Source organism: Rhododendron vialii, chromosome 5a, assembly GCF_030253575.1.
Source record: "Rhododendron vialii isolate Sample 1 chromosome 5a, ASM3025357v1".
NCBI lineage: Eukaryota > Viridiplantae > Streptophyta > Magnoliopsida > Ericales > Ericaceae > Rhododendron > Rhododendron vialii.
The window spans coordinates 15,116,856-15,261,034 of record NC_080561.1 but is presented as its reverse complement, the minus strand read 5'-3'; the positions used below and the strand labels follow the sequence as shown (position 1 = coordinate 15,261,034).

At 37.9% G+C, this 144,179-nt stretch overlaps 7 protein-coding genes across 27 annotated transcripts; 2 read left to right on the top strand and 5 right to left on the bottom strand.

Moving 5' to 3' along the window:
* The first annotated feature begins 16,709 nt into the window (after nt 1–16,709).
* Nucleotides 16,710–26,506, top strand: LOC131326680 (G-box-binding factor 4). Of its 4 annotated transcripts, none has more exons than XR_009200074.1 (6): nt 16,710–16,927; nt 18,657–19,424; nt 19,851–19,922; nt 24,894–24,923; nt 25,908–26,050; nt 26,294–26,506. XR_009200074.1 is itself a non-coding variant. In XM_058359538.1 (5 exons), the coding sequence occupies exons 2-5, from the start codon at nt 18,660–18,662 to the stop codon at nt 25,986–25,988; spliced, it is 948 nt and encodes a 315-aa protein (XP_058215521.1). In that variant the 5' UTR covers nt 16,714–16,927; nt 18,657–18,659; the 3' UTR covers nt 25,989–26,287. The 4 variants fall into 4 exon arrangements, 2 of the variants coding, with proteins under 2 accessions (XP_058215521.1, XP_058215522.1); XR_009200075.1 differs by having other exon boundaries at nt 16,714–16,931; XM_058359538.1 differs by lacking the exon at nt 26,294–26,506 and having other exon boundaries at nt 16,714–16,927; nt 25,908–26,287.
* Nucleotides 26,507–46,135: 19,629 nt separating this feature from the next.
* LOC131328063 (uncharacterized) lies at nt 46,136–56,014 on the top strand. Of its 2 annotated transcripts, none has more exons than XM_058361203.1 (2): nt 46,136–46,582; nt 54,922–56,014. In XM_058361203.1, exons 1-2 carry the CDS (start codon nt 46,360–46,362, stop codon nt 55,737–55,739), a joined length of 1,041 nt encoding a protein of 346 aa, XP_058217186.1. In that variant the 5' UTR covers nt 46,136–46,359; the 3' UTR covers nt 55,740–56,014. The 2 variants fall into 2 exon arrangements, with proteins under 2 accessions (XP_058217186.1, XP_058217187.1); XM_058361204.1 differs by having other exon boundaries at nt 46,467–46,582; nt 54,820–56,014.
* Nucleotides 56,015–56,267: 253 nt separating this feature from the next.
* Nucleotides 56,268–65,003, bottom strand: LOC131328062 (stromal 70 kDa heat shock-related protein, chloroplastic-like). The gene is made up of 9 exons (XM_058361202.1): nt 64,578–65,003; nt 63,548–63,930; nt 60,822–61,074; nt 60,407–60,486; nt 60,188–60,330; nt 60,007–60,105; nt 59,639–59,828; nt 58,834–59,232; nt 56,268–56,946 (listed from the first exon to the last, which is right to left on the bottom strand). The coding sequence occupies exons 1-9, from the start codon at nt 64,750–64,752 to the stop codon at nt 56,536–56,538; spliced, it is 2,133 nt and encodes a 710-aa protein (XP_058217185.1). The 5' UTR covers nt 64,753–65,003; the 3' UTR covers nt 56,268–56,535.
* Nucleotides 65,004–70,942: 5,939 nt separating this feature from the next.
* On the bottom strand, nt 70,943–78,303 carry LOC131325826 (shaggy-related protein kinase kappa). Of its 11 annotated transcripts, none has more exons than XM_058358286.1 (13): nt 77,943–78,303; nt 76,557–76,788; nt 76,225–76,317; nt 76,051–76,110; nt 75,688–75,960; nt 74,095–74,169; nt 73,561–73,617; nt 73,332–73,472; nt 73,185–73,235; nt 72,835–72,930; nt 72,136–72,237; nt 71,942–72,044; nt 70,943–71,424 (listed from the first exon to the last, which is right to left on the bottom strand). In XM_058358286.1, exons 2-13 carry the CDS (start codon nt 76,701–76,703, stop codon nt 71,336–71,338), a joined length of 1,287 nt encoding a protein of 428 aa, XP_058214269.1. In that variant the 5' UTR covers nt 76,704–76,788; nt 77,943–78,303; the 3' UTR covers nt 70,943–71,335. The 11 variants fall into 11 exon arrangements, with proteins under 11 accessions (XP_058214269.1, XP_058214277.1, XP_058214272.1 ...); XM_058358294.1 differs by having other exon boundaries at nt 72,136–72,219; nt 76,578–76,788; nt 77,943–78,267; XM_058358289.1 differs by having other exon boundaries at nt 72,136–72,219; nt 77,943–78,225.
* A 9,481-nt stretch (nt 78,304–87,784) lies between these two features.
* On the bottom strand, nt 87,785–110,282 carry LOC131325821 (regulator of nonsense transcripts UPF3-like). Of its 4 annotated transcripts, none has more exons than XM_058358279.1 (13): nt 109,779–110,282; nt 107,638–107,744; nt 107,280–107,375; nt 107,093–107,191; nt 106,903–106,982; nt 106,616–106,729; nt 102,702–102,849; nt 97,247–97,320; nt 93,833–94,289; nt 93,477–93,575; nt 93,154–93,278; nt 93,014–93,067; nt 87,785–88,506 (listed from the first exon to the last, which is right to left on the bottom strand). In XM_058358279.1, exons 1-12 carry the CDS (start codon nt 109,916–109,918, stop codon nt 93,029–93,031), a joined length of 1,578 nt encoding a protein of 525 aa, XP_058214262.1. In that variant the 5' UTR covers nt 109,919–110,282; the 3' UTR covers nt 87,785–88,506; nt 93,014–93,028. The 4 variants fall into 4 exon arrangements, with proteins under 4 accessions (XP_058214262.1, XP_058214258.1, XP_058214259.1 ...); XM_058358275.1 differs by having other exon boundaries at nt 87,785–88,493; XM_058358276.1 differs by having other exon boundaries at nt 87,785–88,483.
* Nucleotides 110,283–118,611: 8,329 nt separating this feature from the next.
* On the bottom strand, nt 118,612–129,773 carry LOC131326827 (uncharacterized). Of its 2 annotated transcripts, none has more exons than XR_009200120.1 (3): nt 129,374–129,773; nt 129,033–129,107; nt 118,612–118,983 (listed from the first exon to the last, which is right to left on the bottom strand). XR_009200120.1 is itself a non-coding variant. In XM_058359712.1 (3 exons), the coding sequence occupies exons 1-3, from the start codon at nt 129,402–129,404 to the stop codon at nt 118,975–118,977; spliced, it is 306 nt and encodes a 101-aa protein (XP_058215695.1). In that variant the 5' UTR covers nt 129,405–129,773; the 3' UTR covers nt 118,612–118,974. The 2 variants fall into 2 exon arrangements, 1 of the variants encoding a protein (XP_058215695.1); XM_058359712.1 differs by having other exon boundaries at nt 129,183–129,773.
* Nucleotides 129,774–134,759: 4,986 nt separating this feature from the next.
* Nucleotides 134,760–141,611, bottom strand: LOC131326510 (uncharacterized). 3 transcript variants are annotated; one of them, XR_009200013.1, is made up of 4 exons: nt 141,333–141,494; nt 137,842–138,122; nt 135,196–135,229; nt 134,760–135,042 (listed from the first exon to the last, which is right to left on the bottom strand). XR_009200013.1 is itself a non-coding variant. In XM_058359309.1 (3 exons), exons 1-2 carry the CDS (start codon nt 141,400–141,402, stop codon nt 137,881–137,883), a joined length of 312 nt encoding a protein of 103 aa, XP_058215292.1. In that variant the 5' UTR covers nt 141,403–141,611; the 3' UTR covers nt 134,760–135,042; nt 137,842–137,880. The 3 variants fall into 3 exon arrangements, 2 of the variants coding, with proteins under 2 accessions (XP_058215292.1, XP_058215293.1); XM_058359309.1 differs by lacking the exon at nt 135,196–135,229 and having other exon boundaries at nt 141,333–141,611; XM_058359310.1 differs by lacking the exon at nt 135,196–135,229 and having other exon boundaries at nt 134,760–135,036.
* Nucleotides 141,612–144,179: the final 2,568 nt, after the last annotated feature.

Genomic DNA, 144,179 nt, shown 5'->3' with positions numbered 1-144,179 from the left:
CCCTGGTACATGCTTATTTTCTCCCTTAAATCTCTGACAAGCATCACACTTAGAAATGTACTTTTACACATCCTTTTTGAGACCTTTCCAATAAAATGCTCTCTTAATCCTCTTTGTGGTTTTCTCAATCCCAGAATGTTTCCCCAACCGCTGTATTTTGATATTTTGCAATAATTTTGTTCCTCAAGTCAACTGAAACACCAATCACCAAACACCCTTCATGGGTAAGTACTCCATTATCCCAAAGAAAACCTGCATGGCTATTTTCATCCTTGGTTAAATTTGCAATTAACTGCTGACTTTGTCGAACCATGGCTAACCAATTTTGTTGGAAAGGAGTTGCAACCATTTGTGCCAACGGGTATTTCAGGCTTTGATGGTCTGTCCTTATAAGGAAATGCCTTCCTAAGAGGTAGTACCTCGATCCACTTGAGAACTGCTAAAACTACTGCCATTAACTCCTTTTCAAAAGTAGATAAGGCCTGATTTTTATGGGATAATCCCTTGCTCCAAAAAGCTATTCGATGACCCTCCTGCATGAGCACAACACCCAAACCTTTCCCAGAAGCATCAGACTCAATGATAAACAACTTGGTGTAATCAGGTAAGGCCAGTACAGGTAAATTAGTCATAGCCAAACACGGCCAAAAGATCTGGATCCAGAAACAGTAGCAGTCACCAACGGCCTCAACCACCAAGGAGAAGACGAAACTTTCCTCAAGACTGGCCAAGAACCGCCACCGCATTGTCGTCCCCCTTTGAGCACAGCAAAGACGGCCTAAATCACTGGTGACCACGAGGTTTCTCGACCCTTAGCTGTTAGGCCTGAACCGAGAGCACCCAACAGTATATCTCAGGCGGAAACAACGGGGTCCGAACCATCTCCGTTCCGCCGATCATCACTCGTTGTTAAGCCACCATCGTGATCTTGATATGTAGCTTGTCATACACAATTCAATTTCTCACTTTATTTTAGGAGATATTATTGAGTGAGCTGAATCGAGATTCTAATAACTAACCTATCTAAAAAGAGAATCAAACGATATTTTTCTAGGGACTTTCTCTCTTTACATTTTCCAGAGCAAGGGTTCCGTTTTGGGGTGGGGCTGCCGCCTCTTCCGATTCCACCCCCCCCCCCCCCCCCTCCTCGTCCTTCCGGCACCGTAGATCTCAGTCATGGTTTCCCTCCCCTTTTCCAGCTTCGTTGTCTTCAGCCCAGGCGACTCCGGTGACGCAGCTCAGTTCTTGCGGCTCGTGTGCCGTGGTGTTTTCCGAAGCGAGCTCGGATCTGGTTCATGGGGTTTCGGAGGCAGCCAGTCTCTGCTAGTCTTTAGTTGGCAGGTAATAATTAGGGTTTGTGGAGGTTTAGGAGGCTTAGTCTGTTTTGGGCCGTTTTTTGTGCCTTTTCTTCTCCGGCGAGGTCTTCCTCCGTTCGGATTTTTGTCCCGGTCTGGTTTTTCCAGATCCGGTGGGTGCTGGTGGTGGGTAATAATTTTTCTGTGTGTGGTGGCTGCTGGATCTCACTTTTCGGTAGTGGTGTTGTGATGTAGTCGGCTGTTGTCGGTGAAAACCGTCTGGCTGCCTCCGGTATTGCAGCCGTTGAATGAGTTTTGGTGGTTGGTTTCTGTCCAGTCTGGTTTCCAGATCCCGATTTGTGTGCTTGCAAGGAGGTCTGGCTTGTTGTCGGTTGTCTAGTCTTCTACCGCGCCCGGAGTTTCGAAGTGCCAGCAAAAACTCGCTCTGGAGCTTCCCTTTGCAGTTGCGAGGGATTCGTCCCTTTCGCCGTGAAAGCCAACATTAGCCATTAAAAGACCGTTCTAATGGTTTGAGCTCTGGGTTGCTCATCTACCGTTGCTAGGACAGACCCTACGCCGCATCGTGTCGGTCTGCTTTTGCAATAATGCGTCTTTGAGCTTGTATGCCCTTTGTGGTTTGCTCGTTTCCTAGCTTTCAGTAAATTTAGCTCTTACCGACTGTTATGTTTATTTCATGTAAGTGCCGTTAGGCTTCTTGGTATGAAATGAAATTTGCTGCTGATAAAAAAAAAAACCTATCTAAAAAGACAATTGGTTTGTATGCATTTTATATATTACTCCCTCCGTCCCAAAATGCTTGTTCGGTCCGCAAAACGGAGTGTTAAAAATAATACAATTTTTGCAAGAAAAAATCAAAAGTTTTTTAACAACTTACTAGATATCAATGAGTATTTTTTATTTGTGAAAAAAGTTTGAATTTTTTCTTGAAAAAATTCCATTATTTTTAACACTCCATTTTATGGACCGGATAAATATTTTGGGACAGAGGGAATATATAATAATAATTAACAATTGTTAAATATATCGTCGAAAGGCTCTAGAATGAATGAACTTGGATCAATATTCAATAATTTCCCCCATTTTAAATCCTCTAGGAAGTGCACTCACACATCAGTAAATGCACGTGGGACTCATCTAATTGTATGGAATATAGAGAGAGAGAGAGAGAGAGAGAGAGAGAGAGAAAAAAAAAGGATGAAAATTAATGGAGGGGATCCTCCAGATGATTTATGGGAATTGGGTATTTATATATATGTTATATGAAAATAGGGGTTGGGTGCTGTAATCAAGGAGTTGCACTTCTTCTTGTCTGTTGAATTATTTTTCTTAAAATTTGACTAAATATTGTGTACTGGAGTAAATAACATTAGCCTTGGAAACCAAAGCTAGCTCCAATACCACTACAATAAAAGAATAATATTCCAAAACTTTCTGGTGGCGGTTCACCCGCTAACGTCTCCTTGGGATTCATCCCTTGATTTTCTTGATACAAGGATGATAGCCGGCATGGTAACTAAGGCAGTTAATCCAACAGTTGTGTAATTGGACTAAAGTGCAGTAAGAGCGTAGATCGATCCAATTCTTAAAGAAGAAAAAATTTACCCTTGGTGAAGTTGGGTGGGATTTTGTATTTTGTTCAACATTAATTTATGAATAACTGTTTGTCGATTTTCTCGCTTATAGTCGATGAATCGACAAAGGGTCGTTGCGTGTGTGTGTGTGCTGGAATGTGGGTGTTTGTGGTGGTGGAGTTTGGTTCCTTGCCGTATTTCAGAACTTCTCTGGAAGCAAACTTAATGAAGTGAATGGAGATGAAAGAAGAATAACAAAATGGACTTTATTATTCTTCAGAATAGAAGTCGATCGACGGTGGGAACACAATCGAACAGACAATTACGTTACAAGCTACTCCTAGAGCAAGAAATGTAAAGTACAGATAAAAGTAGAAGCTTTTGGGCGATTGATTGGGGGTTTTAACTGTCTTCAATTCTTGTATTTATAATGTGTGTAGCTTCGACTTGAAATTCAAATCAAATGGAATTCCCTCCTCTGTTTTGAATTGGGCGGTTACTTCTCCATGATCTCACACGTTCCCAATGTTGTAATTGCTTCAATTGCCTGTATTAACTGTCTTGTCCATGATCTGCCTGTAACTTATGCTCTGAAACGTGTTCCGGAGTTGAATATTAACCGTCGATCAGTCCACTTGATTTTCCTTAATAGGCTTCACATTGCATTTAAATTAACTAGTCTAAAACGTGCTGACACGTGTAACATTTTGACCCAGTCGATCATATTAAATTAAATTACTAAATTATGGTGTAAACAATAACCCATGGAAAATTGGCACTGCAGTATTAACCAACACTACTTATACGACAGTGTTAGCAAGGAAATTAAAAAGAGTTTCTCACAAGTACGTTTCATTGTGATTATTTTTTATCGACTGCAGATCGACATATAATGTAGGGAAAGACTACAATACACACCCCTTATTTGGGTGTGTATCATATGCACCCCCAAAAATGTTATGAATTATAGATAAAATCTTATGAATCGTATTGCTAAAAAGTTACGAATCGTACAAAGGTTACGAGATACACCAAAATGTTATGAATTATAATGAAAATGTTACGAATCGTACTACTGAAAAGTTATGAATTCTAAAACAAAAGTTACGAAATACTTTAAAATGTTATGAATGAACCACAAAATAGGTGCATATGGTACACCTTTTTAAGGGGTGTGTATTGTAGACTTTCCCTATAATGTAAGATACTGCCACAGTTGCATTCTATATTCCTCCATAGATCTAAAGTATGTAGATAAATGGGGATTGTTGAATAAAAAAGAATGGGGACTATTATTTATAAGTTAGCATAATCATTTTATGTATGGTAGAAAGTGGACATTTTAAGGGCTTTTGTTATTCTTTATTCATTCCCGATCGACTTAGTATTTTAGAGGTAGCAAGCAAGCAAGCAGGCACCATATCAGATTCCACGTTATAGAGTCCTCTTCCAGATTTCAAGCCCTCTTCTCTCGTTTCACACATGCCCGCCTTCACTATTTTCAACTAATACTACTTTTGTAGGATCCAACAACCCATGCAGTGTTGACTGGAAGTTCATCTTCTGATGCCTCTTGGGGAAAATAATCACGTGGATCGAACATACAATGTTATACCTGTGCCCGTCCACTGGGAGAACTAGATAAATTGAGTAACAATATCCCAACATCTTTTCTCTCTCTTTTTTGGGCGTGCGCGACCGTAGAGTTTTCTAACCATTAGGAAAAGTTCGGTTGGGAGGTGCTCTTGTGAGGTAGCTAGTATCCTAGAAAGGATAGCTAGGCTAATTACTACAGGCCAACCACAACGCGAGCTGAACAATGGTGCCTTTACACATAATATATATCTAGTTCATGAATACTACAACTGCAAGTGTGTTCGAACTTGCCGCTGCCTGGAGAGAGGGAGTTCCACCCGGCACTTCTGCCTGCTTGACTACCACCTCGGTGGTTCTATATCACCTGATCATCTTGCTAAACATCAATGGTTCCTATTTTTAGGTCCCTTGTATTGTTTTATGACAACTTCGTTCAACACTTTTGTGGTGACTATCAATGTACAATCTCACACATAGTAAAAGGACCAGAGGTGAGACAGTGAGATAGATCATAAAATTAGGTGTCTCAAGATTTAACGTACTATTAGGCACACAACTAATGTAATTTGTCTTGGACTTTACTATTTTGCTCAAGGGTAATGTATTATCACCACAATCAGACCTCTCTTTGATGGAAAAAAACAGAGTCCAATAGTCAAGGGCAAAACCCCTAAGACACAAGTGGGGTCGCATGACCTCACTTTCTTTGATAATGAATTCTAAATTTTGAACCCAATATTTGCCTTAAACTGCTATTGTTCTTGCTTTATCCCACATAAACAGAATTTTGGCTCCACCCTTGGCAACAGTAATATATACTACCATTCACACCAAATAGCTCAGACACCTGTGTCTCTCATTCATGCAACCAATTGTAGTTCATACCTCAACGTGAAAGAAATTTCTCACTAAATGAAGTAACTTCCTTAGGTGAGCGCTTAGCTCAGCGAACGCTAGGTGTTTAGTTTCGTTTCACTTATTTTCTCTATAATTTTTTGTTGGGGTTGGTATGTTTCCTTATCATTGTAATCGGATGGAAATCCTTGCCTCGAGGGCTTGATTAATGAAGTGCTTCGTGCTTCTAAAGAAAAAAAGAGAGTAACTTCACATAATATGACCGTTGTATTCAAAATCTACGGTTTTACATGTACACTACCCTAGTGGATTACTCATCCTGTGCAACTCTTAACTCTCACATTCCATCTCCAAATCTACCCTCCTCACTAGAAACCTCATACACACTTTTGTTTCTAGCATTTTCTTACTCCATCCCCCATCCTGTCCTTGGGGGATTCGGAAATTTTATAGTGCAACAACAACCTGCAAGGCATCTTGTAAGACGCATACGGGCCTTCGATCTCAACAATAAATAGTTGAGATATAATTTTCTATTTCGATCGGTAAGAAATAATTTTTACCGGTCAAAATTGAATTTTAATCTGAACCATTGATTGATGAGATCGACGGCTGTGCACTGCACTACAACCGCCGTAAAGCGGAGCGCACTATAGGATCCCCCGGGTCCCTTTCTTTCTTCCTCCTCACGAGGTCCCACCTACAAAACCTACACTACCTCAGCATAAATACAGAAATGCACCTCAACCTCCACTGCTTCCTCTGCCCCTAACCTGTATTGGGGATAGATAGCCTCTAAGCTTAGCCCTATCTCAAGAAAAAATAGGAAAGAGATACAATAATAAAAAATGAGTGGGTATTCCAAAATCAAGTTCCCTGGCTCCACCAAATCAAGATCCATGGATTTCTCAGAACCCCTATCTAATTTCCCTCAAACCCCCAAACCCATAACCAAATCTTCCCCTAACCACCCTTCCAAAACCGAAGAAATTACCAAACAGCCCAAGGCCTCCAATACCCATGACCCCCCTTCAGATTTAGAAGGTGAAGATCATGTCAATGGGGAGAGATTCGGTGAGGTGCTGACCAGGAACTCTTCTGTTTCTTCCACAACATCATCAAATAGATTCAGATTTGACAAGAAATTAGGCCCAACAGCATCAAGCCTAGAGTCTGCTGTGAAAAGGGTTTTTTCAATGAGGAGATCTTCTTCAGTTTCTGAGAGGTATTGTAGGATCCATGACCAGTTGGTGACCATAGCATCACCCTTTCATGGTGCTGGTGAAGAAGGTATGGATAGTTATACGGTCAAGGCAAGATCTATGAAGAATAAGAAGAAGAACAAGTATAGTGCCAAGATCCTAAAAGCCTGTAAGCGCATTTTTGGATTTTAGATAGGCATTAAGGATTTATGTATGCGTTTATGTTGTTTACTGCTCTCTCCGTCCCATATTCTCGGTCCTGTTTACTATTTGGGAGCTCTAAAAATATTGGCTATATTTTTTTACATCAAATATGGATTTTATTTTATAAATCTCAAATAATTTTGTTAAACAAACTTTTCAAAATCGTAAAAAAATATTATTAATTGTGAAATATAAACAATTGTTTGAATGACATAAAAAATGAAACGAGATCAAAAATATGAAATGGAGGGAGTACATGAATTTTGTTCTTTTGTATGGTCAATTTTCTATGTATTGTTGAACATTTACACAATGTTACTGGAGTTTATGCTAGTGGGAGAGTTGGGACTAGACAGTACTGTTGAGTGCTATCGCTGATTTTTTTTTATGCACTATACTTTGGCAAAGGGTATCACATTCTGAGTACTGTATTATCAACGTACAAGCGAATGCCCGTGCCTGAAGTCACGGCGCAACACATTTTGAAGACAACTAAAGCTACGGGTCGAGCAATGAGCAAAGGGATGACATGTTGAAAAAAATGGGTAGGAACAAAGTAAAATACGGTATATTTTTGTTGTTACAAAACTTTAATATGCTAATTACCTATACTGCAGCACTCCGCAACAAAAAAATTTATTTGTTAAGCCTCTACCCGTGTGTACATCACTACCAATGATAATCCTAATCACATATACCGAGTTAATTGCATTGATAGAATACACACTGAACTATATTAATCCAAACTACAAAACTCAAAACCAATACCATGTTGCATTCATAGAATCCAATTTTAACATGCATAAAAAATCTAAAAATTTATATAGAGTCAAATCTGATACACTACGTAGGGGAAAAAAAAGGTGTTCAACATAGATCTTATTGTCTTGAAATTTGTCTCTCCATCTGCCTCCCAAGAGTTTTTGTACCAACGCATATCTACTTCATCCAAAAAGCACAATTATGAACATGAATAACAGCCTAAAAAAATAATTGATGAGCAAGAATTTCTTCTTGTAAAAGTAAAATGATGACTACTAATAGTTACCTTAATTGTATATCTTGTTTATTCGTCTCTCAACACCATCATGGTAAGATCATGACCTTTGTAGATGCACTTGTGAATATACTTAACAGATTTTATTCTAGGACAAACTTCCACATTGATATGAGAATTATATTTTCTCGAAAGGTATGTATTGTATGACACCACATCCCTTTTATCAATTCGTTGATCCCTTACAGTACAGAGGGAGTAAAGTAATAATGGTATTGGTAGGCATACCCCATGCATAAAAATACGATTAACTTCTTGCTCATCATGAATCACCACAATTACATTTTTTTCTCGAAGACACGTAACCTTTGTACTGAAAAAATAAAACAAAGCAAATATGAATCAAATATATAAAATCAGATTTAGTAATGCAATTGAGTAAATAGTTCTTACATTTTCTGCAAGTTACCGTCGAGCTGCATAAGAAAATGAAGAATTCACCGAATGCGTAGGAAACAATTAATTTGATTATTACGACCAAGGTATAAAATGAAACGGTTCAACTCACATGGCCATAGACGCTTAGATTGTCCATAATTAGTTAAGTCCCAAGAAGTTATCTGAAATTTGAAAGAGAGTAATAGTCAAAAGTTATCATGGGAATAACAACAGAAAGCATTTTAAAGATATATATAGACTCCCATAATATTAAATGAGTGACAAAAAAAAAATGAACACAAAACTCCAGTTTGCGATGTGTTTGGTTAACATCATAATATTTTCATCGATGCATATATGGTAATGTTTAAAAGAGTGTAAATAACAACACATGTTCTAATGAAACGAAGTTTAAAAAAATGAGAAAAAAAGGTTTACAATTACTCCATTTGTTAATCTTGCAAAAAAATGTTGTTTTGACAACTATCAAGGGAAAAAAGAATAGAGTATTGCCGTTCAAAAAAAAAAAGAATAGGGCGTTAATTAGTTTTTCACTCTTTCTTTTCCTATGTCAAAAAAAGAAAAAAGAAAAAATGAAAGGTTTGAAGTAGCAAACGTTTGATCTTACTGTTAAAAAAAAAACGTTTGAAAACCACCCTAATTTTCGGCATTAATTCCCTGAATCACAGGGATCCATTCTTATCCGAAAATGTGGCTGTAAGCATTATTTTTCAATTTATGTGATAATCAATAGAAGTTTAAATGTCAATATTTGGTAAATATGGTAAAAAATTAAATTCCTGAATCACAGGGAATCAATCTCATGCATCCTTTTAAATGTGGTAAAAAATTAAATCCCTGAATCACAGGGAATCAATCTCAGGGATCTTTTTTTTTTTTTGACTAACCGGTTACCAAAATGTGATGATGATAACCCTTGAACAATCAATAGTCTAGATTTATAGAGGGGACATTCTGGTCCGTTGGTTGTCTTTTGGATTCAAACCCAGTCCTCCCTTATCGATTTTGTAAAGAATGATGAAGGAGTCAGCATGCATGTTCCAAACGACAAATAAAATTGGCCATGAACCTAATTAAAACGTTTATAAGTGTAACAACAAAATCATTGTGAGTGCTCTACATGAAAAAAGATGGCAATCCAAAAAAAAATTGCAGTACCTCGAATTTAAACTCAACGCAAGAATTCTCTAAATATATTTCTTGTGATCTTTCCTGTAGTAAAATAATAGAAAGTAAGAAGATGGTAGAATAAACAACAAAAGAAAGTAAGAAGATGGTAGAATAAACAACTAAGTTAGAATTAACGCAAAAGACCCATGCAAGGTTGTCAAAAAAAAAAATTTCTCGCACACTCATATTTTTTCTTCCAATTTTCGGCAAAAGAAACCCAATATGAAAATTGAACTTGCATGAGAAATGAAAAAAATCCTTTAATGTTTGAATCCCTTGTAATAAAACTAAAAAAAATTAGTCAAGAAACTCCTAATTTACGGCAAAAGAAACCCAATATGAGTAAAACTCGTCCATGAAAAAAATCAAACTTGCATGAGAACTGAAAAAATCAAACTTCTATCACTATCGGTAATGGTCGTTCAGGAAGTTGTTTTTGGCAAAAGAAACCCAATATGATTAAAAATCGTTCAAGAAAGAAATCGAACTTTAGTGAGTACTAAAAAAAATCGAACTTACCTCACTATAGGTAATGGTCGTTCAGAAGTTGAAGGACATGGAAAATCTATGCATGTGACAAACAAACCCAAAAAATGTGGACTTCTAAATAGAAGGTATCAATTGCACATAGTAGGTTGGTCTTCTAAGAAACGGGAACTTCTAAAACGTAGAGATAAGTTTAAAACTTATAATATTTAAATCTTATGTGATAAGGAAATCACAGGGAGGGAACCAATCACTCACACATTCCTAAATAGAAGGTATATTCCTTTTAGGTTGTGGACTTCTTATATATTTTACCTAATGCCTAAGTAGGAGGCAGAAATGACTCCTTATATACAGTTTTGTCTATATCCCAAGTGATATGTACGTAATTCTCCTTTTAAAAAGGCTAAATCAATTACCTATGGATTCCTTTTCAATTATCGATCTATGGATTTAAAATAGACTAAATCAATTTCATATATGTATGTATTCTCCTTTTCAGTTTATAATCGATCCCATAAATCATGGATTTCAAATGTTTGAAGATACATACAAATTGAATTTTAATTAGAAGGGCCAAATGTTTTCTTTTTAATCGGAAGAAGTATTTTAGGTTTCATTTCATTAATTCTTTTCAAATATGTCGCTGGCTATACTACCCGTATATACGAATTCAAAAACTAATTACGTTTAAAAAATATGTACCAATTTAATGGTCCAAAATATATGGATTCAAGGGATGAAATATTTACCCACCAAATCAAAGATTTAATAACTAAAAGAATTCGTTGAAAGATTTAACAAAAATCTACTGTAATTAAGCAATTGTCTTGGCCAATTAGTTTTTGCCACTAATTAAGCAATTACGGTGGTGTTCCAACTAAACAAAAGGAAGGTTTTGGAAAAAGGGAGATAATTTCAAGCCAAAAAATTATCTGTATACGCAAATAATTTTTCTACCAATATGGATCTTATTTGATAGATTTCATTGAGATCTTTTATACGGTGCAAGAAAAATCAAAAAATTATTTTTCATTTTCATTATATTTGAGTTTGAAAATTGAAGAAAAAGAAGTTTTAAAAAAGAAAGGTTATCTGAAACACCCCCTACGTTTACTCCTCAATTCTCTTCCAAAATAGAAAATAGAAGGGGAATGTGTGATTAGAAAATGGTCAAAAAAAGTTATCAATTTACGGACATGCCATTTTGTAGAATGGAGGGTAGAGATTTATGCAGGAGGAAGAGATAATTCTGGAGCGTTGGTTATCTTTTGGATTCAAACACAGCTCTGTTTTATTATATAAATTGACGAATTGAATGTGTCTCATTTGTCGTGTAATTGTGTACATTTTACGAATCCAATGTTTGACACGTCACATAATATTTAAAATGTGATCATCATAGTTTGCTCTTTTTTAAACTCAGGGTAGAGTATATATATTATAGTTGTACTCGTGTTTATTGATTTCAACCAGTATGATTTTGGAAAGTCATCTTTTACCTTGACAAGAAAAATGTACTACCACACTGGATCGATACATAATAGTGGTGGGCAGCGAAGTGTCCGGCATTCTGAGATCATAACCGGAGTCCAATCAACATAATTATTGGTAAAATTAACGTTCTCAACAAATTTTGGGAAATATGCTGTCTTTATTGTCGAAATGAAACCGTCCCCTTCCTTTGTTTAGTTTCAACGATTGGGTTTTGATTGGTGGTAAAAGTCTTGGAGTAGGTGTAGGTAAAAGTCCTGGAGTAGGTGTACTCTCTCTCTCTCTCTCTTCAACCTTGAAATTGCAATTAAAATTCTGATCATGGGAAAATCTTTTTATCGGCAGAGCCGTGAATAGTCGTTTACGGAGATAATCGCGACCGTCCAAAAGTATTCTGGACGGTTCGGATTTTAATTTTCCCCAAATGACTTTCATTAAAATCCGGTCTATCTTGAACATTTTTAAACAGTCACAATTCACTGCTGCTGTAAAAAACTTGTTCATAGCTGTGAATAAGTTTCTTTCTTCTGAATCAGTTCCAATCCGAGGCTATTTCACCTAGTGTGAATAGTCTATGTGGAATCCTAGAGGTGCCACCAAATGAATACTTATGTTGCACCGACGGCGTATGGGAAAAATGATCATATCCTTTGCTAAATTTTAAAATAATTTTTTGAGTGATCTCGTAAAAATCAGCTTAATTGGATATCTAGAAGTATTTGATACAATCTTCTAACTTTCTTTTTAGAAATATTGATTGAGCTGATTTTTTTTATGAGTTTACTCAAAAATTTATTTTAAAATTTATCAACGGATCAGATCATTTATGTGGGATCCGTGAGTGAGCCCCACACTCCGCCGATACATTGTATGTACCCATTTGGTCGGTAACGATACCAGTCCATGTACTCATTTGGTCGGTACCAATAATCGGATTGGTATTCTGTATTGTTGATCCGAGTGATGGAATCTTGCTAGACATACTATGGATGGTGGAGTGGACATGGTGTTTTTTTGGTTCAAAAATAGGGAGACGCCGCTATATACATCTTGCTAGTGATGGGTCCAATTTTAAAGGGGAAGAAGTCTAGTAATACTGCATTTTGACACTCCATTTTATACTCCATAGAAATAAATGTGGTAGTCCTTACATAAGTGTTTATATGGAGCCTACTACACTTGTGTCTATAGAGTATAAAATGCGGTGTCAAAACATAATATGAGTGGCATTGTTCAATTTTAAATAGGAGTAATATTTAGAGGAGATGCATTTCTCATATTTGTTGCACCAGTGATGGGGGAAACACAAAATGTTTATGAGAATTGGTGTCTGTCGCCCTTGATGTTCGGGTTGGGTTCTCCAAGCTTGACCCCAAGCTTGGTTGTCCACTTACTATAGAGTCATAAATAATAAAAAGATATATATGTTTAAAACAAAATCAAGGTTACGTTGTGCTTTTAGCTTAAATTCTATCAAAAAATCTAAATCAATATGTAACCCCTTTGTAGTGCTTTATGATTAACACCATCCGATGCAAATAAAATAATTTTTCGTTATATTTTTTAATCAAATAAATTAAGTAATTGTATTTTAACTTATCTAAGTACTTATTTTCAATAGAGGGATCGTTAAATCCATTTAATCTCTCAAGTGAGATAATACTTTGATTTTTTTTCTTGGGATTACGATTTTTTTTTTTTTTTTTTTGCTCCATAGTGAGGCCCAAGCCCGTGGGGCTTGTAGGGCTTACCCATCGTTCTGCTCTCTCTGGGGTGACCTATGGATATTAATTTATAGTGGAAATCATACCATTGTTCGAAAAATTTGAAAAGAAAACCACAGTTTCTCTATGGGACTCACTATTTTTGTTTGAAAGGAAGGATTATATTGGTTTCTTTCCAACGCTTTTGTGAATGAAGCATGTCTCCTGTAAAATAATGTGAGTGCAAAATGTTAGATAATCTTCTCATCGGAGAAAATAATGTGAGTGCAAAATGTTAGATAATCTTCTCATCGGAGATTGTAATGAACTTTTATTTCTTCATAACTCAAGATACAACTCAATGAACTGATTAAGAGCGTTGCTATTTGCAGCCCTCTAATTTCTCTCATAGTCCGTTAAAAATTTCCAATTATACTCGACAGTTAGTTACCGAAATTGAGATATATTTTCAACATTCAATTACCGAAATATAATATTTTTTTCAACAGCTATTTACCGAAAATGTATGTTCGGCAGTTGTTTACCGAAAGTTGAACATATTTTCGACATGTAGTTACCTAAATATAATCGTGTTTTCAACAGCAATTTACCGAAACGTTATTTATGATTTTCAACAACCATTTACCGAAATGTAATGGGCTATGGGAGAAAATAAAGGGCTGCGAATAGCGGCGCCCACTGATTAATTGGGGATCAATTCATAAAATAGGCAAATTAAAGGGAAAAAAATCGAAATGGTCTCTGTAGTTAAATGTTTGTGTCAACTTGGTCTCTGTAGTTGTAATTGGCTTGATTTATACTATGTACTTACCAATTTGGTCCAATTGCTAACTGCCGTTAGTCCTTTTAAATAAAGATAAAAATAAGCCAATAAAGACAAAACTAAACCAATAAGTCAATTTTTTCGTCTTTATTCAAAAAAATTGGATTTCGATGGTAATTTTTTACTTTTTAGGTTCCTCTCGTCATGACGAAGCAATAATTCTGAAAAAATTGACAAAAAAAAATTAACAAATGCGAAAAAAATTGAATAAGGGTAAAAAAAATAAGCCACTTGGCATATTTAGCCGAACAACCCCCCGAGTTTATGTAATATTCTAACTTTTGGCCATGGTTCTTTATTATGTTGTGACTTTTGGATCTATATCATGTTGTGACTTTTGGACATGGTTCTATATGCATTTTCAATACTATGCAGAAAAATAAGGCATTTTAGTATTTGTCCACAAGTTGAATAGGTAGACAAACTAGTGGTTATGTTGCCTCATGGCTGATCATGAAATGCTGAATTAGAGGGAAATTTTTTTGCAGAAAACATAACCAAATTTCATCTCAGGCGCCTCCTTATCAATGGAGAATGAAAGAATGAGTTGTGTTTTGGTTCAGAGGTATATTAGGTAGGCCTGTGCAAAAAATCCGTCCACCCGCAGACTAGACCTGACCCAAAGGATCCTGGGCGGGGTCGAACATGTGCTTCGGACGGGTACAGGCTCATTTTCTATTAAAAATCAGATTTTGGTTCGGGGCCCTGGTTGGTGCGTTTCTTACCTGACTCGACCAATTTATAAAGATTAATTCGGTTTTTGGTCGGACCCGACCCGACATAAAGAATCGGGTTTGCGGACAGTTCTTACCTCTTTTCGGTTCGATTTACGGGCCTAAAACATTTGTTACCCGCCATGTCGGGTCGGGATCGAGTTCGGGAGTCAAACCTGACCGCCCGACCCGTGCACACCTCTAATATTAGGGTAAGAGGGGAATGAGAGAATTACTGTTTTAACCCCCAAAAAAGGGGCCATTTGATTTTGCTGTTAAAAAAGCTAACGGCGGTTAGTAATTGGATCAAGTTGGAACAAAATGGAAATACAGAGTATAAATCGAGCCAATTACAACTACAGGGACTAAGTTGACACAAACACTTAACTATAGAAACCATTTCAAATTTTTCTCCCAAATTAAAGCGTCTAGATAAAGATTGACCAAACATAATAATCGATAGCACGTGGGTGAGAGTCGAGCTCCAAACCTAAAGATTGACCAAACATAATAATCGATAGCACATGGATGAGAGTCGAGCTCCAAACCAAAAACTTTTTGAGGTCATTTGTTTTCAGGTGACTCTCACCACGCCAATCTCGTAGAATGCCAATCTCGTAGAATTTAATCTGCTATTAACATACTTGGGTGTTATGGTTTGGGAAAATTTTAAAAATGTCCTTGAACTTTCAAAAAAATTACAAAAAAAACCTAAACTTTAATTAACGACAAAAAGACACGTGAACTTATTATTCCGTTAACAATTAGGCCTCCGCCATCTAATTTCGTCAATTTGAAATGGATGGAGCTAACGAAAAGGGTTAACCTTCCTCTTTTTAAATTTTTTTTTACTTTCAAAAATTATTTTTAACTCATTTTTTAAAGTAATAAATAAATATCCATAAAATTCTTTTTTCTGCACTATTTATCAAAAAATTTCAGGGAAATTTATAAAAATGGTCCTCCTAGTTTCACCCGAGTCTCGTTTTCGTCATTCAAGTATCAATTGCAACTCTTTTGACCTTCAAGTTTGGTTTTCGTACCAAATTGGTCCAATTGATAATGTTTATTAGCCAAACTGGACGGAAAAAATTAAATTGAGGGCAGACGTTATCAATTGGACCAACTTGGTATGAACTGCAACGTCCAAACTGCCATCAATCTAATTTGTTTCGTCCAGTTTGGCTGGCAAAAGTTGTCAATTAGACCAATTTGGTACGAAAACCTAACTTGAAGGTTAATAAAGTTGTAATTGATACTTGAAGGACGAAAATGAAACTCGGGTGAAACTATGAGGACTATTTCTATAAATTACCCAAAATTTCAGTATTTACAAAAATAACTTTAAACAACCCCCCGTTTTACTTTAAAATTTTTCCTTTTCCTCCCCACATTTTAGTTTAAAATTTTCCCTTTTCCTCCTCCCTCCTTCCCTCTTTGGTTGTGGGATTGATTGGTGGTGTAAGGTTGAATTTCTATAAATAAATAAAAAGGAGGGAGAGGGAAAGGTAAATTTTAAAAGTAAAAAAAGGAGATTAAAGCAATTTTCGTAAATAGTTAAAAAAAAACGGGGGTGAAACTAATTTTTTTGAAAAATAATAAGGAAAAAAATAATTAGATAAAAGTAATTTTTGAAATCAAAAAGTAAAAAATATAATGAAGGTTAAAAAAGAGAGGTTAAAAGTAATTTCCAAATTCTGAAATTGGGGCAAGGGCTTTGGCAGTTTGATGTGGGGTTAAAAAAGAGAGGTTAAAGTTAGTTTTGTAAATAGTAAAAAATGGGGTTAAAGTATTTTTTGATAAATAGTAAGAAAAAAAACTTTATTACATATTTTATAATTTTTTATTAAAAAAATAAAGAGTTGAAAATAGTTTTTGAAAGTAAAAAATAAAAAAAAAAGGCTTAACGCCTTCCGTTAGTTCCATCAATTACAAATTGACGGAATGAAACGACAGGAGCTAATTGGTTACAAAATAATAAGTTTAGGTGTCTTTATATCATTATTTAAAGTTTATGTTCTTTTTTTTAATAAGCAAAAATTTCAATAGAAGCACAAAACGTATTTCTTGTAAAGTTCTGAAAGTTCAGGAACTGTTTTGAAATTTTCCCATATACTGTAGTTTAGAGATCAAAGAACAAAAATTGTACCAACCCATCTTCTTCTTCTCCGAAACAAAATCGGATATACTTGCGAATCTTGGAAAAGTGCAAGAAGCAAAGTTGATTGACGCGAAGAGCCCTGTGTTTTGATCCGAACAAAATATCATTAGGACTACTTCGGGATTCTTGGCAAATTGGGGGTTTTCTTCTCTTGAGGTAGGTAGGTTTTTCTACTTGTTTCTTTGAAATGGAAGTATAATGTTTGAAAATTTCGTATTTTGAAGTGTTCAGTTAGAGGATTTTCTTTTAAATTCCTAATTTGAATTGCCTTGTGTAAACTTGGAATTTTACTTGTAGATCGAAATTGATGGATCTAGTGTTCAATTGATTTCGTAGGATTATTATGCCTAAGGATTTTGTCATATTGGGTTAAGTTTACTTTGTTGATAATGGATACTAGTTAGCTAAAGGCAATATTTTGGGTATGTAGATGAATTGTTGGTACTTATGAAGAGCACATTTTATTTTATTTTATATCTATAGTGGTGTAAATGGTAAGTAGTTGAAGAGTCGACTTGATTAAGAAAAATGTGATTTACATGTAAGCCAAGAATCTTGAGTGTTGATATTTGGATTTTCTTGATTTTTTAAGTAAAGGTTAAGAATCTGATATTTGACATTAGTTGTGTGTTGGGTTTACTTGGATTGATTTGGGATTTGATACTCATTATTTGGGCTAGTGAGCCACGTATTGAAGTCTAGCTTGGCCATTTTATATGTGTTTTGTAGCTGGAAACATATGGATAATGAGTTTGTCTGTCGTTGTAGTCCGTAAACCCACGCGGGTTAAGGTGCCCCATAGGCCTTTGAGTTAGTAGCACATAAATTTGGATTATTTTGGGGACTTTTGAAGTCGCCTAGAATTCGTACACAACCTTTGATGAGTTAGACTCGATGGAGTTGGACTTGGACCGTCAGGTTTATGTGCTCTTATTTTCAACTAGTTAAATTGAAGGATCTGACTTCTGATATGTTTTAAGGACTTGATTTATTTGGGTAATTAGTTTTGATCATTTATTACCTTGTTATGCAATTTTTTTTGGAGTCTATTACAATGGGTTCAATATGAATAAACATTTTTGAATATGAAGACGTGTTTACTTTCATATTTTTTTGTTTAGTAGATTATATGTGGGTGGTCGTGCTCACCACTACTTTATAGGTTCGAAAGGAGAAGAACAAGCTTTGATGGGCTTGGTGGACGACTTGATCTAAGTATTAGTTTGTTAGTCCTTGGGAGTCGCCAATTCGACTACCTTTATATTTTTGACTTGGATATGTAATGATAATGTTAGATTTTACTCTAGAAATAATGAAAAAAATTCTGTCTTTGGTGAATGTAAGAAAAACCTTGTATTTTTTGTAGTTGAAGTTTGTAAAGTTTATGTTATGTTATGGAGCCTTGGTGGCTAATTTGAGTTCTTTAGTATATTTAGAAGCGGTTCATTTTTGTCTATTCTTTTAGTTGAACTTACATTTCATGACATGACCAAATGAAAAAAAAAAAAAAAGAAGCAAGGTTTCAATAGTATCGCATGACTTTCGGTGAGTTTAGAAATGGATTTTAGATTTTTAAGGTTTGAATCTTATGCATTTTTAAATTTAGTATGATAGTATAGGATTTTTTTTTATGAAATGACAAGTTTTGACATTTTTTTGGCTTTAAAGTATCAACTTGTGTTTGTAGCTTGTTCTTTAACGGTTTATGTAATCAAAATAGAACTTTTGTAAGATTCTTGTTCTTTGGTGAACTATGAATGTCGTTTCCATTGGTGCTTATAATCTTCGCTTGCACATAGTTTATAGGTAATTGCATCTAAAAATGACATAATCGGTGTATGAAACTTGGGTCGTGACACTTAGACTAGAAATCCGTCCGCTGCAGGAGATGGCATCATCAAAAGCAGTGTCCTCTTCGGCTTCGAGAAACTCAGATCTAAGACAAAAAAGGTCTTGTTCGTTATTTTCAGCATCAACAAAATCCTCATCAATATCCGATCTCCACAGTCACAACAATCGTGTCCATCTGATCAAGAACAACAGCAGCAACAACAGTCTATGCTCGATGGCCATGGTGGATAACCTACTGCTGAGGAATAAGGAGTATGGAGAAGACCAGACCGCCGCCGCCGAGAGCACGCTTCTCGATGCCGAGATCACGTTGTTGGATGCAGCCGGAGCAGTGATGGCAATTAGCGATACTGAGACTAACGGTGGAGTAGTACCGATGGGGGGGCAGGAGAGAATAAGTGTGATGACGACGGAGAAGAAGAAGACGGTAGATGACGTGTGGAAGGAGATTGTGGCCGGCAGGAGGAAGTGTAAGGAGGAGGCGCCGGATGAGATGATGACGTTGGAGGATTTTCTTGCCAAGGCCGAGGCAGTGGAGGAGGAGGAGGAGGACGTAAAGGTGAGGTTGAGCGGAGGTAGTATACGCGGGTTCGATTCGATGGCGATGATGAGTCCATTTCCGCCACGCCAAATTAGTGGTGGAGTAGTAGTGGTAGGAGGGTTTGGGGATGGAGAGGAAGTGATTGGAGGGAGAGGGAAGAGGCGAGCTATTTTGGAACCTTTGGATAAAGCTGCACAGCAGAGACAGCGGAGGATGATTAAGAACAGAGAGTCTGCAGCCAGGTCTAGGGAGAGAAAGCAGGTGATTTGTTTTTCTCAAACAACCTTCTGTTTCCGAGGAATTATACTTTACTTGGTTCTATTGTTTTGAAAATATATGCGAATTCTACTCTGACACATATAAAGTGAGTGCAATTTTGTTCACCCTCCTTAAAAGAGGGTGAACATTACCCTCTCTCTTATGGTTGAAATGGTGTAGACTCCACCACAAAGTGATATCATGCTTACCATGCAATACACTTTTTGGTAAACATGATATCACTTTGTGGTGGGGTCCACATCATTTCAACCAATAAGAAAGGGTAATGTTCACCCTCTTAAGTGGAGGGTGAACAAAACTCAACTCCATGTAAAGCTGGTATGATTGGTGGTGATGTATAGCTGCCCTTTTTGCTTTGTGGTATTAATGTACTTTATTGAGTTATCATTACTTGAGTTTGGATTGTAGGCATACCAAGTGGAGCTAGAATCTTTGGCAGTGAAGTTAGAGGAGGAAAATGAAAAGCTGCTGAAAGAGAAGGTAAATTTTGAAATCTAAAAAATTAGTTGGAATTGTGTTTCCCTGTTTAGCTGCTACACTCTTTTTTGCTAGTGAATAATTGAAATTTTGAACAGCATCCCCGTGTGTTATAAGTTAATTTTCTTCGCAAGATGGAACTGGTTTTGTTTCACCTTGATGTCACACATTCCAAAATCATTGTAGAGTTTTCGAAGAGTTGTGTGACTCTGTGATGAGATTCTTCATTAATGATCAGAGTTTTCCTGGTCAGATAATTAGAGTATGTCTTGTAGCAACTAGCAATCATGTTTGACAGTGAAGCTAGCTTTCAAAGACATGCTCACCCTTGAGCCTTGAATTTAGTTGTGATATCATGTTCTCTTCTTAAAAGAAATGTCATTCAGATTTACCCAAAAAAAAGAAAAGAAATGTCAGTCAGCTGATCCTAACTTGTTTTCTGGGATAAAAAATGGTATCACTTGCATTTGAAACCAGTGCAAAATTTTTGTTGGTTATCACCTATGAAGCACTGATCCTCCTAGAGGTCGCCGTATCCATGTCTGATATGCTGGGACACGTCAAAGAACATATGAGACATGCCGCGTGGCGTGTCCATTAACTTTAGTTAATTTTTTTCAGTGGGGAACGCGAATGTAGAGGTTAAAATGTTTTCCTTTTTTTTTAGGGTTTACCTTAAATCTTAGTTGCACGAAGCAGGAATGGGTGCTGGAGCGGGCGAATATAGAAGCTCCCAAGGTTGGGAGAATAAAAGCATCGTGTTCATATATTACAAAAATATGTAGGCATAGAATATACACTTTAAAAGTACAATCATTTTAGGGAGTAAAACATGGTTCAAGTCCACCATAAGTGTAAAAAATGGGCTAGTGTTACAATATATGGTTTTCTTTTTAAGGTATCATGACTTGGGCTATATCTATGAGTTAAATCAAAGACCAATTTATGAGTTAAATCCCTATTTTTTCGATATAAGGATTGTACAAAAGCTCCCATCTTCATAAGGAGCAAGATCCCGTCAAGCTCCTTAGTTGGGAGCACAGGAGCGCACTCCTGACGTAGGAGCGGCACTGTCTTAACTAAGCTTTAAATATTTTGGGTTAAAATTGTTATTATGTATGTATGAGGCATAAGGTTTATCCATACTGGTTTAAAATAAATATATTTAGAGTTTTTTTTTTATCCCCCAAACTATGCACTTTTTCTCTACTTAGTCTCTAAACTATCAATTTGACGATTTCATCCCCTCAACTATCATATCGTTACTTACTTAGTCCGATAGATAACGGAAGTTAGAAATTTAGACGGAAAATGTCAGTCCCTGTTTGGGACCCTATAGAGTAGATACTTGATTATGAGAGCCTTAGAGATAAAAAATAATAATGACCCTTTAGGATAAAATGATCAAAAAAATAAGATCTTTGCACCGGTTCAAACAGATTGAAAATTGGAGCACTTCTTTTTTTTTACAAGGTTCATATATCAGAATCTTGGGAGGCATTTTATAGAGATTGACACATAATTTTTTTTTAAAAGACTGAGTTCTTTATATAGAATTTAGACTGTTTATATATTAAAAATATGGTTAAAAATTAAGCGCTCTAATTTTCAATCCGTGTAAACTGGTGTGAAGATCTTATTTATCTGATCATTTTATGCTAAAAGGTTATGATTAATTTTTATTTCTAAAGCTCTTATAATCAAGTATCTGCTCTAAAGGATCCTAAATAAAAAGTAAATTTTTAATTATGATAGCCCTAAAGATAAAAATTAATGACTCTTTAGAATAATATGATCAGAAAAATAAGATCTTTACACCGATCCAAACAGATTGAAAATTTGAGCACTTGATCCAAATAGTTTTTAATCGAGTTTTATGAAAAACTGTTTGGATCAAGCACTTCCCGGTCATATTTTAAACACGTTCCAGTCATATTTTGAGCTGATTTCTCACGGGTATCCTTAAAAACATGTTCTAAACAAGTTGAACAGTTTGGATAATAATATGACCCGGAAATGGGAAGTCCGCATTTTAACAAATGAGGGATCCCTTGGCGGTTTGGATATGTATATGTAAAGACCTTAAAATGAGGGCCATAAATGCGGACCTCAAAGTTTGGAGTCTCCCGAGTCATGTTTTGATGATCCAAACCGTTCAACTTGTTTAAAACATGTTCTTAAGGGTACCCGCGAGAAATCGGATCAAAATATAATCGGGAAGTGCTTTATCCAACTATTTTTTTCATAAAACAGTTCCTGTCAAGCTTTATGAAAAACTGTTTAGATCAAGCACTTTCCGGTCATATTTTGAGCTGGTTTCTCGCGAGTACCCTTAAAACATGTTTTAAACAAGTTGAACAGTTCGGATTATCAAAATATGACCCAGAAATGAGAGGTCCGCATTTAAGCCAAATGAGGGATCTCTTAGTAGAAGGGGACTCAGTTCTAAAAACAATACATTTGCCAATACATTTTTTGGAGCCCCACACGAATAATCAAAGCCGTTCAATTTGTTTAAAACATGTTTTTAAGAGTTCACGTAAAAAATCAACTCATTTGGATATCAGTAAGGGCTTGATTGGCTCGTTTAATTTTATTCTGTCAAATTTGACATGAATCAACTAAATGAGCCGATCAAGCCCTTACCGATACACAAATGAGTTTATTTTTTATGGGACCCCTTAATAATATGTTTTAAATTCATTGAACGGCTCGGGGTGGTTCCAGGTACCCTTAAAAAAATCCCTCCAAGTTTTTGATCGAATTTTGATGATCCGAGCTGCTCAATGTAATCAGAGCGTGATTTTAAGAGTACCTGCGAGAAATCAACAAAAAAAATGATCAGGAAGGGCTTCATCTGAACAGTTTTTTATTGAACTTTATTGAACGGTTCAATAAAAAACTGCTCAAATAAAGCCCTTCCCGGTTATTTTTTTTGCCAATTTCTCGCAGGCACCCTTAAAATCACATTCTGAACACATTGAGCGGCTCGGATCATCAAAATTTGATCGGGAACTATGAGATTAAGATTTGGAAAGTTTTTTTAGAGATTTTTTTAAGGGTCTCCGGAACCGCCTACATATATATAAATACATATATATATATGTATAGTCCGGATCAAGTCCACACCCTTACTGTCCGCACCTCCCATTTCCCGATTGAATTTCGATGATCCGAGCTGCTCAATGTGTTCAGAACGTGATTTTAAGGGTACCCGCGAGAAATTGGCAAAAATCACATTGAGCAGCTCAGATCATCGAAATTCAATCGGGAAACGTGAGAAATGGGGAGGTGCGGACCGGAGCTCCGGTCCACACCTCCTGACTTGATCCTGACTGTATATATGTATATATAAATACATACATATACATATAAGTATGTATGTATATATATATATATATATATATATATATATATATATATATATATGATGGATCCCTCATTTTATTAAAATGCGGGACTCCTCTTCCCGATTGAATTTCGATGATCCGAGCCGCTCAAAGTGATTAGAACGTGATTTTAAGGGTCCCCGTGAGAAATCAACAAAAAAAATGACCGGGAAGGGCTTCATCCGAGCAGTTTTCATTGAACGGTTCAAAAAAAACTGCTCGGATGACGCCCTTCCCGGTCATTTTTTTTGCTGATTTCTTGCGGGGACCTTTAAAATTACGTTCTGCACACATTGAACGGTTTGGATTTTCAAAATTTGATCGGGAAATGAAAGTCCCTCACTTGAAAATTCCTCTATATATATATTCGGGGCGGTTCCGGGGACACCCAAAAAAACATCTCATAGTTCCCGATCAAATTTTGATAATCTGAGCCGCTCAATGTGATCAGAACGTGATTTTAAGGGTACCCGTGAGAAATCAGCAAAAAAAATGACTGGGAAGGGCTTGATCCGAACAGTTTTTTATTGAACGGTTCAAATAAAAACTGCTCAAAATCAAACCTTTCCCGATCATTTTTTTTGTTAATTTCTCGCGGGCACCCTTAAAATTACATTCTGCACACATTGAACGGTTCGGATCGTCGCAATTCGATCGGGAAAGGGGAGTCCCGCACCGTAAGGCTTTAAGGGATCCCTCATTGGATCCGGACTGTGTATATATATATAAAAGTACCATAACACATACACACACATACATACTGTGATATATACACGAATATATATATTTACTATTTACTCATGTATGTACATTTTTATTTACTACTCCCTCCGTTCCTAATTGTTAGTCATTTCAACTTTTTAAAGGAACATGTAGTGATTACACTTTAAGTCAAATCTCTAAGTGTTATTTCCTTTATTGCCCCTTAGTGTAACTCATTTGTAGTACATTGATGAGAGTTTTGGAAATGTAACAATTTTAGATTAGAGATTTTTGAAGTGGGACAAACATTTTGAAACATCCCAAGTTGGAATAGTGGACCAACAATTAGGAATGAAGGGAGACATTTACGGGTATACTTGTATATGTACGTATACAACCAGCGAGGGGGGGTGGGGGGGCGGTGGTGTGGGGGACATGATGTTCCCGATTGAACGATCTAGTGCTTCAAGCCAGGACTGTCTTCTTTCTTTTTTGGGGATTGACACACTGATAGAGGTTCATTTTTAGACTCTATCACACTATCAGCCCAAGTATTTAAAGTACTAACATATTTACTCCCCGGAAAATAAAAAGTTACATATTAGACCTCGCCAAGCCCGTACGTGTCCCTTGCATGTTCGCCAGTGTCCCACTCCAAAAAATCAATTAAATTCAAGGGACAAGCCACGTGGCATGTCCCATACGTCTTCCGGCGTGTCGGACATGGGTACAGAGATCTCCAAGTAGTGTCAGTGCTTTGTAGGTTAGGAGTGGTGCTTTCCACTTTTGTTTTTTCTTGTCATGCTGTTGCAACTTCACAATATTTGTTTGTGACCTAGTGTTTGTTGAAACCTATGTACTAATAAAATGCTTTTGATTGCAGGGTGAGCGAACTAGGGAACGGTTTAAACGGGTATGGAATTAGTTCTGATCTCTATGCTCTTTTAGTCGATACTTATATCGGAACATGAACACAAAGTTGGCAGGGTGGCTTCCATCAATTTATCTTTTGTTTCTAGAGTCAGTGGAACTACCTGCTGCACCTTTTTCTATACAACTGCACTTATATTTTTATACTGACTTTACCTAATGGTCCAACTCAGTACTTGGGTTCATCACTAGGGAATACTCTGCAGTTTCCAATCATTGTGATAAAGTATAGAGAGTTTCTTGGGATAGAACTGGCATCCAGCCAAGATGGAAAATAGGGAAAGGGTGACTTACATACCCATGTCATGTTGCTTTAGTAGTCATGTACCCTACATATGACCACTTGGTGAACAGAAGACGTCTTAATGCTGTAAATTGACTACACTCGAAATAAAGGAGACTGCTGTTATTCTTTGAAACGAAACTAAATCTGTCCTAATAATTTAACCTGGTTTTCCAAGGTGAAGATTACTATGAGGCTCTTATGTACAATTTGTCATGTTCATTTGTATTCCTCCTGGCGTGATATTCTTTTTTGGTACATTATTCTAATAAAATAACTTTACAAACACCTAGGTTTTCGGATTGGGTTCCCTTGCAGTTTTTCATGTTGTCGCTAGAGTTACTATCGGTTACTTTAAGAAGTGCTAGGTTTTAGGATTGAGTCGCGGCAGGTTGTTGGGTTACATTCGCTGGCAGAATATTGCGCCTCCGGTTTGTGTGCGCGTCTGTGTTTTGGTGTATAGTTTTGTGGAGTAATAATCTTGTACTCTTTTCAGACAATCAAGGATATCAATTGTTTGTACATGTAATGTCAATAGCTTGGGGGGGGGGGGGGGGGGGGGGGTGGGGGTGGGAAGGTGAAATTGATTGGTGACGGAAATGCCTGCTGACTTACAATTTCGAGTTAAAGACCATGTTCTACAATTCTAATTTGCTACTGATTTGTGCTTCTCTTTATTTGCAGCTCATGGAGAAAGTAGTTCCAGTTGTGGATAACCGAAGGCCACCACGTCTCCTCCGGAGAGCTCACTCCATGGAGTGGTAGTTATTTTTTTGCTCAGTATATATGAGATGAAGCGGATACGTTCTGTGTCCATGAAATTGAAGGTTTGTATTCCTTACAGCAGAATGAAATCAAATATTTTTGGCACAGAACATGGAAGGCAGTATCTTCTGGCAAATATTTTTGGCCCAGAAAATAAAAGGCAGCATCTTTTCTGGCAAATATTTTTGGTTAAAACAGACATGCATGCTGAAGAGTTGGACGATTTCTAAGCATCGATAGAAGTATTCAATGGTGTTCTCTTTTTTTCACTTTCTCCGGGTTATTTACCACCGTTAACTTTGCAGGGATCGCCGATGCAAGCCTCCAGTCCCCAAATTGCTGATGTAAGGGAAAGAGGATAATGGATTGGCATATTGTGTTCATATTTGTTTACAGGTCATTTCACTATGAACAAAATCACAAGTGTGGTGAATAATGTCTTATTTTACTTTATTGGACCTTTTTTCTGAAGTTATTCTGCATTTATTGGGTAATATATTGCATTTTGGCTAGTGTAATCTACACATGTATATGCTCGATGGTCGGTTAAATTGTTTGATCATGCTCAAGAGGGGAGAATGCGGTTAATTTGTTGTAAGCTGCGACAAAGTTGGGGGACCAAGCCACTGTCTACATTCCAATTAAAATCAGGGCAAAATTTCTTATGAATGTACCCAACTCAATAATTGTTTGCATGTAAGTGATCTGAAGTTTAAATCGAAGGCTTCTTGAGATCTCTGGCTGTGAGGTGCCTTCCATGGTGATAAGCCTGTTAAAATGAAGGATTAGCTTCCCATTGTCCCAAGTTGCTGATTCTTTTTTTCTTTGTGCACTTATTACTTCATTTAGCAGCATTCCCAGCAACAAAATTCTGGACACGTGGAAACCGAATTTTTGTTGGATGACATGTTTTGGTTGCCTGGTTTCTCGAACATAACGAATTCAATTGTAGTGTACCGACGTCCCTAGCCAAACCTTACGTAAGGGAAAATTTATGTTGATTTTATGTTTACTAATATAACCTCATAACCCTTTTCGTTATGGGATCCTCTGCTACTTACAAAATGAGAGACAATTGGTGATGTTTTTGATGCAGGTAGCATAATGCTAAAGAAATTATATTTGAGAGAGGTGCAGGGGATTATTTGAACTGGTTTTTGAGGTAATTGGAAAGTTTTAGGTTCAAATGAGATGGATGATGGAGAAGATAATCGCGGAGGGTTGGTTGCAGAGAGAGCTAAATAGACCCTAATTGTCCTATCTCAAGTTGGGTGGTCTATATATGGATACTTCTGTATTTGCACTGTAATTATGCAATTTTTAGCATTGTACTGCTGAATTAAAACATACTCAGTCAGTATTGTGTTATGCCTCTGGTATCCTGCATTCACCATGCATTGGGTTAGAAGCACGGACTCCATGCTTTTTCTATTCACGTAATTTGGACAATGGAAAACCACGTTTCGAATGCACACAAAACATCTCATCTTTCCTTTCTCCTTCTTCCCATTTTCCTTTGTCCTCGGGAATCTTCCGCAAAAATTTGGAGTCCATCTCCTTGTCAGTCTCTTGCAGCATTGTTTTAATTTTCATCTACCTTTGTATCTGAGAGATAAACGATGCATAAACAAATTACAATGTTCATACATTTACAAAGCTCTTTGTTATATAGAGGAAGTTTGTTGACATTATATCGCTCGAAGGGTTGAACGTACTATGTCTGAGTTAAATTATGGGAATTTCGTTTGACTGGCATAAAATGAGATCAGGAGCAAGAGTTGCAACTAATTGTTGACGAGAGGAGCAAAAAAGTTCTTGACTCATATTTCTCACGGGCATGCTAATTGCTAGCTAGGTCATTCACTAGCATCACTATTCAAGGTCCCATATTCCACTCATATTTTCCACGTTGGTCATGCATGGTTCACTAGCTAGGTCATTCTTTCGTTAATTTGCTAGCTTCACTTCTTCGCGCTGATAAATCAACAGCGATAACCAATGCACGTTGCAATGCCACTAGTCATGAACCAAAATATGAAGACTTAGGCTACTGAACTCCCAATGCAAAAGCGCACACACAATCTGATATAAGGGAATATATCAAAGGGGACCGTATCTGCAGCATCCAATTCCACGCATAATCTCATTAGATAATCAACTGCTAACACATCCTTCAACTACTTTTCATAGCACAATAACTCCTCTGAGAGCATCAGTAGAGGAATAATCAAAACCAAAAAGTTGCTTATTTTAGCAACATTTGCTCAAAAAAGAGCTCACATTGGAATAACCAAACTTATCAACCTCTTAGCAACTCATCAAATTTTGGCTCTTGAATAATCAAAAGGAAATTGATTTTGGCCCTTCAGTTTTAACCATTGGCACTCCACTTTCTGTCTTAAAAAAAAAAAAGTGGAGTGCACGGACGGAACCAGGATTTTTTATGCGAGGGGGCCAGTCACAACATAAACAATAAAATTATGAAATTTTAATGTTCAAGAATATAAAATATCTGGATGACCAAATAATACCCGTTACGAAACACAATATCTAGGCGATCTTAACAAACCAAAAATAACTAAAAGGTGAAAAAATTAAAGTCTTTCAATTCGTTACACCTCAAGCATGTATCAAAATGAAATTTTTACGATACCTTAGATCCGAAATTCACCTGTATATATATGATTGAGTTGAAACTAATCGTTGCAATAATTTCCTTCTCAATAAATATAACCAAAATATTTGTGAGAAATTCATTCTCCATCCGAAACATGTGTTCTAACAATATATATTTATAGTTGAAAATATTTTTTCTGATCAACTATTTTTATTTAAACGAAAAAAACTTAGATAATTATGAAATTTCAGAACCACGCGGGGCCCGTGGCCCCCATATGCCCATACTTACCTCCGTCTCTGGTGGAGTGCAAAAATCACATCCACCTTTCGCCAATAACCAAATTTATTGGACCCCACATCTTCTCAATCAAAGCAAATGCTTTATTAGTAGGTGAAACTCACTCTCTACCTTGGCAAGCGGTTGTGCATTTAGCAATATTAATCACTTTATAGATTTTAACAAATACTGTCCACTTTCATTAATTTTACTAAAATGCCATTCAATATAGACCATTTAGATTGAGAAGAAAAAAACTAACCGTTAGATTTAAATTTTTTCTAACTCATTATGATTTTGGGCAAAAAATAACCAATGTGGAACTTAACAATGCTAACTTTAGCAACTTCAAAATGTCAAAATGTGATGTGGCAAGTTTTGATTATTCACTTTTACTTATTCCACTACAGATGCTCTGACAATTATTGGACTGATATGCATTGAATAATTGGTTGGTACAAGATAATATACCTATTCCAAGTATAAAAGCCGTGAACCAAGTATACCTTTATGAAAAATCATTTATTTTAAATATAGTTGTTACAGTTAAAAATATGGGTCGTTACAAACTCCCCAACTTCAAAAATTTCGTCCTCAAAATTTTACCGTTCAAAATAAATAGCTTTTTTTTTTCTCTAAAAAAACTAGTTTTTTTTAAATGAAACTAAATCCAGGCTTCCGTTGTGCACTTTGATTTTATTTTTATTTTTGGCAAATGTGATGCTTTGTCTGTCTATATATCAATATATGATCACCCTAAGCGTAGGGTCAATACGTCCATTGAAGCATAATAATCCGGAAGTCCGGGATCGTACCCAAGAGAATATCATCATGGCTTGATTGGATATGTAGGAGTAAGAATTGTGGCCTTTAGACGGCAAACTTTTAGGCGTAGTTTGAAACGAAGAAAGTGTGCGATAAAAGTATGATTTGAAAATAATTTAACAAAGCGGCTAGGTCTAGGGGATTTTAACACTCATAACTAGAATCAATCAGCTTTCCTTTTGAATTTCTCGGGTTGAGATCTCCCAACCCGGAAGGTTTATCATTAAGCCCATTTACTAGAAAATGAGTCGAAACACCAAGAGAGTTCTAGTATTCATCTAGCAAACGCAATGGATGACATAGCTCTAAGCATCAATGCATGGCAAGTAGGCTCGCTCTTGTCTACGCATGATCAAAGAGGTTAACACCATCGAGATTTGATAGACAAACACGAACTACCTTGATTTTTGAACTAAACATGAAGATTTATTGAGAGAAAAGCATGATCAACCCAAGTCACGGAGTGCTAATCACCCCATGACCAAGCCTAATTAACTACTCACTCATGCTAGGAATTGAATCAACAAAGCTAATTATTGAAACCATAATGGAATTCAAATTAAACTAGACATTACGATAGATCAAAAGCGTAGCTACAACTTTAATGAAGGGTAAAATAACAAACTATGATTATCTAAGGAAGAAAAGGGTAGAATTAACTAAGAACACTAAGAACAATGAAGAACAATAGCAAGAGTAAGCAACAAAAAATGAAAATCCTATTCTAGATCTGAAAAGTGCAATGTAGTGTCCTTGGATTTTGTGACATAATGAGGTCTATATATTGGCCCTCATTCACGCACGAAATATCCCAAAAACGACCTAAAAATTCGTTGCGAAGGCCTTCGGTATTGATACAATAGCAAGAGTAAGCAACAAGAAATGAAAATCCTATTCTAGATCTGAAAAGTGCAATGTAGTGTCCTTGGATATTGTGACATAATGAGGTTTATATACTGGCCCTCATTCGCGCACGAAATATCCCAAAAACGACCTAAAAATTCGTTGCGAAGGCCTTCGGTATCGATACAAGAAACTCTTGTATCGATACCGGATAGCTTTGAGACAAATCCACTAGGCTGCTGTAGTGAACCGGTATCAATACAACAAAACGCTGTATCGATACCCAATTGCAATTGGCATTTCCTAGTTTCTCTGTTTCAACCGAGTATCGATACGGAAGAACGTCGTATCGATATTGCCTTCGAATTCTTGGGCTCTTCAGCTTTTGGCCTCCGGCTTGGCTTCCAAAGGTCTTGGCCACTCGTCGGGTCTTCGACTCTCGTTCTTGGGCCTTGGTGACTCCATTCTTGATCATCTTGAGTCTTGGACGCCTCTGGCTTGCTTTAAGCTTTAAAACCCTCTTATTAAGCGGTTTTCATACAAAATGGAATTAACATACCCTACTTGCAATATCAAATAAAAAGCTAAATTAACTAAACATAAAGTGGTAAAGATAAGGACTTAAGCACCAATAATATGCATTATTGGGTGCTTATCATGTGAGAAGTTGTATTCAATTGTGAGGTGAAAGCCTACACAACAGAGAGAAACCCCATGGGGGGAAATGGGCATCTACAGACCAGACAAACCATTAAAGAGGGCAAATAAAGCACAATATGTGTAGTCCTATTACAAACTCGCCTAGCAAGATCATGTACGTAGAAAATAAAATTAATACTTCCTCCATCTCCAAATAAGTATCCGGCACGCAAAACTAGGCTTTACAAAACATGCATATTTTTTATTAAAAAATTTAATTTTTTTTCATAATCTAATAGAACTCATTGTTATCTATTGATTTGTGAAAAAAATTGATATTTTTAATGAAACAACTGCTTCTTTTTTAAGGCCTAGATTTGCGCGCCGGACACTTATTTAGAGACGGAGGGAGTATCAAGCACATGACCAACAAATCACCTGACTAAATCCGAACATAAACCGAACTAATCCAGATAGAAACCGAACTAAATTCGGAAAAAAATAAAATAAAGCAAAAAATACACTCCCTTTCGTCATTGAGTAGCCCTTCTCTTGCGTAGCCCCCTACTGATCAAGCTTCCAAGCCGATGACTACAAACCTAGAAGCAGAGCAGTGGCGAATGACAAGCGGTTTTGGTGGAGAAGGGGAAAGGAAAACCAGATTTGAAGGTAAGGATTGGTTCCTCCCCTCGTACCACCCAAATTTGGGTATAAAACCAAGGGGTGATGAGGGAAGGAGAAGATGAAGTGTGGCGGCTATTTTAGGGTTAGAGAGAGGTTCTCTCATTTTTAGAGAGAGAAAAGAGTTGGATAGTTGAATTTACTGGAAGGTTAACACTTTTTCCTTTGTAAAATAACCCACTTGTCCTAGGTAAGAATTATTCCCAAACGATGGGAAACTACCTATTTGCCTATGACCTCAAATAATCTCCCAAGTGATGTGGACATCCACACTTTCGATCGGGAACAACTCTAATACCAATTACCAACTCTGTCATGACTCAAATTCACATGGATTGAATTTGCGACATGACTAGTGATTTTAGAATCACCCCGGGCCTTTGGTATCGTGTAGTTATAAAATCTTACTAAAAATTCCCAGGTCTATAAATTAAGAAAATAATGTGATATTGTAATAATAGGCACTTATGTATGTGATCAATACTGGAGTGATTTTAACGCCGTTGAAGAAATTTGTTATCGGTATGCACATATTTTTTGATAGGTCCACTATAAGGTTCCTATAAGCCAACAAGTCCACCCTAACATTCTATAAGACCATAAGTCCACGCTTCTAGTTGTAACATTTTCAAAGACAAATATACCCTTCCTTTATAGTTAGGAAAAAAAGAGTTTCTCCCTCCAAAAGGAAAACAAGCAGAGACAGCTGAATAGAGAGAAACGGAAAGGACTCCACAGATTTGCTCCCTATTGCCACCCCCATCGCCATCCCAGTCGCCTTTTCCCTCGCCGTCCCCATCCCCTCCATTGTCGTCATCGTCGCTGCCTTCGTCATCATCCCTATCGCCTTCGTCGTCATACGAATCATCTTCTTCATCGTCCCTTGTAGTAAGTTTAGGGTATCTAATCTTTCTAAACAAGTTTGAATCTAATAGTTTAGTAGATTGATGATACTTATTAGTGTTTGATTAAAGATTTAAATACAATGGTTAAGATTTTGAGCCTGTTCATTCGAGTTTTGTTTTGTGGAATTGATTAGGGTTATTCGTCTTGCGTATCGTAGTTCGTTTGTAATGACTTCAAACTAATTAGGATTTTGTTTGTGCATTATAATCCATTTGTAGTGACTTTGAATTGATTAGGGTTTTTTTTTGTGCAAAATCAGGGCTTTTGAGTAAAGTTTTGTTGAACATATGTGGTCATCTGCTTTCATGAATTCTCTGGGTTAACTTTGTTCGACGGATGTGGGTATTTGAGTATATGCATACTCTATATAAAATGTTTTAGGCTGTTGACATCTATGGTTATTTGTTCTTTGTGACCCTCACAAAAACAGAACAAATAAGGTATTGAAGGTTGTTTACATATGTGGTTACCTATTCTTTGTAAATGATAAGGTATTGTAGGCTGTTGACATATGTGGTTATTTATACCCATTCTAACAGTTTGATGCCTAGGTTCCCATGCATTCACATTATGATTCTCATTCAAACTTTTCCTAAGCTGACTCGCCCCATCCTTTAAATGCACACTACTGCCACTACCACAACCTTGATAACCACGATTGTCGGTCCCACCCCACCTAATTCCACATCTCGGACGCATCTTACTATAAGAGTTTAAGAAAGAAAACTATCAACAAGAAGTTTAAGACAAAAAACTATCAACAACGACAACAATGTCATTACAATGTCAAAGCCTCCAGTTCAACACAAGCCAACATTGCTACGTCACTCTACATTATCGAGAATGCAATGTCACAAAGTTGGACGAATGTTAGTCACACAAGCACACATAGTTCATGTAAAAAGATGCAATTGTTTTAACCCATGAGACTAATTGTCTCCCCATAGTCTTGAGGTATTTTAACATATAGCTCTGATACCAAGTTATCACACTCTCGATTTTAAACATACATATCTTTTCGTAATTAAAATCCTCGCAATTACTCATATAATACCCCAAAAGAGTTGATCATTCTCATAACACCAAATTACAGACTCAGGTCCAATAGTTTCCAAAATAATACATCCATTGCACGCTGGCCCAAAGCTTAAATACATGATAAAAAAAAATGTTAAGAGTTTACAGTAATCCATCGTTAGAGAAATATAATCAAAGTTACGATTACAACTTCCAAAATATGATACAAGAGATGCGAAAGTAACTCCTCTACGTTAGCTTTCAAAATGTATGATCACATGTATGCACAGCACTCCATGTCATTGTCTCTTATTAGCACCGAAAAATATTGAAGGGTTGAGCTACACTAGTCCAGTAGAAAATTCTACACCAATTTTATATGCAAACTAGCGAATGCCCGTGCCTGAAGGCACGGCTCGAAATCGGTATTCAACTCATATCCAATTTTGAAGGCCTTGTAAAATTCTAACTATGCAAAAAACAGAAAACAATAGCCCAAGTATATCTACTGGTTAACTTAAATCAACATATAAACAAACTAACAAACTAATAGTTTTAGCGCTCGTACCTGAAGGCAGTTATTGCCAACCATTTAAATTCACAACCAGTTCAACCACACTAACTCCAGATCACAACTGGCAAAACCCAACTTTAATCACAAAATTTACTTTATGTGCTTAAAAACAATCAAGCTTGAAGAGTACAAAATCGGTAATTAAACGTAATGATAATATAGCAACATCTAGCTTTATTCATCAAGTTCTCTAAAATCAAGAAGAAAAGACAAAACATAATCAGTCATTCAATTGAATATGAAAATGCAATTCCACTTCTACTGAATCATTGATAACGAAGTTGTAGACTTTCTAAGTTTCAAGCTCCAACCAACTCGATATCTATTACTGGTTAGCCAATGAATCCCCTCTTGTAAAAGTTAAATAGTAAGTCAAATAAGTTACCTTAGTCATCGATCTCGTCTATTCGTCCGAACACTACTGTGGTATGATCATTTCTTTTGTAGATGTACTTGTGAATATACTTAACACATCTCATTCCAGCAAAAATTTCAACATTGATTTGGGGATTGAGTAGTCTAGCAAGATATGCATTGTAAGGGACCACATCCTTGTTATTAGCTGATTGACCCGTCACAAAGTACACCTAAAGAGTAAAATGCTATTTAACCTTTATACCAAAAAATAACAATGAAAGAATGCAAATAAAAATGTATACATAATTATGGATTAAGCATGAAATTGAGTAAGTTGTTCTTACAGTTTTCTCAAAATCCCCGCTGAGTTGCATAAGAAAATAAAGAATTCAATGAAAAACATATGAAACAAATACTAATTTGATAACCTGCAATTAAGGAATAAAAGGAAACGGATCAACTCACATGGTCATAGATGGTTAAATTGTGCATAATTAAATGTTTGATGGAGTTATCTGAAATCTAAAACGGATCAAGATTTAATTGAGTCTTTCAATGACTTTGTTGCATTGTTAACAAAGAATTAAGTGCGAATTCAAATGATGGGAGAAGAACAAAAATAGCCTATAAATAATATTGAGAATATGATACCACCTGGAGTGTAACTGTTTCTTCTTCAACATTTTCTTTTCTTTTTCTTGTGAAGTATGTAGTTTTCTTTCCCTTTGCATTTGCCTTTGTACAAATTATGAGAATAAGTAAATAACAACATTTGGAAGAGAATTGAAAAATGAAAGAAATTTTCCTCGAAAAAATTCTTTCTTATCACAAAAATCTTAACCTTCATCCCAAAAATTGAAAAATGAAAGAATTTTTCCTCGAAAAAACTTAACCTTTTTACAAAAAATTAAAAAAATGAAAGAATTCAAAGAAGAATCGATATAGTTGACCTTACAGTTTTTTTCAAGTCATGATCAAGCTACATAAGAAAATGAAGAATTAAATAAATTACATTTGAAACAAATGAAACCTATGACCATGGTATAAAATGAAATAGATTGACTCACATGCCCATAGATGATCAATTTTTTCATGTCTAAATGTCTTAAGAAATTATCTGAAACGGATCAACATCAAAATATATTACATCCATCAAGATTTAAATAAAATCCAACATCATCTCAATTCCAATTTATTTAACCACTAATCAACCATTTAAAATCCTAATAACATGAATTCAAAAAAAAAAAAAAAAGAACCATGCTTTGAAGTGCAGTATTTCAAACTTTTTTCAAAATTGACTAAGAACAAACGATGATTTTTATTTTTATTTTTTTGGGGGGTTGTGTGTGTGTGTGTGGGGGGGGGGGGGGGGTTGGTGTGGTGTTGGGATAGGGATAGAAAAGATGAAATGAGTTTTTTTTTTTGCTGTAAATCCTTTTTTATTATTGCAGAACATTTCCTCGACATTGAAATTATTTATCTTGGGGTATGTCACTGCCACTCTCTAAGGCACATGACATGCAATTAACTCCTTAACTATTACGCTCGGAAACCATTATTGGCTGCCATACTCAGGATTGAATCCAAAAGAGCCATACTCTAAATTTTTTTAGATTGAATATTGGTTGCACATGACAGCCGTCACTCCAATTTGACCGAGCGTAATCGATAAATTTTGTAGTTGGACTGAACAAAGAGAACTGGATAAAAAAAAAACGTGGAGAACTGGAAAAAAAGGGAATTTACCGTGGATAGAGAACGAAGAACTAAAGAGCCATACCTGTGGAGAGAGAACCGGAGAGAGGGCGAGAGTCAGGGATACGAGGAAGAGAACTGGAAAGAAAATGTTTAGAGAGAGAGAGAGAGAGATTATTTAGCATTCATTACCAAAAATTAACCAAAAATCCCTCCCACATTTACTTGTTCAAACTTACCAAAAATGCATTTAGCAAAACTGAAAATGAAAATGAAAACTCAATCAAGCTTTTATTACCAATAATCGGCAATCATTGATTACCAAAATTATTCATTAAAAAAAATCAAACTTCTCGTAAATTAAGGCCCCGTTCCAGAACACGAAATAAGTACTTATTTTTTAAAAGACAATTTCAAGCTCAAAAATAATGTGTTTACGCATATAATTTTCTTAGCAATATGGATCTTGTTTGATAAATCTTATCGAGATCTTTTATACAGTGCAAAAAAAAAATCAAAAAATTATTTTTCATTTACATTATTTTTGAGTTTGAAAATGTAAAATAAGTACTTATTTTTTAATAAGGTGTTCTGCAACGGAGCCTAAATCTTTGTCAATCAAGTCTTCTTTTTTTATTTATTTATAGAAAAATCAAGTATTTGCCAATCAAGTTCCATGAAAATTTTTACCATTACCAAAAATCAGGTTGTATGGAACCCTTAGAATCTGGTTTCCAAATTAGACCGGAAAGGGGTGTTTGGGAGATACTCAAAAAATGTGAAATAATTACGGATCTGCCATATTAGAATGGAGGGTGTAGATTTATGCAAGGTATAATTTTTGACAGTTGGTTGTCTTTTGGATTCAACTTATTATATAGATGAGATTACAAGCGTGATAAAGAAAGAAAAGCAAGCATCAACTTATCAAGCGTCTATGATGCCAACCCAAGTTCAAGTTCACGATATCTCTTGAGATAAAGGCACAAACATAACTTTGGAAATCAAATATTTATACGATTACACATTTACTTTGTAGTTTCACATTATCCACAATTTGATCATTTCCAATCAACTTTTCATTTCGACGTTACTGTGTCACGAGTGATTGCTCAAGCAATATCAAGGAATCGTGAGCGAATGCTCTAGCAATATCAATGAATTGCAAGCGAATGCTTTAGCCATCTTAGTGTATTGTGAGCTGTCACAACCATAGCCTGCCCCTAAAGGCTCTAGCCACAACAAAGCGCTAGTGATCCAATCACTAAGGCCATATCAAAGTTAAACATCTTATTAGCAAATGACTAAAAGGGACACAAGTACAAATAGCAGAAGCAAAGCCCCATTTTATTTACATACGCCAAAACTAGAAGTCTTTACAAGGATCTCTACATTGCAAACTACCCAGAGTTGTGCATATTTACATGTCAAAAGTGTTCACCAAGAGCAACTCTCTATCTACAAGTCTACATCTACATAGCACGTCCAAAAGAAGGGCTGCACGTCACCACTCTACGTCCCGTTGCTTGAAAGGTGGGAAAATTCATAAGCCAAAGCTTGTATGAATGATTAATACGCAATTCACATGCTTTCCATGGACAATGATAAAACCATTTAAAAACAAATCACATCTCATAGCAACGTAGCATAGTAATGCACATCCTTTATTCATTTCATGTCTACCAGGTGTCTCCGGTAGTGGATAAGTTAACACGTCTTTCGTTATCCGATATAATAGCCATATCTTGCTAGCCTTTTAGCACGTGTCCCCTAGCAAGCTGGGACGTGGGAGGATGCCATTAATAGACATAAAACATGTCCACCTTTCATTGATATTCCATGGAGTTCATAACAAATTATAAAACATCATTGAAGCGTAAAGCTTATAACAAACCATGTGTTTTGGGTATTAATCACTCACCTCGTATCCATGTGTCACCTGAACCTCCTAAGATAATTAGGCAACAAAACATGATTAGAGGATGTCAAACAAGCCTATTTTTAATGAACATAAGGTCCTACGGTAAGAATATGAAATTAGATAGCTAGCCTTAAGAAATTAGTCACAGAATCTGCAGTTCCATAACCTTTAACCTAAAATCTGACTTTGCACAGGAGTAACTAAGACACAATCTTTGTACATTTTTTAGGGTCTACGAGTCTAGTTTCAAAATCAGAAAACGGTTTGCTATTTTGTCGCCCGAGCTCAAAATTATAGTTGTTTTCCCAACACATGTTTGTGCAGTCAGCATAGTCCGAAACTGCGCGCTGCATGGTTACATATTTTTAAAGAATTCAATACTTTGAATCTGATTCCGAAATTTTTACCATAGACAAAGGATTCGTAGAAGAACTCTCAATAAAATCTCATAATTTTCGGAGTTTAGGAACTGCCTCAACAAAAATCCCCAAAATTAAGACAGACACAAGGTTTCCAATCCTGTAGATTTCTAAACCAGGTAATTCATGTTCTAAGCACTTAAACTACACAAATTCAAGACATTCAAGAGAGAATTCATTCAACTCCACATCAAAACCCAGCTTCTAACCCAATTAAACTTGAAATCAGTCAACTAGGGCATGGAATTTAGCATACAAACATATGATCAAGTAGGAGATGCAAGAATTTCCAAGTTAAGAACTCCAATTCAAGTTAAGCAAGCCAAATCCCTAATTTTCTTTTTACTTTTTTTTCCTTCTTCTTCTTCTTCCAGTCGTCTCTCTCTCTCTCTCTCTCTCTCTCTCTCTCTCTCTCTCAACGATGGAAGTGATGAGAACAAGGAGAGAATTACTCGTATAACTTTGTTCAAAAATGCTACTTGCACAACCGTTGTGTTGGTTGTGTACGTAATTCTGACCGTCCAGATGTATTTGGATAGTCTAGATTTTAAACAAACTCTTCCAAGAAAAAGTCTAACTTTTATGGGAAAGAGTTTGAATGAATTCTGGCCATTTATTACAACAATGAACGACTAGAGATTGGTTGTGTGTTGTGTTGTTTTTGTTTTACCAGGCCTCTAGGTAAATTATTGGGTGTGGCCTAGTCTATAGCTTATCTTATGTTCCAACTCTATAAAGCATGTAAGACAGGTATTTAACTCACCCAATTAGCCTAAGCATAACACATAATTAACTTTAAGCACTATTAAAGACTAGGGGTATTACATGAGCAAAAACTCCTGCCAGGCATTTTGGGACTGTAGACACCCCAATCCGGACCTCGAAGGGTCTTTGAACATCCCAATGATGAAATAAAGAAAACAATACTTTTGAGAGCTTGGATAAGAGACCCCAAGGCCCAAACCAAAAGCCCAAAAGCCCTGGACTAGACCTAGAATACGGCGCGGAACACTTCTACACCGCACAGCATAATAGAATTCATTATGCCGCACGAGGTCATGAGGATAACCGCACGACATTTCAGGTAAAGTTCTGACTAGCTCAGCTAGCTGTCGACCATGCGCACTTGAGCCACAGCTATAAGTTGGCTAAGCTGAAAAGGCACTTCTAGCCCGCCCAAAAAATACCTCCACCATTTGAATTCAAAATCCTTAGCTCTTGCCTATAAATACACCCCTCTACTCAAGGGAAATGGGCCTTGTACTGTCTTTCTCTCTCATCATGCTTTCACACCCACTCCTCACTTCCAAGTCTTGAGAAAGTTTGCTCTAAAAATATTCTCTGGGCTTTTCCTTTCTCAAAGCCTTCCATTTTTCTCCTCACCATTAAGAGTGAGTCTTTTTACTCACTTTAAGAGCCCAACTACCCAATATACCCATCTATTACACACATCCACACCTCCTTTTTTCAACTGATCTTACCAATGCTCATCCACCGTCATCCGTCCTCATCCAAGCTCAAGATCGAAGGTAAAAACTAAGTTTCCTTGGGTTAGGCTCAGTCTTGACCCTGAGGGAGCTTTTCTGCAGTCAGGCTTAACCCCCTTTGGTTAAGTTTTGACTTAAAAATCATTTTCAGAAAATAAAACAACCAGAGTCCTGAAGGCACCACGCCGCGCGGCATTTCAATGCGTCGAGCGGCGTAGTGTGTTCAAGCGCACGGCTTTTCATCAGCTACTGTTTTCTTGTTTAAACTATCTGCATCAAAGTTATCTTTCATAAGACCTGTTTCTGTTGTTGAGAAACCAGTTATCAGTGTTCTCAGAATGAGACCATATCTACAAGCCATGTTCCGTTTTATAAACAAGGTTTTCTTGATCATCTCAAGCGATTAAATGTACTAAAAGTTGTTTTACGTCCATGACTTGATGAAATGGTACTGTTCTAAAGTGATCCAATGACTGAGCATCTTCGGATGCCTCTCAAAAATGTTGAAAGTAATATTCTGAGAGCTGATGACAGTCTGATAACAGAACAGATACCCCGCACAGCATATTGTAAAGCCGTGCGCGGCATTACAGTATGCCGTGAAAGAGATCACAGTGGTCCAGACAGTTTGTCCAGAAGCTTCCCTTTTCTTTTATGCACTGCATCATCTTTATCACCTTTGTACAGATAGCACCACGTACACGTCAACGTGATATATTTCCTATGTCCCTTCCTCTCTTACTCGCTTATTAAAGAGCTTTATTTTTCAAAAGATTCATGAAAATTTTCCCTTTTGAAAATGTTTAGTAGAGACCGGTTTCACTGGGCTAGTGGAGTGCTTTTCGACAAAACCTTCCCCATTCATAACGTGGCTCCCAGACCCAAAGTCTCGATGTTTTTCGCTAGACCAAAAGCCTTTTTCAAACGAGTCATTGGTTTCTCGGATCATCCATCTCAAAAATCTGGGTGGCGACTCTCTCGGGCGTGCACCGGTCGGGGAGCCCACAGGGACCCGCTTCTCCTACCTTAGCACCACACCCGTTGGTGGGCCTAATCCGTGTCGTGAGCGAGTGCTCCTACCTGGCATTGTGGGACCCACTTCCCCTGCCTTAGCATCACACCCTTAATCTATGTCTTTTGCAATAAGTGTCCTCGTACCATATTTCAAATATCACATTTTAATCAATAATCAACATAACACGACCTTTCATGTCAATCACATGTCAATTATTTATGTTTAAGAACTCGATCTCATGTAAGTAGGAAGAACAATTCAATTTCAATTGATAAGCAACCATAACACTACAAAATTTTCATTTAATCATTTAAATACATCATCAAGTAATATGTCCTGCCACTAACCATCACATTACAGCTCAATCTTAAGTAATGAACGAGAAACAATTTTATATAAACAAAACCACAACATTAGAATTTATACGAGTTGGAACAATCATTAAAAGAGGAGATAGGATATGAGTTCAATCAAAATGTATCTAGTCCGAATTTCGTTCAATATGAATTCGAGGAAGGCAGGTGACCAAAGGACTGTTGAGATGTGTGTTTCAATGTCATGGAGTGGTTTAGAGGTGTTGAGAATGTGTTTGAAGTGATCGGAGTTCGAAACAACGGACTTAGGAATTTTTTGAAACTTTTCCAGTTAGTTCTGGAACTGTAAAAGACTCAGTTACGGAAGAGGATAAACAGACCCATTTAGTTCCAGAACTACAAAAAACTAAGTACCCGAACTGCCTGTAGATTTTGGGTGAATTTACAGACTTTGTTTAGGCTCGAACCAAACGATCCAACACAACAAAAAGGCACCAAATCAATTCACAAACACATAAAGAGCGTGAGAAATTCCTACCTCAAGATTGAGAGCAAACCCAAAGATTTCAAGCAAGCCCTAAACCTCCAAAACCAAAATCCACCAAGACACATTCCTCCAAGCTTCACCCACGCGATCTACGAGCCAAGGATGCAACATTGAGGTGAGAAGTGCATGGGTTTTCAAGGATTAGAGTGGAGGAACAAGATCAGTGGGGGGGGGGGGTGAGAAGTGCATGGGTTTTCAAGGATTAAAGTGGAGGAACAAGATCAGTGTGGGGGGGGGGGGGGGGGGGTCAGTCCTAACTTTTAGCTTTATATACTTTCTATTACACAACGCACACAACACACCCTCCAAAAATCACAACATTTCATCAATTCTCACAACTAATATACTCTTACACTTTAACCCCAAACATTTCCACATCACTATTCATATTTAAAAAGGCATAACTTCACATATAAAATTATTAAATAAAAAAATTTAAATCACAGGTCTCTACAAAGGCTATATATTTGGTTAGCCTTTTTTTTTTCCCCTTCTATTTTCAAGCTGATTTATCAAAAAAAAAAAAGAATTATATGAGACGATAATAATCTCTACAATCACTAAATGCCAAACCCAAAAGCCCCTGAAAAACCCTAGGAGCTAACAGCCCCATTAAAAGGAGAAACAATCTCAAACCATTCCACTATAACTATAAGCCCTACCTAACTACTAGCCCCATTAGGGGGAGAAACAATCCTAAATAATACTCACTATAACTACAACCTCAACCTCAACCCAACTACTAGCCCATTAGGGTGAGAAATAATCTCAACAAATACAAAGGAAAGAACATTCACATACAGATAGAGAGATTCGAACTCCTGATTTTCTAGTAAGATGCAAAAATTCTTACCAATTGAGCTAGCATCTAGTTAATTTCATCAGCCTTATTATTCGACACCAAAAAGTGTATTCGTAGATTAACCCATGGGCATCTAATAATAACAATATTCCTAATTATGAGTTGTCCAATTACCAAAAAATTTGGGTATTGTCCATACTCCAATTCAAATTAAAAGGGGAACTTATATATTAGTCCTTAAATCATAGACATAATTAAGTTCCCTTTTAGATGGTGTAACACATTAAGTTCTCATCATTATGTAGACACCCCAATCTGATTTCCTGATCGTTTTATTTCGTTTTTTTTGGTTTCTCGTTTCCCCGATGATGATTCCGGTCGAAAACAGTTTTGAGAGAATGAAATGACTTGAGCTTAGAGGGTGGGTAACCCATCTTTAACCCTAAAAACCCTTAAAACCAAACCCTGACCTCGGCTTTGACAATCGCGCGACCCACTGGGTCTCTCGCGCGATGATTTACTTGCCAGGTGTTGGTCAAACACTCGCGCGATGGTACCCGTCCTTCGCGCGATGGTCAACACCTGTCATTTTCACCTTTTTCCAGCTGGATTGCGTGATGATCAGGGGGCTACAAGCCTGAGTAACCCCGTTTCGTCGACTGAACAGCGTTCTGCAGGGCTGCCCTTGCACCACCTCTCCCCCACTCTCCCATCACCTTTGGCACCCCACTTCTCCACCAAGTAATTGCAAACAGCCTTGTTGGCTAGTTGCACTGCCTTGTTTAGCCACCAACCAACACTTCTTTCTATAAGTACCCCCCATGATCCATTTTTCAAAGGGTTACCAAAATTTTCAAAGGAAGAGAAAGAGACACAAGCCTAAGCACTTCTACCATTAAAATCACTCCCACATACCCACCTTCCGGTCTGCACCACCTTGTTCAAGCCACTTTCAAGACACTCAAGCAAAGGTATAATCCTTACTGTTTACTATTTTGATCCATGAGGAGGGGGAGGGGGAGGGGGAGGGGGGGGGGGGGGGGGGGGGGGGGGGGCAAGGTAGAGGCTGATAATCAATACCAGTCCTGGCCCTAAAGCGAGCAAAGTTATGAGTTGCCTTGGATCGGCTCTCCCACGCGCGAGTGACCCACTTCGTCACGCGACTGTTCTAGTCAGCACGACATGGTCCTCGTGGGGATGGGATCCTGGTCCTTCTCATTTATAGGATTTTTCTTCCCTTTTGTGAAATATATTTAAAGTTGTCTCACTGTTTGGCATGCTAAAACTAATCAGCTTAGCTTACCTCCTTTCTTTACTTACTTTGGAATGCCCTTGGGTTGTTTCTGAATATGTCTCAGAGCCCAAGCATGTAAAGCAGCTCCTGGAAGTCCAGTTGGGACCCTCGCGCGATCATCTCACTCCATCACGTGATGATCCCTCTATTTCCAGTTGTTGCCCTTGCATGGGCAGTTAGGCTCTTAGCCATGGTTTGAATGTCCCCCACTGTTTAGGGGTCACGTCTATTCCTGTTAATCCTGTTTGTAATAATTATTCGCTTCAGTACATATAAAACTGCTTGGTTTGGCCTGGGTGTGCACTGGTCCATTCCAGAGCCCAAAAGGGGGTGATATTCAACCTGTTGGTGGGATACTAACACTTGCGCGATGGAATGGGTTCGGCGCACGATGGTCGACTGCATGCTGGCAAATCCATGCATGCAAGTTGGCCATTGTCCGTGTCAAACCCATACACATGCGTTGTTTTGGTATATAATCTCAGTGTCTTGACTTCATCTCATTTGTTTCTCGTCATTTCATCCATCCATGCTATTATCTATCACACCCTGCAAAATTATACGGTTTTAAATCCCGATTAACTGTTCCCCCGCCCTAATTGGCTAAAAATTGATTAATAAAATAGAATCGCAAAACAAACATCTTTCGTAAATGCCTTAGTAGAGACCGATCTCCGGATTGGGCGAGAGGGGTGCCATAAAACCTTTCCCCTCTCGTAACCTGGCTCCCGAACCCAGATATGGTTATGACGGACTGGTTCCTTAACTTTTTCAAATCAAACAGCACGACAAGTGCTTCGAAATACGGTTCCTTGGGTGTCGGACCTTCAAAACCCAAGTGGCGACTCTGTATTTTGCGAGCGCTTGCTTCCCCGCTCGCGCTCCCTTGATCTGGGCCCTTGCATTTTGGAATTCGGAAATTCCAAAGGGCACGTTGCCCACACATTATTTTTAAATAATCTCTAAATTAACTTTCCATGGATTACCATCCATTTATTGCACCATATTTATTATCTTACCTACAAATTTCCTAATAAATTTACCGAATATGATAAATTTAATGTATTTATTGATCAATAGTAATGACAATTATAACAAATATGTTTAATTTCGAGATCCGCATATGATGAATCTGCAAAAATATTAATGACAATTTTGACTAACATGATCGAATTGTTATACATGAACATCTTGACAAACGTGGTAATTTTGTTGCCTATGAACAAATTATCTCTTAAGGTAATTTTTATCATGATAAATTTTTAAAAATATGACGAATTTATTACAATCGACTATGAACACAAAACTTCTTATGACTTGACACCTTATCCAAACCAGACCACGAAATTTACCACATTCGGAGGTAGGTAAGGTAATAAATATGGCATAATAAGTGGAGGAAGAAGTAATAGCAATTTAGTTAGTCAACTATTGCTTAAGGGTGAAATAGGGCTTTCATGCAATTTCAGGACCAAAAGATAGAACATGATGATGTCATGGATTAGAAGATAAGGGCTGTAATTAGGATTAATCTTTAATTTTCTCAAAATAAAATAAAAGGAAAATGAATGGAAGGGATGCGGAATGATTTTTGCACAGCCTTTTAAACTTTATATGCTTCTTTTTGTACATTTAGTCACATAAAACTACAGACATTGTGTTATTACTGCACATAGACAAGCCTAAACAAAGACAAAAAAAAAACACAGGAAAATGAAAAAATACAAAAATCATTTTCTCTCACTATTCCTGATCAGTCTCCTAAGGCTACCATGCCCCTGCCTGAGAGAGAGAGAGAGAGAGCGAGAGCTTGGATTAATATGGGGGGATAAAATGCGAGATAGAAGGGGATATGGAATGACTCACCTTCCTCTGTTCATGCACACCGTAGGTCTCTCTCTCTCTCTCTCTCTCTCTCTCTCTCTCTCTCTCTCTCCAAAATTCACATACATACCTCCACATTAATCTAGACTCAAATTAATTACGCCAATTGTGAGAATCACCTGAGGAAAATCGTTCCGCTAATCCTTCTTAATTCGTTTGAGTACTACGAAATTCAAACGAAGAATTAGGATTTGTGGAAAATAGGAATTCAGTCGAGTTTTGTACCGAATCGTGTATATATATTCAGATTCGATGACCCTTGAGAAACTAACGCAGATATTGATGGCGGCGGAAGAAGTCATCGGCGGTGGCGGCGGTGGTGGTGGGGAGTCGGTGCCCGCGTCACCGAGGAATAAGGTGAAGTTGTTGTGTAGCCACGGCGGGAAGATATTGCCTAGGTCCGCCGACGGTCATCTCAAGTACGTCGGCGGTGAGACTCGCATCGTTTCTTTCCCTCGTGACATTAATTTCTCCGGTACAATCTCTCTCGCCCAATCTCTTCGTGCATTTGTTTTAAATGTCCGGAACGGTTTTTAACCTCCGATACTGTTATACCCGATCTACCCTTGAGATAAAAAAAAATTGCATTTGTATCGACAGGTTCCCGTCACACATATTGGGTTTTTGTCAGCTATATGTCCAATATTGTACCACGTGGGTTTAGGCACTCGAATTTTTTTTGTCAAAAAAGATTTTCGTAACTCCACATTCATTACATGTCGTACGATACCATAGCGTTACTCTGCAACCATTACCATTATGTATCATGATTGTTAGGAAAAAAATTGTAATAACAATTATAGTAACTGAATTGAGATAAAACCAAAAACTATAAAAGGATCAGGAAAAGCAAATTGAGGCCCGTGTTTCACATGTTGTCAGACAAATTTGTTGCCTCACCAGAGATGCGGCAGCTTTTGTCGGCGTTTGCCTCTCAAGAATGCTCGATTGAACTCAATCTCAGAAGCACCGCTTGAACTATGCGTTGAAGCGTTGAACTAAACTTTGTTTGTTCTCGATCTCGAAGAGTTCGAAAGAACTCGGAGCCGAACTCAGAAAACAGAAAGTGGAAAAAGATGAGACTAATTAGAAGAATAGGATAAAGCTTTTGCTTGTGTGTCCGAACCTAGAGCTTGGAAGCTCTATTTATAGGCTACGAAGGGAAATCGAAATTAATGACCCAACCAAAAATGGGCCAATAAAGCCAGAGAAGAAACCAAGCCATGTTTATCCAACTCTATCTTGGTGATTCTACGGCATTTTTATGGTGAATAAGTTTTGAGAAAGAATTTGTTTCAATCAAGTTATTAGGTATTTTTGGTAGTGAATAAGTTGTTGAGAAATGTCAAATTATTTTTTTTATCTGTAAAAAAGATTTCATTAACTCATAACACGAAATACAAAAATGTCAAATTATTTCTAATAGTGAATAAGTTGTAAATGTGTTTGTGAATACAGTTACTGTAACCAAAAAAAAAAATTTGCTGACAAATTGTTAGTTACCATGAACGAGATAGTAAAATGCTAAAACTTGTTGATTTTTGTGAACTACATTCTAAAAACACCTAAGTTTTTTTCGCAAATTGCTACCAGAAACATGGCAAGGTGAAAGAATTTAATCTGGCTAAGGGAGTTGGGAGGCATCCCAACCAAGAAACTAAATACAAATCCTCTTTCTTTCTTTCTTTTTTGGAACATGATAGAAATGCATTGATAATAATAAAGTGAAAGTACAACTGTGCTGTCGTGGTTACAATAATGAACTAATGAAGACACGCCAATGAAGAGCAAAGACCAAACTAGGGCCTTAGGAATAGAACATAGCGTACTGAGCCGCAAAACACAAAAGTACAACTATTATGCTATCGCCAGAAAATAAAAGGCTAACAAGAGGCCTAGGAACGCGACGACAAGTGAAGGCCAACAAGGGCCTAATCAACGGAACATAGTGCGGAGAGTGTGATGTGCCTGCAACCAAAACGAGGACAAACGGAAACTAAAACTAATACTACAACAGAAAGAAACTCACCACCTCAAACCCTACAATACAGCTGAAAACTTTTAACAAAACCTAAACTAATGCAACTCAAAAGAACCCCAGCCAAGGTTAGCATCCACCAACGAGCCATCAAGGCAGAAGAGCCCACCACATCAACCGAAGGCTCGCACCCATTTTAACCGGCGGCCGACACAGATTGGGTAGTCATTCAATCAATCTCCACAAAACTTCAGCAAACCTGCAAGAAACAAATAAAGATCCCGAACCAAAATCTCAGCCATGCACTGGTAAAACTCGATCGGATCCAACGGGGAAGGGGAGAACGAGAGGGGAAGTCGGATCCAATCGGAAAACAAAAGGAGGAAGAGACCGATCGGACGGAAGAGGGGGGGGGGGGGGAATTGAGTTTTGGAAAACCAGCCAAACGGATGGGCGAAGGGGCTACTGGAATAAGGGGAACCGAACGGCCGTTTGAGAGATAGAAACATGCGTGGCTAAAACAGAGGGGATTGGAGCGCCGGAACAGCAGGCTGACAAAGAAGCAAGGCGGAGGCGGCGGAGAGGCTGGGCACTGAGGACGCGGTGGAGCGTACGACTGGGGTGATGCTTAATCAGAAGGAATGGGTGGTTTTACCGACGGTGGGGAGGTGGGTGTGGCGGGGGAGGAGGCGGCAGCCTCCCCCACCGTGGGAAACTTGGCTTACTCTGTACGGGGAGTTGCCAAAAAACCATATTTTAGACTAGCTAAACCAAATTTCATCCAGGCCCATACCAACCAAGGCCCAAATATGATATTTTGGGATAATGGGGCCGATGCCCAGATCAATTTCAAACTAACCTAGACCTCGGCCATAGGCCACGGGTCCACTAATTCTGAGTCCCGGCCCTAACCCAGCCTTGTCTAGGTGTTCGGTGACGGCAAGCGTGCACACGTCCTCCCTTAGATATTAACTTTGTTCGATTTGTTTTTGAAAAAAAAAAAATTTCAACTCAAAAAACACTCATTATCCTTACTTTCAATTATTAAACTCATTTTTCTCTTCATTCATTACCTTATCTCCAATCATTATTATCATTTCTCTCTCTATCTCTCTCCACTCATTATCCTTATTTACAATCATTACCCTAATTTTTCCTCCACTCATTATCCCAAACAACAAACTAAAAAATTCTCAAAAACCCATCTAAACACAACATGATCTTTTGCAATTTCCAAATGAGACAATTCTCATTCATCCTTAAAATAAATTTTGTTCATATTTAAGCTCGTCAAAATATTCGACATTTCTTCCATTTTTCCAACAATGATAACATCATTGAAACCTCAGGTCACTCTATAGACTCTACATTCACATTCGAGAAAGAGAAAACAAAAGCATAACCAACACTGAATTTTTTGCCTGTGATGACACCAAGTTTCCCCAATACTCGGTCTCAGCCAACAACATATACACACACGAAGTATAGATGAACATTTAGAACACACACGAGATTTACAAGAACCCGTCCCAACATACATACATACATGTAATAAAACAAAACTGAATCTGACAGCCAGAAATGTGGGTTGGTGCCTGGTGGGTCAAAAACTTATAACGAGGTAGAATCATGTTTTTTTGATTTGTTAATGGCAAGGTCCAAGGAAACATTATCTTAGAATGCTAATAAAAAAGTATTTGACATTTTCTTTTGAAGAGTTTCTGACGTTTGACTCTATAAAGATTAGGGTCAGTTACGATGACCTCCTGTAACGCCTTGAATTTTGGGAACGTTAAATAGACAATTTCATTGAAAAACTAAATAGAGTCTGGCTCAATATTACATCATAATCTTAACAAAAGTACTTTTATTCAACAAAACAAGGGGGAACTAGGGTTTCTAGCTTTTGCTCAGCTTGTTCCTCCATCCTGATTAGCTCCTCGGCTCCAACGGCATCCAAGGTGTAGAACTCACGCTGTTCGTCTATAAGGTCTGACACATTATACCGGCACCGCCACTAATATAATATGTCAGGGTCACCAAAGGTAACACCATGAACTACAAAAGCTCAATAGAATATCTCATACCCTCTAACCCTTAACTTACAAACAATCGATCACAACTTCAATGTTTTCCACATAATTCACACATATTTGACAAAACGGTTAACAATATCACATCCTCATTTATTATCCAAATTAACTTTTGTGTCCTTAATTTTCCGAATTTCTCCTACGCGACTTCTCGTAGACCGTGTCACCATTTCCCACATTTCATAAATCATATTAACATTTCCAAAATCGTTTTAACACACCCAACCTCGGTTCTGCCGTTCCAATCTCCCGAGTATCCTCACAATGGTTCCGCCGCACCGGGTTCCCATTAACACACTTTGCATTGGCTCCTCTCTGCGGATAACCAAGCCATACACCCAACCTCGGTTCCGCCGTTCCGGTCTCCCAAATATCCTCACAATGGTTCCGCCGCACCGGGTTCCCATTGGCACACAAAACACACACCACACAATGGGCTACCATGTCCGGCCACATTGCGGTTTCTAAAATATTTTCCCTTTTCAAAACACGCCTTTTCATTTAACCACACCCTAGGTGTCATGTTTCTACTTTCTCGATTTTCGTGTCTTGTTTTCATGTATAGACTCTGCGGTAGGACTTTTCACAAACATAAATTATTCATTGTAATCTTGAAACTAAACTAGCAAGATCATCCAACTCTATATTAGTAATCATGCTCATAACCATCCTAAATATCAAAATACGAATACTTCTAATCAAACGTTAACTTCCTATCTTTCAAAATCCGTTCTTTCTTACTTTGTGGAAAGTTCTAAACAACATATGATTATTAAAGTAAAAGTTATTTATTCAACATGTTCATACCACCATTAGCAAAACGAGTTTATTCACTATAATGCATTTCAAACATTAAAAGCAATAGATAACCTTATCTACTCAAAAATATTTCATGTTATACTTTGAACTAAAGAGTAAAGACATTCTACTTTCTAATATTCGATTCTACGCTATACGTTGAGTTAGGGGACAAGGGATTCTACGTATACTTAGAGATAACGTGTATGGGACTCTACCTTTCTTCTTGGCGGTAGTGACGACTACGGAAAGTAAGTTGACGATTGGGCGGGGTAACTTCCTACGGTTTGCTTCTGGTAGCTTCGAAAGAGAAAGGTTTCTCTCGGAACTAGTTTGTGACTAAAACTACTAAACTTTATGGATCGAAATGGAGGTTTAGGATGAGTTTCTTGAAGAACTTAGGAGAACTCCAAGAACACTCAAGAACAAGAAAGAACAAAGAACAAATGCAAGAATTCTAGAGAGAGAAGTTGGAGGATGAAGGAGTGGGTTGAAATGGCAAGTGAGGGGTCCTATATATAGCAAAATTCTTGGCTCCTCCTCTCTCCTCTTGGCCGGCCATATCTCTCTCTCTCTCTCTCTCTCTCTCTCTCTCTCTCTCTCTCTCTCTCTCTCTCTCTCTCTCTCTCCCATGGATTTGCTCCATGGTCATGTCAAATCATGCTTGAAAGCCTTCCATGACTTGTCTTGTCCAATCCTTTTAGGCTTAAGGCTATAAACTAACTAGGATCTTAGGCTTTCTAGGTGAATCTAGGTGATTATAGCCTAGGTCTTACAAGTCTAGGGTAGGGTTTGATTAGGCTAAAGAGTAGTCTTCCATGTTTAGTCATTCATAGGTCTAGGTTGTAGTCAATTTCTAAGATGATTAAAGGCTAGTTTGGAAGCAAATCTAGGATGACTAAGGCTAGGATTCTATGCTTGAAAAAGACTAGAATGAGTTGTAAAGTCAATTGGACAAAGGCTAAAATAGGGCTAAAGAGGTAGCTTGTGCAAGTGTACAAATCTCAAAGTGCACGCATGCACCTTTCTCTCTCTCTCTCTCCTCTCTCTCCTCTCTCGGCCTCTCTTTCTCCTTCTCTCTCTCTCTCTTTTCTTCCATGTGCCTAATATATATATATATGTGTGTGTGTGTGTGTGTGTGTGTGTGTGTGTGTGTGTGTAAGACTATGGAGATTTAGGTCTAAGTAGGCTTTACAAGGTTAAGAAGGAGTAATGATGGTAGTCAAGGCTCTCAAGTATTAGTCAATATCCAATGGACAATACTTCCCCTAGCAATCATACATATATCTATACATATATATACTAGGTATACTTAGGTCCAAGTAGCCCTAATAGGTCTTAAGGAAGGTAATGATTAGGGTTAGGCTTCCAAAGGAAATCCTATGGACCAATGGTTAACCATTTCCTAGAAAGTAAGTCTATGGTCAAGTAGTCATGATTAAAGTAGGTTATGAGTGCTACTTTTGGTAGTATCATGATAACTATCTTTGTCTAATGGTTTTTAAATGCTAGGAAAAGGTGACTAAGTTAATTGGTACTTAGATTTACCTAACTAAAGGATTGGAAACAAAACCTATTACTCACAGGGTAAGAATTTCCCTAACAACTATCGTTCAATAGGTAAAGAGAAAAGATACATTAGGAAGATGTAATGATGAGAAATAAAGTCGAGAATTGACTAGTCATGAAGTGCAATGATTACTTCCTAGGTCTAAAAGGTTCATAAGGTTCAAAGAGGGTTGAAAAGGTTCTTTTAGGGTTAGGAGAATGTAACTAGGCGAAGTAATAGTTAGGCTTCTCTAACTAATCGGTTGGAAGCTAATTCTACTTGCCAAGTAGGATTTCTAGCCAAGAAATATAATTTAAAGATTTTATTACACTCACAAGAAAAATATACAAGTGTTTCTACAAGCATACCTGTCTTTAGAAAATGACTAGATTGTCTAATGCGAAAGATTAAATTTTTAGAAGCCTTAAATCTAATTATAACGGATTATTAGATATTAAAAAGGAATTTTAACAGCAAATTTATAAGTAATAAAAAAAATTAAATATTTAACGAAATTTTTATTTACCAAAAATTAGGGTCGTTACACCTCCCCACAGGTTTTTGACAAATACATTGATCTCCCCTAGTTTACAAACTAATCTGCAAATTCCCTTTCCATTAAAATTAGACTAAAGGCGAAAATTTTGATACATAAAAGACTATAATACCCTCATGCTTTATATTAAGGCATATCGTTGTATTATATATCAACAGTATTTCATATTTTGCATGTAAATCAAATAATCAATAGAAATTTTTTAAAAATTAACATTTTATGGGAATTTTTTTATTGTTAGTGCATGTTTTCCTATTTTGTCCAAATATTTATTCCTCTCGTCTATATAAGTTGAAACATAACAAATTTTCTGGAAGACCAAAAAAGAGTAATCTAAAGAATTGAATAATATAAAAATTCCAGATTTACTTATCAAAAATATATATAAAAATTCCAGATTCTGTTGGTTTTTTTTTCAATATTGGGACAAACGAATAAAATTTATTCTTGGTTTGGATGTGAAGAATTGCCTTAGGATGGAGCGACCAAAATTTAATCTCTTGAGTGCCCTTTTTCAAAATTACTCCGAGTGTTGTTTGTTTGTTTAATTTTCTCACCGAGACTAACCAAAAATAGTAAAACTAAAGGACCAAAACTATAAAGAATTCAATGTTGAAAAAAATTCACTTTTGTTAGCGGTAGTGTATTTTTTTTTTCCAAGCTTCGTTCGATTGTTTTCCTTTTAGAATTATTCTAAAACTTGACAAACTTTTTTGCACACATACAATCCTCAACTCTCTTCCTTCCTCCTCCCTCTCAGTCCCCTTCCTCTCTGGCCTCTCTTTCTTCTCTCCTCCTCTCTCTGCTTCTCTCCTTCTGCCATGGAGGAGAGATGGTTGAAGAAGATCTCCCTCCCTCTCCTTTATTTTTGGGCTACGGAGACCAAATCTGGGTTTTGGCTTGTGATTCCAATTCCCCTGCTCTCCGACCTCGACGGTGAAGGTGTGTGCAGCTGACTGGACTCTTATCTTCTGGTCCAGATTTGCAGCGGGAGCATACTTTTCTCTCTATATTCCATAGCGGTTTCCTTGGCCTCTCCGCTCAACTGGGTTCAAACACCACTATTGTATTTTCTGTTTTGTTGTTTTTTGTGTTGTATTTGATTTTGTTCTATTGTTTCTTTCCGTATTAATATAATTGGGATTATCATAAAAATAAAAATAAAAAGTACATGATGACTGTCATAAAAAAAAAGTACAACGCGATGTGACATAAAATATACTATAATTTGTCCTACAACTACAAATATTCACAACACATGTTGACCCTACACACACTTGCAAACACTCAAAATACGTGTGGGATGCGTAGGGCTCACAAGTATTGTGAGTGTTTGTGTGAAAATGTTTGTGGTTTTAGACTTTTTGTTCTTACATATGTTAGTCTGTAGAGCACCAATACACCACCCTCAATAAAAAGCGTCTTCACCTTTGATACGTACCGGTCAATTATTCGGGGCATTCCGTCGTCATATGAACCAATGAAAATCAAACTAGACGTGAAAACTTGAAACTCGAACAGCAATGAATTAGCGACCGGGGAGAGGAACATTTTGCTCAACTTGTATCAGGCTTTTGTATCAAATTTTGACGTTCCCTTTGTTATTGGGTAATGCTTGAACCCACCCTTTCATTGAAATATGTATCCAAGGGGATACTATACATCAGTTCTACAGGGTATTACGTACGTATTAGGCTTCATGGTTATTAAGCTTTTTTAGTTCCATTTAATGAAACAGCTTATTAGCTCATAGATAATGAACATTTTCAAAGCATGCCCTTGTTTGCAAAAGTGCATCATCAACTGAAACACCTCGCGTTCCTTTCTTCTTTATTTACAGACCTAATGAAAAAGCTTGCAAGTGTATGCAACGGCGACATCATCCTCAAGTATCAAATAATCCCTGAAGATCTCGACGCCCTAGTCTCAGTGAAAACCGAGGAGGATCTCCGCCATATGCTCGACGAGCATGACCGATATGAAAGCATGGGGAACCCAATGCTTAGAGCCTTCCTCTTCCCAGCTAACCCAGTTGTAACAGAGAACTGGATGATGACCTCCACCGAACACCAAGCAATCGAGCAACGATACATCGATGCCGTCAACGGCATAATCCGATCAACAACCACGGTGACCACTGCCATTAAACACCATGTCACCACTGGAAAACCCCTTTCGCCTACCGGAGTTTCCTCAACCAGCTCCTCTCCAAAGTCTCCTGAGAGCTGCAACATAGAAACTGTTTTCCAGAAAAGTCGACAACTCCATATCCATCGGGTCCACAGCTCACCCAGCATATCTAGTCTCAGTGGCCAAAACCACCACAGCCCTACTACTGCTCCCATGCCCCACAACCAGCAGCACAACCAGAATTACCAGAAACTCCAACGCCATGGGTATCTATCTCCTAGATCACAAACACCGGAGAGGCTGGTTTCGGTTAGGTCCGTTGGGAGAGAAGACTCCTGGAAGTACCAAGTGATTCCCGGACCACCGGGAAACTATTACCCGGTGGCAATAGCCAGACACACAAGGGGAAGTGGGTGCTACTGCAGCAAATGCATGCACTTCGATGAATATGGTGCTTATAAGAATAGAAAGATTGCTAGAGCAGGTAGCCCCTTTAGAAGTCCCCCTCTTCCCAGAAGCCCGTCGTGATTCTCATGAAGGCTCCGTAGTCGGTTCTACGGGGAGACCTAACTTGGCTTTAACTGGAGGAATACTGATTCGGATGACTTAATTTTTCACTTACTGTAAATACTTGAGACCTTTGATTTGTGGGTTTATGAGACTGTTTGATGTAACAGTATTAGGTGAAGGTCATCACTTTGAAGAAGAATCAGAATTGCACTGTATATATAGCTAACAAACATTCTGTGAAGGAAACTGTAAAGTTTCTGTGATCATTGAGAAATAACACAGGGTTCCATAGACAATTGACTTCTTCAGTTTCTACATGGATATTTGATAAGAATGCTCAACTGCTATCAATCTTTATTCTTCCTTTTTCTTACGAGGAAATTGCCGGACTTTCTACACGCAGCAGGATTATGCACACAATTTTCTCATTTTTATTACGCAAAAAATGGCAAGAGACATCAAATGAAGTATGCATAATGCATTACGTCGTAGGTATGCAAGAACTTTACAAAGGCGACCAACATAACCGCATAACTCTCCAGCAAATGCGTGAAAATTCCTCAAGTATCTCCCATCCTTAACAAATAATTCAAACAGCAGTTCAAGGGGTTGAAAATCCTGAAATTCAGTGTATTATCAGTAGTAACTCTATTATCCTAGTTTTTTCCCTCAACCAACTGTAAATCCTGAACAATTAACTACCAGCATCTCATCCAATCTTCCCCCAACAAATACTTACACATATATAAATAAGAAAACAAAAACAGAGGGGGAAATGAGCTGACCGGTGATATTAATCTCTGGTACTCTCACATCACTTGCTATCAGTAAAATCTGCATCAATGACATCCCCATCAGGTCCTTTGCCGGATGATTCTGAAGGCCCAGTGCTGCCACCAGGTGCAGGGCCAGCACCACCATCTGCCGCCACACCATCACCAGGCTGATTATAGAGGGATTGGCCAAGCTGCATAACTTCCTGATTAAGGGCAGCCATGGTATCCTTCATGGCTTGTGTTGAGCCCCCTGAGATTGCATCCTTGAGGTCTTTAAGTTTGGCCTCGACTTTCTCTTTCACTGGACCCGGAACCTTTTCTCCCAATTCCTTCAACTGCTTCTCTGTCTGGTACACAACCGAATCTGCTTGGTTCTTTGTGTCAATGGCTTCTCGCTTCTCCTTGTCTTCCTTGGCAAATCTTTCCGCTTCTTTAACCATCCTCTCTACCTGTACAATTTCACACTTATCCTCAGTGCTATTCGACTACGGCCTACAGGCCTGTTTAACCAACCAGATAAAACATGAGATTTGATTACAAAACTGCAGAACCACATTCCCTCCCTCTTGGATTCCCCCCTGCTTTCGAAGAATCAAAACAAGATGAAACGAAAAAGGAGAAAAGCAACGCCACCATCAGCGACAGTCCAAGACTCAAAATCAATTAAAATTGCTTTGGATGCCATTTTCTAATTTGAACCAGTTGGAACTTCAGAACACTGCAGAGACGACAATGAAGACCATGAGCAAGAAGAAGAATGTTGTTCAATTCAAACCCTAATCAAACCTTCCTTTCCAATTTAAATTAGAACAATTCAACAAGTCCCAACAATTTTCCCTCGAGAAACCTGAAATCGACGGCGGTGGCGGGTGGGATGTCGTTTTGGAGGGGACAATGGGGAGTGGAGGGGGTCGATAGAAGGTGGAGTTCGCCGGAATTAGGAGTCGCCGAAGAAGTGGCTGGCTGGAGTTGATATCGGCCAGACATGGAGGTGCCGTCGTGGGGAGAGGTGGTGGTTGGTGGAGTAGGAAATCCAGGGCTGTGTGAGGGAGGGAGGGAGAGATTAGGTGTAAGTGAGATGGAGGAAAGGGAGTACAATTTCAACTCCGCCATTGATTTCAATGGTCGAGATCAAGTGTCAAATTTTGTGTGGGTATATATATATATATATAGGCTCCTTATGAGGGATCCCCTACTTAGCTTAAGTGCGGACTTCACATTTTCCGATCAAATTTCGATGATCCAAACCGTTGAATGTGTTGAGAACATGATTTTAAGGGTCCCGCAAGAAATCAACTAAAAATATGACCGGAAAGTGCTTGATCCAAACAGTTTTTCATTTTTTATATATACACAAACACACACCAAGGAAATCTGGTTACAGTTTAACCCCTCGCTATAAGTCCGATAGGATCAACCATCACACAAGATTATAAATCCCCTCATGAATTGTCCAACCAATCATAGTGTATGAGCAGCTTTATAAAGTTGTTATCTGCTCACCTAATCAGTTCACGAAATAAATGAACTTGGTATTATTGTGGACAAGAAGCTTGATAATGCCATTATTGTCTATCTGGTATAAAAAGAGAGTGCATCTACACACAACCATCAGCTACCCATGGAGAGTCAACGGAAGGCTTTGGGTCCAGAAAGAGCCTAAACTAATCTACAGTGAGCCAAAATATCACCACAAGAAAAATGTTCATATAGACATACACAAGACACAGCACATGACGAATTTTTTTCTTATTTTTCTAGTTTCTTTTCAACTCTAGTTAAATGTACAAGCTATCCACTTTTCAACTAATTCAAGTTCAGCTAGAGTTTTCCTTGGCCTTTTGGTAGTTGTTTGGCCTTCACTTTCTTCCATTTTTGTCCATGAGGTATAAAAAGAGAGTGCATCTACAGACAGCCATCAGCTACCCATTGAGAGTCTTCTTTTTCTACTTCCTTTTCAACTCTAGTTACTATGTACAATCTATCCACTTTTCAACTTATTCAAGTTCAGCTAGAGTTTTCCTTGGCCTTCTGGTAGTTGTTTGGCCTTTACTTTCTTCCATTGTATCTGTAGTTTAATTCGTATCGGAAGGCTCCCATCCGTAGCTACCCCGGCCAAATCACTTTCAACCTTTCTATACACATTCAATTCTTAACCCACAAATACACGGGAAAAAGAAATAACATTAAGAAACACAAGCATCTATGTACTGGGACTCAGAAGCAGAATTGTCAAAAAAAATTTCCCAGTGCAATGAGATGGAACTCAAGCTAGCAATGAAAGATACTGGTATATACAATTATATAATGCACATATTGTTATACCAAAACCATACCTCATCACCAGGCAATGTGCTAGCACCAGTAATCGTAATATCTTGCTTCTTTCCAGTGCCTTTATCAACAGCAGCGACAGAAAGGATGCCATTGGCATCAATGTCAAACTTGACTTCAATTTGAGGAACTCCACGGGGGGCAGGAGGGATTCCATCAAGGCGGAAGCTTCCAAGAGATTTGTTGTCCCTAACAAACTCTCTCTCTCCTTGGAGAACATTAATCTCCACACTTGACTGCCCATCAGCAGCTGTCGAAAACACCTCTGATTTTGATGTGGGCAAAGTTGTGTTTCTCGGAATAATTTTTGTCATAACACCGCCTAGGGTTTCCAGACCCAAAGATAATGGAATCACGTCCAGCAGGACTATGTCACTCACATCTCCTGCCAGAACACCAGCCTGGAAAAAAAACAAATAAATACAAAATTCAGTCAAAAAAGCTGAAATAAGAGTTACCCCAGAATGGTACCAATTCTGGCAGTTCAAATACTAAATCATAGCATGCTACCGTGTTGAAAATGCGAAAATTTACCAATCTTGCTCCAATGCAAGAAATGCTATTTTTCAATTTCCTTCCTGAAAAGTCAAATCGCAATGGCATTTGCAGGTCACATCAAGAGAGAGAAGGGTATGGCCAAAATCTGAATGATGGGCAAACAAAATGCCAGATATGGCCATTGATTTAGCCATGCATTAGAGCACCCAGAAAGTGGATGGTCACTGGACTTGCTCTAAAGACTAATACCGGCAAAGGATTAACACACGATAGCCATAGATAATAGCAGGATAAAAGAGGAGGATTGACCTGAACAGCGGCCCCAAGCGCAACAACTTCATCGGGATTTACAGTAACATTCGGTTCCTTTCCAGTCACTCTTCTCACAAGTTCCTGAACAGCTGGAATACGAGTTGACCCACCAACAAGGATCACTTCGTCTAGATCACTGAAAGACAGCTTTGCATCCCTCAAAGACGTTTCAACTGGTCTTTTAAGCCTAAGGCCAAGAAAAATTTAAAGACTCAATATATATTGATCCAAAGGAGAAAAATATATCAGCAAAAAAAAAGGAGACAAACATTTGCCTTCAATCATGCAAAACTGTCACAAATGTTATATGGAACAAGGCATGAGGCATCTAATTAGACACTTGATCTAAAATATAGTGCACTTACCTGTCAAGCAGATCCGAACATAATTCTTCAAACTTTGCCCTTGTGAGAGTGGTTTCAATGTGCTTGGGTCCATCTGCAGTGGCCGTAATGAAAGGCAAACTAGGGGAAGAAAAAAGTGTCAACAAAAATGAAGAGAGGGGATGGGGTGGGGAAGAGACTCGTTCAGAGACACCACATATACCTAATACTTGTTTGAGTCAAGGATGATAATTCCATCTTTGCTTTCTCTGCTGTCTCAGTTAGTCTTTGAAGAGCTTGTTTGTCCTTCAACAAATCTATGCCTTCATCTTTCTTAAAACTAGCAGCAAGCCAATCTACAATTCTCTGCAAGAAGAATGTTAATTGAGAAATAATCTTCAAAATAAGATCAGATATTTTGACATTCACAAAGGATGCAAACCTTATCGAAGTCATCACCCCCTAGATGTGTATCACCAGAAGTTGAAAGTACCTCAAACACTCCATCCCCAACCTCAAGAACTGTTATTCAAGAGAAACAAATTATACGAATACAGATTCGCCAAGAAGAAAACATATTAGCATTCACCATTATCTTGCACCAAGAAGATAAAATCCGGAATGATGATAAGACTAACTTATTACAGCAAGATGCAAAAGCTTGTCAGAGTGCCATAGTTTCAAGAAAATGAGCTTCAAGTAAAGAATTATGATAAGACTAAGAGTTATCATGGCAGAGGAAAAACCGACACAAGATAGCGTTGTAAAAATTGAAATCCATGCCTCTGTATATTCTTCTCTTTTAGAATGGCTAAATTATAGAATATACCAAGACAGAGGTGAGGGAGTCAAGATACCTGAAACATCAAAGGTACCACCTCCAAGGTCAAATACCAGGATAGTTTCATTGTTCTTCTTTTCAAAACCGTATGCCAATGAAGCAGCAGTAGGTTCATTGATAATTCGCAAGACTTCTAAGCCAGCAATACGACCAGCATCCTTTGTGGCAGTCCTTTGGGAATCATTGAAGTAAGCCGGCACCGTGACAACAGCTTTAGTAACTTTGTCATTCAAAAATTTTGATGCATCATCCACAAGTTTTCTCAAAACCTATTTCGGACGGAAATAGATATTATCAAGCTACAACGTAAGTTAAAAGAAGAAATGAATGAATTATGCTTTGATAACATTTGCTGGAAGTAACAAGGAAACTATTTTACTCAATTATGCTTTGATAAACTCAAATTCGTTCAGTAGATAAACAAACCACAAATACCATGCTTCCAGCCAGTTAAACTGATATTTTGCACTAGATGAAACAAACTACTTTACTGTTATACTGTTTTCAGCTATTCTTGTGTTCCTAAATTCAAGAAAGAAGAGAATTACAAAACAAGACCAATACCAAATCTATGAGCAGTCATTTATACAATATATGGAAAACAAATATACGAACAAAAACAAGAAGATTGACACCAAAAATGTGACATCGAAAGGCAAGCAACAAAATAGTTATTCAACATTATCCTTTCAAAGAAAGTAGGGAATTGATTTGTTCCACTTCTTGGCACAATCATCCAATGAGTTCTTCTTTCACTTGACGCCGAAATCAAGGACCGAAATCCTTCAAATCCGGACTCCGAATAACAACCCATGAGTGAGCCGCGCAATTTTCTATAGAAAGATGGATAGAGGAGTGCGTTAGTGTTACGACTGATGAGCGAGTGAACTTTAGGAAGGAGTGCCCAATGAGGTCGAATGGTTTTCGTCCATTCCGGAATACACAACCAAATAATCCATTTGACCCGCATTTGATTGATCCGTTGCAGCTTAAGCCAAACACTCGAACATTAGCATTGGCTGCTATGATTGGAGCTGTGATATTCGCTTAGGACTAGTCTAATAAACTTTCATTTTGACCGCGGGATCACTGACGAAGCAAAAGACAGATAATTCACCATAGCTCAAGTTAGCTTTCTGAAAGAAATGAACTAACTAAGTTGAAGTTCCAGGCTTAGTAGGCTTTCAAGGAGGCGTTGAAAGATCGGAGGAATAGTGGTAGAAAAGGAGTAGTCACTTCAAGACAAAGGCAGGCTAAAAGGAATGAATTATGGGCTTTAACCGACTCGGGGATGGGCTTGACTAAACTCAGTCTCAGGCAGATCCGCTAGAAAAGAGGACTTTAGATGTCTATAGGTTGAAGGCGTGGACATGTTTGAGTAGGGATTTTCTAGAGGCTAAGGCAGCTAAAAGGGCTTGGAACTACAGTGCTTCCTCTATCAATTAGATCCTTTTTTATCCATAGAATAAAAGAGGCATCTCTATTTCTTCATATTTCGGCTTCTATGAAGTTTATTTCTTTGCTACAACTCATAAAAATGGATATATTTCTAGGAGCGAACTCCGGGCGAATATGAAGCGCATGGATACAGCCATACAGATTATGCCTTTGGAATGAAAGAGAATTCCAAATCCGCTTTGTCTAACATCATTGCAAGCAACAGTTCTACCAAGTACCAACTATAGAAAAACATCATTGCAATTGCAACTTTGAAAGCATTATTTCCATCAACTATACAATAACATCAGTCCAATTGGAAGCAACATTTCAACCAGTCTAACCTTCAATTCCCCTTGCATGCACATTGCTTGTAACTAATTTCCACGATGCAGTCCCCTATCTATTTCTTCTGAAATCGTATTTGACATATATCACACATCTAACTCCCAAGACAATAAAATCCAAAGGGTCTGTTTGATTAGGAAGAAAAGAGTGGTGGAAACTGGAAAGCGAAAAAGAAAAGAAAATATACTTTCTCGCATGCATTTGATTAGTATGAAAATTCTACAAGATATCTCTTTTTCCAACTGCATCAAAGTTTTGTAATTTACCAAAATTACCCATATATATCTTAAACACAATTCCAAAAGCATATCGGCTAAACCAAAACAGAAGTATACCAACCTGATTTTACAAACTTAATTTGAATACAAATACCAAATAAGAACTCTAGTTGGTTGGAAGTGGAACACAACTTCAAAACACAAAAAAATCTAAAGAGCAAAAACTTAATTATGAGAACTCTAAAGACAAAAATTCAATATGCCCCTTTAGAATAATATGATCAGAAAAATAAGATCTTCACAACGGTTCACACGAATTGAAAATTGGAGCACTTAGTTTTTTAATCATATGTTATCCTTCAGTTTTGCATAAGGGCAAAAATAGAAATGTATACTATCAATCCAATCCTATCCCATGTGAAACAAACATGATATTAATAATCCCATCACCTAATTCCATCCCAAACAAACATACTCATTACCAATCCCAATCCTAATCTCATCTCCTTACAAATCTCATTCATCTATCACTGTTATCAAACGGGAACATATTGTATTGAGAACCCTTCAATGCACATAGGCCCATATGCATCGAACAACTGTGGACACACTTGTGTCCGGAGTTGTGTTCCTAGACTTTCTGAAGTTCAATAGCATTTGCTAATCCATAAGCGATCCAAACACATGGTCCACATCATTCTATATACAAAACCTGAAAGATACTGAGAAAATCCATCACCTGAGCCGAAATTTCCTCTGCAGCAAACTGCTTTCCCATGGCAGGGCACTCAAGCTTAACATTCCCATTCTCATCCCTCACCACTGTATACGACACCTGCTTTGCCTCCTCATCCACCTCCGCCATTTTCCGCCCAATAAACCTCTTCACCGAGAAAAAAGTATTCTCCGAATTCACCACCGCCTGCCGCTTCGCTATCTGCCCCACCAACAAATCCCCGATCTTCGTCCAAGCCACCACTGACGGCGTTGTCCTCTGCCCCTCAGAATTTGTCGCTATCACCGGCTTCCCACCCTCCATCACCGCCACGGCAGAGTTGGTCGTGCCAAGGTCGATTCCCACCACCTTCTCTGCCACCACCCTCACTGGTCCCACACCACCTCCTGTGACAATATCAAATTTCAGATTCTGTAGAAAAATTGTGAAACTTTCATACTGCTAAATTTTATATAATTGTCTTCTAATGAAATTACTGTATTATAGTGGGATCGCTTCAGAAGAGCATGACCAACCCTAACCCATTTTTACCCAAACTTGCGTCAAAACTCCTGTTGGGTAGGCGTTTTCCAATGCTGAACCCATATTTTTACCAAAATTCAATGTTTTGTTTTATGTTATTCCTCCAAAATTTGGGTCAAAATTGCATACTTGTGAATAGTAAGAAAGTGAAAAGAGGGATTGAGAAAAAGGGTTTGGATTTGGGTTCCCCTCATTTGGATAAGAAAAAGGGTATAAGCAAAAGGGTATGCCATTGGAGATGAGTTTTCAGCGTTTTTACTACTTTTGAGTTCGAGTAGGAAAAAGGAAAGGATTCGAGATGCTTAATTACATTGCATCTCAATATGTTGATTCCAAATGAGTAGTCACTCAACGGATTCGAGATGCTTAATTACATTGCATCTCAATGTGTTGATTCCAAATGAGTAGTCACTCAACATTATCGGCATTCAAACACATCCTACTAAACACGCAACAACTGGTAAATAAGAAAATGAAACGAGAGTTTTGAATCTCAATAATAGTTTTCAACCTCTCCTGCTTCCGCTGCTGCTCGTCCTTAGTTTCGGAAAGCGGAACGACGACGAATTAGCAGTGCTCAGTCGCTGGGTGAAGAACACGACACCTCCTCTTCGACTCGAAGATGAAGAGGAAGCGAAGGATGGTTTCCCACCGAAAGCGTGAATCTGAGCTGTAGACGCCGCCATTTGCCTTTGTATTATCGAACTCAAACCCTTACAACCCTAAAAATGAAAGCGATGTCAATATTAAAGTATGTGTACGTATAGAAGGGGGGGAATTGTGTGTGTATTATCCTGAGGCTAAAGTTAGGGTTTGCGGGAGGGGCGAAGGAGGAGGAGGGTTGGGGTTGAAGAAGATAAGAGTCAGAAGAGAAGAGAGGGGTTTTAGCCTTTGCAGAGAGAGAGAGAGAGAGAGAGAGGGGTTGAGGATTAGGTGATTCCCCGTCTGACCGGTGCTTGGGTTTCATTCATGGGGCGGGCCGGCAGGGTGTGGTGGCCGTTGGATTGGAATTTTGGGCTGCCCGTGGTGGGAATACCGAGGTGGTTATGTGTTTCGGCTGGAGACGTTGAAATTGGATGGGCTTGGGAAAAGCTGTTTGGATCAGATGGGCTCCGGATAGGCCTACAGGCCCAATATCAAGACTCTCTACCACCGACTTCGGTCCACAGATAATCCTAGCCATTTATTTTTTGGAAAAATGACGGCCTATGACATGTTTAAATAATTAATATCAGCCAATGATATTTTCAGTATTAACAAATGTTCTTAGCATGTCCTTGGCGAATATTAATTATCAAAACACGTTCCAGACCGTCATTTTCCCTTATTTTTATTTAAGAATTAGAATAAACACCGGCATTTATTTATGTTAGTTTATGGCCCATAACTGTTACTATCATTGTCTTGTCTTACCAATTTGATGAACATTTTCTTTGTTTTAAGCTAGCCAGTGGGGTTATTATTCCCATTACGTTACGTTTGGCTTATTATTTGTGTCACCAAGTACAAGGAGAATAGCTATTCAGCCCACCTTTCTCCGCATTGTTTTTCAATAATTACTACTATTGTATTATTAGTAAATTTATGGGTAATCGTATTTCTTGGGAGTAGTAGTCATTTTTCTAGGGTGTCTTGTTTCCTCCTATTCGAGTACTGCTATAGGTACAGAAAAATTGGGACCGAAATCCTACCGACGGCCGCCGGTGGGCCGTCTCCGGCCACCGGACGGCCGATCCGAGCCGTTCAAAAATTCTAAAAAAAAAAACCGAGAGGCCCAACGCGGGAATCAATGTCATCCGAGGTGTGTAGGGTGCTTGATCGGAGCACCCCTTTTCGTGTATATATGTATATACACGAAAAGGGGTGCTCCGATCAAGCACCCTACACACCTCGGATGACATTGATTCCCGCGTTGGGCCCCTCGGTTTTTTTTTTTAGAATTTTTGAACGGCTCGGATCGGCCGTCCGGTGGCCGGAGACGGCCCACCGGCGGCCGTCGGTAGGATTTCGGTCCCAATTTTTCTGTACCGGTATCTTTACTGTATTTTTCTCATATTAATAATCAGTTGGAATGTAATTCGGCTACTTTGAGGATGTGTCGGTGCTACTCCAAGATTTAAACTCAAGAACTTGCTCTAGCTGAAAGAAATACTGGAAACAAGCTCTAGCGCCGAGTGCATGATCGGTTGTTAAAGTGCAACAACATGGTATTTTCTCAATATTTTAAGGATATTATTTTAGATGAAACTGTGTCGTTCACAACTTCACATATAAAGGAGCTTGTTTTTATGCGGGTTTTTTTTTTTTTTTTTGTAAGGGAATTGAAGTGGGATATATTTTCAGGGTTAGCTTGATATTTCGCTGATCGTCAACTACATCTTGATTTTTTAAGTTCTTTTACTGCTTATTTCTCTATCTTGTAATGTGTCAATATTCTAGGTAAAATGTTTTTCTTATGTGAAAAGTAAAATAAAAAAAAACTAATTACCGCTACACACGTCAAGCTAGGAGGCAAAACCATTTAAATTGTCTGCTTGTATTCTAATTTGCTGAAATAGTTGATAAGGAATTGAATATAGGGCAAAATTGACATTTTCCCAAAGAAAAATGATATTGGCACTCCAAAAATTAATGAAGGCACTTCAAAAAACAAAGGAAAATGACTTTAAAATTACACTGATTTTAGAGTGCCTCCATCAATTTTTTAGTGCCAATATCAGTTTTCTTTTCGAAAAGCCAAAACTTTCGTCCTACAATAACCTTAAAAGCAACCTTATGCTTTATGCTCGTAATAGATAGAAGTTGAGGGGAGAAAAAAGAAGCATTTTGAAATTCCCTACAAAACCACTTGTATTTGGTTACAGAAGTCTTTCCTCCACTGTTTTGCTAAACAAATATATCAAAATTTATTTTCCCGGCTATTCTCCTACTTCTTCCTTTCCATTTCTTCGACCTTTCCTTAAGACAATCATGCAATCCTACAGAGAGAGAGAGAGGGGTCCGGCTATGATGCTCCCAAGTGGTTTTGGGAGCATCATACTCCCATTCTATCTGTTCTATTTGAACCGTTGGAACAGATCGGTTTAATCCCAACCATTGCAAGAAAACCCCTCTTTCTTTCCCTCTCTCTTGGTTACCTGCAATTACCGGTTGTTGCTGGACATGAAAATTTTTGGAAGCCCTAAATTATTTTGGCCCCTCCTCCCTCCCGCCCCTCTCTCGCCTCTCTCCTTCCCTCCACCTCCACGACCTCTCCACCTCAATGACTCCCTAACGCAGACGAAGAAATCAGAGCCAGATGCATCTCATCCCTCTCTCCTCTTGCACAATTGACAAAACCTCCACAGCTCTCCCACCTCCACAGCCCCAAAGCAAACGACAAAAAGTCCTCTTTCGTCCCTAACAGTTAGTCACAACGAAATGCCCTCTCCTCCAACTTTGCGAGGTACTTCTCTCTCTCACCCTCTCGAACACACATCCACCATTACAAAACACAAACACCCCTGCACCGCCACGCGTATCGAAGCCGCTGTGAACTAGGTTTGTGGGTTCTCTTTGTCTGCTTAAATTTCACGTAGGTTTGTTTGGTATGTGTTGCTGTGAACTGGATTTGTGTTACTTTAGTGCTATTTTGTTGTTGAAGAAACAAGTTTGTGGGTTTGATTTGCAGGCGGTGCTATGAAAATATGTCCGAAATTGAAGTGATGGAATCACTGCTTGTTAGTATTTCAAATTTTTGCTTTTAGTCATTGTTTCTAGCTTATTTCGTGAGCCGGGCAAATGGATGGGAAAATATATACTATATATTTCATTATGTTTTCTGGTTCAGAATATCTCAGATTGGTGTCAAAATGATTTAGCTGCTTGTGTTTTTGTGTTTGCACTTGGGTACAAAATTGATTATGTTAGTTGATCAAATATTGAAATGACTATTATCAACTCGACAGCTATTTGAAGTCAGTGGTGTTTCATCGAATCTTAAGAGATTTACTCGAACCGCCCCAAATGCATCGTGGGGTTATACAGTTATACCACTGAAAACAAGTTAAGTTATTTGCATTCTACACTTTCTTGGACAAATTGATGCACGTATGTATACAAACTTACGGGTTGTGTCTAAAATCCCACCTCTACCCGTAGATACAACGACCGATTAGGTGTGTCGGTATGAACTGTGAAGAGACAGAGGACAATCCTGACATCAATTCAGTTTAGATTATAACAAGTGCACAGGTGTGGAATTTAAAATGAATGATCAGAGGTTGCAAGCTCTGAACACCTTGAAGGATTTGGTATGCTAGAGCGGTGGACTACCCCATTTGAGGCAATGAGGCGGACCGTCACAACCTGACTGGTTTGGCCATCTCCATCGTCGTAGTCCTTACGTTTAGCAATGGTAAAATAGCATAGTGCAGCAGAAAACACTCACTCCAGTAGAGTGCTGTATCTCGTGCTAAGGTAGTATTGTGTTATTTCATATTCCCTATTTGGCACAGAAAATAGCATGTTATGTTCTATTATTATGCTTTTGAAATAGAATAAGAAAGGTGGAGTTGGACACCACAGATTGATATGAAGTGCTCTTTCGTTGTGCTAAAATAGAATAAAATGTTACACCAGTAGAGATGGTCTCACAGATTGGATATAAAAAAAGTAATTAAAAATGAGAAGTTGAAAAAAAATGAATAACATGAAATAATCCATTTAGAAATTTGTTAACATATTTATACTATATTTTCCCAGAACTAAACTATCTTTGGGATCATTGTTCTTCCAGTTGCCTTCGTGATAGACTCATTGTTTCAGTTGGTCAAAATTGTGTGAACGAGAATGCATAAATGTATATGTTTTGACTTGTTGTGCAGGTGGACTTACAGAAAAATGATTTCATTCTTGCTGCTAAGATCAACGGGCTCAACCTGCATGATCTCGTGCATAGAAAAACTTCCAAACGACTAATGGACAGAAGTACGCGAGGGCTTAAATGTCAATAAGTACCACAACTCTGGGAAACTACAATTTGTTATGGTAGTCTCTCAGTTAATGGCAATAATTCTGGATGGACAGACATCTTATATGCAGCTATGTTTTCCATAATAGCTCAAAGTTATTATCGAGGATGGTGTTGGCAAGAGAGAGGGAGAGGCATAGATCAAGGAAGGGAGATTGGCCAAAATAAACTGATGGAGAGAGACAAAGGGATACAAGAATTAACCGATCAATCAAAGATATTTGTTAAATGTAGTTAAAATTCAAATCTGAAGAGGGTAGGATTGGCTTGGTTTTGGACTTGATCCTTTTTGATGAGAACAAGTACAGGAATGATATCCGAAAGGCTCAACAGAAATATTTCAGCACTTGGAGGAAAATTTGATGACATTGTAGCTATTTTTGTTGTACGGTTCATGGAGAGTAAATTGCAAATGCCGCCTTTTTTATTATTATTATGGCTTATGTAAATCATTAAACTTGACATGCTATGGGGCCTTTTATTTGCCATTGTTGATGAATGTCATGCCTTGGTGGCTCTTTTCGTTTGATTAAATGTTGATGAATGTCGTGTGCCTTGATGGCTCTTGTTTGATCAATGGTGACCTTGTTGGGTATGTTTGTGAGCTTGTTGGGGTGTGTGCCATGAACGGGTAGTAAATATCATTTCAAAGACCATATATACCATAACTACAGGCTGTGCTAACTAACTATTACCACAAAAATGGAAAATGATTGTACGTACGATTTTAGTGGGCATGGCATGAATTAGTAGTATCTACCATTTTACTTACCACAAATTCAGGATGTGCTAACTAAAAACTAAAAAAAAAAAACTATTGTCCCGACAATTTGTGTGGGTATGGCATGAACTTGAATTACTCGTTGATGTTTCCCCAATTATCAGCTTCTAATTTCGATCATTTGGTTCTTATGCTCCTACGGTATGGCAAGCAAAACTATATTACCTACGGAGAGTACCTACCATTTTCATAACCGTACTTATCACAAATACAAAGAACTTTTGCTCCAGATACTTCCTAAATACTGTTTTCATCTGTAATAAAAATACCATAAAAGTGGTATGTATATAGCCATAAGCTATGGTAAGTATAACCATAAAAAACGTAAAAACTTGGGAAGCTTCATTAGATTATTGTGAAACACTTATTCGAGATTCTTCAACTTATGGTCTTTCGGTAAGTGGGTATGAGGTAATAATCACAACTAAATTTAGTTTGTTCTTGAAAAAAACTCACTTGGTAAGCTTGTTCAACTTGTTATGGAGTTTTTTCTTAAATCTTCATTTTTTTGGACAAGATGAGAGATGAATGGGAGCTAGAGGAGTTAGAGTGGATAAGTTTGTAGGGTTTAAGGTAGGTATGGAGAAACGTAGCACCATTAATGTCATAATTGGTGGTATGGTAAGACTAGTTTAAGCATATAGTCATTTTGCCCTTATTTTTTGGTAAGTATTATCAACCACGTGATAAGTATTATCAACGAATATTAATCTGTCGTAAAAATTCAGCTTTTGTGGTATCTCTAGCCTTATGTTTTTGTAAGTAAGCCTCATTCTTTAGTAAGTATGACATTAATGACGGGTAAGTATACATTCATATATCATCATTAATGTCATAGTACCTATCCCATTAAATTTTATTTGAATATACTTGTATTACTTTTATTCTTCTGTGATAATTAATCCTCCGTTTTTTTTTTATCAAAACCATCTCGTTTTTAACAAAACCACCATATTTTTAGTTTTTGGTTTTAATCTAAGGGCTATGATTTATCTATTTTCAATCCAAGGGCTGTAATTCATTGGGAGTATGATGCTCCCATACCATTTGGGAGCATCACAGAAAAATTGGAGAGAGAGAGAACTGAAAAATGGTTTATCGCAGTAGAAAAACAAACAAATCAGTATCATACGCTAGTTCGGCATTTAACCTTTATCATTACATCCCCTTACAACAAAGGTCCTTATAATCTATGCACACGATGCATTGCACTCAAACCAAAATAACAAAAAGATTTAAAAAAAAAAAAAAAATGAAAATCAGACTCAAAGCTGCCTCTCACCTCTCCCAAATTCTCCTGAGAATTCTATATCCTCGAAAGTTCCATATCTCAAGCGAGTTCCCAAGAAACTGCACCTGTCACTCAGACGGCAAATGATCTACAAATACATAGGGCAAAGAATTTTACATCTGTTTATATGGGATCAAACAGTTGCTGCAGAGGTGACTTAAAAAGACACAAACTTCTGAACATCGACTATGAGCTCAGAGCCATGAACAAATTCTGCTTTCGAGCATGGTCCGGTACTAGGCGGTGGACAACATCGGGTGGAATCGCAGAAAGCTCTGTCACAAAGGGGAAAAATGAGCACATTTAACCTTCATTTGGACAGGTGGATTTGAAATGAAGGGATATGAGGTTCAACGTTAACTAATTATAGGAATTTTAACAACTGTTGGTTAATTGAATTCTTAAGTGAAAGGATTCCATAGAGATATTCAAATCCAAGTAAGACAGTTGTGGTCGGATTTTAAACAGCTTTAGTCTCAAAGTTATTTCAAATCCATCAATATAAAAATCTGTGAAATGTACTAGACCTAGAAGGTTAAATGTTCTTTAATAAGTGAGCGAAATCCAAAACCCAAAAGCAAGCTTAAAGGCATGAGAAACAAGGGAGGAGAGAAAACTACTGACAATAGTTTCAAGATTGGAGGTTTTCAAATATATGCAGGATTTTTTTTATTTTTGGTAAATATGTATGCAGGATATTGTTTGCGTTACAATAGAGATTGGCTAGCAAAGTAGCCCATATCAAGACTATTGCGGAAAAGAAAAGAAATAAAGACCAAGGGGAGGAACAACCTTGGGGTTTGAAATTAAAGAGCGGAGGAAGTGGGCGGCCATTAGGAAGGCGAGTGCTGGGGTCTCTTAACTCATCAAAGAAAGGGTGAATACAAGCTTCCAACTGCATAACAATATCATTAATCAAGTTATTGAAAGCTATTTCACCACCATTAAGTGACTGAGTCATAGATGAAGATGAAGATAGAACTTACAGCCGTGCATCGCAAATTAGGGGAGTACTGGAAAAACCTACACACTAGGTCGACAGCTTCTGGAGGCAAACGTTTCTGGAAGACCTGGAACACGAAAAAGAACTAGACATTTTCTTTGAAGGAAAAAAAATAATCTAGAAACACAACTCTGAAAAAAAGTTATCCATGCACACACAAGAAAATTCATAGCCAGCGACAGAGCTAGAATTGAAGTATAAGGGGACTGAATAAAAGTGAGGAACAAAGTTAATATCAGGGAGCTTTAAGAGGAAATTAATCAAAAAATCCTCCAGATAAACAACAGATACTATATATAACATAAATGTGGGGGAGATGGTGGTTGGGGTTTTGGGAGGTGTCCATATGCAGATCAAGCACTCAGGGCAATAACAATAGAAATGGATTAAATGTGGACTGACAAATAAAATACACCTTCCAACAAAAAAGAAAAGGAAAGGAAACCCACATAACCAGATAAGCTCACACAATAAATCAGCAGCATTTAAGCATGCATTTATCGGCTGATCAAAAAAAAAAAACATGCATTCATTGAGAATTGTTCCGTCTCAACAAACTAGACGCTTTTTACAATTCTATGCTCTCAGAAATTATTATCAAGCTTACTAGAGCATTTCAACTTTCACTGATATGCTTCTATAGACAAGGATACATGCAAAGCAATAATGTTGCTAAGAGTACCTTGTGCCATGGATGAGGCTTTATCTGTGGGAACTTAAATTCAGTATAGTTTGGGTTCATGCATTTTATCTCCTCCCTGGTAGGTGTTCCCAAAACCTGCAATTTAAAGACAAAAACAATATCTTAAAGTTCCTTGGGGGCTATTTCAGATAAATCTTTGTTATTAGAATCTTAATAACTGAGGTGATGCGCACTCTTTTTGGGTAAATCGTATCTTAAGGACTATATTGTACTTTTTCTGTACTTATGATGCTAAATATACACTACAATTTATTTTTCCAAGCCAAAGCCTCAACTAATGATAACTTTTGGGGACAGAGAATTTGCATACATCTGAGCTGATAAGATACCTTGATAATCTCAACCAATTGATCAACTCCACTCTCTCCAGGAAACAAAGGCTGTAAAACAAGTTGGTCAAAGTTGCAGATGAATTACTACAAGGGATAGATGGAAAACTAAAATTTCGCGAAACATTTATCAGACAATTAAACTACCTGGCCAAGAAGTAATTCAGCCATTACACAACCAGTAGACCATATATCTATAGCAGTTGTGTACTCGGTTGCACCAAATATGAGTTCTGGAGCACGGTAGTATCTTGAACAGATGTAAGAAACATTAGGTTCTCCTTTCACCTAATTCAATGATATAACAATCAAGTTCAAGATAAGAAACAAGACACAACCAAGCATTATCAATATGATCCTAGAAAACAAAACTTACCAAAACTTTTGCACTTCCAAAATCGCAGAGTTTCAGCTGATGCGTGTGTGGATTCACCTGGATCCAATGTTTAGGGATTTAGTCTCTTTATTAATAATCGTGGAAATGTTTATACGATACCACCACCATGGAATAAACCTTCACTATATCATTTCAGTGCTGTTAATTTGGTCACTTTAACAACTTTCTATTTGGTCTACGCCAGCGACAACCCAGAGTTCAAAGGAAGGCCGCGGAAATTACCTATTAGTGGGAACATTAGAAAATCCCTTCAGGACTTACAATAATTTTGGGTAATAAGCAAGGTTTGATCGTTTTAGGCCCACCACCAATGCAACTGGTCAAATAAATAAAATGCATATTCTCTTGTGATAAACTGTCAGAATACGCATATCTTTGATGTGATACTAGTCACCCACCAAAGAGGAACAAAAATCAACTCCTCCAACAACAAAGGAAAAATATCTTACAAGCAAATTCTACCAAAGAGGAACAAAAATCAACTCCTCCAACAACAAAGAAAAAATATCTTACAAGCAAATTCTGGGGCTTGATATCACGGTGACAAAGACCAATACAATTGTGGATATAAGCAAGAGCTCTGCATATCTGCACCCAAAGTAGAAGGATCCACATGACTTAGAAAACAAAGAGCCAATAACTGAAGCGAAGTACATCTTCTACCTTTCACATAGCATATCAATTATAACTAACCAAAAGTGGACAAAAAAGTTAATCCTTCTGCAGATCATTTGACATTGGCATCAAGTTTGATAGAACAAAAATGAGAAAAAGCCAAGTCTGCACATGCAAGCATTATTGGATGCAGAATGGAAGCTTTAAAACCTATCTAAACTTCTCCCAAGAGCATAAATGAGTGGGATAGCTTTTACTGGAAAGCCACATACGATGAAACATAACACTCTCACTTTAGCATGCTAAGGTTATATTTTTACTCTGTAACATCAAAGAAAAAGAATGTGCATATGCAGATATTAACATTGACTGGTATTACACGAGTAGGAATAAACTCAAACTGCTAAGAAAGTAAATCATCAGCCATTCAGCCTGGAGCACAGAAAACAAATCCAAAAAGCTATAGCTGATTAAACTGAAAACCAGTCTGTATGCATGGACTTCATAGAAAACTTTTTACACATAATAACTTACATACAATACTGATCGAGCAAGTCTCACCAAACTGCATATCAAGTCAATTGCTATGGTGACCCGTCTGGGCATGCTAGTGATGTACAATACATAAGCACAAATACATCCTCACCTCAATAGTAAACTTTTTTGACTTGTACATAAAACAATATAACAGTCACAAACCAGATCCATTAGCATGTGTTGACTGCCAAATCCAAAATTTGGATTTTGGCCTTTGGTGTAGGAAAAACAAACTCAAATGACATCTCCCATTAGCTACCATTTTTGGGAGAGCTCCTGAACCCATAGTCTCTGTACATTTGGGTCACTGCAGTATGGCATTGTGTGGAATTGACCACAAGCTGGTTGCAATGATTGTGTTTGAGTGGGTCCGATACTAGAATGCAAGGGGTAAACGACAAAGATTGTAGCAATTCCAAGCCAGGGTCCCACATTGGCATGTGTTAAGTTTCGCATCGCAAATTTGCATGAGTTCTAGGTTGTAGGAAAAGAAGTACACAAATGACATCCCATCGTCTAGCTCTGGGGTGAGTTTCCACAGTTGTTACCTAAGAAAACCTGCATTTCCCAAACCCTTTACAAGAAAGGCAACTGACTCATCTAAAACGTTACCCGGTTAAATCCCATGAAGAATCAGCAAAACAATGGAGGTAAATTGGCATATAAAATAACTGGAACCTTCATTATAAAGTTACATTATGAGATAGTATCCATATTATACAATAAATGTAAAGACAATAGTTGGCAAACAAAGTAAGCTGATGTCTCCAAAACACCATTTAATTGCTAGCTTAGGGAAACATATTAAAAGCCCACATGCTTTCATGAGCGAAGAAAACACATTAAAGATATGCAAAAGCAGATAGAGGCAGGAGATCCCAGAAACAAGGAGTTATTAATGTGTAAACAAGTTTCAATTACAAGGAAAGTTTAATGAAGAAAATTATTACATGCCTGGTAGGTATAGAGTTTGACATATAACAAGGGCATTCGCTGGTTGACCCTGCTGTACTGTCTTGCAATACGGTTAACAGTTTCAGGAACAAATTCAAGTACAAGATTGAGGTAGAGCTCCTCCTTGTCGGTTGTTGAGAAGAAACAATGCTTAAGGGCAACAACATTAGGATGATCCAACATTTGCATAATCTGTAACTCCCTATTCTTGTAGCGCTTGTCTTGGAGAACCTTCTTGATAGCAACAATCTCCCCTGTTTCTCTGCACTTTGCCTACACAAGACAACTAAAATTATGTCACCAATATAAGAGAAAAACTGAAGATATAAATCATAACTAACACAATGTCAAAGATCAGCTTACTTGGACAACAACACCAAATGAACCAGTTCCAACCACATGCTCTGCTATGTAACTAACGGCCTATCAATAAACAAAACTCACCTCTATAGTGAAAATAATTCACCAACAAAAAAAAAAAAACACCAACTGACGGCACACACATTTGTGTACATCTCAAGTCAAATTTTTACCAACCTGCTTAGATTGACCATTACGACCACCAATAGTCGTTCTTATTATATGTCCTGCTTCAGCACCCACACCATCAATTATATCTGGTTCACTATCCTGGAATAGAAATAAACAGGGTCACTATCAACTATCAAGTACATCAGATTGTACATGTTCCCTATCTCAGTATAACCTTTCACAATAAAGATAAAAACTGTCCCCCTTGGTTAGGGAGATGTCTCGAGGTGTCAAAGTTATCCATCGGGTCATTACATCCAAAGATGCCAACTTAACGAAGTATTAGCAGCCAAGCATAAAAGAACAGAATATATACGATATAGAATGTAGAAGCTCACTCTGTCATCATCATGGTCTACCTTGTCCCTTAATTTCATTTCAAGCATCTCTCTGCCCAGCCAATCAATTGAACTAGATGACCCCTTGAAGCCATTAACAGTCCTTGAACTGCCAATTCCTCCATGCCCTAAGCTGGCAGACGCCATATTAAATGAGTATCACCAGATGCTAATAACGACTATCTTCCATAAAATTCACTGGGCATTCAATCCTATCCAAGCACTTGTCTTCCTAATACAGCAGCAAAATCCTCAAGTCAGCATAAAAACCTGGCAAAGTAATAAGAAACGAAACAGTTTTGTACCTTCCCCTCCAGTTTAGAAACATGCCATGATGATTGAATGTGAAAGTGCACGAACAATATCTGGGTTATATTTGGCTTAATGCACGCATGATAATCTTGGTAGCAGTTGGAAAAGAAAATATCGAGGAAACAAGAAGGAAACGTGTAACAGTGCATCATTACGAGTCACAGCCCGAACCAGTATCTTCCTCCTCCTCGAAAGCACCCAATCTTTGGCAATGCCACGCCACACTAAACATTACACTGACAAAATCGATCTATTTTGGAAACATTAGGAGCAAGCCACTCTTTGTTTACCTTATTCAAACAACGTAGCGCCCTCGAAACTCCAAACTACAAGATCCGTCGATAGAATTCCAAGACTCCTTATAGTTTCCACCCTTGGAATTCTGAGAGGTGAATATTGCAGACCAGCGGATCTGGTGGTCAACAATCGTTTGGACTTGGTAAAGGTTGCCGCGGCAATTGTAATAGGACAGAGGACTTATCACAATGTCTGCGGACCAATTTACTAAGTCTCCAAGGCTGACGTTCATCAAGCAGGCCACATGTATTGGCCAGGGTCTTCTTTGACAGCCGTTCACGGAGGTTGGTTGTTCTAGTTTTCATAGTTGCTTGTACTTTGACTTGTTTTCCACGGTTTCCGACCAAGATTCAAAAGGCGACCAAACAGATGGTAGTTAGTTATATAGCCCCAGAATCTCACTCAATCCCGTCCAATTAGCCTTAGCAATTTCAGTTCTCAACATATGGAACTTATATTGCCTCTGATACTAGTCTCCTAAATCAACATCCCAATGCAACTAAAAAACCCCAAAATTATATTTGCCTCAAAAAGAGGACCAAAAGCTTAACCCTAAAAGCGAATTCACCTCCTGATCCAATCTAGGGAAAAATTACTCCAATTTCATGCACAAATCATTACGAATTGAAACTAAAAAAAAACCGTTAACCTACACCGATCAACCGTTTGCTGAAAAGAATAAAGCGATCCTTAATTACTTCCTCTTTCAAAAAATACACCTAAAACACAAGATATACAAATACGTACATACTAGTGCCCAGTTGGTGTCCCCTTTACCTGGAATACTTTCGAAAGGAATTCGAGCAAAGGGTTCGTGCATTATGCTAGTCTTCAACCGTGAAAGCCTCAATTTCACAAATAGGGTTAGATGGATCAGGCTCAGGGTAGAACTGTTGATCTGATGAAGTGAAGAATTTCTCTCTCTCTCTCTCTCTCTCTCTCTCTCTCTCTCTCTCCTCCCGTTTTCTACTGCGTGGGGAGTATGTGCGCTTTTTCAACACTTACTACTGACAGTCTTCTGACACCATTCTTTCACCTCTCGATTCTCATAGGAGTAGTAGATATCAATGGGGTTGTGTTCAGGTGTCCTTGGGTTCACCATAGATTAGTGAACCAATCAAGTGGCTCGTGAGATTCCACCATTGCCCATTTAGAGTTCGCCGAAAACAATGGCCACTTCATAAATTACGTCGATTGGATACAATTTTATATGACATCGAAATGTATTAATGTAGTGGGCTGAATATGCTGGTTCGGCCACAGTCGCTAAGTTCGCCAGAAGGCCGAGTTAAACTCCTCAAGGCATTGACCGAGTTTGCTAGGTTTGGTCGTGTTTGATTCGGCACAAGTGGCGTCCGGACGAGTGGGTACATATGATCGACCAACACTAAGGATGAGGCTCTTCTCTGCGGCTCATCTCGGAGCTAGGCCACGAGGCTCGGCTATATCTCCTATGAGAGCTCATCCACGAGGCTCGGCTCAGCCCGGAGCTAGGCCACGAGGCTCGGCCATACCTCCATAAGAGTTCATCCATGAGGCTCGGCCATATCTCCCATTAGAGCTCATCCACAACGTTTGGCTCGGCTCGGAGCTGGGCCACAAGGCTTGGCCATATCTCCATAAAAGTTCATCCACGAGGCTCGGCCATATCTCCCATTTGAGCTCATCCACGAGGCTCGGCTCGTCCTGGAGCTAGGCCACAAGGCTTGACCATACCTCCACAAGAACTCATCGATGAAGCTCAGCTCGGCTTGGAGTTAGGCAACTAGGCTCGACCATGTTTCCCATGACAGCTCCCTCGAGGCTCGACTCGACCTGGAGTTAGGCAACTAGGCTTAGCCATGTCTTCCATGACAGCTCCCTCGAGGCTCGGCCCGGCCCGTAACTAGGCAACTAGGCTCAGCCATGTCTCCCATGACAGCTCACACTAACCGCCTTATCCGCTACATCACGGGTAACATTAGCCGACGCGTGTCAGACGCATAGACGAACTTGGAGAGCAAGCCAAGGACCCTCTATAAATACCAAGGGATAGCATCCCTAAAAGGTACATCGTCTCCTACTCTCAAAACCCTAGTCCTTTGCTTTCCTCTCTCTGCACTATTCTCATCCTCGCGCCAGAGGGCCATTCCGGGGCTCCTCCGGTGTGGTCTTTAGTCATGCTTCGTGGTGCAGGTTAGGCTCAAGGGAACGAGGTTAGATCCAGATGAACAATAGTTCAAGAGGAAGCGAGCCACGTTCATTGGAGCCCCACAATTAAGTTTGTAAAAAAAAAAAAAGTATGCAACACTAAATTGCAACCCATATAACACAATTATATGAAGCTTAATGCATTTCAAAATCATATATAATGGTATCCAATGGATGTGATTTTTGGCGTGTTTAATGTTCTTGATGAGCTCAAAAAATTGAACTGTTCTGATTACTGTTATGGGCCAAAAAGAGCCCACAAATGGCCCAAAATTGAATCAAACTGGAGGAAAGAAGAATTGGACTGGATCGGAGAACTTGACAAAGATATTAGTGAATGTAAGTGTTATAAGAGGAAATTATGTTTACTTTTTGCATACAAATTATCATGACTTTATAATCAGGGGTAAAACTAATATTATTAAAAATTGTACACATTGTCTCAGCGTGGACATTTTTTTATAGATGAGGGGGGTTAGTGTGGGCAATTTTTAAGGGATATAATTGTCATTGCCCTCATTCCATTAACACCAATCAACACCTTCTATCAAAAAGACCGTTAAGATGGAGAGGTTAGCGTGAACATTTTTTTTTATAGATGAGGGGGTTAGTGTGGGCAATTTTTAAGCAATAGAATCATCATTTTTTCTCATTCTGTTAACAGAGTCAAGAAATTTTTTTATTTCATATTGTTGAGAGGGTCTGTATGAGTGATTTTAAATGTTAGGGGCTTTCTGTGAAAAAAATAGTTGAGGAGGTCTCCATATACTGTAACCTAGTCAAAATTCAGATAACTGTATGAACTGGAGTGATCCCAATATCCACCGGTGTCAATGCATTGCCATAAACCAAAAAATGAAAAATAGGGCTAACAAAGGTAGAAAGAAAAAAAAAAAAAGAGGGCAAATACTTTGCATTAAAAACAACCAACCCTCATGACATAAAAATTGGAAAGAACAGTAAATAATTGGTGGATATGATATTAAGAGGAGTGTACAGATTACCAGATTTGGACTTGAGTTTGTTTGCAAGTGAGAGAGGGATGGGAATGGGGGGGTTTTCGCGTGTGAGAGAGAGAATAAAGAAGAGTAGGGTTTGAATTTTGCACTTATAATTATAAAAAATTGGTGGGAGGTCCACTATAGCATGTTTGTAACCCACTAAGTCCACTTCTAAATTTCATAACCTCTCTAGTCCACTAATTAGATTTTGGTGAGGCCTTAAGTCCAATTCAATTAAAAAATGAATTAGTTCAAGTTCAAAATACCCTTACCTTTAAAAACTATTAATCTGATATATCCAGTCCTATAAAATCTCCCATATTCACGTTGTAACCATATCCATATGGGAAACAGAATCCAAACGCGCGCGCGCGCGCGAGAGAGAGAGAGAGAGAGAGAGAGAGAGAGAGAGAGAGATTCGTGATCGACTGACTGTCGTTCATGATCGATTCGTTCGCGATCGACTTCCGTATGTATATTGTTTTGTATTTTTCTGTGCGATATTCGTGATTGACTGATTGTCGTTTGTGATTGATTAGTTCGTGATCGACTTTCGTATTTATATTGTTCTGTATTTTTTCGTTTTTAATCCGATATTGTTTAGTCGAATTCGATTTTTTTTCCGTTTATGTATTGAATTTGATCTTATTCAGTTTATGCTTTGAATTGGTTTTTTGACTTATTGAAGTTTGCGGTGATTAATTTGGTTGTTGATCTGTAGTTTTACAATACATAATCTCGTATATATTAGGTTATAACATATAACGTTGTAATGTTTTATGAAATGGTCCGCGCAGCGGCCTATGTTAGAAATGATGGCATGATAACATAATCTCGTATAATATTATATGATCTTCGTTAGGAGTTATACTTACTGGTTTGACAAATAACCATATCTATCACTTATGGTGGCATGACGTTAGGTGCTTGGTTTGTTTTGTTGTTTGCAGTTGTATTATGGATTCAACAATCATGCTGCTTTGCAAATATGAGTTGCATATTCTCCCGATGAGCAGAAGAAAACACATTCGTTTAAGGGATGAAGAGTCATCTACCATGGCAATAAAATGTGGGAGGTGCCACAAGGCTTTAAAGCACAACCGAAGGACATGCAAAGAGCCAAGTGATATATGAGGCAAATGACCGATTTGTTAGAGCTTTTTTATTTTGGAGGGTAAAAAGAAGAAAATAAAGTTGAATAGTGTTTTTTTGTTATTGATTATTGAATAGCACATTGTTTTTGTTGGAATATTTTCTAATTCTAAGTTTGATAACCATGTTTATAATACTATTTGAAATCGACATTTGATTAATGGTTCGGTTGGTTCCAATTATATCATTGATTTGGTTGTTGTATGTTTTTTTTTGTTGGGAGGTACACATGTCAGCTGCTCTCATATAATAGTATATGTTCTATTTTTTTGGAGTTTTGCTATATAGAAACTCACATATAATATTATATGTTTCACTATATTGAATTGGTGATAAGCACCCAAGATTTATACAATCTTGGGCCTTGAATCCTCCGAATTGTGACAATTTATATTTAAATGTTCGTTTTTACTTGATATTGCACGTAAGGTATCTTGTTGAGTTTTGTAGGTGAAACGTGCAAATAAAGCGTAGTGAACAAGTCGAATGCATCGAGAATGACCCTCGAGGGTATCCGAGTACTCGAGGCCACTATATGCTGCACTATCAAGTCCCTCAAGTCAAGTGGCGATGCCCCAGAGGAGGCCCGGAGATGTCAAGGCAAGGCAGGAAGATCAGCAGCCTTGAATCTGCAATTTTGCAGATTGTTATCGATAACAATGTGATAGTTATCGATAATATTTGCCCATTTTTGGGTCCTCAGGCTTCCAGGCCTGAGGGTATCGATAACATTAGCTTGGAGTTATCTATAACTCATTTCTACGGGGGACTATCAGAGTAAAGTTATCGATAACACTTTTAGTGTTATCGATAACATTTGCTCCCAGCAGATATTTTTCTTACTTTTCAGACTTTCCACTTATGGAAACTTTCTTTTAATAGATAGTATGTTGGGATTTTTTCTGACTTTTGAGGAGAGAGAAAGCCCTTTGTATATAAATAGGGTCCTCCTCTCTCCCCTTTTGGGAGCTAGCCCTTTATTAACTTAGTCTTTTTCTTCATTAAAGCTGGTAATCTCTTTTCAAGTGTAATTCCTCAAGAACACTTCAAGGTATTTATGTTTTATTAATTTCTCGAGTATTAAAGTTGTTTATATGCATTGGATCTTTCATAATATCAAGTTTATTTTCAAGTTTATCGGTTAAATCTTATGGCTAAATTTCTTGCTATGCTTAACCTTTTGATTATGTGTGAGGAGTCGATTCGGCTTGGCTTTAGAGTGAATAATACTTCGTGACTTAGGTTAATCTTGCCTTTCTCAGCTCGAGACTTGAAGTTTGGCTTGTAAAATGAGAAGGGCTCGCCTTTATGTAACAAAACGTGCCGATGTTAATCTCTGGTGATCATGTGCTTACTCACATGGTTCCGGAGCGATGTCTCGATTCGTATTTGCCAAAAGAATGAAAAAGCTCACTTGTTTTCCATACTACACTTCTGGTCTTTAATGGTTTTCATAGCTAAATCTTCCGGTTGATAGCTTATGCCGTGCGATTCAACCGAGTTTTCGTTGAGAATGGTTAGATGACTTAAGTTACAAGTGTTATGAACTTCTATGCCTTGCTGCTTGTTTAATTTAGTAAAAACTCATTTTCTAGTCTTTTTCATAAGAGTAAGTTCCACCTTTCAAAGCAAAACCAAAAGTTGGCCATCTAAACGCCGCAAACCCTTACATCTAAAATCCTAGCAAGCTATAAAGATTATCTCTGTGGGAACGATTCCGGACTTTCCGGTATTTATGTTGATAACGACCTAGCCCTACGCTCAGGGTAAATCAACCTATTTCAACGGTTAGGTTTTGGACAAAGCAATTGGTCCGCGCTGCGGCCTCAATAACTTGCTTCTAATAACTATATATGTGTATGTAATACGTTATGTTATGTGTATCTAAACATATTTGTTACCATTGCTTATGATTTAGGTAACCTAATGTTATATGTTTACTTCTTAAGTTAAAACATCTGCATGACTTAATGTATTTAATCCATTTTGTTTATTATTTGAAATCGACATTTGATTAGTGGTTCAGTTGAACATATAATGTTATCAAAAGCAATCCAGTGAAGCCGTTACGCGGACCAGTTCAATAAATTAAAACATATAACGTTATATGTGAGTTTCTGTGTAGTGAAACTCCAAAAAAAAAAAAGAACATATACCATTATTTAGGTATTATTCAGAACATGAATAATAAATTAATTTCATTGATTTATGAGGTTTACATAGTTATGAAAATAAGATAAATAAATTACACGAAAAGACTTTAAACAAATTAAAATTCTAAATCTAATGGCCTTGGCTGTCTTTTCAAGCTCAACGATCCTGATGTGGCTCTTCAACTTCATCATGTATCTTCGGTAGAAAGATTTGATGTGAAGGGCTCTTCTGAGGTTGGAGTTCATCTTGAACTCCATCACCACAGTGTCATTGTGGTGATATTCTAATTCATAATAAATTGGATTAGGGACTCCATGAAACCATACTCCATTGTCCATCACAGTCGACTTCACATGTAACTTAATACTCTTCATCCCTTGAACAACTGCACAAATAATAACACATAACAAAACAAACAAATCAAATAATATCATGCCACCATAACTAGAAAATATGGTTATCTGTGAAGAACTGAACTCTGTTATAAACATATATGGATATCAGAAGCAAGTCAGTGAGGCCGCTGTGCGGACCAATTCAATAATGTAGAACATATAACGTTTTATGTGAGTTTTTGTGCTGTAAAACTCTAAAAAAAATAGAACATATAACATTATATGGGATTTACTGACATGTATACCTCCCAACAAAAAAAGAACATATAACAACCAAATCAATGACATAATTGAAAACAACCGAACCACTAATCAAATGTCGATTTCAAATAGAAAAAAAATTGGTTTAAATACAAACAAATCAATAATCACATCTGTCAAAATATAGAAAAATAACCACATATGTGATTATATAGTGAAAGAATGACAAGTAACATACACATATAGTATTATATGTGAGAACATGTAACATTATTTAAAGTTATATGTTCTCTTTTTGTGAAATTCTATAGGATAGACGCTAGCTCACATATAACCATAAATGTTACTTAAACACACAAATTTTATTGAATATTATGATGGAAAATTAACATTATATGTTAACGAATCAAATTAATGGAGTACATATATGGATAAAACATATTATATAGCATTATATGTTCTTCCATTATATGTTAAAGAATCAGATATAAACATATAACATCATATGTTCTTCAACTGTATAATAAAAAAATTACAAAAGCTTGTATATAACGTTATATGTTCTCTTTTTTTAGAGTTACGTAAAACAGATGCACACATATAACGTTTTATGGTTTATTTTATTGAACTTGTCTGCGCAGCGGCATCAATGACTTGTTTCTAATAACCATAGACAGATTCAGACATATAACATTATATGTTCAGAAAAATTGGCATATAACAATATATACTCATAGAAATTAACACATAAACAATCCACATATAACAACACAATAGTGTATTGGCATTGAACCTTATATGTCTGAATTTGTCCAAAATAACCAATTGACGAAGGTCTACATATAACCACATAAAAAATTGAAACAAATAAAAAGTCCACATATAACCACACAACAGTGTATTGCCATATAACCTTATATTCACACATATTCCCACAAAACCCAGTGAATACAGACCACATATAACCATATATTCTAGCATAAACCAAACCCTAACCTCCAACATCCCAAATGACATATAACCATAATTGGTTATATGTTTCTGGTAATGTACAGAATACACCAAACCCTTATATTAACCAAACCCTAACTAAAGTAAATATATACATATAACTATATGCTCGCCCACCAAACTCTAACCACCAACAACACAAATGACATATAACAATAATTGGTTATAACCATAATTGGTTATATGTTTTCTGGTAATGTACAGAACACACCAAACCCATATATTAACCAAACCCTAACTAAAGTAAATATACATATAACCATATCTGGTTATATGTTTCTGGTGATGTACAAAACACAGAAAATAATATATAAACATATATTATTATTATTTTAACTTAACCAAATGTTCGCATATGGTTCTATATATATCGTTTTTCACATTTTATTGGATAAGAAACATACCGATGGGTTCGACTGACGGCGACGGCGGCGATAGAGCGATGAAGTGACTGAGATGTAACGATGGCGACGACGGACGAGATAACAATAGCGAGTGACGACCACTGGGTTGTGAATCAAAAGATCGACAATGGCGATGGAGTGATTGACGATGGTGTTTGTGTAGAAGACGAAGAGTTTTTTGTTTCGAAAATGTAGGAAGGGAATGGGATATGAAGCGTGAATGGGGGAAAATATCTTAGATGTAGAGATATCTCATTAAAAACAAAAATTATAAAACAGGGGTATATTGGTCTTGCTGGGTTCTTTTAAATCCTAATAATAGGTCAGTGGACTAAGGGGGTTATGAAGTTTAGAAGTAGACTAGATGAGTTTGGAAAGTGCTACAGTGGACCTGTGAAAAATTCTCCCTTATTATTATCATGTTTTGGGACTGGAATCTCCAAGTTGGGAAAAGTACGATGGCAATTGTGTAATATGTTCTGAAAATGTGGACACTTTTATTCAAAGGAAGAGAATGAGTCTCAACCATTGGATCAAGTAAATTCTAACCATTGCAACAACTTGTCTTTTGATGGGTCCTACACCCATCTGTTTTGTACTATATATATATATATTTAAAATATATATAATATATATATATATATATATATATATATATATATATATATCTAAATATATCAGTCCGGTTTCTATCCATACCTCTTATGGTCCATACCTCCTCTTCACCGAACGAATTTCGATGATCCGAGTCGCTCAATGTGTTTAGAACGTGATTTTAAGGGTACTCGTGAGAAACCGGCAAAAAAAAAATGACCGGGAAGGACTTGATCTGAGTTCAATAAAAAACTATTCAGATCAAGCCATTCCCGATTTTTTTTGCCAGTTTCTCACGAGTACCCTTAAAATCATGTTCTGAACACATTGATCGGCTCGAATCATCCAAGTTTGTTCGGTAAAGGGGAGGTGCGGACCGAAATCAGGTCAGGGATCCCTGACCTGATCCAGACTGATATATATATATATATATATATATATATATATATATATATATATATATATATATATATATATAGAGGGAATTGATTTTGTCACTCCCATTTTTGTTAATATTACTCTCATTCTCTCACAAAACAAATCATCTTATATAGACACAAATGGGAGTGACGTTAACAAAAATGAGAGTGACAATATATATATATATATATATATCATTATTTTCCTCTAGATTATCAATTATATATATATATATATATATATATATATATCATTATTTTCCTCTAGATTATCAATTAATAAAATAACATAGTTATATATATCATTATTTTCCTCTAGGTTATCAACTAATAAAATAACACAGTAAAATTTACACGAATAAAAAAACAGAATACAAGTGATAAATATAAAGTAAAGCCAAAGCCAATTGCCAAAACAATCAGAATAAACAGAAAGGGAAATGATTTTTGCACCTTATTTTTTTATACAGTAAAAAAATTGTATATTCTAGTCATAAAATGAAACACAACACAAGCATTTAAAAATAAATCTTGAATTTTTTTAAAAAAATACTGTAAAAATCCTAGTCTAATGCATTTACAAAAATAAAAATATAGAATGGAAAAACCATTTTCAAACAGAAAAAGAGAGGAGCGCTGCACCAGATCCTGAGGAGGACATGATCCCTCAAGAGCAGTATGCTAAGTTGGGCCCCCAGTTTTTGTAGTATGTTTTTGACAAGTCTTGGACCATCCAATTTGTTTCTTTTTTTTGTTTCGACCTTTTCTTCTTTATATGCAAGAAATTTGTTTTTTTTGGGGGTAAATCGGAAATTCAGGAAATTTGTATTGATGTATTTTTACTCCTCTTTTGTATTCGCACTCTTGGATGCCCTTATCAAATGTGAGTTCATTACATCATCTCTTCATCTGTCAAAAATAAAGCAATTACCAATACCCCTCCCCCGCCATCACCGTCACTCCCCAACTACCAATACCCCTCTCCTCACGGCAACAAAAACGACTCCATTTTCAGCCTCATAGTAGCACATAAATAGTTCAAAAAACAGAAGAAAAAAAACAGTCCGGATTTAGAGTAAGTTGAATCAGCAAAGGATATAGAACAAAATGCAAGTCCATTTCAGCCTCATCCACCACCACCACCACACACCAAAAGCAATATCATCAGTTTCAACTGACTCTAAAGTCCAATTCTCACCTCTTTCAAAGCCACTCTACTCTGTATTTGCCGTCTACTAAAGACATACTGTGGAGCCAAAAGCACTCACTCCCAGCATTGTACTTCGGGTATTTTTTACTCAAACCCAAAAGACCAATTACACAGAGCCCACTTATATAACCTGGGTAAAATGATCTATTCCAGGCGTTTATTTACAGTTTTAAAACACAAAACAAGAAACCCACCTACAATCCTAAAATATCTCGATGGCTAGCTGAGTCAATGGCGATAGGAGGATATCATAACTCCCCTTCCTTTGAGCAAAACCCCGTTAAAGGGACGCCCTTATGAAAACTGTGGTGTTATATATGCCTGTAGCATGAAAATATCTCCCCATTGCTATTCCTCTTGGCTCATTTTCTGGCCATCTTTGATTAAGTAGGATCCATATTTCTTCATCCCATTGAACAGTCGCATGAATTATCTTGCATCATTAGTGGTATACGAAGTTCCTTTGAGGTCCTCCAGAAGATACCCGTTTTGCTCAAACTTTGCTAACACCCGATTATCCATTTAGCAAAAAAGAGCCTCCGGCCACTAGGATGTGGTACTCCAACTTGGTAAGACCAAGAATTTCACTGGAAATCACTGAACAAGACAGCTATAGATTATCACCATACATAAAAGCATCTTTCAACAACTTTACACATAAAAGCATACCCCAAATGTATAGTTTCTTAAATCAACAAAATGCAATATGAAAGTAGTACCCAAATATTGACATTTATCTACTTGAACTACAAACAAGGGCTTCAGCTTAATAAATCATTTGCCGCATTTCTACTCAGGTCTCATATTACGGAGTTGCAGATGAATATAAAAGGCATTGTACTTGCACTGATGTTTACTTTTCTGTTAAGGGAGTCTCACCGGCAGATGGGGCTGCTAAATAATTATGTGGTTAATATGTGTTGCATCAGTTTTGGATTAGGATCACTTGTAAAGCACAATTACTTTGTCCATTTTAAAACATTTGTAATGGTTTTTTTATTGAATATGCTGGAAAGTATATTCAACAACGAAAAAGAGAAATAAAAAACCTTCTTATGCCATTTCTTCTTCTGTAAGCTTGAAAAGAAAAGGGAAAGAAGACATTTTTACTGATTTCATTAACAAGGTTAAATCTGTGCCCACTAAGGATCTCAAAGGAAGAATTCCACACCGGAGTAGGTGAATTTGTTCTTCTTGAACAACTTTTTAATTTGTCTAAGCAAGCATTCGAATATTCTAGTTTCACATTACAAGTTTCTAGCAGTCCTCCTGCTGAAATTACTAGTCTATAAATGCAAGAATTTGAGGCAGTGTGGGAAAAAAAGAACTCCCTCCTAGGAATAACAGAAAAAATATTTCTTTTACCATTCACCAGCTGCTAAAATTCCTGGTACTATTATTTAGTCGTTTGTCCCACATTGGTTAGTTCAGTCTTGTAGTGAAGTATATCATAATATAAATAATGAGTATTTGTGTTAGGGTTAATGAACACCCTAAAATCACTTTTATCTTTTCTCTCAAACATGGTATCAGAGCTACATCCTAAACCTAATCCACCAACATAACCACCACTGCCACTGCCCACCATCATCCCCGACCACCGCTGTCACCCACCATTGTCGTCGTTGACCTTCTAAACCCTAATCTCGGTACAAAACCCTAAACCCTGTACAAAAACCCTATGAAACCCTAAATCAGAGCTCGAAACCCCTTTAATCTAGTTTAGAAATCATGTTCGAAGTTCCAAAACCATGATTCGAAGTTTGAAACCCACCAATCGATGTTCGAAAATCCATTTCGTAGTCTGAAACTCCTGATTCGATGTTCAAAAGATCTTTCTGGAGTTTGAAAACCCCATTCGAAGTTCACAAACCCTCAATAGCAGCTCGCAACCCCATTTTGCAGTTGGAAATCATCTTTATCGTGTTCGAAATCATCTGAATCGCATCTGTTTGATTGTGAAATCATCCAGGTTGAGATCGAAGAAGCCCTAATCGATTTAGGAAAGGTTCTAAATCTCCTGGTTGTTAATCGCGATCTGTGTTTGCGACTCATTGTGTTGGCTATCTGTTTCCTAGGTGCAATTGCTGCAAATGATCTTTGTTTTCTATAACGATATCTGGTTCTAAGGTTATCTGTAACGCGCAGTAAGTCTGTTCCATGTTGTTTGAAGTTGCTCTCTGTTTAGATTTGCTATTCGCTATTACGCAATCTGCTGCTTTGCAATCTCCAGTTTGGCTTCTGGTTGCAAGCCCTGGTCAGGTGCTGTGATATCTTCCTTATTTTGGTCCATATATGGAATTGGTTGTTGGTTATTGCTCGATTACCATGTCGGAATCAGTTGGTTGTGTTCAGATGGGTACCGTAGCTTGCAGTGGTATGTTTTCTTGTAGCTCATTGTTGATGCGAGTTGATAGTGCGGGGCGATTGGTTGTTTCCTCCACTGTTCATAGTTGGTGTTTTGTTGGTTGTCCGGTTCCGATTACACATTGTGTTTTGGTTTATTAAAAATGGTCACGAGTTCTTCCATTGTTTCTAGTCGTGACTGCGGTCAGGACCATGGTTCTTAGTACATTTGTGGTTTTGGTGGCCGAGAATTTAGTCGTGTGGGTCGCCCATCAGGGGAGGTGGCTGTGTACGAATTGTGAAAGGACAAGTCATACAGTGGAGTATTGTTATGATCTTCATGGTTTCCCTAAGTAACAAAACCCCGGAGGTTGCTCCATATGGACTTCCTTGAGCACATCACCGTGTAAGAAAGCTTTCTTGACATCCAATTGAAACAAGAGAAATAAGAACTCAAACAGGAGTAATCTTGGCGACTGGAGAAAAGGTCTCGACTTAATCAGCCCCATACGTTTGTGTGTAGCCTTTGGCCACAAGGCGTGCCTTGTACCGCTTGACAATACCATCCAGATTATATTTGATTGTAAAGACCCACCGACAACAACGGTAGACTTTCCTGGCAGAAGAGGAACTCTCCATGAAAATGGCACTTCCACCAGGAAAGTAGATTGTTGGTAGGTTTTTACGGTCAAATATAATCCGGATGAAACTGTCCAGCGGTATAAGGCACGCCTTGTGGCCAAAGGCTACACGCAAACGTATGGAAGATTACCTCGAGCTTGGTTTCGAAGGTATAGTGATGCTGTGTTACAGTTTGGTATGCGCTGCTTTCATTCTAATCATTCTATCTTCTCTATTTAGTCGGATCGGGGGGGAATAGCGTTGATTGTGTATGTAGATGATATCACCATTACTGGGGTTGATCAAAAAGGTATTGATGAGTTGAAACTGTTCTTACAACGTCAGTTGCACGCCAAAGACTTGGGTAAGTTGCAGTATTTCTTGGGTATTGAGGTAGGAGCGAAGCTTGTGAAAACTCCTATGGATCCAAATGTCGAACTTTGTGTTGATGAGGGGGAGATATTTCCTCATCCGGATCGGTATCGCCACTTAGTTGGCAAGTTGAACTATTTCCTCATCCGGACTAGTATCGCCGCTTAGTTGGCAACTTGAATTATCTTACCAATACACGTCTTGAAATCTCATTTTATGTTAGTATGGTAAGTCAGTTTATGTCAGCTTCTTGTCTTCCACATTGGGAAGCCTGTCTTCATATTGTTAAGTATCTTAACTCATCCTGGACGTGGTCTATTTTACCGTTCTAATGGTCATCTACGTGTTGAGGCCTTCACTGACACCGATTGAGCAAGATCACCATCTGATAGTCTTCGACAACTGGGTACTGTACTTTTATTGGTGGCAATCTAATTACCCGGAAGAGCAAGAAACAAACAGTTGTTGCAAAGCAAGATCTAGCGCAGAAGCAGAATCGAGTCATGGCTCACACTACTGTCCAGTTACCCATCCCTATGTATTGTGATAATCAGGCGGCAATACATATTGCTTCTAATCCGGTATTTCATGAGAGAACCAAACATATCGAAGTAGATTGTCAGATTGTTGGAAAAAAGATAGATGGTGGTGTGTTGGCTACTCCCTTCATGTCTACAGGAGCTCAGTTAGTTGGCTAATATCTTCACCAAACCATTGTTTAAACCACATTTAGAGTTACGTAACAATTTGGGATTTTGTGATATTTATTCTCCGGCTTAAGGGGGAGTGTTACGTATTGTTTAGTGGTTTGTCCCACATTGGTTAGTTTAGTCTTGTGGTGAAGTATCTCATAATATAAAATATAAATAATGAGTATTTGTGTTAGGGTTAAAACACCCTAATCACTTTTTATCTTCTCTCTCAAACAATTGCAAACTCATGGGGGCAGCTAAAACAAGGATAAGAGTATCTAGCCACCAAAGTTTAACAAGGACATAAATTCAACAATAAGCCCAACAAAAAGGGGCTCAACATCACAAGAAAGTTGTGTTTCACACCTCAAATGATATCTTAAAACCATCAGTCCTAAGTCGCCTCCCCATTGGTCACCACAAAGTTTAGTCATAACATTGGTCCCCACAAAGACCAATGCTGGCTTTTGGAAGGTGGAATAGGCTGTGATGTATCTCTGCATAATTTGAATAGGGTGATGAAGACTTGGAGCGTGACTCATATCATACGTAATGTGGCAACTTTCAAGAGACAAATCCACGAACTTTAAAGTCTTTAATTTTTTTGTGGAAGGTAGATTTTTGTGATCCCCTTGGTGGGCTTTCAATACCTCTGATGTAAAAAGGGTGACGGCCCACTGCCGTCCTTTCATTATAATTCCACCATATTGTCATTAAGAACACTGGTCACCGTAAGGGTAATTGGCTAACATGATCAGATTCATAGACTGATATATGGAAGCCTATTCCACCACTCAATGTATCCAACTAAGAACTAAGTCACCAACCAACTGAGCTTTCTAGCATTCATTCATTCAGTAAAAAACTATGATATATAATTGATATGTGGTATTGGCTAACATGATCAGATTCATAGACTGATATATGGAAGCCTATTCCATCAGTCAATGTGTCCAACTAAGAACTAAGTCACCAACCAACTGAGCTTTCTAGCATTCATTCATTCAGTAAAAAACTATGATATATAATTGATATGTGGCACGGAAGAAGATACCCAGAAGGCAAAAATAACAGGAATAAGCTTACCTGTCAAAAAAGCCACTAAGAACCAGCACTTGACTTCTGAACCCAAACTTGTTTCTGCATTCACAAAGTAACATACCTAGAGGGTCAAGAAAATGACCCAACAGAGAACTGATATTTCACTAAACTTATACTGCAAGTACCTCATGGGAACCATAATTGGAGGAACCTCCTCTCTTCAAGGGCTTTCCCTCGCCTATGATAAAAGAGCCATCTGCATCTTTCAAATTATGTGTTATCCCCCGGCGCCCGCTGTGTTTATGGGAACCTGCATAAGTTGATATATGCAAATCAAAAGACCAGAAGGGTACAAGGAGGGGAAGCTTTTTTTTTAATCCGCAAGAGGGGAAGTATTTGACGACATGTGTATCTAAGTGTATATATCTACAGCGTATATGTATATCAAAAAAAATGTATTTATGTATGTATATAGGTATGTATTCAGATTCCTATCGGCAGAACTGACCATTATCTAGCAAGGGGTAGCCACTGCGTCCACTTCCAACAGCTTTGACATCCCCACTCCTTGCATTTGACATGTCACTTTTCAGCTCTCCAGAACTTCCTGAAAAACATTTACACAAAAAAATCGCAACTGATGTCTAAATAAATAAATAAATAAGAAAGAGTAGTAGCATCTGGCTATCCAATTCTGCAGGAATTATCCATCCATCAACTTATTTCCCAGTTTGTGAGGCATTGTACGTTCATAGAAAAGGGGACAATAGAGGGAGGCAATAATAAGGTGGGGGTAGGAAGGGCTTCCCACTCAATATCACGTTACTTATGTCCGGGACTACTTCAGCTTAGTAATGGACCCACCATCTACAGAATCTGGCCGTAACTGAGTAGATTGGGAAGTACAAGACGATAAAGACTCATCACTTGGATGTGATCCATCTGAACGGCGAAGAGGAGTCCAAACACCACGATCAGGCCTATCCTTGTTCCTTGTACGTCTCTCCTGCTTCTCACTGGACAAACCATGCAAATCATTCCCAGTGAACTTATCTACCAGTGCCCCATTTGCATCCTTCACGAACAACTGTACATTAGGTGGTCGAGGAGGTCTCTTGTCCTTTTCCAGATTCGAGGTGTGCATTTGCTGTTCAGAATGAGCTACAGGTGATGATTGGGTTTGCCGTGCATCCTTGTTTAGAAGTATGCTTCTGATCATCCTTCCACTACCTTCACGCGTCTGGTTCTGTTTAAAAGAACTTGAGCCGAGTGAATTTTTAACAGATGTTGCACTCTGCTGCAATGACATTGCACCAGACACCTGTAAAAGGAGTGCAAACCTCAGCCAAGCATAACATTTTTTGGATGAGAATCAGAGAAATCATACCTCCTAAAGAAACATGCCAACAGATGTGCACCCAAACATATGCAAGGGGTGGCAAAATCATAAATTCAGTATGGCATGTAACAGCATGACAAAGTTACCAATTATTCTGATTCTAAAACAAAGCTTGCATACAGAAGATTATCAAGTTCAGACCTTTGTCCAAATTAGAGATGGCAATGGTGTAGACTTAAGCAGTAACTAGCCCCAACCTGTTCCCTTACAAGTACAGGCAGAAATAAAGTTTTTATCACTTACATAGTGGCCCCCTATACCTCAAAAAAATCAAGGAACTCAAGAGATGTTATGACGTGGAACCTTGCCCCCAAATCAAAGCCGGAAGGCATAGAGAGGGCATGCCTAGAGATCCGATTCAATTTTTCTGTGCTCATTACCTTTATTCCTTGAGCTCTACTAACAGCAGAGACAATTCGCAGAGAACCACGCAGAGACAAATGCGTTTGGCCCCATTTCGGGTCCCCAAAAAATCTAGAAAAATATCCATAAATTTTTGAATATTATTTTATGGGGCCCTGTAAAAAATCAGCTCCAGTGGATATCGGTAAGTATTATTTTTTGATTCGTAGGGACGAAACTGCTCAGTTCGCCCTTACGAATCAAAAAGTAATACTTACCGATATCTACTGGAGTTGATTTTTTACAGGGCCCCATAAAATAATATTAAAAAATTTATGGATATTTTTCTAGATTTTTTTGGGACCCGAAATAGGGCCAAACGCGTTTGTCTCTGCGTGGTTCTCTGCGAATTGTCTCTGCTCATAGTTTTTTTGTTATTCCTTCATTCAAAATCCAGAGCATCAGGAATGCACAAAACCCTAGAGATAGACAAAACCAATCCTGAAAGTGCACATAATTGTCCCACTTTTAACCAGAAATAACATGACCTGTATTCCTCTTCTTCCCCCAGGTCACCTCATATAGATGGAGATGCTACTCACACAAAACACTGCAAAACGTAACGGTATTCTGTCGTAATTTATGAAACAGCCAGTGGGTAGGCTTGTTCCTCGCAAATGGCCACAGCTTCATCCCTGCAAACCACTGCTGCGTGCTGTTCCTGATTCCTACTTCGATAAGGAAGATAAAACTACTTTCCTAGCAAGCAAGACTTTTGGATTGGAACCTTCTTCAACTTATGATTCCATTTTGTGTCAGCTACAGCTTAGATCACCTAGATTCTGCCGCATTAAGAATATTTAGTGTAAAAGGTCCACATTCTTGGTAATCTTCACTTAATCCCGAACACATGTATCATCCCGATATATAATTGACTGCCAACTAACAAGTAGAAGGCATACAACCTAATTAGTTTTTCCTCTCTTTCTTTGACCCACAGAAGGAGCTCACCGAGAGGATTTTCTCGTAATTCTCACACCTTAAATTCATAATTCATTTCTCCTTGTATCACTCATACCAAAACCACCACAATGAAATTCTGGCAGTGGTAATGGCAGAATGAGACAGGAGTGGCAGTTGAGAGGATTTGGTAATACAAAGATGTCCAAGAAAAGAAAGCCAGCAAAGTGCTAATAGTAGTAGAATAGTATATACTTCTGGTCCAATTCAAAGGTAAGTTCCTGTTGAACACCAGAAACAGGCAACAAAATTTTTAAAAAGATTGAGGTATCTAGGCAAATTGTTAACCTCTGTCTCAAATAAGGACCAAAGCTACAAGGGCGATGACTAATTCTTTGTTGAACTAAAAGCAACTTATTTTAACCAAAAATGAACTGCAAAGATTTTAATATCCATTTTACATCGGCCAAGGGAAAGGAAAACACTTTCATTGAAGTTGACTTAATCGCAGATTTCCTTCCTCAGGTCAATAATATCAGGACAGAATGTATTAGCTCTGGGAGCTTTCTTCTTGACAGCTTAGTGAAAAAGATCAATAACCTATGGGCTTGGTTTCCTCACGAGCCAATCATATTGTATCCTCACTTGATCAGGATAGGCTAGAAAAGGGATCGGACAGAAAAGAACCTGATTTATTTCATTCCCTTAAAAAGAAAGTCAAAGGACCATTTGAAGAAGTCAGATCCATACACTGAATGGATCTTTTTGCCCCAGCACTTGGCGAATCTCTTTTTCTCCAATCCGCATCGTTGGCCTCAATCATTTTCCAATCTGGAATGAATTTATTTTCTTTTGAAGCTCAAAGCACGGGGCTTTCATGGCGTAGAACAGAGCAATTTTTTTTCTCCTTCAAACGAATGAGCAGATGGTCCGCTTGAAACCCTATGCCCACTAGTTCCCTTATCACTCCGAAGAACAAGTGTTGCTCTTCATTCTTCATAGGTCATCAGCTACTATAGTATTAACCCTTCCCAGACAAGTGGATTTCCAGTGAATGATAAATATTCTCCTCGCCTTTGGGAATAAAAGTATATGGAAGAACCGTTCGACATAAAGTTCAATTAAGCAATAAAGTGAAAACATTGCAAGCATGCATGCAAACAAGTGGCGACATGGAAATGGTCATTAACGTCCCACCACCAGGGGAACTCATTTGCTGAAAGTTATGCAAGCCAAGATGGTGATATGCTACAGGGGTGTGTTGCATGGTAGCTTTTGGTGATAATGCAGAAAGGGAATCTACTTCAATTAAACTAGGACACCTCATACAATAATATTGTGTGATCAAGAAAACCACCGCAATCTCCTTCGTAACCTTATTTTCGACCACTACTAATTTATTACTGAGAATATTTTACCATTGAAGTGCACCCATACACACCCAAAAACAGTCCATGCAGCTATTCAAATAAATTCCATGGATTAAACCACCCCACACATGTAAAGGGGTGAAGAGAATCTAGCAGGAATACAAACTAATGGAGGGAGGGGAGGCTCCAAGAAATGAAAAGGCTTACATGAGAAATTTCTCTCTCTTTTCCCTTCAAAAGCAGGATTTTCTTCTTCCCAATATCAATACTTCCAGAAATACCTGAAAAAGACTTGTCAAATTGCATACAAAACAAGAGAATGGTATGCAAATAAAAATTAATTACTCCCCCACCCCCATCGCATATGATAGTCCCTCCAGGGAATTCCAACTTTTTAAGGAACCATGTGCACATTCCATTCAAATATACTGTAAAAGACATTAACTTTCAAAATTGCCTCTTTATTCACCCTTTTGAATCCCTTTACAGTCAATAGTATACTGGAAAACTTGGACATTATCCTGATTTTTTGAAGTGGACTAACAACTTGGAACATCACTAGGGAGGAGGTAAGGGGGCCCCTAATACGAAGGGGGGTGGGAAGAGGTCCAAGCGTTAGCATTCAAGATCGCTAGCTGGAATATTAGGCTAGCTGGAATATTAGGGGATTGAATAATCCCCTAAAGCAGAAAGAGATTAAGTCTCTTTTTCATTCTCAGAAATTACATTTTTGTAGTGTTTTAGAAGCTAAAGTCAGGAAGGAAAATCTTAATGATGTCTGTAGGCATTGCTTTCCTAATTCCTGGAAGTGTTTGGATAATTCGGGTAGTCATAGTACTGCTAGAATTGTGCTTGGCTGGGATCCTAGTATTTTGGGGGTTCTTTTGATGTTCTCTTCCGATCAACTTTTGTGTGCGCAAGTGACTTGTCTGGATACTCAGAGGGTTTGCTATATCTCTGCTGTGTATGGGGCTAATGCTTTGTTGGATAGGAGAGAGTTGTGGGCTTCCATGACAGCCTTGTCTTCTGCTATAGGGCATTCTCCTTGGCTTCAAATGGGAGATTTTAATGTAGTCTGTCGAAGCTCTGAAAGGCTGGGAAATTTTGATATTGCAGCATCTACTGAGTTTCAACAGTGTTTGTTTGACATTAATATGGAGGAATTGATTACTCGGGGTACGTGGTTCACGTGGACTAATCGGAGAGGTGGAGCAGGTGCCAATATGAGCAGGCTGGATAGGGTGGTAGTTAATGCTAGTTGGCTGGATGTTTTCCCTGAATCTGAGGCTTTGGTTCATTCCCCAGGTATCTCTGCCCACTGTTCTTTATTGGTTTCTGTTCTTCATGTAGTTCCCTGTAGAAAGCCTTTTCGGTTTTTCAATTACTGGATGAAGCATCACTTGTTCAAGGATTTAGTGTTGAATTCTTGGACTCAACCTTCTACTGGTTCTGCTATGCCTAAGCTTTCTCTTAAACTTCGAAGACTGAAGCCTGTTTTGAGGGGGCTAAATGATCAGTGTCTAATATCTCTGGGAGGGTTTTTGAGGCTAGACTGCATTTAGAGCATCTTCAATCTCGTTGTGTTCAGATTTTGGGAGATGAAAGTTTGCGGCTGCAGGAAAAGGAAGCTCTTAGACAATTTATGGAGCTCAGTAATGCTGAAGAATCCTTTAAAAAACAGAAATCTAGGGTGGCTTGGCTTGCCTTAGGAGACAAGAATACTAAGTTTTCCCATCACAAAGTTGCTAGTAATTGCATGCGAAACAACATTCTGAGTTTGACAAATGCAGAAGGGGTCAGGTTGGACAAACCTGAGGAGTTGCAACAAGAAATTATTCAGTTCTACAAAGGTTTGCTTGGGACCAAATTTCAGGATAGGACAGATGCTACGGGTTGTTTGCACCAGATTATTAAGAAGAAAGTCCCTGCTTCTATACAAATGGGCCTTATTCAACCTGTTTCTGCGGCTGAAGTTAAAAATGCTCTAATGTCCATTAAAGGAGATAAAGCACCTGGGCCTGACGGCTTTTGTTCTAGTTTTTTCCAGCAAAATTGGGAGATTGTAGGACAGGATTTGGTAGATGCAGTTTTGCTGTTTTTTGAGAAAGGGTACATTCTTAAGGAATGGAATTCTACATCCTTAACTTTGGTTCCTAAGAGCATCCACAATGTAATAATCAAAATCAAAAGATTGCTAAAGTTAACAATGCGTGCTTAAAAAAGTGCTCACATTGTAATAATCAAAGTTAGCAACCTCCTAACCAATAATCAAATTTGGGCATTTGAATAATCAAAAGTAACAATGTGGGACTTCACATTGCTAACTTTAGCAACCCTCTAAATGAATAATCAAAAACTGAAGTGGCAAGTTTTGATTATTCACTTTTGATTATTACATTGCGGAAGCTCTAAGACCTCCAACCCTTCTACTATTAAAGAATATAGAACCATTGCCTGTTGCAATGTGGTTTATAAAGTAGTTACCAAAGTCTTGGCAAAGAGGATGCAACAGGTTTTGCCTGTTGTAGTAAGCCAATCCCAGTCAGCTTTTATTAAGGGGAGAAGCATTGTGGACAATGTTCTGCTTATGCATGAACTTATTAGGAATTATCATAGAAATGATGGGCCTCCTAGGTGTGCAATCAAGGTTGATCTTATGAAACCATACGATTCGGTTGATTGGGATTTTTTGCTTGACACTATGATTGCTATGGAGTTTCCTGCTACATTTGTTGGATGGATAAAGGAATGCATATCCACTCCTAAGTTCTCTATCATGCTTAATGGTGGGTTAGTTGGCTACTTTCCGGGAGCTAGAGGCCTTAGGCAGGGGGATCCAATCTCCCCCTACCTTTTTTTCTTAGTTATGGAGGCTTTTTCATCCCTTTTACAGTGGAATACTGAGGATGGGAACTTCAAGTTCCATCCTAAACGCCAAGAGTTGGGAATTTCACATGTTGTGTTTGCGGATGACCTGTTTATTCTGAGTGGCGCTCATTTGGGGTCTTTACAGACTGTGTTGAAAACTTTGCAGGAGTTTCATGGGTTTTCTGGGTTACAACCTAACTTGCTGAAAAGTGCAATGTATTTTGCTGGTGTCCCCGATTCTGATAAGCAAGTCTTCTCTGATTTGTTGGGTATTCCTATAGGTCAACTTCCGGTCAAATACCTGGGGGTTCCTTTGATTAGTATGCGGCTCACTTCAACTGATTGTGCTGTTTTGAAAGACAGGATTAGGATTCAGAGCTGGACACAAAAATCTCTATCTTATGAAGGCAGGGCTAGTTCAGTCTGTCCTATTCAACATCCAAACATATTGGAGTGCCATTTTTATCCTACCTCAAAACATCACTAAGGAGAATGAGAGTGTTCTATGTGCATTTCTTTGGTCTGGAGCAGATTTGAAGCATACTGGGATAAAAGTAAGCTGGTCTTCTCTTTGTGTCCCCAAGAAGGAAGGGGGCTTGGGGTTTCGATCCATAAAAGAGTGGAATAGAGCTATCAACATGAAACATCTTTGGGCCCTTAGTCAGAAAACTGACACTTTATGGGTTAAATGGGTACATGTCTATATCCTTAAAGGTCAAAGCCTATGGGGGATTCCAATTCCAAATGAAGCTTCTTGGGTAATAAGGAAACTTCTGAAGCTAAGACTTATCCGTAAGGATTGGATGAAATATGTTATTGGTAATGGCCAGGACACCTCCTTATGGACTGATAACTGGCATCCAGTTGGGGCTCCATTCCAAAGGTTTGGTGATTCTGTGGTGGTTCATAGAGGACGGGCTCTCACGGCTAAAGTATCTTCTATTATTGAGAATGGTCTCTGGAAATGGCCTAGGCAGTGCAACAGGATCATTATGAACATTATTAGGCAAACTCCAGCTGAATTTCTCCCTAATCCATCTGTTCCTGATAAGGTCATATGGACTTTAACCTCTGATGGTAAATTTTCAGCCAAATCAGCTTGGGAAGCCTGTCGGCATAGGAATTCTTTCCAACCTTGGCATACACTTGTGTGGTTCAGCCAAGGTGTGCCTAGATGGAGTTTCACTGCTTGGCTGGCTATCTTGGGAAGGCTATCAACAAAGGACAGGTTAGTGAGTTGGGGTATGGCGGTGCCCCCTCTTTGTTCTCTGCTTGACTGATATAGAATCTCATATCCATCTTTTCTTTGAATGCCAGCTTTCTAAGATGATTTGGAGGCAAATTTTGGCTAGAAATGGGATTACTAGGCCGGTTCTGCCTTTGGCCCAGGAAAAACTTGCGTGATTCTCTGTATAAGCTGTCTTTGACAGCCTTCATTTATGTCCTTTGGGGGGAACGAAACTTGAAGATCTTCCAAGGCAAATCCAGAGGTGTTGATGGGATTGTGGGTAAAGTCTTTAACTCTGTGAGAGCCAAGGTTAGCTCTTGGTCAGTTGTCAAATTCTCCATGCAGAACAGGAGGCTTTGTGATGATTGGCTTCTAGATTCTAGGATTTTTTCTATAAACAATTGTTCATAGTTTCCTTGTGAGTTTGTTTTTTGGACGTCTCTTGGTCCTTATGATGTATAGGTGGCCAGGGTGATGCCCCTGCTAATTTCTTGTAGCTTCGTGCGTGTTTTTTGGTTATATAAATTTTTACTTGCCAAAAAAAAAAACCTTGGAACATCACAAAATGGAAGATGGACTAGCAATTTGAGAGGGAAGGAGCAACAAATGAAAAAAGAACAAAATTCACCCAAAAACAACAAAAGTCCTGCTAATATTTGCACTCACGGGTTTTCAGTGAATAGAAAATAAGCACAACTAGGAACAAATTATGTACGGTTTACATAAAACATGCAAGCATGTGGACATTGACAATACTTCCACCAGTCCAATGAGGAGAAAGAAAATTAATATGCAATATGGCAAACTACATTTTGCACCCTTACACATCACCTCAAACTTCTTCTAATCGTGACAGTCAAAACCCTACACTTCAAATCAATATTGACTGTCACCCTTCCTTCGCATCCTGTTTAGTCTTAGATAACCAACATAACAAAGTTAACATATGATCTTAGGCAGATAAAGCATCCCTCCTCCAAAAACTGAATTACCAAAACAGCTACTTCACCGCTACAGAAACACCCTATCCATCTATTTTCACTCTAGAAGCGACCCACCACCAGACATTCCGTCACCACATATATTTATTTTCTTCTGCAAGAAGACCAAGTCACGTTGCCATAATGCCATCTCTATCTACATGAAAACCTACCACCACCACCAATATTATAGCCATATGTGCCTACCAACAAAGATCATCTGTATGCAGTATGCAACAACTAACAAATGTAAGCTTTTGGTCTAACAGTTGATGACACCCAAATATAGAGCCATAGTAATGCACTCCATCTCATTCTAAACTCCTAAAAGCAATGTTTCGATGATGGATTTGGAATGGGAGGCAAAAGTAACTTTTTTTTTCTTTACTAATGTTTGGTTGGTTTCAACTATAAGACTTCAACATTTTGGTTGATATTCCATCAAAAAAAGCCATTAATGGAAACCTTGTTGGCATCTAAGAAAACTCACTGGGCATTTGCATATAAAAGCTCGAATGTTCACTAGAAGTCTAGAATAATAACATGTAAGCACCAATCAAGTGAGAATCAAAATAATAATTCTAACCACTTTCTTCTTCTGAGACTTCAGTTCCAGATGCAGCAGCTGAAGCAACAGATATCTCTGAAATTTGATGGCCATCTTGTTTAGGAACCAGCATGTCGGTTGATTTGTCCTTTCTACTTGCACTTTTTGCAGTATCCCTCAAAACATACTGTCAATCAGACCAAGGGATCAATTACCAATACCTTCAACTCACCATCGCTCTAACAACGGCATCCATCCAGACAATTAGTCAAACAACACAGCTTTAACATTGAATGACAAACGAAACAGAAAGGATTGAAGGACCAAGAATAGCCTGAACTTGGTTGCCAGAAAACTCTAATACCCTAATGATTAATGTATGGAAATGCACATTCTGTAACATGAAATAATTCCCTTCCAGAAAGAAGAATATCCCAATCCCAAAGTTATTCCTGTATATTTCAATAAAATAGAGCGTGTAGCTTTGAAAGAAAAAAAGTCAAAAAAATGATCTACTCCTACAAATGTGCCTAACATGAATATTTATTTTGACAAATTAGTATATCATTCTATTGGATGTTTATGGTTTGCTAATAAGAATAGATAGAACCCTACCCTGATCGTAGCACAATTTTAGGCATATGGCATACCATTCTTACGTACTGTACTAGAACGTTCATTGTTTCACCTAACCTCGGGCCAATACCGAAAGGAGGATAATAATCTACAGAAAGCCCAGATACAGTAACAAATTCCAATAGGAAAAAGAGCCTCTTAGGCTATCAGTCAGCACAACATTTCCTCATGATTTGAAAACTTGATGTAGGAATTTTGGAACTATGGAAAATAAAGAAACAAATCCATATCTCTTAACAACTTTGTCTGAATCTTCAGGATTTGTAGTTTTCTTGGGCCAGTGCGTAAAGAATAATTTGCTAAACTACGCATATTTACCACTTTCAATTGTTCTCAAAACTGCTTTTCATCCTTTAGTTTTTGGAAAAGGAAACAAGTATTATAAGGTTAATATGCTCTGTGAAAATGGACAATTTTCAACAAGTTGATTCCTGGTGTTTTATTTTATGTTTCCATATAGATGGATGAATCACAAATGATTTTTCATAGCCACCGGCGAAGAAAAGAGAAACAAAGGAAAATTACTCATTTAACAGGAAGAAAACAATTATGAACCAACATCAAATGCATCAGCAGTAGACCAACAACGATAAAAGGGAAAAAGAAAACTAGGTGACAACAATGATGCAAAAATTCAAAGCCTGACGGACAGATGATTCCCTTGCTAAATAAACTACTCAAGTAATTCAAATATTAAAGTCCCACTCAATCAAAATCAATGACAAAGATAGCTACAAGAAAAACAGGTAAAAAACATCAGTCAAATGGCACCAGATCATTCTGTTTCAGGACGTATCGCTGATTCCAGGGGCTCCCAACACGCAGCTAAAAGCCACAAACCATACGCTTTTCTAAACTCATGCATGAAGTAACTAAAAACAAGCTTCGCATAACAAGATGTACTTGGATATGATTTCATGTGAAGGACCCGAAGAATTTTGGGAATGCTAAATAAGCAAATAGCTTTTGAATTTTGAAAGGCCATGCACATCTGCCTATGTCTGCATTTCCTCCATCACAGTGCTACAAATATGAAAAATGTCTCTTTTAATAAGTATTAAAATTCGACCCATCACTAATAAGTCATTCCCCCTGAACCCCATCTCCCCTATATGGCAGACACAGTGCGTCTCTTACTTTTGGAAACAACACCATTTCCACAAACCATAGCGTGTCAAGCAAGATTCCATCATTCAGATCACCAATATAGAATACTCCTCCCTCCATCCCTTTTGGTTCTCCATCTTTCTGGTTTAGGATGTCCCAAAATGCATGTCCACGTTGAAAGTCAAAGCATAAAACTTCTTTTAATTTTCCAAAACTATCCCTTTGAAATGGTTATTAGTATTTTCTCAAACGAGTGATTCTATTTGAACCCACAAAAATCTTTGTAGCCCCATATTTCTCACACACCCGTTACTAGATATTTTCTATTCCCAAAATGGCCTCAACTTCAACAAATCCTAAGCCTTATTTGTCTCTAGATTTACCTGCCCATCGCCACCAAGGAAATCACTCCATCCCTCCTCTGGCCTCCACCACCATAGCCGCCACCCCAAAACTCATGATAAAATCTGGGAAACAAATATTTTGATAATTAAAAGTTTTTCCAATGACATAAATTGGTTTGCTTTTACGTTGGGTGAGCAACGAAAAACGTAATTACATAACTAAATTGGGGAAAAGCTTTGTTAGAAGAATAGTTCATATGGAACTCTTACATGAACCTGACCTTATTTCTCAAAACATATATTTGTCTTGGAGGGAAAACCTCAAGTAAAGAAAGGTTGTGGCATGAATGGTGTCTATGATTGCCGGAAAATTATCTCCAGAGCCTGTTTCAGGTGACTGCCGGCGGCACACAACTGCAAGGGGATGAGGGTTGAGTGGTGGTTGGTGGGTGAATACAAAAAGACAGATTTAGAATTTGGAAAGATGACGATAATATTCTCAGTTTGACTAACTATTTTAAATCGAATCACTCTTCTCAAAATTGGGAGAAAGGGGCAGTGTTGGCAATCAATACCTTCCCATTTGAGTTAGATGAATTAAATACACGTCCTGGTAGAAAGTTGGAACCACCAAAAGGACCGACACTGTGGGGCGGAGGCAGTATCCAGTTGAAATCACTTTCACTCCTCGCTACAATAGCTTCAGATAGTAACCATGGGGCAATTACAGTTTAATATATTACCTTGTCAACCTGGTTTCTTAATTCCCAAGTCATTAAGGCATCAACTCGTAATGAAATGAAATCAAGTGCACCTTTAGGTCTGGAATAAACATTAAATCCTTACATTATAAGAGGGTGCAAGCGTTGGAGACGGCTGTATCACTTTGATGAATGTGGTATCAAGGTTTAGTTCATTTCGAACATCCCTCAACTCCTAGGAACTGATTGAGACCAGAGAACTATTAAAACATCCATTGCCCAAAGTTTCCATGCTCTCAATTGGCACAACATCATATATTCCTCTAGCATGACATTTTCACCCGCACCAGCAAACATTGACACCTATCCTCTGACGTATTCAGCAGGCCAGCAGACATTGACACCTATCGTCTAATCAAACATTAGTTCCATCTTCTATATTCCACTCATTTGTCGTCAACCTATGATGCACGGACACGGACATGGGAATTCTAAAAAAATGAGGACACAGACATGTCAGGGGACACACCACGTGCATATTTATTTATTTATCTAAATAAATAAATAATTATAGTTTGACACCCAGAAATTTTAAAAAAAATTACAATTTGGCCCTAAGTTTTTTAAAAATTTACAATTTGACCCCTTTTTTAAAAAAAAATTACAGTTTGGCCCCTGCCATGTCCCCCGTGTCCCCATAAAAAATTAAAATTAAATTACGGGACACGCCACGTGGTGTGTCTCATATGTGTCCCCGCCGTGTCCCCGTGTCCGACACTGCGATACGTCGACCTCTAGAGGTAGGTGTCGGTGCTTCATAGTCGTCAACGCTTGCATTTCAGCTGTTAAGTTTTAAAAATGTCGCGTGCACCCAATACTATTTCATCTCTTTGCAATTGGTTACTTTGGGCATCCTTTGACAATATGGCCACACACGCGCTATGAGCAAAAAGAAGAATTGTATGATATCATTATTATCATCGATATACCAACATTTAAGAGCAGAAATACGAGTGGAAAGTATGGAAGTTCATAATGTCAACTAGCAAATGACATCAGAAAACAAGTGAAAAATAACACCAAAAAAACACAACAGGCAACAATATCTGACCAACAATATAGAAGCAAATTTTATGGGGTCAAAGGTATAGAAAAGCATCAGTACCATGGTAGTAGAAATCCTTCTCTTTTCGGACCCTCGTCTTGATGAAGCTGAACTGCGAATTCCAGATGATGCTCCAGTCGCATTTCTGGTTGGTTTCCCATTCGACGAAGGCCTCTGACATGAACCACAGGATTATAGTGAACACATGCCTTATCGAGTAGGCAAAGAATTGTGTAGCACTACGAAGCAGGAATAAAGAAGCAAGGCATGGATAAAAGAAACAGAAATGCAACTGTAAACAGACGTTACACGTATATAAATGCAAGATACTCATAATAAATAGCTACCCGAATTCCACCCTTGGCAGCTCTTTTCTGACGAATAAAATCCATTAATGGTGTGATTATAGGAGCATCCTTCGCAGCACCTATGGAAGAATAGGTAGGAAAAGAAGTAGTTATAATTTCATTTTACACCATTTCAAACCTAACATGGGTTATTTGCCAGGTACGTAAATTGTTGAGAAATATAACTAACCAGCTCGTTCAGCCTCCCTTCTTTCCAACTGTATCTCTGCACTGGGAAGATTCTCAACAGGCTTCGCAATAAATTCCAGGAACTCCAGATACTCAGAATCTAGAATTTTCCAAGAGAATTTCTTTCACTACGAATATGAAATCCTGGAATAAATGTTGCATTTAATTAGCACGACCATTTTTGGTACCTTTCAATATGGTCCCTTCACGTCCATCTTTCTTAGACCACTGCTTTGGAACGCGTTGTGAAGGAGCATACTCAACAATAGTTCGAAATTGAATACCTGGGGGTGGACGAAACCAGATCAAAACATTGTATTTCAGGGAAAACTCACACAGTGACAAATTAAGGGTTTCCGCATCAAAGACTCACTCTCAATTGCATGGTATTATGCTACTACTATTACCCACTTATAGGAGAATGCAGGCTTCCCTAACCTAACCTTGTAGTAAACCTTGAACTCAATCAAACAAATATTGTAGCAGTTCCAAGTAACAAGATTTCAAGTGTCTAATTAACTCCCATGGTATATGCTCAAGGATTACCCTTCTCATTGACAAAAACATGTCCGTCAAAGAACTCAGCAAACTCAATAACATCCTCTGGCCTCTTGAAATCGATGTAGGCTCTAGAATAGTATTGACACTTGTGGCTGCAATAAATTTCAATAAATAAGAACAACATGAGAGAATACAAACTACAAAGCATAATCTGCATTGTGACAAATCATCTTAAATGTAGAACGACCCACTCCTATACAAAAGAACGTTTTTACATATAAAGAGCCCTCTTAGTAAAGTCTGCAAATTGGGTGTCGTTAATCATTCCTAACAAGAACTTAGAACATGGTAATATCTGCACGACTTTAACAGACAGGGGAGCTGTATTCAAACATGTTAAATACCCCAAGTCCCCTGGATAGAGAACATGAGCATCATCAAATCTGAGCCCAGGCCGCTTCAAACTGGAAAGGCACTGTAACGACCCACGCCAGCTGACTTGCTTAACCCTTAGCCTAAATACGTGGCTCAAAAGGTTAACCTCGGGTTAATAGTAGCTGGTGGGTATCGCCATAAATAAAACATATTTCTCCCATATCTTACCGATGTTGGATTTTATTTGGGGGTTCTCAAAATCTCCCTCACTTATGATGCAACATCCTCATTGCATTGGCCCAACAACCTTCTCTTGGTGGCCATCGTGTGACACTTAGCTCTCTTCAGCACTTCAATGTGCTCATACCAGATTCTAGAGGTGGCCCCCACCATATAGACCATGGTTGTGCTTTGATACCAACTGTAACGACCCGCACCAGCTAACCTGCTTAACCCTTAGCCTAAACACATGGTTCAAAAGGTTAACCTCAGGTTAATAGTAGTTGGTGGGTATCACCATATATACAACATATTTCTTCCACATCTTACCGATGTGGGATTCTATTGGGGGTTCTCACAGGCACAACATAAAATGTTGGGTCACAGAAAACAGAATCACAAAACTGTCAAAACATCAACTGATTAACCAGTGAACCATGAAAGAATACTCTTGCACTTTTCCGTCTGGATAAGGGATAAGATAGTCCGTTGGAAAATTGTTCAAACTATAAACTTCTTCGATACAAGGCAATAAAAATAACAAAATTCAAAGCCAGTTAAAAGGACACAAAACGACAAGTAAAACAAGCAAAAGGTTCATTAATTACCCAACAAAGCTAGGCATTGTCTTAAATTATCAAAAAGTATGGTAGCTAATTTAAGTGATAGACAATGCCAACTATACATTGGCTTTACCTTGCCAAAAAGAAGGGGCTGCTGACTACAAAACAAAACATATACTTCTCTAATATTATCCACCGACCTCATTCACCCCAATTAGTAGAAACCCGAAATACTGCAACAGAATACCCACCAACAGCTTTCCCAATATTTCCCCGCCTGTTAAAGATGGAACTTATCACAGTGTCACTCAAATTGATCACTAAAACCCCACAACCATTGGATGCTTCCATACCCTAAGTTAAAGTAGCCCCACCCTTGCCCTAACCCATCAGGGATCCTACAAGATTAAGATTGTCATCCGGGTTTCCCCTGCATGCCCGGGTAGCTCTGTACTCAAGGGTTTCCTCGTCACAATCCAATAAATGAAGTAACAAATTCCCCTGCATAAATAGTTCCAACACGCATTCATGTCTAACTAAGAAGTATTGCAAACACAACCCTTGGTTGACCTGATGGTAAAAGGCCTGGATTACATGTTTTTCAAAACCTCTAGGTCCTACCAACTCCTTTGCGGCCAATCTCTACAAAGCTTTGTTTTAGCTTTAATTGGGGTCCGATAGGATTGGTACCCAATACTAGCCAAGGTGCGCATAAGTTGGCATGGAGACATGAGTTATCAAAAACATAAAGCAAACACTAACAGGTCCTACCAACTCCTCTTCGCGACCAATCTCTACAAAGCTTTGCTCTAGCTTTAATTGGGGTCCGCTAGGATTGGTACCCAATACTAGCCAAGGGGAGCGTAAGCTGGCACAAGACATGAGTTATCCATGTGACTCTCCAATAACTGACATAGAAGTCTCAATCCAGCAAAACCCTTTTAGCAAATTAAAGAAACTCCACAATCTGACTAACAAAGCACACACATCGAGCAATCTACGTAGTATACTAACTATGAAAACCCTAACCTGGACTTTCCGGGGAGGAAGTAGACCCAATCATAGCGTCCGGCAAAGTGGCCATCGATTTGTTCCGTGAGCGTCGACTGGGAAATCGTCGGCGGCAAGTGGCGTACCACAACCTTCGTTCGATCAAACGGGCCCTTCATTTTACCCCCAAAAGCAAAAACCCTAGAAGTTCAACTAGACGCTATAAAGATGCGACGATTCAAAAACCTAAAAGTGCCTCAATGTATCCTTGAAATCACATCTTCTCTGCGCGTACTTTTGAACGTCAATCGTGGCCGGTTCCGTGCCCTAACTTCGAATTGGTTTCGAAAGCTCCATGCGAGAGAATTTCCATGAGAGAGAAAAGTAGCACAAGAGAGAGATAGAGGAGTCGAAGGGGGTTTTGTGTGGGTATTATGACGGGTTCGGACCTTGGGTGGTGGCTTTTGCTGTGAGTTGGGACTTCAGAATTCCTCTCTCTCTCTCTCTCCCCCCTCTCGGCTGGAGCTGAATTCGTGATTAACGCTCTGTTTGTTCGGTTGTTTTCCAATTTTTTGGTGTTTGGTCGTATAAAAAATGTGAAAAATATTTTACATGTAAAGATTTTTTCATTAATGGGAAGAAAATGACTTATTTTTAAATCTTTCGTCAGGTATTTTTTCAAAATGAACCCATTGTCTTCTATTACAATTCTCACTCCTCAGTTTTCTCGATCGTTAGTCTGTTAGTCCTCTCCTACGTTCAATTCCAATATTCTCAGATCTCTTCATCGTTTAAGCCTCCTCCTCACTCTATACTATTTTGTCGATTTCTGAAAAAAAAATTCAAGTATCAACCAAACACCGAAAAATAAAAGTTTGAAATTTTGTTTTCTGAAAAAAAAATTTACATCGAAACAAACGGAGCCTTAAGCTCTGTTTGGAACTCTAAGGAAAAGAAAAGAAAGGAAAATTAAAAAAAAAAATCTCTTTCATTGTTTGGTTTGAAAAGAAAGTGATAAGAAAATAAAATTTTCAAATTTAGTGAAAGTCTTAAAGCTGCATTTTGGACCGATAAATTGGAGTAAACCCAACAGGGCCTATTTGAAAGTCTAATTAGTTTTGAATTGTGACCACAATATAAACTCTGTATGAATCTAATAGAATTTTAGGAAGATATGTGCTAAATAGATTTTGCAACAGAGTAGTGTTTGGAAGAATAATGCTCAAAATAGATCATGAATTGAGTTTTTTACCATGTTGCGTTTGCTTATTTGTTATGATATTATTATAGTTTGATAAATAGTATTTGGGTAAATTTCTCTTATATCCCTTCAACTTTCATGCGAATACCACTTCAATCCTTCTGTTTTCAATTTTGACAATATCAACCTTATAGTTTGGATTGAGTTTCAATGTGACCCCTCTGCTAACTTCCGTCCAATTTTTGGACAGAAAAAAGCCATGTGCCATCCATGTGACAACTCTACAAGGATATTTTGGTCCATTCACTTTAACCCTCTTTCCCACACAAAAAAACTATGACAGTGTCCAAACCTTTCAACTCTTTTAGTTCTCTCTCTCACTCGTCTTTTGCATCCCAATTCCTAAAAACCCTCACAGGCCCACCCCCACCCCCACCCCCACGACTGTAACCCCACCTTAGTTGGTTCAAACGCAAAAAAAAAAAAAAAAAAACTCGATCCACTATCATGAACTTCACCTCAACAAACTCATTTTTTACATTTCTCTCTTCAAAATGGAAATTCATCTTTTAATTTCTATTTAAACTGAAATCGTCCACTCTGTGAAATTAAATTCCCTAATTTTTTTTCGTCTTCCCTTTGTTGAATCCAAATAAGAGCATGTACAATTCTATAACTTTTTCTTCACTTTTCTACTTTGTAAAGACAGACAACCACTGCTTGGTGCAGTTGGTCAGTCATTGCCTCCCCTTTGTGGAAGGTCTTGGATTCGAGCCCCACAGAGGGCAGGCCCTTTTGGGGACCAGGTCTATGGATAGCTTATGGTCTCCCCGTGCTAACTCTAACACCCCCCACTAACCCCCGCTGATGTATATCGCCGTGGCAAAAAAAAAAAAAAAAAGACATGGAAGCTATGAAGAATTTTGGCGCAGCAAGGCTGTGGGTGGATTGATTGAAAAAATAGGGTGAGTTTGTAAATTTCGCTGAAAAACCAATTTGGGTTTCGTATGTTTTGTAGAGAGAGAATATGGATGGATTCAATTTGCCTTCCTCATGTTTAGGGAGAGAATATGGATGGATTCAATCTGACACTAATTATTTTACCTTGTTCTTCTCTTTCTTCTTCTTCGTCAACTTGTTTCCAACTCCGTTGATGGCAAACCAATTGGTGTCGGAATATGTCGGAAAGCCGGTAAAAAGCTTCCACTTGATTAGATGGCTTTCTTAAAAATTGTGACTTCTATTCCTACGAGAAATCCAAAGACCAAAGCCAATATAACTAATACTATATTAACCGACTCACAACTTATCCCGTCGCCCGGAAAGCTATCCGAATTGTGAAGCCATCACTTACAACCAATTCAAGGTCGCATTCCTAACCAAAATCTCACTCAGTACATCTGCCGGAACTCTGGAACTCTGTACTTCTCCTCCGTGGCCGCCTCCACATCCTCTGCGAAGTATAGCTCGCCGTCCACAATCCACCACTGCCTCCTCGCCCTCCCTGCGTAATCAGCTATCCACATGCCTAAAATGTGAACTCACATTACTCTACTTTAAGGAAAATCAATTTGGAAGTTTTGCTAAGGTTGGGTTTTTTTGGTGGGGAGAAGAGGGTGAAAGGGAATGGACAAAAATATCCTCGCAAAGTGGTCACATGGATGGCGCACGGCTTTTTCCGTCCAAAAATTTGACAGAAGTCTTCAAAGGGACCACATTGAAACTCAATCAAAACTGTAAGGTGATCATTGTCCAAATTGAAAATAGAAAGACTGAAGTGAAAATTGCGTGAAAATCGAAAGGATATAAGAGAAATTTACCCATAAAATTTTTAAGTTTGAAAAAAATTATTAAATACTCATAACAAAAATATATTCACAAAAGTCTTAAAAAAATTTAGACATGTAAAAAAATCTTAATTATTGGTCACTTAAAAATATTAAACAACCATTATTTAGTACAAATTGAGAGATTTTAGGACCCTAACAACAACTAAAATGAGTCACAAATTAATGACAATAAAAAAAAATTCACAACATCAACTACATAGGAATAACCACCACCATTTTTCACACAATCATGCAAAAGTTATTGTAAAGATAATGCAATAGAGGGCAATTTAGGAATTATTGTAAAAAGCCAGGGAAAGATAGGTCTTTTCACTCTTCCCAAGAAATGATAATGTAAAATAATTATGAAAAATCTCCTCCAAAGGCTGATTTTCCAATTATACCTCTATAGGATAGTTTTGAGAAAGGATAATGCATTCTTAAAAATTGGCTTCCAAATAGAAAAAACGCAAAATGCATAATGAGAATCCACAATCAAACTCCCAAACAGCCCCTATGTGGTATTGGCCAAAAACTCTTTTCCATTGCACATTATTGTGAGATCCAGTAATATCAAGTAAGAATGTGCGGTTAAAAGGTGCCTAGACCACTGAATAGTTTTTTTTTAATTTTTTTTATAAATGGGCCATTTAATTAAATATCCATAAGTATCGATAATTAACCACTAATTAGGAAAGAGACTAAGGTTGTGTTCCGTTAGAGGTTCTTAAAAAATAAGCACTTATTTTTAATTTTCAAGCTTAAAAATAATGAACTTACTGAAATAATTTTTTGTGCAATTGAATCTTGTTTAATAGATCTCGGTGAGATCTTTTAAACGATGCAAAAAAATTGAAAATTTATTTTCATAAATACATTATTTTTAAGTTTAAAAAATGCAAAAAAAATACTTATTTTTTAAGAACCCTTAATCAATATACGTATATATTTTTGTAAATACATTATTTTTGGATTTGTTTGTTATAGGGTTATTTGGTTGTATCGTTGTTTGAGGGGTTCCACCCTTTGTTTGCCTCCCTTGTTTTCTCTCTCTTTCTCTCTGATGATTCAGAATTTGAAAATGTCATCCATCACCTCCTTGTTCTGTAACAACTCGAATTTTTGACCTAATTTTTTTTAATACAAATTTATATTGTTAAATTTCTAATTCAATAATTAATTAGATTGAATAATTAAAATATATTATTACGTGTACAATTGATATTATTTGCGCTATTGTTTATGATATATATTTAAACTTTAGATATACAGGAAATTAGGGATTCATATTCATCTCTTATCTTTCCTATCTAAATCCTAACTAGAATTCTATTCAAATTAACTGTCCACTTCTCTCTCTCTCTCATCCTATACATATATGTGTCCACATACATTCTCACCTTATATATAAACGCGTCCACATACATTCTTATCTTATACATATACGCGTCCACATACATTAGATTAAAGAAAATCCCACCAAATGTGGCACTTGTTCTCTATCTCTCTTATCATTATCAGTATCTTTCTCATTTACTCTCCTTCCTCATTCTACCACTACCACACTTATCCTCTCACATTCTCACTACCTTATTCTCTCCCATTATACATACTCACATAAATTCGAAAATTGAACACCAGTATATTATTCCACTCCCAATTCTATTATTGAGTCTAGAATAGAGAGAGAGAGAGAGAGAGAGAGAGAGAGACGAATTTCTACATAAAATCCCTCCGTACATCATATTCAGATTCTCAATCAACCACTACATCACCAAGTATCCACAAACCACCTTTCAATTAGCCCCGAGTCCCCTGCTGCCGCCACCATCTTTTTCATTTTACCAAAATCGTCCGCAAACTAGTACCCGCTCTTTCGGCCGGATTTAAGGTAGAATAATTGCTTCCCTATTTTCTCTTAAGTATTAAATAATTTCTATATGATGAATTTGAAAAGTTATAATGGTATTTGTCATACCCGCGAATCAAACCAGAAGTACTCTGTTTCCTGAAAAATTGAAAACCGAAGGCTACTGTAGCATGCACGTTTTTCTTTTAAAGTGAGATATTATAAAATTGCAATTTGCCCTCTAAATATACTTTAGTTCTCAATTTGAACCTAAACTATGTGGTTGATTTATTTTTAATAGAATAAGCGCATGCTATAATTAATTAATTTACTTGTTCAACGAATCTTAAGGGCATCGGTCCTATCATAAAATATTATGTGTTTAATTACTCGCACAATATTATTTGATATGTATTTTTTTATCTCATCGAAATGTATTATGTTATGAATCGAGTTGTTATTGATTGTATCATGTTGTTCGTGTTGGAATGGGCTTGGGTTCATGGGTGGTTTCGAGTAGTGAACAAGTAGACGTGGTTAAGTAAAGGATAAAGTGGTAAAGTTGGTTGAGGATGTTGGGTGCCGGTAAAGGACCCTGGTACGGTAAAGTACCTTTAGTTGAGTTGGGGAACAGTAAAAGACCCCGAGTAGAGTAAAGTACTCAGAGTGTGTGGAGGACGATAAAGGACTCCGGGTACAGTATTTGGGATACGTAAAGGATCCTAAATACGGTACAGTACCCAGTGTGTGTGTGGAGGACGATAAAGGACTCCGGGTACAGTATTTGGGATACGGTAAAGGATCCTAAATACGGTAAAGTACCCAGTGTGTGTGGAGGATGGTAAAGGACTCCGGGTACAGTATTTGAGATACGGTAAATGATCCTAAATACGGTACAGTACCCAGTGTGTGTGTGGAGGACGATAAAGGAATCCGGGTACAGTATTTTAGAAAACGGTAAAGGATCCTTGAATATGGTACAGTACCCAGTGTGCAGATTAGGGGTATGATAAAGTACCCAGTGTGTAGAGTTGAGAGACGGTAAAGGATCCTGACAATAAGATAGTGCGACCTCTAATACTGAGTTGTCATGGTGAGCTGTTCCTTTATTATGGTTGTAAGCGAATCCAGACTGGATACATAATTTAGCAGTATTCGCTTAGAACCCTGGTGCAGGACAAATAAAGGGAGTGTTATTCCATGGGACGGTCAAAGTTGGTGAATGCGGGAGGAAAGGATCTCGTGGAGAGAATCCTTAGATTTCATGTAAGATAATGGATAGTAAAGGAATAGGCGATGTGTTATTATTCTGTACCTCATGTGGATTGATATATTGTTGATCTGCAAAATGTTGATCTGCTAAATGTAGAGTAAGGGGTTGGTAGGATTGGGATTATTCTACTGGGTGAATTATCACTCACGGATACATTTGTATCCTGGTAAATCGTTTGCTTCGGCGATCAATTTGCCAGAGGGTGCAGGGTTCAATGGTGGAGCTGTTTGACACATGAAGAATACCAAGAGCGGAGACCGAGTATGCTTGAAATCTGAATCAAGACTAGAGTTGCTCTGAAGATATTTAAATAAAATGTTGGATTCTTTTTTTTTTGTATTTTTTTATGTACATTTTGTATAACGACAAATAGGGGCCTAATAGTTTATAAAATTCAGTGTATTGTAAGGTTAATGCTTCCGAAATTCTTTGAAAAATCGGGGCGTTACATGTTCCACCATGCAATGGGCACTACTTGAGGGTTCAAAATATCATTAAACACAGAAAGGCAAATACAGTAGTTCAAGCAAATGGCAATTTGTGGAGACAAAAGTGTAAGCACATCCCACAGCTATACATGCCCCACCAAGAGACACGATCGGGTGCTCCATCGCCTAAATCATGTGCTTAAAAAAATATCACAACTTAATTTTTGCTTTTCTTTTCCATTGGAGTATATGTTTTGCATTTCGGTAACCTTGTTAAATACCAGAGAGGATCCTAACTAAAATGTCATTTTGTAGGTTCTAATTTCAAAGCAAAAGGGTGCATATACTTAAGATGCCATCTTACAAACAAACAACTTGTAAGAGTTTTTATTATTATTATTATTATTATTATTATTATTATTATTATTATAGCATAAAACCAGCACAATAGATACAGAACAATTACCTCTTAGTTGCATAAAAGTTCAACCTCAATTAGAACATACGAATGCACGATTTGCCACTCTAGAATGCCTTGGCTTTCTACTTCCACCATATCTCTATCTAATACATATTTGATCCTTAAACTTACGTTGAATTTAATATTTGTTGGTCAATTATGTGAACTCGGGCTTAATGTTATATTTTCTGCTACAAGATGTCATGTGCAGGATCCTCGGACAGGAAAAATTCTTGGGATAGGCCGTAAGGTTGGACGTCTGTATGAGCTCATCAATCTTCATATTCCCTCTCAGTCCATTGCACCTCCCACTCATTTAGTGAGTCAATCGAAATGTTCTGTTACGTCTAATTCTTCTAATTCTTTTAGTATTTGGCATTCTCAATTGGGTCATGCATTTTTTGTCGAATAAGTACCCTAGTTTCAAGTGGACATTTAGGACATGTAAAAGATGAACATGTGGATTGTCTTTCTTGTCAACTTGCGTGCTAAACAACCAGCATTGTAGTTTCCTTTGAGTGACTCTTTGTCCTTTACTCCCTTTGATTTAGTTCACTCTGATATCTAAGGACCTTCATCGAATACTACCATGGGCGGTTCCAAATATTTTGTTATTTTCATAGATGATTATTCTCATTTACATGGTTATATCTGATGAAGAATAGATCTGAAGTACAACAGATTTATTATGATTTTTTCAAAATGGTTCAAACTCAATTTTCACGCCCAATCAAAGTTTTTCGTGCTGATAATGCAATAGAATATAAAGAGAAAATTTTTAAAATATCTTCGGCAAAATGGAATCTTGCCACCTAGGTCATGTTCTGGCACATCTCAACAAAATGGTCGTGCTTAGCGACTTTAAGGGGAGGCTGATTGGTGTTGGAATATGTCGGAAAGCCGGTAAAAAGCTTCCACTTGATTAGATGGCTTTCTTAAAAATTGTGACTTCTATTCCTACGAGAAATCCAAAGACCAAAGCCAATATGAGTAATACTATATTAATTGACTCACAGCTTATCCCGTCGCCCAGAAAGCTTTCCGACTTGCGAAGCCATCACTTACAACCAATTCAAGGTCGCATTCCTAACCGAAAACTCACTCAGTACATCCGCCGGAACTCTGAAACTTTGTACTTCTCCTCCGTGGCCGCCTCCACATCGTCGGCGAAGTATAGCTCGCCGTACACTTTGTTGTGATAATGCCCACAATGATGTGTTCCATGATCGCACCAAACATATTGAGATCGACTGTCAATTTATTCGACAACATATTGTTCGGGATAGCGTTCTCCTTCTTTCAGTTTCCTCATCCAATCAGACTGCTGACATTTTCACAAAGGCTCATCCTCCTGGACATTTTCATGACTTGGTGTTCAAACTCAAGTTGGTGTCTGCACTACTACCTTGAGTTTGAGGGGGGATGTTACAATATCAAAACATATTTGATGATCAAAGGCAATATGGTGGTAATGATAATAAAACATGGTGGTGATGATATATGGGGGCTAACAACAATAAAAACATGGAAATATAGTGAGTACCTTTCGGTAGATGGTTTGGGAATAAGGTCAAATTGTGAGTTTGGTTTTGGTTTAACAGGGAGACGTTGAGTTCTGTGGTGGAGTTGATTTGTGAGGGAGTAGTAGGGAACGGTAGGGAACCGACAATTGAAGTGGTTCTGGAAAGCCGAATGATTTGATGGTGAAAAGGATGATGGTGGAAAAGCTAGGTTAAGAACCGTAACTTTGATACCATATGAAAGTATTAAGCAAATCAGATATATTGTATTGAATTCAATAATGAACTATACAATGAGATCCCTACTTATACAAGGTGAGGAAGCCTAACTATGGAAAGAAAATCAACCTAATTACAATCAAATCATAATCAATTACAATAATAAGAGATCAAGAGAATCATATAATATCATAATCATATCATATCAGGATATGATCACGATATTATATGTTTTGATATTGTAACAGTTGCAAACCCAATTATGGGCAAATGTAAATAATACTGAAAACAAAGAAAATGATAGCTTCAATATTGAAAGACAAAGAAAAAAAACAAACTTCGGTGCTCTTGCAAATCAACACAATCAAATATGAGGTCTCGTAGCCTTTCGTGATCCACATCCTTTCATTGGCATGACCAGTCTCCTTGTATGATTCTCATTTTGTCATGTACCTCTTAACAATTCTACCGCCAATCATGATCAAGCAAAGATAACAAATGACAAAATTCCATTTGAGAGTCCAAAAGAAGGAAAAAGGAGAACAAACAAATATGAGGAGAACCATTCTAGAACTCTACTAATAAATTTACATGCTTAGAAAAAATTACTAATAATCAAGTAACGATAATGTCACTAACCTTGTTAATTTTTCTTTTCAATAGTTGGACCGAGTATTCAAATTATTGAACCAAATCTGACTATGTCAATGGCTCTTTCACGTAATAATTGGATGGAAAATAGAAATGAACCATATCTAGACTCTTTCATCATTATCGTAGACGTGTCTTCTAAAATCATGTTGAATGCATTTTATTTTTAGTGTGCAATACTACCAAAGAGAAATAGTAGAAACAACTACATTTTTCATGTGGTGTCTATATTTGAAGTAGAGAATCATTTAAGAAGAGAGAGCTCACCAGTCACCCCCAATAGAGAAATAAGGGGTGTAGTTGATGAGTTTTGATAGATGAGGAAGTGATGTTGATAAGTTTTAAACGTGAAGGGATCGTGTTGACAAAGCGTAATAGTTGAAGGAGTATCCTTGGAAATAGCCCTTAAAAGAATGACCAAAACATGACCATACAGCAGAGTACTAGAGAAAAATGCACCTACAACAATTAGGTTAGTCAATGGACCGGATTGGATTCGAATCTAATACAATCTGAATCCAAACCTGCTTGAATCCAATTCGAACTTCATAAATCCAATAGTAGTAATCCGAATCCGTAAAATCAAGCATGTAATTTCATCCTAGCCCTAGCAACTAATTTAGCTACATATAATTGAAATGAAAGACAATAATTGAAAACAACTTTATTGAAATGCATAAATAAACTTACAAGCAATTGTCCTCCTTCTTGATTTCTTTGATCACAAAGTATCGAAGAGTTTGAAAGAAAAAACCAAATAAAAGAAAAAACATGGATTAGGATCTATTTTTTTCAGTCTCTAGATAATTCTCTTGCCTTTCACTGCCAAAGTTTTTCTCATTTTAAAGATGCACAATGATGCCTTTATGGAAGAGTCAATGTAGTTGATAGAAATAAATGAGAGGAGTAATGGAGCACAGGGCTGACTCATAAGTTTTGGAGGCCGGAAGCAAACTTTTTAAATGAGACCTCCCTATATTTTTCATACAAAAGTTGGTCTCCAAAGAGTTTCATAAAAAAAAAAAACCATTACAAAAGATTTACCACTGCAAAATATAAGCTTATAGTTATCTCAAAAAAATGCAATCATTACAATATCTCAAAATTCCTCATATGAAAATTAGTTTTCTCGGACTTTTTGCTACAAACGTACTAATTAAGTCTTTATAGTCAATCTGTTTCACCAACTCCTTCTCGATGGACAATATAGCTAATTCATTTAATCTTTTTTGAGCCATGGTTGACCAAAGATAATTTTTAATCAACTTTAATCTTTCTTCTTTTCCTTTTTTTATTGGCCACTGGATAGCCCCTTTTTTATATCCATCGTTTTTATCTAAGCAGGCTTAGATTGTGACCCTTAAATACCCATTGGGCCTATTTTTGTGTGAAGTCTAAAATTATTTAGGTCATATATACATATCAATTGGGCCTTCGGCCTATTTTGTGTAAAGTCTGTAGGGGGTTATTCCCGTACAGGCTTGAACACGTGGTACGTAGGACCATGGTATAAGTACAATAGAGACAGTCGCCGTGAAAGACGGTGGTCGGCAATATGGACCAATGACATAAGAAGCCATTGGTCCAAAAAGACTGTACGGAATCAAGATCCAGTAAAACATGAGAAGTTATTTGACCAGGAGATTGTTAAAGGAGCAGTAACACACGGAGTTACTGGTCCAAGTATTCTGTTCGGCGATATGGACCAGTGATATGTGAAGTCATTGGTCCAAGTGATTGACAGGGACCAGTGATAGGTGAAGTCCCTGGTCCAGGTAGTCTGTTCGGCAATGATGCCTAACAGGTGCGCTGGTAGGTGACCCCATGTGAAGGTGCTAGGTGATAATGCCTAACAGGTGCGCTGGTAGGCGGCCCCATGTGAAGGTGCTAGGTGATAATGCCTAACAGGTGCGCTGGTAGGCAGAGGGTGTTCGGCAATGATGCCTAACAGGTGTGCTGGTAGGCAGAGGGTGCTAGGACATGATACCGAACAGGTGCGCAACACTTGAGGTTGCTAGGCAGTGACACTGAATAGTGTCGGCTGCACCACATAAAGGTGCTCGTTGGTATGGCCGAACACATGATATTGTTCAATGAGTTAGCCTAACACGTGGTACAGGTGCACCGTAGTAATTGTACACCGCCGATGTACATTGGACCAACTCTATCTGGATCGTTGTTCCAGAAGGTTCTAGAAAGGAAATCCTACGTGATAGGCAAGTGTCCCATGAATAAAGGGATTATAATTGAGTTACCATATGGGAGGGAATTCCATATGGGCCAGGGTTCCTAATGATGTTGGAATCTTAGGCAGAAAAGGAGACTTGGAGGACAAGTAAGTCTACATCTATAAATAAGAAGTAACACCCACGAAGCGAGGTACGCAATACGTTGCATTATTCCATATTTTCTACTGATAATTAGGGTTTCTCTGCAAGTACGTGATACTAACTTAAGCATCGGAGGGCCTTTGCCACGAGAGGCAAAGGTGCACTCACCCCTTATCTGTTTTGTAGATTAGGGTTCCGACGACGAACTAGGGTTCCGGCAAGAAGGCATGCACGTTGATCTCAGGAGATGTTGAAAGAATAATAAGCGGATTTTTTCCCCTTACAAAGTCTAAAATTATTTAAGTCATATATACATACGTATATATAGGTGTAACGCCCCGAATTTAGGGAACGTTAAATAAATAATTTCATTGAAAATAAATGGAGTCTGGCTCAATATTACATCATAACCCTTAACAAAAGTACTTTTATTCAAATAAATGGAGTCTGGCTCAATATATACATATCAATTGCCGTTTGTTTATCCCCCTTAAATCGGAAACGAGTCCCTTCAGAAGTATGAGCCGTCACCGTCTTCTGGTGGCAGTCTATGATCGCTCGGTGAGCTGATAGCCAGTCCATCCCAAGGATTACGTCAAAATCCGCTATGTTGATCACTCTTAGGTCGCAGGTCAGACGTAGGTTGGCTATTTCTATCTCGCACCCTCTACACACTAGATTAACAGCTATACCCCCCCCCCCAACGGCGATGTGACTTTCGTACTCATACTTAGGAGTTTCTATTTCTAGTGTTAGGGTAGTTACGCAAGCAAAAGATATAAACGAATGTGATGCTCCAGAGTCAAACAAAGCTTGCACGCAAGTATTGTACAATAATAGCGTACCTTGGATCACAGAGGGATCCTGCTCCTGCTCCTCAGTCTATAGTGCAAAGATGCGTCCTCCAGTACTCTGTTGCGTTCCCATGGGATGTTTCCCCTTGTTCTGCCCATTCAGCTGCTGCGATGGGCTTACGGGGTTCTACTTTCCAAATCCGGTCTGTCCCGGCTGTTGAGCTTTCTGGCTTCCAAAACCTCCAGTTCTCTCCCTCTGGGGTTGGGGGCATTCACGTTTGTAGTGGCCCATAACCTGACAGTTGAAGCACTAAACTGTTGCTATGTTTCTACCGCCCTTCTGCGGTTCGCCACGTCCTGGTGCAGCAGTCTTCCAAGGTTGGTTGTTTTGCGACGGGGTGAAGGGTTTGGTAGGGTAGGGTCCACGATTGTTGTTGGAAGGTTGAGTTCGGATAGGTCCGCCAGTGTTGCCTGTCGCCTTCCTCCATCGGGGTTTGAAGTCATTCTCTTCACTCTGCAATCGAAGAGCACACTTCACAACACCGGTATAGGTAGGGAAAGCCTGAGCTACCACAGCCCTTCTAGCAGTGGTCAGCCCCCACTTAAACCTTCTCGCCTTCTTGTCCTCCGTTGCAATGGCAGTTTGGGCATAGCAGGATAGTTCCTCAAACTTGGCTGCGTATTGAGTGACGGTCATCGTTCCTTGTTTCAGATTTAGGAACTCTTGTTCTTTGGCCAAACGAAGAGGCGTGGGAAAGTACTTGTCGAGAAATAGAGTTTCAAACTTGGCAAATGTCATGGTGGCTATGGCATGGGTTGCCTCCATCAGATCCCACCAGTAGTGGGCTTTTCCCTTTAGCTGGTACGTGGGTAAAGCTACACGATCTCTATTTCGGGTAATTTCCAAGGTGTCTAGGATCACCTTGACTTCTTTCAGCCATGTTTCAGCCATGGTGGGGTTGGTCTTTCCGTTAAAGGTCTTCGTTTGCAAAATTCATTTATCGCTCGGGTTCTGGTCATAGGTTCATCATCACGGTTTTGGTTTCGGCGGTTGGTGTTTAAGGCTGTTACGAGCGCCTGCATGATTTGAGCTAGGTCAGAGTGAGGGTTTGAGGATTCTCCGTTCTCGTATCCTAATCCGCTGCGCCGGTTCACCATCTACGAGTAAAAACTGGAAGGGGGAGTCTTAGTTTATTTAACAACTTCCTTTTGTAAAAGATCTATCTTTCTAGAAGTTAAACGCAATAGATTATATAGTATGCAACAGTACTCTTAAGCAAAAACAAGGCAAACTTTTCATAGATAAGCAGGACATTACAATCACAAACATAGAGTTCTACTATAAGGCAAGTAAACTTAAAACAAGATTCCCTAATACAAGTTGGGACGATCCTACACACTCCTACTACACGATCTTACGGCTTACAAAGCCTTATTCTACTCCGTGGCCACAACACTCTAGGGTGGACTGATTCCGAAGACTTCTCTCAGCCATATCTTGTAGCTCTTCTCGGCAGCGGTCTCTTCTTTAAGAAGACGCTCACGTTCTTGTGCGGACATCTCATCCATCATTAGGATGAGTGGTTCCTCTAGTGGTTCTAAGTAGTACTGGGAAAGGTTCATCATTGCAGCCTCCAATTCTGGGTCAGACATGAGATAGTCAAATGGTTGCTCGTAGTTCTGCACAGGTAGCGCATGGTCCTGGGTAGGTGGAAGGGGCTCAGGATTTGCAACTGGTGGGGGGCATCTCCCAAGTGATTGGGACTTCATAGAGCTCCATGCCATCCTCGAATGGAAAGGCTGGTCCGGTGTACTCTGGTGCTAGCAATGACCGATAGTTGGCCAAGACTCGTGGGGCGAATGGTGGACATCCTTCTTGTGGTAGGTTCGACATCTATAACAATAAGAGAGTTATATATTAGACTTAATGGTGTCAGGAGTGTACTGAACATAAATAAATACAAGTACACATAAACAGTGATCATTTGCAAAAGGAAAATACAAGTCTTTCATTACTAAATAGAACGAGTACATCATAGATGGCTTACTAGCCTAAGTTTCCTACTGCATTCTGATTACAACAAAAGATCCAACCACAAGCTAGGCCTTCTTAACTAGTCTAGAGAATGTTTGGAAATTTGATCGTATACACGCCTATGTCAGTCTCGTAGGGTGGCGGTGGTACTTCATTGTAGTCTCCGGGCATGTCTATGAAGCTTGGCATGACCCATCCTGGCTCTATTTCTCCAAACTCCATTTTCTCATCGCTCTCATGATACAATGGTTCCTCTTCGGGAAATTCCTCTTCTTCGGGCTCTTCCTCGGGATCCTCCTTGGGTTCCTCCTCAACTTTCTTAGCTAGGAACTCCATTTCTACGGGAGGAGCTAATTGGACTAAGACAGGTGCTGCCTCGACATCATTTGCCTCTTCATTTACGAGAAGTAGGATGGTGCCATGTTCTTGGTAGTGGTCATGAGTGTAGGGGAAAGCATAGGGGAAGTAAGGATCTCCCACTAGTTAGTTTGTCATTGACCTTAGGGTGCCCGCAAGATGGTGAGCTTCGGCTAGTAGGTTGACTTGATAGGGACTCATGTGATTCATCTACAAGGAAAAGTTTTAAACCTCAATTAGTAACGTTTTTAGGCAAGGTTTACTAATACTAAAAATGCTTTCAAGTTTCTAAGTTCCATATTCGATCCTTGATTTAAGTCTTCATCCAATTGTTTGGGAATTCCCAGCTCGGTGGTACTGCCAATTTCCTACACCTTGCTTCAATCCGAAGATTGTTTTGTCAGAATTCCACCCAATTTGGGACAGTAAACTTAAACTCAAGTCACGTTTTATGCAACAGTCGAACTATTTTATGGTCTACCCATTCTACCCATGGCCGAGGGTTGAACCTAAAGCTCTGATACCAAATTGTAACGCCCCGAATTTAGGGAACGTTAAATAGACAATTTCATTGAAAATAAATAGAGTCTGGCTCAATATTACATCATAACCCTTAACAAAAGTACTTTTATTCAAATAAGGGAGGAAACTAGGGTTCCTATCTATTGCTCCGCCTCTTCCTCCATCCTGGCCAGCTCCTCGGCTCCTCGGCTTCCAAGGTGTAAGTTCACCCTGTTCGTCTGTAAGATCTGACCAATTATACAGGCATCGCCACCAATATAATATGTCAGGGTAACCAAAGGTAACACCGTGAGCTACAAAAGCTCAATAGAACAACCCATACCCACTAACCCTTAACTTACGAATAATCGATCGTAAATTTAATGATTTCCACATAGTTCATACATATTTGACAAAATGGTTAACAATAACACATCCTCATTCATTATCCGAACTAACGTTGGTGTCCATTATTTTTCGAGTTTCTCCTACGCGACTCCTCGCAGACCGCGACACCATTTTCCACATTTCATAACCATATCAACATTTTCAAAATCGTTTTTAACACACCCAACCTCAGTTCTGTCGTTCCGGTCTCCCGAGTATCCTCACAATGGTTCCGCCGCACCAGGTTCCCATTGACACACTTTGCATTGGCTCCTCTCTGCGGATAACCAAGCCACACCTAACCTCAGTTCCGCCGTTCCGGTCTCCCGAGTATCCTCACAATGATTCTGTCGCACCAGGTTTCCATTGGCACACCAAACACACACACCACACAATGGGCTATCATGTCCGGCCACATTGCGGTTTTCAAAATATTTCACCTTTTCAAAACACGTTTTTTCATTAACCACACCCTAGGTGTCATGTTTCTACTTTCTCGATTTCTGTGTCTTGTTTTCATACAACGACTCCGCGATAAGACTTTTCACATACGTAATCATAATCATTTATTGAAATCTTGAAACTAAACTAACAAGATCATCCAACTCTATATTACAAATCATGCTCAAATCATCACTTAAAGCATAACGCCACATGTATGGACGCCTTTGGAGTGAAAATCACTTATGCTTTACAACAAGACTAGTAATACAAATAATTCATAACACATGCTCATAACCATCTAAAGATCAAAATACGAATATTTCTATCTACGATAAAGTCTTATCTTTCGAAAATCGTTCTTTCTTCATTTGTGGAAATTCAAAACAACACATGTTTATTAGAGTAAAAGTCGATTATTCCAACATGCTCATACTTCCATTAGCGAAAATAAGTTATTAACTATCATGCCTTTCAACATTTTAAGCAATAGATAACCTTATATACGGAGAATCTACTTATACTTCCAACGTAGGTTCTACGTTATACTTGGAGTTGGTGGACAAAGGGACTCTACATATACTTAGAGATAACGTGTATGGGACTCTACCTTTCTTCTTGGCGGTAGTTGATGACTACGGAAAGTAAGTCGGTGTTTGGGCGGAGTAACTTCTTACGGTGAGCTTCCGGGAGCTTCGAAAGAGAAGGGTTTCTCTCGAAACTAGTTTGTGACTAAAACTACTCTACTTTATGGATTGAAAAGGTGGTTTAGAGATGAGTTTCTTGAAGAACACAAGAAGAGCTTCAAGAACCAAGAAAACTAAGCAAGAACAAGTAATAACACAAACTTTTTTAGAGAGAGAAGTTGGAGGATGAAGGTGTGAGTTGAATGGTGAGAATGAGGTGCTATTTATAGCAAAAATTTGGACTCCCTCTCCTCCCCCATGGCCGGCCCCCCCTCTCTCTCTTCTTTCCCATGGATTTTGCTCCATTGTTTGGTCAAATCAAGCCTTTGATCAAGATCCTAGCCTTCCCTCACTTGTCAATCCAACTTTTAGGCTATGAACTAGGTGATCATGAAGGGTTTTTGTCTAGTTTTGTCCTAGGTTGATGTTGCTTGCAAGAAAGAACATAATCAAAGGCTAGGTTTGTACTTTGGAAGGCTATAAATGGGTTGGCATGGTCATAAATAGCCTTAAGGCTATAAGGTAGCTTGTTGGAGTGGACAATACACAAGCACACACACACTCTCCCTCCTTTTCTCTCTCTCTCGGCCTCTCCTCTCTCTCTCCCTCTCGGTTCCCTCTCTCTCTCTCTCTAGTCCAATGTGTATATATACATGTATATATAACTACATATATGGTCATATATGTACTTAAAGATTCTAGGAAAGTAACTTTGGTATAAATAGGCTTAAGGCTATAGCCCTAGGCATGTCTTGTCTTATCAAGTTGTATATATATGTATATACACTTGGCAAGTCTAATCTCTATTAACCAAGGGATAATAATTTCCCTAACATTTGTTACTCAATGGGTAAAGAAAAAGTAAGCTTGACATGAAAGGTTGAAATGACAAGATTGACTTTTTGGCAGCAAGGTACAAGATTTCCATGTGACTAGTCTTGTCACACACACACACACACACACACACATATATATATATATATATATATATATATATATATATATATATATATATATTAGTAGACTAGTTGTTATTATCCAATGGGTAATATCTCCCTTAACATTTATGGACCAAAGGGTAAAGAAAAAGTAAGATTGACATGACATGACCCAAGATTCTTTTCTTGACTTGTCACATCAAAGCTTTATTGGCCATTAAAACTCTATTACCCGATGGTTACAAGTTTCCTTAGCGGTTATTAACCAAAGGATGAAAGAGAAAGAAACTAGGTATTTTGGTTTCTCCAACTAACCGGTTAGAAACTAATTATACTAACCATGTTGGGTGTTTAATCAAGAATTGAATTTTTAAAGGACTAAAATCTAATTATGACGGCTAATAGAGATTAAAAAGGAATATAATATTAAGTAATTAAAAGAAATTCCGATAAATAAATGAAATTTTTATTAAAAATTCCGAGTCATTACAATAGGGGTCCTAAAATTTTGGGCCCTCATTTTAAGCAGTTTTTGGGGGCCTAAAGCACATGCTTCTTGTGCATCCATTCTCAGTCGGCCATGGGAGAAGAAATAGGGAAGAGAAATAAAAGCGATAGGGGTTTCAGGAGATAGTAATGGTATAGCAGCAGCTGTATGTAGGAAGTAAAAAAAAAAAAAAGGAAAATTATCCAATGATCCTTATGGAGGTGCAATCGAGAACAATTATTCGGTGTATAAAAAGCATAAAAAGCTTCACTTCCCAGGTCTTTGCCACTTGAGCGCACTACAAGAATACTTGTTCTAAATTGCTCCAAGTTTATTACTTATTCTCTCTCTAGATTTCAATTTATTAAGCAACTTTATTTGATACCTTCAAAAATAAAAATAACTAATACTATGATTATTAGAATATAAAACAGATCTAACAAAGTACTAATTTAAGAGATGTAATATACACTAAAACTTGTATATCACCAACGCACGATAACAACTTGTTGGCAAGTAGGCTTGTCAACACGGGAATAGATCAAGAGCACCATATGGTGTTGCACATTTTCCCCTCGGATGATGTTATCTCACTCTTGGAGACGAATATGAGAGGAATGACTTTTAAGAGAGTGTAGTTGTGTTTTAATTTCCTTTACACCTAAAAAAAAAGGCAATTACATGTAAAATTACCACCAACAATAACATTGGTCTTGGAGAAACTTATCTAAATGTATACACATAAGATGCAACAGTAGACAACAAAGTAAGCATTACGACAATATGTTCATAATCCAGTATAATCAAAGTCGGAAATAACACAAATCATTACCTAACTGAAAATATTACTCCTAGGAAAAAGGCCGAATTGGAGATAGGAGACAATGAAAGTAGAGGGAGGATATACCTGAGGAGCAATTGAGGCTATAGTTGATGTTTGTGCACTGTGATTGGCCCTTTCCATAGTCTCCAAATGAAATTCCTGCAAAATAATTCTCAATTGAGATCTTTTGATTTTACGGTATTCTTGTTTCTACGAATTTTATGCACAATATACATGAAATTCTGGTTGATGGGACTTAGATCTTGGAAGTGGTGGTAAGTTTGGAGCTTCAAAAATCTGTAAGGAGGAAGGAATGGAAATCCTAAAATTCCTAATATGTGACCAAATGCTTAGAAATAAAAGAAAAAGAAATGAGGAGAAATAAGAACATAGCGATTTAGATAGATTCTCCCCAAAGTCATCACCTTGAGTCCCTGTTACCAGACTTGCTAACATTCGTCGGAGAGTTGTGTTTACCAATTTTTCCCTCGATCGAAATCGACAAAGATTTCGGGAAACAATGCCAACAACAAAAATAAGGGCGAATACGGCTATGTCTCCATAAGACGGATTCGTGGTTCCACGCCGTATTTCAAGACTTCATCGGAAGAAAAATGGCAGTCGAGTCAAATGTGAAATTGATGATAAGAAAGAAGAAGGATGGAAGAGATTCTTCCATCAATCTTCAACGATTGATCTATCGCCGTGAGCGACACATCAAAGATCCTAAGTTAAGCTTAGAATATGAAATCCTACTCCTACTCCTCTGCCTAATTATAACCTGAATGGGTTAGTAGTACTAAAAATTAAGACAAATAAAGATAGACTTTGATTTGTTAGAGAGGAATTAAAATGAAGTCTTAAAAGACTATTTATAGAAAACAACAAACATAGGAAATAACTTTCTAACTTCTCCACTAGTCTTCATTCAATCCTTTGCATCCACTTGTTAACATAACTTCCCACTTCCCTTCAAATGTGTAGCAGCATGACAAGTGTCCTTTTAACTTTCAAATGTGTAGGAGCAAGCTAAATGTCCTGCATGCAAATAACAATAATAAAAGAAATACTAAGGGTGGCGTTAATGCCACAAGTGATTTTGTTGCAACCACGAAACTTCACATCATTTCACATATTTACCCTCGTACCCGATTTTTCTTAGTTGACTGTGTAAAACCTATTATCCCTTTTCCTTGGAAACCCACACTTGCCCTCTTTCTCTCTCCTCCTTCAATTGCAAAATCAAAACACCACCTTCCTTCAATCTCCTCTCATTTCTTCTCTCACTAGAACTATACACCTACCATACATTCGTAGTGGGAACTGGATACTTAAAACTCACCCAACCCCTCTTCCTATACCGTTCGGAGAATGGCCAAAACCCTCCTCCAGATTACCCCACTGCAATCTATGGTTCTTCAGATTAACGGTAGACCCAAATTGCCCAGTCTCACACCGTTTGACAAAGAAATCGTGACTCAGTGAGTTCCACCGATGAGTACCAATTTTGCATTACAATTTGGATCACTGCCATTGTTACGAAATCAAAACAAAGATATTGAATTTCACAGATGATTACATTTTTTTTTTTTGATGATTTTTAACTGTTGTCATTGTTCTAAACACCTTTTTTTTGGTAACTAAGGAACAACCAACCGAGCCACTATTGGACCCGACTACGCAATCCAAACCTCGAGAGAGACTAGCACACCAATCCACCGCCATGGCCCCCCACTTAAATCATTGTTCTGAACTTCGAGTTGCATTTAAGAAAAATGCAAAAGATGAGAGAAGTAGGTTTGGGCGTGGTGTGATTTCGTGTGTCTATGTGAATCTAGGATTAGTTTAAGAGAGAAGAAGATGAAGAAGAGAGGGGGAAGTGTGTTAAGATAAAAGGGTAAAAAGGGTAAAACAAGAGACACAATCCTGGCTTTAACAAATGTTGTCGTGGCTTTAGCACGACCCAATACTAATACTAGTTCTAATATTAATACGAATACTTAATAATAAAAGAGGTTGCATTCCCATAATCATCACATTTCGGTCGATCATCGACAAGCGGTGAATATATGGTGTAAACAAGTTGTCAACAATCGCCAGAGAGAACATCTTTTCAGTCTCGTAGCCGTGGACAGTGGTGGAGGAGGAGGAGGTGTAAGAGCGAGATAGGATGGAAGGAGGGATTGCTTGGTGATTGTCGCCATTTTCGATTCAACTGCTAAAGGGGAAGGCTGGGTATGAGGCGTGAGAGAGAGAGAGAAGCAGGGTTCTTTCGCATGGCTGAAACGTGGCCATGAGTGGTCCACAAGGAGTGAAGTGCAACCACGTAGCCCACAATGTAAAAGTTTGGGCCATTTCAACTAAATAAGCTAATGTGACTTATTTTTTTGTTCTTATTTAATTTTTTTTGTATTGATTAATTTTTCGTCGATTTTTTTAGGATTATTGCTTTGTCATGACGAGAGGAATCAAAAAAATAAAAAATTACGATAAGCCAATTTTTCGTAATCAAAATTTAATTTTTTTTGAATAAAGACGAAAATAAACTAATAATCCAATTTTTCGTCTTTATTAAAAAAAATTAGATTTCGATCATAATTTTTTACTATTTAGATTTCTCTCGTCATGATGAATCAATAATCCTCAAAAAATCGACGAAAAACTAATAAATGCGAAAAAAATTTGAATAAGGATAAAAAATAAGCCACCTTGGCTTATTTAACCGAAATGGCCAGAAGTAAAATGACTATTGTATGATGAATCAATAATCCTCAAAAAATCGACGAAAAACTAATAAATGCGAAAAAAATTTGAATAAAGATAAAAAATAAGCTACCTTGGCTTATTTAACCGAAATGGCCAGAAGTAAAATGACTATTGTGGCCAACTGACCAAGAACACCACGCCAACAATTGAAGGGTAAAATCGTCCAAATTGGACATAATTGGCTAGCGATTCAATTTGCCAAACTGATTCTTTTTATAAGAGCATCTCCAACAGACTAAGCTATTTTTTAGCCATTTTGATTAGGAATTAAGGTTTAGCTAGTCAGCAAACAAGTGCAACACTCAATAGTCTAGCCATTTGGCCCAACATTCTCAACACCATAGAAAACCCCCAAATTAGAAGCCCCAAACTGGAAAAACCCACCAATTCTCACAAATCAAAAACCCAGCAATTCTTTTCGTTTGACCAAAAAAAAAACCCCAGCAATTCTCAGCACCACTGGAAATCATCTTTGTCGTCATAGTTCAAACCCATGATTTTGGCAAAAATCACAAAACCGTTCACTCAAACCCCGTATTTACAATAGTCAATTAGTTTCCCTCATAGCTACACAAATCTGGAAATATCTAATTCCGAAAATCAAAAAATCACAAACCCAACTGCTACAAGTATGGACGGCAGCGATGCAGGGGCACCGAGGTGGAAGACGCCTGTGGAGCCGTGGACGGTGGCGAGTATGGAGTCGAAGTTGAGGAGATCGATCTAGAAGAGACGGGATGGAAATTGAGACGAAGCGAGCTCAAAAACCTCACCACACCCAGTGTGAGGCTGGAGCTTAGGCTTAAATGGCGATAGGCCTGTCAATAGGCTAGATCCGATCCGGATCCGAATCCGATAAGACCCAAATCCGATAAGACTTGAATTCGATAGTGGCAATCCGGATCCGAATCCGAAAAATTCAGATCCGAAAACTTTTTTACTTCAAAAATTTTAGCAACCGAAAAATATTTTTTTCAAAAAAAATAGTACAATTTTTTTTTAAAAAAAAATTTCGGAAAAAAAATTTAAAAAATTAAAAAAAAAATTTTTTAAAAAAAATACAACTTCTTGAATATTTTTTTTTCGAAATAAAAATTTTACTGTTTTTTTTTAAAAAAATTAAAAAAAAAAAAGTTTGGATTCGGATTGATAACGGATTCAATCTAATCCGAATATGATCCAATCCGTATTTAGACTATCGGATCTAGATTTTCAGATTATCAGATCGACATTATCGGATCGAATTGGATCCGATCCATTGACAGGCCTAAATAGTGAGGTGGATGCCGGTGACTGCCGGGCGTGGTTTTGATGGAAATCCTCGCCAGTTCGCCGGAATTCTCCAACTGGCCACCCATCCCACCGAAAGGCCAAATGGAAAAAAATAAACAAAAACAAAAAACACCCACGTTCAAAAACTCACAAAACCCACGCCAGTTACCAACGGAAAAAAAAAAAACAAAAAAACAAAAAAAAAACAAAAACCCCACATTCATGTCCCACAGGCCACAGTTACCTCCACGTTCAAACCAACACCAGGCCACTTTTTTTTCCCCTTCCACTATTTTACCAACTCTTTTCATGCACCATATCACACCATTTTCGTACTCATCAAACAAAAAGTTGCTATCCAAACAAAAAACTAAGGGAACAACAGAAGTTTACAAATTCTGACAAGTTGTAAATGTAAGTCCACCATTCTTTGTGGTGTATTTTTACTTTTTTCCACAATAGGGAAATGATTTTCGCACTCCCTTTTATGAGAGTAGTCTCATGGGCGCGTCCAGTGATCCCCTTAAGCTGCTTCTTACTGCTTTTCGTGGATATTGGTTCCCGCGGCCGGCCACATGTGAATTAGTCTCATTCTGTTTGGGTGAGGGAAACATCCAATGTTGTTAAAAAGAGAGGTTAAAGACACTCTAATTGCTCCACAAATGTAAACAAAACACATCATGTTCGCTACCATTTGATATTTCCAACAAAAAATCTCGATAGATCCATTCACAGTCATCTCAAAATGTTGCCGGTTCAAAGCACCAAATCAATTCAAGACATGTTCTACAACGCATCATCGAGAGAGAAACGAGTGAGAGAAGTTATTTTAAGTAACTGTTGTGTCACGCAAACGTCACTTGTATATGAGATACTAGTAATTTGTTCAACATGGTTTTTTCTGCATTCATACGCCTTTTTCTCCTCAATCTAAAATCATTTTCACCTATGTAATTATGGTCTGCATTGGTTCAAAACCAGAACCGTGAGCATAAATTAGCAAACCAAACCATACCATATGATTCTCTAACTTCCTTGACTGAGACCAAGTTCAAGGGACTTCCCGAATAATTGTACCGAGGTACCGACCAGAAGAAACAGGACCAAGTCGGAGGGGCTTCCCGAAAAATTGTACCAGGTACTGACCAGAAGAAACAGGAAGACGTGACTTTATTGGTGGATCAATACCACTGGAGTTCTTCAACGAAGTTTGCAATTTTGGAGATGTGCCAGAGACTTCGACTAACTTTCAGGATGGGATACAATTAAAGCAAAAAGACGTTAAAGAGAGAGAGAGAGATGGGAAACGTAGGAGGCGCCTCGGGGCTGTATGGGGTTGAGGTTGTGACTTCAATGATGGATCTGGTGTTGGAAGAGATGAAAGAAAGACAAGAGCGAGCAGTGGAATATAGCCTTAAAGGTAATTTAAATTCCAAATCTTCTAGGTTAAACCTGGTATCTTTCATATTTCAGTCATGACACCATCAAACGTCGTTAGTGACTCAACGATCAACTCACGGACAGGGGCAAGGGTAACGTGAACAAAAACCTCAAGAGGAGTGATAATAATGCCGAAAGGATAGTAATGTCTTAGCATTACACCTTATGCATGTTGTAAAAATTTGCCCTAATTCACTTTTGTATACTAGGAAACAGGTTCACCCCAAATTGGTCCAGCTAAATTTCCAGAAAACATCTCATTCAATGCAGAAAAAACAACATAATTGACTCAAGTGGCATGTGCCAATTACAAAACCTTCAAGAAATAGGCACTAGTCAAACATGATAATAAATGCAATATATCCACAAATTGAAACTCTCAGACTTTCTCATTCTTACAAATTAACATCCTTCTCTTATGTATCTCAGATGAAAAAAAAAATTCCACATTCGAGAAAAATTCTGTCACTTCTAATATTACAAATGGTACAATATAGAAATCAGAAACATCTGACCTCATCCTATAAGATCTCTACAAATCACCCGCTGCAATCCTGGCCATTGGAAATAACCTCCAAACAGGTTGTCCCCATCTACCCATGTAGAAAGCCTGTAGCTGCAAAATGACAAACAAACAAAAAAAACTCATTTAAACTAAGGTTTGAATCGTGAGAAATCAGATCAATAAACATACAGAAACCAAATTGTAATCCAATGATCAAGATTTTGATAAAAAAAACCTGACGAAGGACACCCTTAATTCACTTACACTACCCTGGTGTAGTACAGTTTTATCTCAATGCCTGTCGGTCATCAACAAAATAGCCAACAAGCTCCATATTTGGGATCACACAATGTTACCAGAAAATGTTATTATCTAAGCAATTACATATAAGAACAGAATTTCTGAAACATGGTAAGCATTCATTCGTTCAGAAAGAGGGAATGTTGTGATCCCGTAGGAGGGAACAGAATACTAATGAACAAAGTTCAGGGAGAGCAGAGTTTGACAAGGGAAAATGGAAAAGATGGGCCATTATTTTGGATAATAAAGTGGATTTTATTGAATGCTAATAGCTACATTAAGGTTGCTGAAAATACACATGAAGCTATATTAGTACAATCTATATCAACTCCTAAGATAACACATTCTAGAGCATATGGAGTGGCATATTCAATTATGTTCTGGATTCTAGAACAATTCACGTTCCAAGTAACGTAAAGATCGCCATAATATCTGATTTTCTGAGGGGCCATGAATAATCTTAGTTCAACTATTGCCTTCACGTGTGTCCTCGTGATTAGTTTCACTTCCAAGTAAAATCACTTACCCAGTAGACAACAAATGAAAATCTGACCTTCATTGAAATGGCAACTTTAAATAGTTGGACAGTAAAAGGCTCCTGCGTCCAGCAAGTTTTAGGAGGGGTAACAAGATACAGAACCACATACAACTTCTCTCTCTTTTAATGTGGAGAGTCTGATCCCTGTAAATTGAACCTGCACCACAATACTAGGGCTAACGAAAATTGTTGATGTGCCAAGTCACAACCTCTATTACTTTAAATAGTTGGACAGTAAAAGGCTCCTGCGTCCAGCAAGTTTTCGGAGGGGTAACAAGATACAGAACCACATACAACTTCTCTCTCTCTTTTAATGTGGAGAGTCTGATCCCTGTAAATTGAACCTGCACCACAATACTAGGGCTAACGAAAATTGTTGATGTGCCAAGTCACAACCTCTATTTAACCAACAAAGAGGCTTTTTCCGTGTTTTTAACACCCATACATCAACTATGAATTTAACCATGCACACCTGGGGAGTGGTGCTGCAGCATCTACCACACATGCAACTACTGATGCCTCAATCGATTAAGCATCCTACTTCTTTCACATCATAGACTAGTCCTACTAGTTTAGGGCCATACTCATTTACAGCTACTTGTTCTATAAAACGAATGGCTGCCTCTCTTCCTACCTCAACCCATTTCTTTGCAGTCCTCTCCTTGTCATTGTAGTGGCCTCACTTGAACTATATAATCGCAATTGTGGTCATTAGTCTTCATTCCAGAATATGGAAAACCCAAAAATTCTCTCAATTTATCACCTTAACCCTCTATGGTTGATAATACCAAGAGTAAGAGTATACCCTTTCCTGATCAGTAACGCCCTAGCACTTTCATCATTGTTGCTACAATAGCTTCACCTCAAGTTAAAAGTAATAGTATTAAACTTCTACCATGTCAAAACTTGCTGGATCAACCTTTGCACCTTAAGGCAAACCATGTATTATCTGAACAAGGCTTGCCAATTCTGCTTGCATCCCCATCTGGCCATACTCACACCAAAGACTAAGTCATGCATAATATCAAACTAGATTTTTAACAGCAGATCAAACAGAAGTCCACCTCTTATTCTAATAGCATGCATCACATCCTCCTCCGGTTAAAAATTTAAATTCCATCACTTATCTGCAAACATCAATCCTTGCTGACTTCCATGAACCTTTGATGCTGTCAATTGTCAACCATGCCTCCAAATAACAGTCATTATCCTTGTGAACATTGCCCATTAGCCAATTCAGAGCAGATAGATTGTTTATCATCTCATGACTTTATTCATCTCTAATAGAATGTCAACACCTGACTCTTCCCCCAAAAGAAGCCACCTCTTTCACTCCGAAAAAACACAATATCGATACCATCAACCCCCCTTGGACCACAACCTCCTACGATAGCAACATCATCAACTATGGGGCATCGTGATGGGAGAAAACATGTTGTCCCCCCATTGTTTATAGATATATAAATTTCTTTTATATTTCCCCCTTTCCTGAAACAACTAAAAAAAGGTCCCCTGTAAACAGGATGCGTGAAGCTTTTGTCCCAGAAAGTATAAAACGACAAAAGAATTGTATGCAACTATTCTCACTGTATAACACTTAGAATTCCCTATATAATGGCGAATTTGATTAATAATAATTCACATCACTAAAAATCTACATCATCTCAGAAGTCTCAAACAACAAATTTCTGAAGTAAATTGCATAACAGTGCTTTTATAAACTTCTTATAGCAAAAGAAAAGGGGGTAACATTATCCATGATGCTGCAGAAAAACCCTTCACCTATAAACCAAAAGGAAAACAGCCTGTCCAAATGAATTAAAACAAACTTCAATCTATTTGTGTTAATACCATATCAAAAGAAATATTCAGTTGTAGCAAAGCTCGATACACATGGACTTTGACTCATCACTATAAATGGGTTCAGCGTGCAGATATAATATTTCAGTTTGGTACAATTGACATGGATTACATACCAAAAGGCTTCTAAATATGGAAACGATGGTGTAAAATACACAAATCCGTGTAAATTACTGAACTGGAAACAAAAAACATAGAATTAAAAGCCGCACCTCAACTAAATACAGATGAGCAATAATTTGGACACAGGCTCAGTCCCGAAGGCCAAGTTCAAGTTCTAGCTCATCATCTTGTTCAAACAACTTTAATAGACGAGCATATTGCTCTTCACGCTTTTTCTTCTGCCAGAATTTGAAAAGGGAAAATGATAAAAGCACAACTCCCACAAGAACCAGGCATATGATGAGAATCTTGGACCCGGTTCCGCTCCTGGAAGTGGTTTGCTTATCGGCGGTTGTTCCATCTTTTGAACTTGATGAATCACTTGACAGGCCTGAAAAGCCAAAGCATGAATTCAACAGGGTATAAAACGTACTAGTAGTTGCAGGCATAACTCTCTCCATCTTGGTGAAATAAATAAGACTGTTTCCCTCTGAGTGAATTTCTTTGTACGACTCTTCATAGGGATCATTTTTGAACAAAGTTTGTTTTCATGAAGAAAGTTAAATGACACTCTGTAGCATGGGCAGAGGGAATAAGATACAAGTAGGGTCACATGACCAATTTCTCTTTGATTCCTCACATGGTAATGTGATAGTTTGTAGCCAAAATTTATTTGACCCCACAAAAAATTTCAAAATTGCCCCAACATGCTTCAAATACATAGAAACCCTAAGCATTCAAACTATCAAACTAGAGTTGATAGCAGTGATTTAAATACGCGAGGCGACAAAGCCCTCATTGAAGCGAGGCAAGAGCCTCATTGAAGCAAGGCGAGCGTTTAAAAAAAAAAAGAAATATAAACTACATAAATGACCAATATTCAATCCTATCATCAAAACAAGAATAATCATATCACCATATTGCATAATAACCAACAATCCAACATACGAAATACGAGTAAAATATGTAAAATACGCTCATAAAACTAATACACAGTATATGTACAGCTTCTGTAACATACATATATTGTTATAGTTATACATATAATACGAGAGAGAAGGAGAGATCGAAACAGGGTGTGAGTGAGAGGAGAAGAGAAACAGCGAGACACGATCAGCTGCACTTGCCGAAGCTCTCGCCAACGACCGGCGACCATAAGACCCACAAACCCACAATTGGAGCTTACCCAGTCAACGTCAGACCACGAAAACCCACAAAACCCAATACCCAGTGCTCAAAATCACTTATTAGTGTTCAAATCGATGCCCAAAGGTTCTAAAGAGAGTTTTCAGCCTCAAACAGTTCAAAATATGACAGATCGGAGTTCGAAATACCTCTGAACTTTGTACACAGACTTTGTCAAGTACAAACGAAGTCGCCGGTGGCCTGAAAATGCCCGAAGGTGGTCGGCGAGGACAGGGGTTGGGTCGCCAGAGGTTGCCAGACATCTGGGGGTGGTTGACGGAGGTCGCCGATGGCTGGGCTTGGTCGATGGTGGTCGCTAACGCCTAGTTGAGCTTTTTACGTCACCTCATGCCTCACGAGTAGGCGAGGTTTTACCGACTAGTCGCTCGCCTCCTCTAAGCTCGACTAGCCTCGCACCCCTGAGGCGTTGTAGTGTCGCCTCACGCCTCGCCTCGCCTAGGCGAGCTTTTTCAATCACTGGTTGATAGTATTACGAATCAAACCATCATGCATCGTTTCCAAAATACTTAAGTCTTGAGACCAATTGTAAAGCAAAGTTACGTTTATCGGTGTATATCAACCTTATAATTAACCACTTAAATTTTTGGATAAGTTTTCACCCCACTACTCAAAAAAATTGGCTCCGCCGCTGCCTTATAGATATACAACTAAAACAAAAAATTTAGCAACACCATCTGACCAAACAGTGCGCATAAAATCGACATTACTTCCTGAGATCTGATAAAATATCTATTCAATAAAAAATGTGCCACCAATTTAATATTTCTGAAACAAATCTCTTTTACCTTAAAATAGGCCGGAACCTTTTGCAAGCAAGTGAATCTTTCATGAGTTCCGTTTTACAAAACATTTGTATCGATCAAGACTGGAAATACCATTCCGTACTGAACTACATTTTGGCTTATGTCTTTTCTGAATGATCCTTCATATTTGAACAATCAATTTTAACCATGTACACAATCTATTTTTGGAAGTGAACAGCTAGTCCCATACTTTTGTATCCCCAAAACACAAAGAGGATGACAACATCATATATGTTATTAGAGCTTCCCGACATAGGTTAATTATCACCTCCAAAAGCAGTATGCGATTCTTGGACTTCGGTCAGCCTCTCCACTCGTTGTCAATTGGTTTCTAGTTCAAAGTCATAACATGTTATTAGAGCTAGGCTTTCGGAGTCTTTTGAACACAACTCTCTTAATTGATTGCCTCTTTATTTGTGCCCAAGTGTACCATGTCCGTTGTGATCCCTATTTATGTATCTTCTGGTTACTTAACGTTTGTGTCAAGAGTCACATGCACAGGGAAGTATTAAAATTTGTCCCATATTAGTTCATTTCTGAGCGATATCTCTAATTGTTGTCAGTTGGTTTTGAATTGAATGCCTTAACATATGCATCCTGCCAAGAGTGATTGCCTTACCAAAAGGAATACTTTGAAGACTTGGGAAGTCATAACTATACTTCTCCCCAAAATCAAATTAAGTTTTTGTAGACTACAACTCTTTATTACAACAAACCTCGGTACAAGCATCGGGCGCGAGTACACTCCAAGAGTGAGTTCATCTTATTCACATTCCAGGAACAGGTAGCCACCGCAAATTCATATTTCTTAATACGGTTAGATTGTCCAAGGGTAAAATTCTGTATCACAAACCATTCTGTGCATGTTACAAGAGCTTTACACAAAGTTATATAATCAACTTGAATCGCTAAGTATGTTGTTGGGTGGATGTCGTATTAAACATGTTGGATGCGGACAATACATCGTACCCTTGTAAAAGTGTGCGTGTTCAACACGGGTACTTGATAGTTGACACATTTAGAAGACCCATGAAACTTGGTTGAAATACATAAAGATCTAGGCACTAATGATAACCAGAGGACATCAAGAAAGATCCGTGAGAAAAGAAATATGATTGTTGTTGGCCAAGAAAATGTCTTTGGGTAAACCAAACCAAGTAAATCAGATCCATGTATTTGTCCCCAAGTAATAACTAGGGTTACGGCTTAATCAAAGCTAAGTTCGAAATTTCTTACAATTATTTCCTGCAAACCAATGGAACTGCCATGCAATCCTAACCTAGAAACTGTTGAAGCAATTCACAGATTTCTCCCAAATAAAATTCTTTCGCATTAAAAAAAGAAAAGAAAAGAAATGAACAAAATTCAAAATAACTCATCACTCAAATCGATATTCATGGACAAGATCTACGTCATCTGAAATTACCAAGGTTAGATAAACAATGCCAATTTAAATTCAAACATCGTCGTCAATAGAAAAACATACATATAAATGATCTATTTCTGTGTATATTATTATTATACATATATGTAAATACCTATATGTATATAGGTAGTCGAGAAAACATTGCGTAGAGATCTGAGAGACGTACCGGAAATGAATTGCAGAGAAATTGACAAGAACAATAGCAGAAATGGACAAGTTCTTGAGATCTCAGTCATATCGCGCTTCTCTCTGTGAAAATCTCTCTCTCTCTCCGTAGAAATATTGGAGACCTTTTTGTTGAAGATTACGCTACCATTCTGGTAAAAATCGGAGGCCCCGTGTTTGAACTACTTACGGTAGAGCCCCATTTGTTTCATACTCTTGCCTTCTAACCACAGTTTTACTCTGGTCTTTCTGTTTACCCCCTAGGACACTGAACAACAATGTTGAATGTTCTACTATTTCTGCTTTATATACTTTTCGGATACTAACCTTTTGCATACAAAACTCCTTTTTTTCTCATAAGATTGGAATGTCAAGTTTTGAATAATTGATGAGTTATTGAAGAGTGATTTCTCTCCTTTTTTGCCACAGCGATATACATCAGCGTGGGTCAGTGGGGGGTGTTAGAGTTAGCATGAAAAGACCAGAAGCTGTCCATAGCCCTGAGCCCCTAAAGGGCCTGCCCCCTGTGGGGCTCGAACCCAAGACCTTCCACAAAGGGGAGACAATGACTGACCAACTGCACTAAGCAGTGGTTGTCTAGTGATTTCTCTCCCTTCAAACTGAAAAGTTCAAAAAAATTGCACTTTAATTTTCATTAAGGTATAATACTGTGTTTAATTACTATAGAAAATTAGTGTTAGGTTCATTATGTGAACTTTATAAGCCCACAAGTTTCCCTATTAATTTTGTAAGGTCTCAAGTCCATTTTAGGGTACCTTAGAGTAGAGTAGGGTACCTTAGGGTTTAGACACTTTCATAAGATTTTAGAGTGCACTTTTTTATTATAGGATATGGTACCCTAGGGTAGGGTAGATTACCCTAGCATAGGGTACCCTAGAGTTTGGGCATTTTTATAGGGTTTTAGGGTGCACATTCCTATTATAGGATTTTAGTGGTTTATGCACTTTCATAGGGTTTAGGGTTTTAGGCAATTTCATAGGGGTACCATAGGGTTAAAATTGTGTGGACTTGTGGTTTTACAAAACTATTAGGTGGACTTGTGGGTTTATGAAATGTCTATGGTGAACTTATCACTAAATATCCATAATTACTACTATGTCTAGGCATGTACTGAGAACGTTCTAAGAGCTGAAAACATCAGAGAACAAATTACCATTAAGTCTAGGTGTGTGTAACGACCCGGATTTTTGACCCAATTTTTTTTAATACAAATTTATATTGTTAAATTTTTAATTCAATAATTAATTAAATTGAATAATTAAAATATATTATTATGTGTACAATTGATATTATTTACACTATTGTATAAGATATGTATTTAAACTTTAGATATACGAATCAGTGATTCATATTTATCTCTTATCTTTCCTATCTAAACCCTAAGTAGAACTCTATTCAAACTAACTCTTCACTTCTCTATCTCTCATCCTATACATAAAAGCGTCCAGATACATTCTCACCATGTACATACATGCGTCCACATACATTAGAATTGAAAACTCCCCCCAAATGTGGCACTTGTCCCCCATCTTTTTATCATTATCAGTATCACTCTCTTTCCTTATTCCACCACTTCTACACTTATCATCTCACATTCTCACTACCTTATTCTCTCTCATTATACATACCCACATAATCCAAAAATTGAACACCAGTATATTATTTTACTCTCAATTATATTGTTGAGTCTAGAATAGAGAGAGAGAGAGAGAGAGAGAGAGAGTTGTGAGTTTCGTGGATACACCGCTGCTACGGGCCCTGTTGGAATACCGCCGGACGCAGCCCCGAGATTTCAAAACCACCATGGCGATCTACGGACACCGTACAACACTTATCCAGACTTAGAATCGCGTTTGAGGTAGTTTTCCGAAAACCCAAAACCTTTATCTGCATTTTAATGGAGTTACTTAGATTTAAAGTTTATTGAAGACGATGATCTGCTGTTAAATTGTTAATTTATTTTTAGTTCTGTTTATATTAAAATTTAGTCTGGTTGTGCTGGAATGATTAGTGTTATACCCTGTGAAAATTTATGATCGTTTAACAAATGTTTGATTGTGAAATTATTATTGATGTTGCATTGTTAATTTGTATTTGAATGGACGTTTACGTGGTTAATAAATTATTGGAGTAGATAAATATTTATGAAACATTAACAAGAATATTTTATAAGTAAAACTTTATTTAGATTGTAAACAAGAAATATTTTAGATTATATATTAGTTAATCTTTAACTCTAATAAATATTGACTAAAATAGCCTCGCATAATTTTGTTGTTATAAAAATCTCATATTAATATTTAATATAGTTAGTAAATGCTAAATTTAGCAATAAGTATTTTTCAATAAAAAAATTAGTTTGTAAAATCTATAAATAATATGAGAGTTAAAGAAAATATTTAAATAATAAAAATGTTTTATAAAATTTCTAACTGAGAGAAATAGACTTAATTTTAAGTGTAGTAATTAATTATTTAACTGAATATTATTTTGTTACTCACATGATTAATTCTATGGTAGGATAAATTTTATTGCATGGTTATGTGTTGTTAGCATGTTAGTACTTTTAGTTGAAATGTTGAACTGTGTGGTATTTTGTTGTGATTGTAGATTGAACAAATAGGTTCCCGGGGTGGTTACGAGTAGTGAATCATGTAGACGATGATAAGTAAATGGAAAATGGTAAAGTGTTGGAAGTGTGATTGTGTGGATTGTGATTTGAGCCATGGTGATGGCAAGGGTAACCTATGGGGCCCTGTGTTGAAATGGGTTACCTGAGGGGCCCGGTGTTGTGACGCTAACGTATGATACGTCATGGGAAGTTTCT

Coding starts and splice junctions, on each gene's coding strand:
- LOC131328062 (XM_058361202.1), bottom strand. CDS start 64,752: ATGGCGGCGTCTACAGCTCAGATTCACGCTTTCGGTGGGAAACCATCC. Junction 60,106..60,187: donor TTGACTCAAACAAGTATTAG/GTATATGTGGTG, acceptor TTCTTCCCCTAG/TTTGCCTTTCATTACGGCCA. Junction 59,829..60,006: donor TGTTCGGATCTGCTTGACAG/GTAAGTGCACTA, acceptor TCTTGGCCTTAG/GCTTAAAAGACCAGTTGAAA.
- LOC131326510 (XM_058359309.1), bottom strand. CDS start 141,402: ATGACTGAGATCTCAAGAACTTGTCCATTTCTGCTATTGTTCTTGTCA. Junction 138,123..141,332: donor TTCTCTGCAATTCATTTCCG/GTACGTCTCTCA, acceptor TTGGCTTTTCAG/GCCTGTCAAGTGATTCATCA.
- LOC131325821 (XM_058358279.1), bottom strand. CDS start 109,918: ATGAAGGGCCCGTTTGATCGAACGAAGGTTGTGGTACGCCACTTGCCG. Junction 107,745..109,778: donor TTCCTCCCCGGAAAGTCCAG/GTTAGGGTTTTC, acceptor AATTTATTGCAG/CCACAAGTGTCAATACTATT. Junction 97,321..102,701: donor AGTCTCAGAAGAAGAAAGTG/GTTAGAATTATT, acceptor AGTCTTTTTCAG/GTATTTCTGGAAGTATTGAT.
- LOC131328063 (XM_058361203.1), top strand. CDS start 46,360: ATGACCCTTGAGAAACTAACGCAGATATTGATGGCGGCGGAAGAAGTC. Junction 46,583..54,921: donor TCGTGACATTAATTTCTCCG/GTACAATCTCTC, acceptor CTTTATTTACAG/ACCTAATGAAAAAGCTTGCA.
- LOC131325826 (XM_058358286.1), bottom strand. CDS start 76,703: ATGGCGTCTGCCAGCTTAGGGCATGGAGGAATTGGCAGTTCAAGGACT. Junction 72,045..72,135: donor CTAATTTGCGATGCACGGCT/GTAAGTTCTATC, acceptor ATTGTTATGCAG/TTGGAAGCTTGTATTCACCC. Junction 71,425..71,941: donor CTTTAATTTCAAACCCCAAG/GTTGTTCCTCCC, acceptor CCTTTGTGACAG/AGCTTTCTGCGATTCCACCC.
- LOC131326680 (XM_058359538.1), top strand. CDS start 18,660: ATGGCATCATCAAAAGCAGTGTCCTCTTCGGCTTCGAGAAACTCAGAT. Junction 19,425..19,850: donor GGTCTAGGGAGAGAAAGCAG/GTGATTTGTTTT, acceptor TTTGGATTGTAG/GCATACCAAGTGGAGCTAGA. Junction 19,923..24,893: donor AAAAGCTGCTGAAAGAGAAG/GTAAATTTTGAA, acceptor TTTTGATTGCAG/GGTGAGCGAACTAGGGAACG.
- LOC131326827 (XM_058359712.1), bottom strand. CDS start 129,404: ATGTTAGCAAGTCTGGTAACAGGGACTCAAGGTGATGACTTTGGGGAG. Junction 129,108..129,182: donor CCCATCAACCAGAATTTCAT/GTATATTGTGCA, acceptor ATTATTTTGCAG/GAATTTCATTTGGAGACTAT.